The following is a 144,179-nucleotide window of genomic DNA, read 5'->3' as shown; positions in this document are numbered from 1 at the left end:
GCAGGTCTATTGAAAGTAGACAACCAAGTGGTCTTGCCAGCATAACAAGAAGATAACACAAATTCCTGGACTTAGCATATGAATTTCAAACACAACAAACAAGCAAGAAATCTGTGGAGATAGAACTGGATGGATGTTGTGAGCAGAATGATAGTAGTCATGGGTGGGCTGCTGTTCAAACCACTTTCTTTGTGTAAACAGACGAAGGAAGATTATATATGCTGAATAGAAGTTCAGTGGGGTTTGGATATTTTTAATTCAAGACATCAAAGGATAGGTTGTTAAAACCAGTTTGTTTTGTTTTTCCAAAATTGTTGGCAGCTTACCGCCAATCTCCTCAAAGCACACCGACAAATACTCAGAAGCTGCAAGTACAAGGGGTCGGGAGTAGAGGTCCAATTTCTCTCTTTTCTTTGCTTCAGATGAAAATCAGGAAACAAGTTCCCATCTGTGTTTGTGGAAGTGAGGGGAGAGTGAGTTAAGATGACAAATCTTTTATCTTGCTGAGTTCCTAGTGTGGCTCATCGTGTTTCCTGGTAAGCTGTTATCTTCTGGGCATAGAGAGGTATTTCGGATTAGTTCAGCTGATGGTTTACCTTATCCATTTAAACAATTGAGAGATATCCTTGTCTTCGTTACAGAACTGACAGAACCACGTTTCCTTAAACATCATCAGGTTTTGTCCATTAATTAGTCTTCAGTTATATATTACTGAAATTCTGCAAGATATACATAGAAACATAGAAAATAGGTAGTGTAGTGCCAGAAGCAAGTGTTAATATAAACGTTATAGTGGGGCGGGGTTAGTGATGCTAACTATATGTGATTGGTTAACATGCATAACCAATCTACATCCTTCCCCCTAAAGACTGTAAGTGTAGAAAGATATGCACCCATTGTCATGGAGTTACAGTGAAACTGCCATATGCTCGTACTGGTGTGCATACTGAATTTAGCCTGAAAACAAGAAACGGACCAAAAAAACAGAAGGGAGACGGAACGATGGGGGGGGGAGAAAATTCGTGGCGCGAGCATATGGCGATGGAAGTCCGTGTTGGGCTTGTGTAGTCAGTGCACGTGAATTTGAATTTATAGGGAACACTCGTGCAACTAGGGGAGTCTGTTTGTCCTGGATTTGTCACGATAGCGCCTTCCAGAGGGAGCAGCAAGGTCCAAACGCAGGGGGACTGTCTTTGATGATCTTCTTTGCCCTGGCTAAGCAGCGGGAGGTGTTGATGTCCATCTGGGAGGGGTGGGCAGCAATCAAAGACAGCTCCCCTGGTCCTGAAGCGTTTGGTGCACTGCCATACCATGCTTCGACCTGCAGCCCTCTGGAAGGCGCTATAGGTGCAGGTCAAATCCAGGACAAACAGACCAGGTTGTGCTCAGGAATAGGAAGTGCAGCCCGAGCCTTCTTGATGATCGCTGTCGTGTTGTCCGTCCAGGAGATGTCAGCAGCGATATGGACGCCGAGAAACCGGAAGGTGTTGACCCTTCCATGGGCGCCCATGCCATGGAGTTAAACACGCTCGCCATATCTGTCTGGTGGTCTACTGACACGGCCCGAGCACATGCGGACCAAACCCTCTCCTGAAAGATGGGGTGGAGAACCCGGAGGCGAGCGTGGCGCGGGAGAGGCTTGTGGTGACGGAAAGGGAACGCGTGCAGGAGGGGAGGCCCCGTGGTTAGTCACGACCGCGGGGACGTGGAGGAGCGCAAGGCATGCGGGGACGGGGAGGAGACATGGCAGCGGGCGGTTGGAACTGGAGCGGTGGAGCATAGGGACCGGCTGGTTCCCGCACAGCATGCTTTGGCATATCTTTGATGATGGGAGGTTGCATGTTTACAGCAGTCCTTAAATGGAGGTAAAGGTTTGCGTCAACCTCATCTAAAGGAGGGGCAATCTTCTCTGGTCATCGACTATGACGTCTGAATGTTCTCACCATCATCCAGATAATTCATTCTTTAAGTGGTTCTGAATTTTTCTCATTCCACCCACTTCAGTTTCAGTTTTTTAACGCAAACTCAGAACACCTCCTCAACCAACCCACCCACCCACAACCCTTTTGCCTGCCTGCTGGACCACTGCTTTCTCCCCCCACAACTCACCATCCTCAGCACTAACACTCACCTTATCACCACGGGTGTTGGTGTTTCGTGGCACCAAGCATTTCCACTCCAGTTTGAATCTCCCTTTCCTGTCTCTAATCCTCCCTTTGTGTTACTAATCCCCTTAACCCTATCCCTCCCACACTTATGAATGCAACTGATTTCATTCTTTAGCTCTGCTGTTACAGAGGAAGTGATGGAAAGGTCCTTTTGTTGATACATGGCGGATTTTTTTTTCTGATGGCATGCACACAAAAAACCTCCATCCCCGGAATGTACTGCTCTTAAGCATCTTGAGAGTTTCGTGGCTAATGTCCCAAATCCATTTTGCCAATATCCAGTTTGGAATCTCCCTTATTGGCTGTCTCTTTAAACCAGCTCCCCAATTGCAGCAGGAGTTTAAAACTAATCCCTGCCTTAACCATAGCGATATCCAGGCCCACACTTATTGGACTGCAACTGATTTCATTCTTTAGCTCTGCTGTTACAGAGGAAGTGATGGAAAGATCCTTTTGTTGATACATGGTGGATTTTTTTTTCTGATGGCATGCACACAAAAAACCTCCATCCCCGGAATGTACTGCTCTTAAGCACCTTGAGAGATACTGCACAATTTCCAGCCTAACGTCCCCAAATCCTCTTTATTCTTTGCTTCGGTAATACACCAAATGCAGGACACCCTGTCAGTATTGGCTGTTCAGTTTAACCAGCTCACCAATTGCAGCAGGAGACTGGCTTCAAAACCTTGGTCTTATCCCTGCCTTAATTCCAACTTTAGCGATATTAAAGTCCACGGCATCCATGATGAGGATTGGAGAACTTGGCAAACAGGAGGTATAAAGGTAGGAGGTAATGCCCCTGTTCACAATGGCAGGCTTAGGAAAAGGCCAGTGCTGGGACCCAGAAACCTCTATAGACTGATTGCGAGGGACCCAAGGCAATATCTCCAAGTTTGCGGTTCCCTGGAGGGGCTTGCAGCTGTGGGAGGATGCCGGAGGTTGCAGGTAGTGGAAGGCAGGGTAGGGGCAAATGACTGACAAAAATGTGGATCCAGGAGGTTATCCATTTTGGTGGCAAAAAACAGGAAACCTTGGGGGGGCCGCAAAGGGGGCAGAGGTTTCCTGCTGTCAGGTTTCCTAAAGTGGGATGCAGGGCAGCAGGCAGTGAAGGAAAGGTGGAGGTATGTTAGACTGCAGAGTGATGTGAGTATAGAGCAGTGGTTCTACCAGCAGGGTGGTGGAACTTGCACTGCGGAGGGTTTAACACCTCCTTAGCAAAGATCCTATAGCGAGCAAGATAGTGCACTCCTGCTAAATCCAATGGGCTGACGTGTAGTACGCAACGGAGCGGAACGTGGGCCATTTTAGTAACCCGATCCTGGGCCATTTTAGTGGTAACCCGATCCGACTTTGGTTATCACTCTCGCAGTGTAATCAGCGTTGGGGGGGAACAGTTTGTGTGTGTGATTAGAGGGTTAGATTCATAATTCAGAATTCTGTCATTCATAAGTCTGTTCATTTTTGTTAAAGATTAATATGTTTGTAAATTATGATTCTGTTAATTTTCTTTTATAATGGTTTTTTTAAAACATTTCTTTTTAAATGGCTCATGTGCTGTGTTTGAGTTGATTTGTGTATTACACTTGCACTCTGTAATTCATCTAATCACACTGTTCACAACTGCAGTATTTAGAAAAATAATAGCAATATGAAGATTTCAGTTGCTCTACTCTTGGAATGCTCCTTAATGTGTTTTTGTGTCTATGGAGTTGTTTTTCAACAATAAAATGGGTCTGGTCTTCCCAATAGCCAGAGAGTGGAATGAGATCTGTCTGTAATGCTGGGGTTATCTAAATGAAGTATTTCACAAAATAAAATTTTGCAAATGTTGCAAACATAAGGATGGTTTTATTCAGCGAGCATACAACTGAGTGGATTGAGTAGGAAAGAACACACATACACACATACATATATGAATGTGATATAGATGTATATAATCATATAACACACACATGTATATATTTCTCCAGAATTTTATATCAAATGATAAACTTTATTTCGGACTAGACAAGGGACAACATTAAATAAAAAAACATTGTAAACCTCCCCGCAACTTCACCCTGGTGTCCCAGCCGTGCTGATCTGGGCCAGACTCGGATCTTTGGATACGAGTGCGGAGATGGAAGCCGGTTACGGAAATGGTGCCGAATATTACCCATGACCCAACTACGTCTTTTGCGTGGAGTGGACTATCTTGCTCGCTATAGGATCTTTGCTCCTTAGATTCCCCAAGGCCTTTCAAAGCCATTGCAACACACCAAGGGCAGATTAGGGACAGTCAGCATGGTTTTGTACGTGGGAGGTCGTGTCTCACAAATTTGATTGAGTTTTTTGAAGACGTGAACAAGAAGGTCGATGAGGGCAGAGCTGTAGATGTTGTAAACATAGATCTTAGTAACGCATTCAACAAGGTTCCGCATGCTAGGCTGCTCTGGAAGGTTAGATCGCATGGGATCCAAGGAGAGATAGCTGAATGGATAGAAAATTGGCTCCATGGAAGGAGGCAGAGGGTGATGGTGGAAGGTTATTTCACAGACTGGAGGCCTGTGACTAGTGGTGTGCCACAGGGTTTGGTGCTGGGGCCCGTTACTGTTTGTCATCTACATCAGTGATTTGGATGAGAACATACAGGACAAGATTAGCAAGTTTGCTGATACAAAAATAGGTGGTTTTGCAGATAGTGAAGATGGTTGTGAAAGATTGCAGCAGGATCTGGATCGATTGGCCATGTGGGCTGAGGAATAGTTGATGGAATTTGATACAGAGAAGTGTGATGTGTTGTATTTTGGGACGTCTAACAAGGGCAGGACCTACACTGTAAATGGTAGGCCTCTGGGGAGTGTTGTAGAGCAGAGTGATCTAGGATTACAGGTGCATGGTTCCTTGAAGGTCGAGTCGCAGGTAGATAATGTGGTCAAAAAGGCTTTTGGCACCTTCATCAGTCAGAGTATTGAGTATAGAAGTTGGGAGGTCATGTTGCAGTTTTATAAGACATTAGTGAGACCGCATTTAGAATATTGTGTTCAGTTCTGGGCACCATGTTATAGGAAAGATGTGGTCAAACTGGAAAGGGTACAGAAAAGATTTACAAGGATGTTGCCAGGACTAGAGGGTGTGAGCTATAGGGAGAGGTTGGGCAGGCTGGGTCTCAATTCCTTGGAGCGCAGGAGGATGCGGGGTGATCTTAATAGAGGTGTATAAAATAATGTGAGGAATAGATCAGGTAGATGCACAGAGTCTCTTGCCCAGAGTAGGGGAATCAAGGATGAGAGGACATGGGCTCAAGGTGATGGGGAAAAGATTTAATAGGAATCTGAGGTGTAACCTTTTCATACAATGGGTGGTGGGTATATGGAACAAGCTGCCAGAGGAGGTAGTTGAGGCTGGGACTATCTCAGCATTTATGAAACAGTTAGACGGGAACATGGATAGGACAGGTTTGGAGGGATATGGCCCAAATGCAGACAGGTGGGACTAGCATTGCCTGGGGTAAGTTGGGCTGAAGGGCCTGTTTCTACGCTGTATCACTCTTTGACTCTATGATTATGACTCTATAACATAGATAAACACAGTGGCCAATAAAAAAAAGAGTCATTCAAAAACATTGAAAGTTTAGAAGATATTGGTGTTCAGAGGAACTTGTGTGTCTATGGACACAAATCTTTAAAGGAGATACAGAAAGCAATCAGGTAGGCAAACATATTGGCCTTTTTTTTATAACAGGAATTGTCTACAAAGGTTGGAACATGTTATGCAATTTAATACGGATCTGATTATAGAGCATGAGACATATTATGTAGATTCAGATTATTGTTATATACGCCAAGATGCAGTTAAATTCCTTGCTCACATGAAGCTCTCAGTGTAAACAGCATTATACAGTAATGATAAATACAACAACAAGTGAAAAATAGCAAAACGGTGCAAGATAGCGGAATAACCGAATAGAAACATAGAAATTAGGTGCAGGAGTAGGCCATTCGGCCCTTCAAGCCTGCACCGCCATTCAATATGATCATGGCTGATCATCCAACTCAGTATCCCGTACCTGCCTTCTCTTCATACCCTCTGATCCCCTTAGCCACAAGGGCCACATCTAACTCCCTCTTAAATATAGCCAATGAACTGGCCTCAACTACCCTCTGCGGCAGAGAGTTCCAGAGATTCACCACTCTCTGTGTGAAAAAAGTTCTTCTCATCTCGGTTTTAAAGGATTTCCCCCTTATCCTTAAGCTGTGACCCCTTGTCCTGGACTTCCCCAACATCGGGAGCAATCTTCCTGCATCTAGCCTGTCCAACCCCTTAAGAATTTTGTAAGTTTCTATAAGATCCCCTCTCAATCTCCTAAATTCTAGAGAGTATAAACCAAGTCTATCCAGTCTTTCTTCATTAGACAGTCCTGACATCCCAGGAATCAGTCTGGCGAACCTTCTCTGCACTCCCTCTGTGGCTATAATGTCCTTCCTCAGATTTGGAGACCAAAACTGTACGCAATACTCCAGGTGTGGTCTCACCAAGACCCTGTACAACTGCAGTAGAACCTCCCTGCTCCTATACTCAAATCCTTTTGCTATGAATGCTAACATACCATTCGCTTTCTTCACTGCCTGCTGCACCTGCATGCCTACTTTCAATGACTGGTGTACCATGACACCCAGGTCTTGCTGCATCTCCCCTTTTCCTAGTCGGCCACCATTTAGATAATAGTCTGCTTTCCTGTTTTTGCCACCAAAATGGATAACCTCACATTTATCCACATTATACTGCATCTGCCAAACATTTGCCCACTCACCCAGCCTATCCAAGTCACTTTGCAGTCTCCTAGCATCCTCCTCACAGCTAACACTGCCCCCCAGCTTAGTGTCGTCCGCAAACTTGGAGATATTGTCTTCAATTCCCTCATCCAGATCATTAAATGAAGCCGATTAAAGAATAAAAAGTACTTGGCAGCACCTCCAGGGAATGGTTTGGGAAAGAGGTGATTGGTTCAGGAATTGGATATCACTAGCAAAGAAGCTCTTCTTAAATCTGGACATCCAAGCTTTTGTGATTCTCTACCTTCCTCCAGGAGGTGGAGGAGAGAAAATGGGATGGCCATGGTGACAGGCATCCTTGACAAAACATCCAGCCTTCCTGCTGCAAATTAGTGAGGAAGGACTGGAAGGAAAGATGTGCCAAGCCTGAGAACGATAGGTCTGTATTCACCACTTTGATAGAGAAAATGCAGGCTGATTGCTGGGAGGGTTAGCCAATGAAGAAGGGTTAAACAAACTGGGCCTGTGTTTTCTAGATGTTAGAAGCAAAGATCCTATAGCGGAGCAAGATAGACCACTCCTGCTAAATACAATGGGCTGACGTGTAGTACGCAACGGAGCGGAACGTGGGCCTTTTTTCATCCATTTCCGTAACCGGACCCGACCCGACCTGCAGTGTAATCGACTTTGCGGGGGAACAGTTTGTGTTCATAAATTATAATTCAGGAAAATGAGAAGATTTTTCCCAAATAACTTTTATTTTTACGAGGATGTTTCTGTAACCGGCTTCCGTCTCCGCACTAGTATCCTACGGGATCTTTGGTGCGGAGACGGAAGCCGGTTATGGAAGTGTGGCCGAACATTACCCATGAACCTGCCCATGACCCTACTATGTCTTTTTCATCGAGTGGTCTATCTTGCTTGCTATGGGATCTTTGGTTAGAACAATGGGAGATGGCTCATTCAGCTGTGTACCTTTCCTATTGGGCTTGAGAGATTAGATACAAAGATTATGTTTCCCCAACTGATGCGTCTAGTCAGGGGCCAAATCTCAAAATAAGCCCTTCAGAACCAGGGGGGAGAAGAATTCCCTTCATCCATAGGGTAGCGAATCTTTAGAATGATCCGTTTTGGACACGGAGTCACTGAGAATAAGCAAGGCAGCTATTAATGGAATCAGGTATGAGTTTAGTCCTGAAAATTGTGCTGTAGTAAATGTTCATATGTCATAGGAGCAGAATTAGGCCATTCAGCCCATCAACTCCTCCACCATTCAATCATGATTGATCTATCTTTCCTTTCAACCCCATTCTCCTGCCCATAACCTTTGCAACCCTTACTAATCAAGAACCTGCTAATATCCAACGACCTTAAAATACCCAACGACTTGGCCTCCACAGCCATCTGTGGCATTGAATTCCACAGATGCATCACCCTCTGGCTAAAGAAATTCCTCCTCATCTTTTTCAGATACGTCCTTTTATTCTGAGGCTGTGCCCTCTAGTCCTAGACTCTCCTCCTAATAGAATTATCCTCTCCACAATCACTCTATACTCTATCCAGGCCTTTCACTATTGGGTAAGTTTCAATGAGGTCCCCCCTCCAGCGAGTACAGGGTCAAAGACGTCAATAAAAACACTCATCATATGTTATCCCAATCATCCCCGGACCCATTCTGGTGAACCTCCTCTGGTGGTGTTCCTGATCTCAGACAACGATGAGAAGGCCTACCGGGAGGAGGTGGCTGGTCTAACACTCTGGTGCCAGGATAACAGCCTCCTCTTGAACATCAAAAAAACGAAGGAGCTGATCGTGGACTTTAGGAGGGCACATCATCCGAGGACGTACACTCCACTGAGGATAAATGGGGATCCTGTGGATAGGGTGAACTGTTTTAAATATCTGGGAGTCCACATCTCTGAGGATATGACATGGGCATCACACGCATCAGCACTCGTGAGTAAGGCAAGGCAGCGCCTTTACCACCTCAGGCAATTGAGGAAATTCAGAGTGTCTCTGAGGATCCTCCAGTGCTTCTACGCAGCGGCGGTGGAAAGCATCTTGTCCGGAAATATTACCACCTGGTTTGGGAATTGCTCTGCCAAGGACAAGAAGGCTCTGCAGAGAGTAATGCGTTCGGCCAAACGCACTATGGGAACTTCACTCGCCCCCCTGCAGGAACTATACATCAGGAGGTGCAACTCCAGAGCCAACAATATCATGAGAGACCTCTTCCACCCCTGCAACGGACTGTTCCAGCCGCTACGGTCAGGCAAACGCCTCCGTTGCCATGCGGTGAGAACGGAGAGGTTGAGAAGGAGTTTCTTCCCAGAGGCCATTCGGACTGTAAACACCTATCTCACCAGGGACTAACTCTACTGAACGTATTTCCTTCCATTATTTATTATGTAAAAGAATATGTGTGTTATGATTGTGTTTATAGTTTGTTTGGTTGTTCGGTTGTTTGTCTTTTGCACAAAAGTCCGCGAGCATTGCCACTTTCATTTCACTGCACATCTCGTATGTGTATGTGACAAATAAACTTGACTTGACTTGACCCTCTCCAATACCAGCACACCCCTGCTGAGGTATGGGGTCCAAAATATCTCACCAATATGGTTTGACCAGAGCCCTATAAAGCCTTTTATATTCTGGTAATGAATGCTAAAATTACATTTGTCTTCTTTAGTACTAATTCTTTTTTTTTTAATTTTATTTTAATTAAAAGCATTGTACATACATCTTAATCATGATATGCAACATAATACATTTTGTGTACAACTTCTCTTTTTTTTGTTAAACTTTAAGCTGTAATAGAAAAAAGGGAAAAGAGAAAGAAGAGAAGAATGAGGATCGTAGTGAAGTGTAGTCCGCAGTAGTTGGCGTTAAATGAATGACGATGTTTAGGTGGACCGAGTAGGCCATGAGAATGTGCACCGCCAACAAAAAGAAAAGCAAAATCATCCAAAGAAAACTGCCTTCTCTCCAACCACCTGGGCCCCTTAGCCAAGGGAAAGGAAAACTAGTTAAAATCCAAAGAAATCAACGAGGGTGGCAGAGAGGAGATACTCACGTGAGGGCGATCCTTCTCCGGTGGCTGTTTTTAAACGTTTCCCCCTTATCCTTAAGCTGTGACAGAGTCCTGGACTTCAACATCGGGGCCGGCGGCTGCATCTGCTGGACTGGAGGTTTTGTAAGCTTCGACCACCCCTCTCAATCGGTAAATTCTAGTTATGAACCAAGCCCATTTTCTTCATAAGGTTGACATCGGAATCAGTCTGGTGAACCGTTTGTACCATCGCAATAATGTCCTTCCTCAGATTTGGAGACCAAAACTCGCAATACTCAGCGCAGAGGGACCAGACCCTGTACAACTGCAGTAGAACCTCCCTGCCCTATACTCAAATCCTTTTGCAATGAAAGCCACAGTGAGGAGGTGCACCTTCAATGGAGGACCATCACCCAGGTGGATGCATCTTAATTTGTGTTTATTGTTGTTTAGATAATTTAGACGATGTATGTATGGACTGCAACTGCAATGTGAGAAAACAAAAAGAAAAGCAAAAAGAAAAGAAAACAGGCCCCAAAGAAAAGAGGGCCTTAGAAAGGGAAAGGAAATAAGTTAAAAATCCACAGAAAGTTGAGCTAAACAAAAAAGAAAGGGAAGGTGCCTAATTCATAATGATTCACAACCATCACTACCGATCCAACCTATAAATTAACCTTTTGGGAATCCTGCACCAGCAAAGTCCTCTTGCAGCTCCAATTTCTGAATCCTCTCCCTATTTAGAAAACAGCCTACATCCATTTTCTACGACCAAACTACATGACCACACACTTTGCTCTGCCACATATTTCGTCTGCCACATCTTTGCCCGCTCTTCAAACCTGTCCAAATCCTTCTGCAGTGTCCCTGCTTCCTCTACACTACCTGCCCCCTCCATCTATCCTTGCATCATCCATAAACTTGGCCACAAAACCATCATCCAAATCATGAATGTACTATGTGAAACGTAGCGGACCCAACACCGACCCCCTGCGGAACATCACTTGTCACTGGCAGCAAACCAGAGAACACCCCTTTTATTAACACGTTTGCCTTCTGCCATTCAGCTAATCTTCTATCCATGCTAGCATCTTCCCTCTAATGCCATGGGCTCTTGTTTAGCAGCCTCGCGTATATGGCATCTTATCAAAGGCCTTCTAAAAACCCAAGTAAACTATATCCACTGACTTTTGTCCGTTTATCTTCCTATTTACTTCCACAATGAATTCCAACCAATTAGTCAGGCAAGGTCTCTCCTTCAAAAAACCATGCTGATTTAGGCCCACTTTATCATGCGCTTGTACTGTAAGTACTCAGAAATCTCATCTTTAATAATGGACTAAAAATTCCCACTAACTGAAGTCAGGCTTACCAGTCCGCTCATCCTTTTTGTTATTTTTAGACTGTCTTAGCGTTTGTTTTTTGAGGTCTTTTGGTCCTTTTTTATGTGGGGGGAGGGGGAAACCTTTCCTTAGTCACTACCTGGTCGAGGATGCGTCTTTCCTCCGAGCTGCATCTTCACCGCCCCCCCCTCGCGGCCTACCATCTGGATTGGCGTGGCTTTCCTCCGGAGACCGGCCAGAGCTTCACCCCCTCCCGCCCCCCCCCATCGTGGAGCGAGCGATACCATACTGGATTGGCGTTGGCTACGGAGTGCTGGGACGCCGACTTCGACTGGAGCCAGCGGAGCTTCCAGCCATGGGCGGCGCGACTTTGACCGCGAAGCCTGGGATCCATCGCCGGAGTCACCAGCGTTGAATCTCTGCCCAGCTACCTGGGAATTCAGCCATGTTGGAGGTAACGAGACTTAAATGCGACAAAAACGGGAGGAGACAGAAGGTCCACTTGTCTCGATCCTGGTGACTTCTACCGTGGAGCATCCTTACCAACTGTGGTCAACTGCTCTGTCTCCGACCGGAGCTTGGTGAAAATTGCCAACGCCATCACCGGGCGGCGCCCCTCCATTTGAAAGCAAGCGCTGTCTGCGAAGCCTGGGATCCTTGCCGGGGTCACCAGCGTTGAATCTCTGCCCAGCTCGACCTGTGGACTTCGGGAGCCCTTATTATTATTTATTCAAATCGTTTGCTATGTCGCTCTTCAAGGTAGATGCTAAATGACTTAAATGACGACAAAACGAAGGAGATGGTTGTCGACTTCAGGAGGGCGCAGACAAAGCATACACCCCTCAACATCAGTGGCACTGCAGTGGAGAGAGTGGAGAGCATTAAGTTCCTCGGTGTGCAAATTACAGACAGCCTCACCTGGTCCAGGAACACCACTGGGACCGTCAAACGGGCCCATCAGCGACTGCACTTCCTGAGGAAACTAAAACAGGCCTCACTCCCCACCAACATCCTCAGGACTTTCTACAGGGGCACGGTGGAGTCTGTACTCACGTACTGCATAAATACGTGGTACTGCACCTGCAACTGCTCGGACAGGAAGGCTCTGCAGAGGGTAGTGAGGGGAGCAGAGAGGATCATTGGCGTCTCCCTACCCTCGGTACAAGAACTGTTCCAGAGCCGCTGTCTGAAAAAAGCTCAGAGAATTGCTAAGGACAAACTGCACCCGCTCCACATATACCTGGATCTCCTGCCATCAGTCAAGAGATATCGAAGCATCAAAGCCCGGACTACGAGGCTGCTAAACAGCTTCCTACCACAGGCTGTGAGGCTGCTAAACAGTCACTCTGTACTCACAGTCACTTGATTCTGCGGCTGGCACGGACACTTTAATAACTGGCACTGGCCACTCAAATCAGCTGCCCCGGACATTTTTATGATTGGTTTTATTGTATTTTAACATTGTGTTTTTACCTGCTTTTAACTATTTATTTATACTGTTCCATCAGGGACTGGATTGTTTTTAGTGTTATTATGTGTGAAACGTTTTAAATTTCATATACGATGCTCCGGTATTCCCTGGGAAACGTCTTCTCATTTTGCACTGTACAACTGATGCTTGCAAGATGACAATAAAGGTTGATTGATTGATTGATTGATTGATTGATTGATTGATTGATTGGTGGCCGATTCGGAGGCTCCAGGCCGCTGAGAGTGTTCTTCCGTTTGAGGGCCTGAAACATCGGGCCGCCGCTGAGGCGACTGCGGAGACCTCAATAGGCCCCGACCACGGGTGAACAGAGGAAGTGGACTGAACTTTGTTGCCTTCCCTCCCAGTGGGAAACGTTGATTCTGCTGTGGTGGGGGGGATGTTTTTTATGCTTTACGTAAAATTCTAAAGTGTTGTGTTTATCTTATTTGCGTGCTGCATGGTAAAAGCCCTGTCCCACGGTGCGAGTTCATTCCAAGAGCTCTCGCGAGTTTAAAAAAAATCAAACTCGTGGTAAGCACGGAGAATGAACGTAGCGGGTACGTCGGAGCTCGGGGACGTCTCTTAGCGGCTCGTAACGCTAACGGCAGGTACTCGGGAAGACTTGCTAATGGCAGGTAAGCACGGGAAGACTCGTGAAGATTTTTCAACATGATGAAAAATGTCCTCGAGAGCCCCGAGTACCGACGAGTGGCCATTACCGTAAATCTCCGAGTTCGATTCAGGGCAAACTCGGGAGAGCTCTTGGAATGAACTCGTACCGTGGGACAGGGGTTTAACTCACATTTCACTGCACCAATATGTGACAATATATGTCCTTTCTCCTTTGTCTACATTCCCCTCTTTTGCTTTATTCCCTTCTTGAACAGTGGAGTAACAATTGCAATTTTCCAGTCCTTTGGTACCACTCCCGACTCTTGTGATTCTTGAGAAATGATGAAAAACGGAATGATGACAGAGAGCATCACTGTGCGTTTGCACATGCGACAATAAAAGTTCATTTGAACCGAAGAAAATTCAATGTGGAAAGAAGGGGCTCCAGTGGAACATGTGCTCAACATTGCCTGGTTGAGATGAAGGGTCTTCTTCCATCTTTATAGCCAATATCATCTTTATTCAACCTCCCTATAGATATATTCTGGTCTAGCCTGAACGCTGCCTGACCCACAAAGGTTGATATTAATTGTTGCCTTCAGAGCATTTGGCTAAGCAGTCCTTGCATGTCTGTGCAGGCAGAGATGTGGCCAGTGTACATCACATGACCTTCTCTTGCATAGCTCCTTGCTCAGGTGGGTATAGGAGAATTGTTGCCTTGATGGAAATGGCCTTTCCTGCTTCTTCTACCAGTCAGGTGTTCCACACCACATGTCAGTCTTCCAATCGATCGGACTAATAGCAACTGAGGGATCCATGTCTGGGAGGTTTGAAGAGAAACTAAACTTCGCAGCCCCTCTCACTCCTCATAAGCTTTCCAACTCCCAAGAACTCTGGAAGCATCAAATACCACCCCAAAGAAATACACATTTGAAATGAATCAGCAACTAACTTGAAAGCAATTGACAAGCTTTCCAAATAGCACTGGAGGATGGTCCTGCTGGCTTCTGAACATATGTTCAGTTGTTTGGCGTTAACACTGGGTGTGAGTCCCAATTGGCAGCTCAGTGCTCTGCAAAGAGAAGGTTGCCCGCCCTGCAACATGCTGGCAGGGGATAGATTCAGAGAGCAGCCCTCTGCAAACAGTAGCTGGCACAGTGCCCAAAATCTGAGCATGCTCACAATATATGCCTAATTGGAACTAGTTTTGCGACCTCACTAGATAAAGAACCAGCATCTGTAACAATCTGTAGCCACATTTTACACTCCCAGTTTTTATTTTTGATCCTATGAAATCTTTTGTACGCACTTTCATATTCCCAGATCTTTAACCCAAAGATACTTATAAAGAAATTCAGGCCTCTCATGTCAATTACATTTCAAAGAACTGATCTCAGAATCTCAGCTGAGGTTTTAAGATCATTAGACATCTGCTACTTCAAAGTGAATTTGGCAAAATTACATTTACTACAAACAAGGTATTAAGAACATTCTGAAAGGATCAATTGCAGATTTATCCTTATCCTTATCCTTATCAAGGATAAGATGCTATTCTGCTAGGATAAATTACTGAAAAGGTATTGATTCCAGATTATGGAAACAACATTTGGTCACAGAATGGTTGCTAAACCATTTAGAGAGAAGGCGCTGTATAAAATGCTACAATCGCCAATGCATAAGACCCGAGGATGGTACTAAACAAGGAAAGAAAACAGTTTAGAAACATAGAAAATAGGTGCAGGAGGAGGCCATTCGGCCCTTCGAGCCAGCACCATCATTCATTGTGATCATGGCTGATCGTCCCCTATCAATAACCCGTGCCTGCCTTCTCCCCATATCCCTTGACTCCACCAGCCCCCAGAGGTCTATCTAACTCTCTCTTAAATCCATCCAGTGACTTGGCCTCCACTGCCCTCTGTGGCAGGGAATTCCATAAATTCACAACTCTCTGAGTGAAAAAGTCTTAAATGACCTCCCCTTAATTCTAAGACTGTGGCCCCTGGTTCTGGACTCGCCCAACATTGGGAACATTGTTCCTGCATCTAGCTTGTCCAGTCCTTTTATAAATTCTATATGTTTCTATAAGATTCCCCCCCCCTCATCCTTCTACACTCCAGTGAATACAAGCCTAGTCTTTTCAATCTTTCCTCATATGACAGTCCCGCCATCCCAGGGATCAATCTCGTGAACATACGCTGCACTGCCTCAAGCACAAGGATGTCCTTCCTCAAATTAGGAGAGCGAAACTGTACACAATACTCCAGATGTGGTCTCACCAGAGCCCTATACAACTGCTGAAGAACCTCTTGACTCCTATACTGAAATCCTCTTGTTATGAAGGATTTGAATGAGAATAAGGTAAGGAGTGTTGATGTGTATAGTCGCTAGGGTCAGTACAAACATCATCTGTTGGATCTCCACAGCTGCATAACCAGAAATAATTTCCAAAACATGTGGTTTGTTTATTTTTAATCAAAGCAATAAAATGCCTACTTTGGCCCCAGCAATGATAGTACAAAATGCAGAACTGTATCACTTGTGGCAATTATATTTGTCATTGGTTGTATTTCCACTTTGGCAAAAAACATGGAAGGCTTAATTTTAAAAATGTGTCCATTCTTTGCCACTCAATTCCAGAAGGGATGTTTATCACAGGTGTGGAGTTCCAGGTTGAGCAGATATTCCGTATCCCATGCAAGGGGCTGCTCTTTGCCTTCGAGTCTGGGAAATGAATGCCAGGCAATGTGATCTATCCTGCAAGATGCAACATGAGCCCAACTCTTTCCACCTATTTCCTCAGTAGCAATCAGTGAATAACAAAAGAGAGAGTTTGACAGAAGCCCTGTCTTGAGGCAGCCAGACGAACTGTGTTCACCTAATTGGGTTTACATAAGTTGTGAATTTATCCGAATTATGTCGAATTCCACTATCATTCCCAGTCAAAGGTTGACCTGTGATAATTAAGGTATCCAAGGAATCCAGTGTCTTTCACATTAACAGAGAGATCTTGGAGTAAAGGTGACTTACCATCCCGAGCGGGGTCCCTCGCCGGGGAGTTCTGACCGTCGGCCCTGCGGTCTGCGGTGCTTCTGGCTGCGGCGGGAACTTTAAACCTACGACTGCTGGCCTGCGGCCTACACCAGCCTGAAGCCGTGGCCTCCGGTTGGGGAGGCACCGATTCAGGACTTACCTGGACTTTTACTCATCTGGACGCCCGCAGCAACGGCTGCGGAGGGTTGGGGTCCCGACCAAGGGGGAAAATGGAGGAGGACCGGCCAAATTGTGTGCCTTCCATTGCATAGAAACATAGAAATTAGGTGCAGGAGTAGGCCATTCGGCTCTTCGAGCCTGCACCGCCATTCAATATGATCATGGCTGATCATCCAACTCAGTATCCCGTACCTGCCTTCTCTCCATACCCCCTGATCCCCTTAGCCACAAGGGCCACATCTAACTCCTTCTTAAATATAACCAATGAACTGGCCTCAACTACCCTCTGTGGCAGAGAGTTCCAGAGATTCACCACTCTCTGTGTGAAAAAAGTTCTTCTCATCTCGGTTTTAAAGGATTTCCCCCTTATCCTTAAGCTGTGACCCCTTGTCCTGGACTTCCCCAACATCGGGAGCAATCTTCCTGCATCTAGCCTGTCCAATCCCTTAAAAATGTTGTAAGTTTCTATAAGATCCCCTCTCAATCTCCTAAATTCTAGAGAGTATAAACCAAGTCTATCCAGTCTTTCTTCATAAGAAAGTCCTGACATCTATGGCAATAATGTCCTTCCTCAGATTTGGAGACCAAAACTGTACGCAATACTCCAGGTGTGGTCTCACCAAGACCCTGTACAACTGCAGTAGAACCTCCCTTCTCCTATACTCAAATCCTTTTGCAATGAAAGCTAACATACCATTCGCTTTCTTTACTGCCTGCTGCACCTGCATGCCTACCTTCAATGACTGGTGTACCATGACACCCAGGTCTCGCTGCATCTCCCCCTTTCCCAATCGGCCACCATTTAGATAATAGTCTGCTTTCCCATTTTTGCCACCAAAATGGATAACCTCACATTTATCCACATTATACTGCATCTGCCAAACATTTGCCCACTCACCCAGCCTATCCAAGTCATCTTGCAATCTTGAGGCAGCCAGAAGAACTGCGTTCACTAAATTGGGTTTACATAAGTTGTGAATTTATCCGAATTTATCCGAATCCAAACATCCACCACAGTGATCAATGCTGTGGTGGATGTTTGTGTTGAATTTTTATTGTGTTTTTGTGTGTTCTTTTTCATTGTACCGCTGCTGGCAAATTCATTTCACTTGCACTTTATGTGCAAGTGACAAATAAAACCGTATTGTATTGTATATTTTATTGAATGTTTCCCTAGAAGTAGCAAGTCAGGAGGACAGTGTGATGGAGGCAGCATTTAGCATGCTTGCCTACATTGGGAAGGTTATTGAGTACAAAGATTTGCACGTCACGATGCAGTTGTCCACTTGGAGTACTGTGTGGTATTCTGGTTATCCAGCTATGGGGACAATGTCATTACGTTGGAAAGTGTGCAAAAGAGATTCACCAGGCTGTTACCTGGGCTTCCAGGCTTGAGTTCTGGGGAGAGTTTCAATAGGCTTGAACTCTTATTCATTGCAGCTTAGGACGCTGAGGGATAACCTTATTGAGACGTCTTAGATCATGAGGAGTCGTCGGAGCTTAGAGTCATAGAGTGATACAGTGTGGAAACATGCCCTTCAGCCCAACTTGCCCACACTGGCCAACTAGTCGCACCTGCTCGCATTTGGTCCATATCCCTCCAAACCTGTCCAACTACTTCTTAAATGTTGGGGTAGTCCCTGCCTTAACTACCTCCTCTGGCAGCTTGTTCCATACACCCACCACCCTTTGTGTGATAAGGTCACCCCTCAGATTCCTATTAAATGTTTTCCCCTTCACCTTAAACCAATGTTCTCTGGTCCTCGATTTACCTACTTTGGGCAAGAGACTCTCTCAACCCGATCTATTCCTCTCATGATTTTATACTCCTCATCCTCCTGCCTCCAAGGAATAGAGTCCCAGCCTACTCAACCTCTCCCTATAGTTCAGACCCTCTAGCATTGACAACATCCTTGCAAATCCTCTCTGCACCCTTTCCAGCTTGACCACATCTTTCCTATAACATGGTGCCCAGAACTGAACACAATATTCTAAATGTGGCCTCACCAACATCTTATACAGCTGTAACAGGACCTCCCAACTTCTATACTCATGGAGGATATGCCTCAAGGAACATGGATAAAGTAATGCTCATGGTCTTTTTCACGGGATAGAGTATTCTAACATTAGAAGGCACAAGCTTAGGGTGAGAGAGGAGTGATTTAAGAGGAAACTCAGGAGCAACTTTTACACTCAAAGGGTAGTCCATGTCTGGATGTAAAGGGGTTGGACAGGCTAGATGCAGGAAGATTGTTCCCGATGTTGGGGAAGTCCAGAACAAGGGGTCACAGTTTAAGGATAAGGGGGAAGTATTTTAGGACTGTGATGAGAAAAAAAAATTTCACACAGAATCTCTGGAACTCTCTGCCACAGAAGATGGTTGAGGCCACAGTTCATTGGCTATATTTAAGAGGGAGTTAGATGTGGCCCTTGTGGCTAAAGGGATCAGGGGGTATGGAGAGAAGGCAGGTACGGGATACTGAGTTGGATGATCAGCCATGATCATATTGAATGGCGGTGCAGGCTCGAAGGGCCGAATGGCCTACTCCTGCACCTATTTTCTTTGTTTCTATGTTTCTATGAATGAGCTGCCAGAGGAAGCTATAGAAGTGGATACAGTTATGACTTTTAAAAGACATAAGGACAGATATGTAGGAAGGATTCACGGGACTATGGACCAAATACAGGCAAGTATGAAAGGCCCAGTATGCCAACTTGGTCTGCATGCACAAGGATGGCTGAAGGGCACATTTCTGTGCTTTTGACTCTTTGACTAAGTCTTGAGAATCAATTATATTGACAATTGTGTAATTATATATCATTTTTTTTTATGTTGCCTAAGCCACTACAAGATTTTCATTATACCTGTCCCCCAACAAACCTGTGTACCTGGCAATAAACCCGACTTAACTCATTTCTAAAAGCTGTTGAAAATAAAAAAAACATTATTGCATTAGGAAGGATGTCAACAAAATAGAGAGAGTACAGAGGAGTTTACTAGAATGTTGCCTGGGTTTCAATAACTGGGTTACAGAGATAGGTTGAATAAGTTAGGTCTTTATTCTCTGGAGCGCAGAAGGTTAAGGGGGGACCTGATGGAGGTCTTTGGAATGATGAGAGGGATAGACAGAGTTGATGTGGCCAAGCTTTTCCCTTTGAGAATAGGGAAGATTCAAACAAGAGGACATGACTTCAGAATTAAGGGACAGAAGTTTAGGGGTAATATGAGGGGGAACTTCTTTACTCAGAGAGTGGTAGCGGTGTGGAATGAGCTCCCAGTGGAAGTGGTGGAGGCAGGTTCATTGGTATCATTTAAAAATACATTGGATAGGCATATGGATGAGAAGGGAATGGAGGGTTATGGTATGAGTGCAGGCAGGTGGGACTAAGGGGAAAAAAATTTGTTCGGCACGGACTTGTAGGGCCGAGATGGCCTGTTTCCGTGCTGTAATTGTTATATGGTTATATGGTTATTAATCCTGATGAACAATACCAGATGCTGTTGGAGCATCTTCTCAGTAATGTATCTTTAATGTACAGTGTATGCTACAATATAAATATAAATTGATCTTAGAGATAAGACAGGGTGAAGAGAGATGTTAAGAGAGAGTTAAAGGTAATGAAGTTGGGAAGGCAAGTTTATCTGGAAGAGTTCTGAGGGAGAATGATTTGCATAGCTGAGGCTGTGCCACTGCAGATACAATGGTTGCATGGGATTAAAATGTCTGCAGGTATGGACAGAGAGGGATGACTTTAAATGTTTGCAATGTAGAACGATGCCGACCTTTAGGGATGGAGGGGAAAGACAAAGTCATTGGCAAGTCAGACTCTGCAGGGAGCTGGCTCCAGCGTTTGTGTGCGTTGGAATTGGTGTAGGCACGAAACAGGAGTTGGCTGCGGCGCGATCTTTAGATCTCCGACCGCCAGCCTCGGTCTCCGGTGGGGGGAGGCACCATTTCTGGACTAATGCCCATGTCCCACTTATGCCGCTGTCCCACTTAGGAAACCTGAACGGAAACCTCTGGACATTTTGCGCCCCACCCAAAGGTTTCCGTGCGGTTCCCGGAGGTTTTTGTCAGTCTCCCGACCTGCTTCCACTACCTGCAACCTCCAGCAACCACCTGCAACCTCCGGGAACCGCACGGAAACCTTGGGTGGGGCTCAAAGTCTCCAGAGTTTTCCGTTCAGGTTTCCCAAGTGGGACAGGGGCATTACCTGGACTTTTTACCTTGTCTGCACATCTGGACGCCCGCAGCGACAGCTCTGGAGGGTTGAGGTCCCGACCACGGGGGAAAATGGAGGAGGACTGGCCAATTTTTGTGCCTTCCACCACAGTGAAGAATGCTGCGGTGGATGTTTGTGTTAATTTTTTATTGTGTTTTTGTGTGTTCTTTTTTTCATTGTATCGCTGCTGGCAAATTCATTTCACCTGCACTTTATGTGCAATGTGATGAATAAAACTGATTGTATTGTATTGGATGCAGAGGTAATGAAGGCATAGGCAGTCAGGATATGGTCAACACACGTATCTATTTTATCCTTTCCCATCACCATAGGTAATATTAACAATTCTATTGGCTGACGGTAGTTGATGCCTTCATGCCCAAAGGCCTCACATTATCATGTTCCCTAAAATGGATGAGACTCCATTTCACTACTTCCAAATCACCTGCCATTGTTAGAGGTAATTTAAGAAAAGAGAAGTATATCTACCTTAAACCACTTCCCTTCCCATCGCCCCTCCCCCGAGCAGCCAGGTATATCTGTTGAGCAAAATACAAGAAGCAATGAAATGGATACATGCAACTAGTAATAAAATGTTATATTTTCCTTGGGGGTTTCACAGGCAGACACAACTGCTTTTAGTTTAATATACACAGTGATCATGTTAAGTGCATGAAGCCTCTACCTGAATGCAGCCAAGTCTGTTTTTCATAGCAACTTGTAGTTGGCACAGCTCAAGTCCATTGCTTATTCTGCAGAGAGCGCTGCCAGATGGACAGTACATCCCACAGGTATTCAGAGACTCAGAGACTCATCCACAAGCTCCAACCTGTCGCCCTGCCAGTGATACAACATTGTTCACCTGAAGCATTCATCGGGACCACATGCAGGCTTTTAAAGGTTTGCTTTGGTCCATGGCTAACGCAGCCAATGTATATACAAGGCAATGTGAGACTTGCGTGTTGCTAGATTGTATTCACTTCAGCATAAAGCAGCCCCGGACGTCCTTGGAGAAAATGGCCATTTTCTGGGATTTGGTGGTGAGCAGGGTTGAAGAAGAGGTAAGTGGGCGACAGGGCAGTTCCATAACTTATTCATTGAACTCTATTGTACATTTCAGAGACGCATCACAAACGTTAATTATCTGCATCTTCAAGGTCATTTCTTTGCCTCTGAAATAGATGCTGGATGTACATCCAGATCTGAGTTTTGTGAAGTTAAACCATTGTCCGTGTAATTTTAACTGGGCTCGTAAATAACAGGCCTTTTGAAGAGCGGACAGAAAATAGTTAATCATCTGTAATAGCCATGTGCGAGAGGCCCTTGGACCTGCTATCTACCAAGGATCCTATAGGATCTTTGCTATCTACCACGTTAGGCAGGTAATGGCAGGTCAAGCAAAGAACAGGAGCAAACATGTGACTGCACGCCACGGTAAGCAGAGACAGGGAGACTCCCGGGAATTTTAAAGGTGTTGTTGAAGTCAGAAATTTCTGATTGCACTCTTAAAATAAATCATTGCTTTTGTGTGCCACCCTATTTTGTCAGGCACACCCAGATGAAGCCAATCTCCCATCGTGCAAGGATTATTGTTTGGTGTTGAATACTTCCTGCTTTTATGATGGCATTATCATCAGTCTGGCTGATCCAGAAGAAGGGCTCTTCGACAATAAGTCTGTTGTCTTCAGAGTTTATGCCCTGATAGTACTGCAGGTAGGTGAAGATTAAATTACTTGGTATTTTTGGGAAGATTCAGAAATTACTACAAAATGAAATTTGATTTATCTCCTCAACTGACAGTCACTATTTTATTCACATTTCAAAATCATTGCTTCCATTTTTACCACCAAATATTTATTCTCTATAGTTTAGGATTAATACCTCGCAATGGTTGATAAAAATCACTACATTTTAATTTTGCCCAACTTTTCAAAAGCGATGCTTCCCCCCCCCACTGGCCAAACTCCCCCCCCCCCTACCAAGCCTGCTGCCTTTGCTATGGTTCCTTGCTACCATCCCCCTCCTAAAGGGCCTATCCCACGAGCATGCGGCAAGCGCGACCGAAACGGAAGCGGGGGCCACGCAGAGGTCGAGTGATCCCGTACGAGTTGACGTGAAGTTCCAGCGAAGTCCGCGGGAAGTTCGCGCTAGGCGTACGCTGTCAAGACGCTGCGAACTGCGCCGAGACGGGGTGCGTACGGCGTCGAGACGCTGCGTATGCCTGTTGAGGCGGTGTCGTATGGCCTCAATGCGGCCGCGCAGTTTTTGAACACGGCCAGTTTTTCGGAGCCTCGCGCGATGTCAGGACCAGCTCCGCACAACTCCATACGGCTCCAGTGATCGAAGTGGGACCGGCCCCGTGAGGCCATACGGCTCAAGCGACCACGTTAGGTCTCGCTTGCCGCATGCAGTCGCATGCTCGTGGGACAGGCCCTTTACTACCCTCTGCTACACGCCTTCCATTCCCTCCACCAGATCCTTTGATGCCCCACCCCCACCCCTCCACTAATGGGCACTCCACACATTTTCATGCCATATAGTTCAATTATGTCATTTGTCGGGACATCATGATGCAGCTGTGGGGGAGACCACACGGACAACTGGAAATATTCCATGAGGTTGAAAATGATGCTGACGAAATTCTCCAGAATGTTACCTGGGCTGCAGGCCCGAGTCATAGGGAGACGTTGGACAGGTTGCAACTGTTTTCTCTTGAGCATAAGAGGCTGAGAGGGTGACCGTATTGAGGTGTACATGATGACGAGGGGCATGGATAAAGTGAAGGCTCTTTCCCCACCGTAGAGGGCTATAAAACCAGAGGGCATAACCTTAAGGTGAGAGGGTGCAGATGGAAGAGAAATGCCTGGGACAACTTTACCATTCAGAGGATAGTCCGTATCTGGGATGTGCTGCCAGAGGAAGCTAAAGAATTTGATACAGGTACTACTTTTGGACAGATAGGTAAGGTTTAGAGAGCTATGGACCAAATGCTGGCAAATGGGACAAGCCCAGAATGGCACCTTTGTTGGTGTGGACAATGTGCCTGTTTCCATGCTGCATAGCCCCATGACTACAAGGGGAGTCTGTATCTGGAATGAATTGTCATGAAATAAGGAAGAAATAGAAATGGATACCATTGGAACATTCAATAGACATTTGTACAAATCTATGGTTAGGTAGGGCTTAGGGGGACATGAGCCAAATGGGATTAGCCCAGAATACCAACTTGGGAAACTGTTTCCACGCTGCACAGGTCAATGAGCCCATGACTGCCTGCTTGATTTGCAGTACTCCATTCCATTTACCCAGCCCGTTACAATGCTGCCAATACATCTCAGTACTGCACTTATGCTTAGATAATTAGAAAGCAATGATCCAACACTGATTTATGAAGAGCCACCAGTCCGTTCTTCTCCACTCCAAGCAGCACACATTAGTGGCAGGTTGACAAAAGTGCTGGAGAAACTCAGCAGGTGCAGCAGCATCTATGGAGCGAAGGAAATAGGCAACGGAAATCGGCCCGAAACGTTGCCCATTTCCTTCGCTCCATAGATGCTGCTGCACCCGCTGAGTTTCTCCAGCACTTTTTGTCTACCTTCGATTTTCCAGCATCTGCAGTTCCTTCTTACACACATTAGTGACAACTCTGTTCCCTGTGAACCAACTAATTGCCGATGCTGTTCTCATCCATCAGGATGGTGGCGGCACAGTTAATGTTACTGTAGTAGTAATCCAGTGCTTTAGACCAACAATCCAGAGACAAGTTCAAATCTCACCGTGGCATGGATGTAGAATTTAACAATGATTATCTGGAACTTAGAACTAAACTTGAGAATAATGACCATAGAAATCAGAAGAAGGGTCTCGACCCCAAAACGTCACCCATTCCTTCTCCCCAGAGAAGCTGCCTGTCCCACTGAGTTATTCCAGCATTTTGTGTCTATCAACCTGGCTCACGGATGCTTTCAGGGGAGAACACCACCCCCATACCTCGTGACTGCACCATAATATTCACACCTTTTTATAGCAATTAAAATTTATCTTCCTTGTCCTTAATTAGCAGATTCCCACGTGTAATTCACACCGCCTCTCCCTGCATATGTTGCTGTACATCTATAATTTGCTTGGTCATTGCTGATCCCACTTTAACGCAATAACTGGGCTTAGCAACTGCATGGAAATAGGTGTTTGAAACATCGCATAACAATGTAAAAACTGTAATTCAAGTGTTGGACCATGATATCCACACATAGGATTAAAAAACGTGTTTCTTACATTGAAACCCATGCAAGATAAACTAATAGATGAGGGAATGATCATAGTGTCATAGAGTGACTCAGTGTGGAAACAGGCCCTTCGGCCCAACTTGCCCACACCAGCCAACAATGTCCCAGCTACGGTACACAAAAATGCGGGAGAAACTCAGCGGGTGCAGCAGCATCTATGGAGCGAAGGAAATGGGCAACGTTTCGGGCCGAGACCCTTCTTCAGACTGATAGGGGGTGGTGGGGAGAAGGAAGGAAAAAGGATGAGGAGGAGCCCGAGGGCTGAGGGATGGGAGGAGACAGCAAGGGCTAACAAAATTGAGAGAATTCAATGTTCATGCCCGCAGGATGCAGACTCCCAACAACACAGCCACAAATGTCCCAGCTACACTAGTCCCACTTCTCTGTGCTTGGTCCATATTCCTCCAAACCTGTCCTATCCATGTACCTGTCCAACAGTTTCTTAAATGATGGGATAGTCCCAGCCTCAACTACCTCCTCTGGCAGCTTGCTCCATACACCCATCACCCTTTGTGTGAAAAGGTTACCCCTCAGATACTTAATAAATCTTTTCCCCTTCACCTTGAACCTATGTTCTCTGATCCTCAATTCCCCTACTCTGGGCAAGAGCCTCTGTGCATCTACCTGATCTATTCCTCTCATGATTTTGTACACCTCTATAAAAACTCCCCTCATCCTCCTGCGCTCCAAGGAATAGAGACACAGCCTACTTAACCTATCCCTGTAGCTCACACCCTCGTAAATCTTATCTATGGTGGATGGGGAGTGAAAGCACACGTCCTGAATAGATTGGACCTTTTTTAAATTGAAGATTATCCAGTGAATGCTGAGAAATGATGCTGCTTCTAAGAGTGGAGGGAAAAGGCGAGAGTAGAAGTGTGAGAAATGGAACTGACAGGATCAAGACTCGCGTCAACTATGGTGGCTGTGAATTCTTGGATGGGGGAAACAGCCAGATGCATTGGAAAGCACCAGAATGGAAAGTGGCTTTGTCAGAACAGATGTGATCAAAGTGAAGATATTGGTGGAGATAAATAGGGCTGCTCACTAGACTCAGAGTGAGAGGAGTTGTGGATGTCAGCGAGTACACAATGAGTGTTTATCCACAGAAATCAAGGTAAAGATGCCAAGGAAGGGAAGGTAAGATGGGCCTCGTGAAAATGGGACACATCTATACAGATATAAGCAGGCCTCCGAGACATCAGCAAACCCTGTGAGTGTCGTTGGCAAACAGGGGATCACCGACAAGTGATCTTTACAATCAAATATAGCACAGGAACAGGCCCTTCAGCCCAACTCTGACAGTTTATCAAAGGATTTCAATCAGAATCTGCGATCAAAGATCAGTTCTCCCCTCTGCCATCCTCTAAACTCATTTCTTTGAATAAATAGCAATTGGAGAAACGACATCATTATCCTAGTTAACTAAAACAAACTTGGCACAATGAAGATCAAATTACAACTAATTACTGGACAATTAATTACATTATCAGGAACCAAGTTTGTGTGTGTGTGTGTGTGTGTGTGTGTGTGTGTGTGCGTGTACGCATGCGTGCGTGTATGCGCGAGTGTGTGTGTGCACGCGCGCGTGTGTGTGTGTGTGCGTGCGCGTGTGTGCGTGTGTTTAGTAACAGTTAATATTTTAACTATAGCACAAAGTTTCTACTGCAATGGTTGTATCAGTGGTTAGTCTGGGATATTCCAGCCAGATTCCATATTTTTTTCCTGTGCAAATAGATGGACCAAATGGTTTAGAATATTTGTCAAAATAGGAACATTTGATCTGGAATAAGATTTAAAAACGCACACATTTTGATTATTATCATTAACATTCACCACATTCCTACAAGTAGTGATCCATTTATGAATTTAAGCTTACATAATTTCTGTAAAACCAATTATTTCAGTCAAACCTGTCCTCCCCAGTACATTTTATCCCTTGGGCCCCCTCGCTCTCAGTTGGTATTTCTGGTATATCTGTTGCCTCGTGGCCAAGGACTCGGGTTTGGTCCTGACCTCAGGTGCTGTCTGTGAAGTTTGCATGTTCTCCCTGTGACCATGAGGGTTAACTCCAGGTGCTCCAGTTTCCTCCCACGTCCCAAAGATGTGCACATTCGAAAGTTAATTGGCCTCTAAATTGCCCCAGTGTGCAAGGAGTGGATGAGGAAGTGGGATAACAGAATGAGTGTGAACAGGTGATCAATAGCATGGTAGACAAAAGTGCTGGAGAAACTCAGCGGGTGCAGCAGCATCTATGGAGCGAAGGAAATAGGCAACGTTTCGGGACGAAACGTTGCCTATTTCCTTCGCTCCATAGATGCTGCTGCACCCGCTGAGTTTCTCCAGCACTTTTGTCCACCTTCGATTTTCCTGCAACTGCAGTTCCTTCTTTAAACACAATGGCCAGCATGGACTTGGTGGGCCAAAGGGCCTGTTTCAATGCTGTGTCTTTAAACCAAACCAAACCCATTGGATGACGATTGTTTTGGTTATTTTCTAATCAAATTCAGCACACTTGTAAGATTAAAAAAAAAAAGAAAAAAATTTTTTTTCATGCAAACCTGTTCTATCACAACTTCCTGCCAGCCACTGGCAACATATGGTCAAAAACACAAAAGAACTGTAAGTGTTGGCAATATCAAACAAAAACAGGCCGCTCAGCTGAAATGCCACCGAGCTGATACATCTGCTCTACTCTCTCCGTAAACGCTGCTACACTGTTAAGAATTTTTAGACTTATTTTATTTCGGCATTACCTGGTGTTAGATTTTGCTTGCGTGCTTCACAGTTGTTCCTGCTCGCAGTGTGATAGGGCTGCTCTGAAACCACCTTGTCAGCAGTAAGACGAGAAACTAGTTTGATTCCATAATCATTGCAGGCAGACCAACAACACGTTTCCCCGTCGATAAGGAAGGAGCACAATTTATCTAATTTACAGTTTCACACTTTAATTCACAGTTTCACACATTGATTTCACTGTCACGAAGTAGAAAAGGAAGAGGCTGGAGGAAGTTTGAAGTAAAGAAGCTTTTTTCTTTTGCAGAAAAAGTAGTGCCCTGCGGAGAACCAATAAGATATCGTTTTTGCAGCTAATGTTAGGAAAACAGATGAAGATGAAAAATTGCAGGATGCAGGTTAGTATCATTTCCCAAGACTACGTTTTCCTCTATGTTAACAGCAGACTGGCTGCAACAGAAATTCTGGTCAATAAATGCTCTTTCATGGATATGTGCTTTTCCAGGATAATAGCGTGAATATTGTTCAAGCAGAGTTACTTGGTTACAATGATCAAAACTGTGAGCATCCTTCAGTGGAGAATTGGATGCCTACAACACCATAGAATGACACTATTTCACACATGACCCCCATGAACTTTGAGCCCTTTATTACAGGGGACATTTTGGAAAGACATGAATATGCAGCAATATGAAAAAGATACAGATTCTATCCCACATTATCAGATTTTAGAATTTTTTAAGTAGAGCATTCAGAAATCTGGCTTGCAGTAGGAACCGTTTAATTTGTACATAAGAGTATTTATAATAACGAGGCACAATCTGGATATAAATTTCAACAGAAAAATGATGATTGACAAAAATATTAAATAATGCCATTATGTTCTACATTAAAATGAGGTTAATTTAATGTTAAATATTCAGCATACAGAATATAGAGGACATTGCTACAAAGCTTAAACAGAGTGGCAATGCAAATATTACATGTCGGAACATCAATTTCAAAGACTTTACATAGTATGAAAGTGAGTTAACATTATCTATTAGCAAGAAATTGAGCACGAGCAAATAAAGACTAAAATCAAATGCAATTGGAGGAAAATCAAGGGAGCAATAATGATGCTTTTTTTTCCCCCTCTCTATCCCTTCCAGTCCCCTCCCCAATTCCGTTGGAAGTGCAAGATATAATGAACAGAAAAGTGTTTCACGAAATGGGAAAACGTGTTGTTCAAGGCACACGATAGTGGACATAAGGCCGGCCGGTCCGTGGCTTAATTAGAGTTACGCCCTTTTGAAAATAACAATGACATCAGTTTTAAAAAAAAACAAAAAACAGGTTAATGGGAACAAGATAATATTTCTGAAAACGTTTCCAAATACTAATACGTCACTATTTGATGCCTTTGTAATAAAGTTATTTTACTCCCTCCCTGATTCTCATTTAACACAATTAACAATTGAATATACAGCCCATTGGAAATACGCTACTGGTTGCAAGTTGGAATACAAGCCAGCCATTTCATTCAGAGCCTAGCTTCATTCCAGTACCATTTATCTCATTGCTCTGCAAAGTCATTCCATTTTGCAATTCATTGCTATGTGAGCTCGGGTGCCCTGTTTGTGAAAGAATGTATATAAAATGCCAATCTTTTTCTTAAACAATTACATTGTAGTGATGAGAACGCACCAAAACAGATGTACAGCTACTGTTCAGTGCAAATCTGCATGTAGGTATAGACTAGCTATTCCCCTCTAACCCCTGTAACAAAAAGGAATATTTTTTTCTTAGGTCTTGGTTTTATAAAGTTTATTCAGTTACATAAAATTACCATATTCAATCTAATATTTTAGATTAATGTATAGCAAAAAAGTGAGAAACAGCTATATCATTGACCACAATCTCAGGTGCTGCCTCACTCCCCGTTAAATGAAAAAAAAAATAATTCAAACATATTTAATAACTGCATCGATTATTTCTTTTGAGTTTCGAGACGTTACTGTTCCTCCAGCCAGGAAGGTCCATCAGAGCCAGGAGCCTTCAACTTGATGTGGAATTGTTTGAGCACCTGTTCAAGTTGATGCTGGTTGCCAGCAAAGTAGGCGGACACGGCATTGTGGAAGAGAAGGAGCTGGTTGTGCATGACTTTAATCTGTGGAGACAAAGAAGATTACCTGTCAAATTATCCGTCATTCATCAAAGTACGACACAGGATTGTGATGAAAGGAAGCATCCATTTCTATTCTCTTTCTGACAGTAAAAATGCAACATAAAAGCTATATGTATACTGTGCCCCTTCTACTTCCTGGTCATAAAATCACAAAACAATTTTCAGACTCTACCAAATGTGAATGCTAAAACAAAATTTAATCAAATATCGATGTTACGCGATGGGGGAAACTTGGTCTAGTACACTTTAAAGTTTAAAATATTTATTTTGGTCTCATGAGATAAACACCAACACTTGTGATTTCATCCATTGATGTTAGAAACCTTTTCGCTAAGCTGTATTTTGTGAAGTTTATTCCGTTAGAAGCAAATGTACATATTGAGGAAAATTAAATTGGACAGAAGGAAGTGTATTTCATGAAATTAAAGAACGCTGCATTTTTGAAGGCTATTCGTGGTTGTAATATAAAAGCTTAGCAGTCAGTATGTTCATAGTGAGGTCCTTTAAATATCTGGCATCATCCCAAAAAAAATCGTCACCTCAATGTATCTGATGCAAGCAAAACCTGTGGCCTATCTCAGTTCAGCACTAGAGCATTAGCATAGATTTCGTTTTCCTGCCTTCACAGTGGAGATTCCACTTCTGACTTGCAGGTTACAAACTGAATGACAGCTGATGTAATGCTTTCAGATATTGGATTTTGAGGTAGACTTTCCGACGTACAGGCCAGCTCTGGCAGTGCATGTACAAGCTGACTGCTGGGTTCCACCAAGCTGCCGGGCTGCGTCAACTGTGGCATTTCATTTAACTTTCACCTGTTCAACACATTCATCGCGGCTCATTTGGAAGCACTCAAATCTGGAATTATGAAGTTGTGGGTTCCCTACAGCAAGTGTAACATAAAATAAAGACTGATGCTCCTTCTCACAGAGAGAGTGCGGCACAGTTCCAAATTCCATTTTTTACATTATGCTCTATCCCTTAGGTCATTACATTTCCCCCTGTATTTAACAAGCAAGTGGACAAGTGTAGTTGGTCACAATTAATATTCCATGGTCAATTCATGCCAGGAATTGATACACAAGTGCAGTCTGGAGATGGCCTCGTAAACGCAGTTCAGACCACCTCTTCGTTTTAAAACCTCCTGGTTTGTTCATCAAGACCTTCAATGCGTTGTTTACATTTACACTGTGATAACTGAGGATCCTCATCTCGTTACTGCAGCCCTTAATGCATGTACATTTATATGGAGTTAAATAAAAAACAGGCTAGCTGTCCACAGAAGAGGCAAATTGTTCAACGTTAATACCTGTTTCCATGTTCAACATGGGCATCGTTTGACCTACTGCATATCTTCCTCTTCTTTACCTAGTTTCCCTTTAAAAAAATCTAATTTCCCACAATTATTCCTTTAAATGCCAAGTTCTTGTATTCTTTTTTCTATGCTAACCCTATAAAACTTTAGTGACAATACAGTGACAACAGGTGCAGGAGTAGGCCATTCTGCCCTTCGAGTCAGCACCACCATTCAATGTGATCATGGCTGATCTTCCCCAATCAGTACCCCGTTCCTGCCTTCTCCCCATATCCCCTGACTCCGCTATCTTTAAGAGCCCTATCTAGCTCTCTCTTGAAAGTATCCAGAGAACCAGCCTCCACCGCCCTCTGAGGCAGAGAATTCCACACTCACAACTCTCTGTGTGAAAAAGTGTTTCCTCGTCTCCGTTCTAAATGGCTTACTGCTTATTCTTAAACTGTGGGCCCTGGTTCTGGACTTCCCTCAACATCAGGAACATGTTTCCTGCCTCTAGTGTGTCCAAATGCCTAATAATCTTATAGGCTTAATAATCTTACATGAGACTCTACAAGGATTTATAACGTCATCGGGTGGCACCGCTCACGGTTGCCTCGCCAGCAGTTTGTCTTTCATTGACTGATGAACAAGGATCCCCAAATCCCGTTGTACTTCCCCTTTTCCCAACTTGACACCATTTAGATAGTAATCTGCCTTCCTGTTTTTGCTACCAAAGTGGTTAACTTCACATTTCTCCACATTAAACTGTATCTGCCATGCATCTGCCCACTCACAATGGGATTCCAAATCCGACCTTTCTGTCCTGGGCCTCCTCCATGGCCACCGCAAATTGGAGGAGCAGCAGCACCTATTTTGCTTGGGTAGTTTACACCCCAGCGGTCTGAACACTGATTTCTCCAATTTCAGGTAGTCCTTGCTTTCCCCCTCCTTCCCCTCCCAGCTCTCCCACAGCCCACTGACTCCGCCTCTTCCTTCCTTCTTCCCGTCCACCCCATGCCCCCCACGTCAGTCTGAAGAAGGGTTTCGGCCCGAAACGTTGCCTATTTCCTTCGCTCCATAGATGCTGCTGCACCCGCTGAGTTTCTCCAGCACTTTTGTCTACCTTCGATATTCCAGCATCTGCAGTTCCTTCTTAAACACCTCTTTTATGCTACCCTATATTCATTTACAGTGCCACAATGTTTGGGACAAAGACCCATTATTTATTTATTTACCCCTGTACTCCACAAATTGAGATTTGTAATAGAAAAAAAATCACATGTGGTTAAAGTGCACATTGTCAGATTTTAATAAAGGCCATTTTTATACATTTTGGTTTCACCATGTAGAAATTACAGCAGCGTTTATACATAGTTCCCCCCGTTTCAGGGCACCATAATGTTAACAATGTCATGTAAATGAAAGTAGTCATGTTTAGTATTTTGTTGCATATCCTTTGCATGCAATGACTGCTTGAAATCCGCGATTCATGGATATGACCAGTTGCTGGGTGTCTTCTCTGGTGATGCTCTGCCAGGCCTGTATTGCAGCCATCTTTAGCTTATGCTTGTTTTGGGGGATAGTCTTTTCTCTTCAACAAAAAAAAGCATGCTCAATTAGGTTCAGCTCAGGTGATTGACTTGGCCACTCAAGAATTTACCATTTTTTAGCTTTGAAAAACTCCTTTGTTGCCTTAGCTATATGTTTGGGATCATTGTCTTGCTGTAGAATGAACTGCTGGCCAATGAGTTTTGAGGCATTTGTTTGAACTTAAGCAGATAGGATGTATCTAGACACTTCAGAATTCATTATGCTACCATCAGCAGTTGTATCATCAATGAAGATAAGTGAGTTAGTACCTTCACAAGCCATACATGCCCAGGCCATTACACCCCCACCACCGTGTTTCACAGATGAGGTGGTAAGCTTTGGATCTTGGGCAGTTCCTTCTCTCCTCCATACTTTGCTCTTGCCATCACTCTGATATGTCAATCTTCATCTCATCTGTCCACAAGACCTTTTTTCGTCAAACTGTGTTTGCTCTTTTAAGTACTTCATGTCAAACTGTAATCTGGCCATCCTATTTTTGTGGCTAACCAGTGGTTTGCATCTTGCAGTGTAGTCTCTGTATTTCTGCTCATGAAGTCTTCTGCGGACAGTGGTCATTGACAAATCCACACCTGACTCCTGAAGAATGTTTCTGATCTGTCGGACAGGTGTTTGGGGATTTTTCTTTATTATCGAGAGAATTCTTCTGTCATCAGCTGTGGAGGTCTTCCTTGGCCTGCCAGTCCCTTTGCGATTAGTAAGCTCACCAGTGCTCTCTTTCTTCTTAATGATGTTCCAAACAGTTGATTTTGGTAAGCCTATGGTTTGGCTGATGTCTCTAAGAGTTGTATTCTTGTTTCTCAGTCTCCTAATGGCTTTTTTGACTTTCATTGGCACAACTTTGGTCCTCATGTTGATAAACAGCAATAAGTTTCCAAAGGTGATGGAAAGACTGGAGGAAAGACTAGGTGCTGAGAGCTCTCTTATACCTGCATTAAGGAGGCATTTAAACACACCTGAGCAATTACAAACACCTGTGAAGCCATGTGTCCCAAACATTATGGTGCCCTGAAATGGGGGGGACTATATATAAACACAGCTGTAATTTCTACATGGTGAAACCAAAATGTATAAAAATGGTCTTTAATAAAATCTGACAATGTGCACTTTAACCACATGTGATTTTTTCTATTATAAATCTCAAATTGTGGAGTGCAGAGGCAAATAAATAAATGATGGGTCTTGTTTAAGAGAGAACCTGCAGATGCTGGTTAAATCGAAGGTAGACACAAAATGCTGGAGTAACTCAGCGGGTGAGGCAGCATCAATGGAGAGACAATGGGTCGAGACCTCTTCAGTCTGGTCTGAAGAAGAGTCTTGACCTCACCAATTCCTTCTCTCCATAGATGCTGCCTCACCCAATGATGCGTCTCTGCCCCAAACATTATGGGCATTGTATTACTTGAAATAAATCATTAAGGTTGATTGAGCATAACCTATCCATTTGAAATCCATGCTCCATGAAAATTTCAGCTTTGTGGGTATATCTCATTTAAATCTTTGGCAAAGATTCAATTATCTTCTCCTATGCAAAACACTAAGTTCTTCACAGTGCTGAACAGTGCAAGGCTGTTTCATTCTTTTCAGATCAATATATAGAGAGACACGAAACTACAGGACAGCCAACATTAAAAGAAATTACAGCAAACAAGCTTTGTCATGCACAAACTGGCAGCTGTGTTTCCTGCACAACAACGGTGACTTTACTTCTATTATGGGGCATTATGAGGTTGTCAGTCAGAGCCATACAGCTTGGAAACAGGTCCTTCGGCCCAACTTTCACATGCCAACTAAGATGCCCTATCTTACACTGGTAGTCCCACTTGCCCACATCCCTCTAAACCATTCCTATTGGGAACCTTGGACTTTACCCATGCACTAAACGCTATTCCCTTATCGTGTATCTGTACACTGTAAACGGCTCGAATGTAATCATGTATTGTCTTTCCGCTGGCTGGTCAGCACACAACAAAAAGCTTTTCACTGTACCTCGGTACACGTGACAATAAACTAAACTGAACTATCTATGTACCTGTCCAGATGTTGTGATTGTACCTGCCTCAACTACCTCCTCTGGCAGCTCATTCCACATACTCACCGCCCTCTGTTGTGAAAGATGGCTTTCTGCCCCTATAAAAATCAAATTAATTTTTATTGAAATCCAAAATTGCAGATGCTGGATATCTGAAATATGAACAGAAAATGCTGGAAACATTCAGCAGGTCAGGCAGCATCTGTATAAAGAGAAATAGTTCATGTTTCAAGTCTTTGTCCGTCCAACTAACCTGCTGAGTATTTCCAGCATTTTATGTTATTGTTAATTCTTAATGCTATTAGTTGATGATCTCCACATTGTGTTGGGCTTTCTTTACAATTAAAAAGAATAGCTCTTAATCAATGAGTAGTTGAATTGCCAATGCATTGAGATTTTTTAACAATTTTAATTTGTCAGGCTAAATTTCATCTCGCCATAACTTGAACAATTATCGTCTTGTGAGAAATTAGTTTTAGCATTCATTTCCCCTTATAATCATATTATTATTCAGTGCAATGTGTCTGTGTCGTCAGGGGCTGTGCAGCAGCCATTTTAAACCAACACATGGCCGTTGATGTTAGTCATAGGATAATGCTAACAGGGAGATGTAAGAAACTGCAGATGCTGGCATCTTGAATGAAATAAAAATACTTAAGGGAGATAGGCACAAAAAGCTGGAGTAACTCAGCGGGTCAGGCAGCATCTCTGGAGAAAAGGAATAGGTGAGATTTTGGGTCAAGAACATTCTTCAGACTCAAGGGCCTGTCCCACTTACGTGTCCTTGGCACGAAAATTACGCGACCTCGTGGTTGCGTTGAGGCGTACGGGCATCGTATGGCCGCGCGGGGCCGGTCCCACTTAGAAGCGCGGAAGGGTATATAGTTGTGCGCGACTACGCGCGGGGCTCCGAAATTTTCGTAGCGAATTAAATCTTTGCGCGCCAACGGCCTGTTGCGGAACTGACCAAAGTGGGACAGGCCCAAGACCCTGGCGCGACGCAACGTCTCACCTCCAACAGCAGCAGAAGCAGGTAAACGATCGCCGAACTCGGCCTGGGACTCACGGCCGTTGCGGTCCGGATCCGCCCCCACTTCTACTCCCAGAGCGGGGCCAATTGAAGAGACACAAAATGCTGGAGTAACTCAGCGGGACTGGCAGCATCTCTGGAGCGAAGCAATGGGTGACGTTTCGGGTCAAGACCCTTCTTTCAGACGGAAGAATAGTCTCAATACGAAACATCACCCATTGCTTCTCTCCAGAGATGCTGCCGGTCCCGTTGAGTTACTCAAGCTTTGTGTCCATCTTCAAATGACGTCATGCGCTCCAGACGGCTGTGCGTACGCATGACATAGCAAGCGACCTTCGCGGGACCGTCGTGGCTCAACACGACCACGAGGTCACGTAATTTGCGTGCCAAGGACACGCAAGTGGGACAGGCCCTTAAGAATCAGGGGAAAGGGAAACAAGAGATATAGGCAGCGATATAGAACAAATGACCAAAAGATATGCAATAAAGTAACAATGCTCAAGGAAACAAGAAACAAGGTGCTCAAGGAAACACCTGTGAGCCAGGTGTTAATGAGTTATTCAGACAATGAGACTCACCAGGACAAAAGTGAAGGATGGGGGAGGGACGGGGGGGAGAGAGAAAGAATGCAAGGGTTACTTGAAGTTAGAGAAATTCATACTGCCGGGCTGTAAGCTGCCCAAGCTAAATACGAGGTGCTGTTCCTACATTTTGCGTTTAGCCTCACTCTGACAATGGAGGAGGCCCAGGAAGGAAAGGCCAGTATGGGAATGGGAAGGGGAAGGGGAATTAAAAGTGTTTGGCAACCGGGAAATCACATAGGCCAAGGCGCACTGAGCAAAGGAGTTTAGCAAAACAATCACCCAGTTTACGTTTGGTCTCGCCACGGTACAAGAGTTCGCACCAGGAACAATGGATACAGGAGATGAGATTGGAGGAGATGCAAGTGAACCTCTGCCTGACATGAAATGCCAGTCAAGGTCCCTGGACAGAGTCAAGGGAAGAAGTACAGGGGCAGGTTCCTGCGGTTGCAGGAGAGAGTACCTGGGGAAGGGGTGGTTTGGGTGGGAAGGGATGTTAACCTGGGAGATGCTGAGGGAACAGTCTCTGCAGAAAGCGGAAAAGGGATAGAGATGGGAAGATGTGACCAGTGGTGGGATCCCGTTGGAGGTGGTGAAAATGTCTGAGGGTTATGCAACTGCTGATGGGGTGAAAGGCGAGGACTAGGGATTTAAGGACCTCAGCGGGTAAGGCAGCATCTGTGGAAAGACTGATGGGATGGGGGCAGAAAGGTAGAAAAGAGAGGCGGGAGTGTGGTAAGATAGATAGATAGATACAAGATACAATTTATTTGCCATTTGGACCCCGTGAGGTCCAAACGAAATGACGTTTCTGCAGCCATACATTACAAACAAATAGACCCAAGACACAACATAATTTACATAAACATCCATCACATTGCTGTGATGGAAGGCCAAAAAAACTTATCTCTCCACTGCACTCTCCCCCCCCCGATGTCAGAGTCAAAGTCAAAGCCCCCGGCTGGCGATGGCGATTGTCCCGCGGCCATTAAAGCCACGCCGGGTGATGCAAGGTCGCACACCGGGTTCTTGATGTTAGAGCCCCCGGCGTGCGCTTGCAGAGTCCCACGGCCATTCCAAGCCACGCGGGGCGGTGATGTCAGGCCCCGCTCCAGGAGCTCTTCGAACCCGCAACTCGGGCGGGAGAAGTCGCTGTTGCGGGAGCCCTGAAAAGCGGTCTTCCTCCAGTGACCCGCGGGCTCCCGGTGCCGCCGTCCGCCAGACCCGCAGTTGCAGCCTCCAAATCTCCGGAGGGCGGACCGCAGCAGCGCTCCACCCGCTCTGGACTCGGCCAGCTCCGCGACGGTGAGGTGAGTCGTCGGTACCAGAGCCCCCGGTCTTCCTGTTGGAGGCCGCTCCTCGTTGCAGCCCCAACGATAACGGAGACCCGACAAAGAAAAGGTCGGGTCTCCCGTGCAGGGAGAGATTAAAGGTTACCCCATCACATACCCCAACAAAAAATAATAAAAACTACATAAAAACATAGGTAAAGCATAGTGAGTGATAGGTGGATATATGTGTGGGGTGATTGGGAGATGTTTTAAGTAAATAAAAAAGGCTAGAGATTATATGGATACAAGTGGAAGGGGATGGGAAAGATGGGATAGAAGAACATATAGGAATCGGGGTTGGGAGATTAATATGTGGGTGTGGGTGTGTGTGGGAGGGGGGGGTTGAAGGAGCAGGGTGACGGGGATGGCGGGCAGGGATTTACTTGCAATTGGAGAAATCGATATTCATAACAATTGGGTTATAAGCTACCAAAATGGAATACAAGGTGCTATTCCTCCAGTTTGGATGTGGCCTTTTGTGGCGACTTCAAGCCCACGTGCTTTTTAGGCACAGCTTGTTCCCATTGCCTAGCAACGAGCAGCATCACGTCGGGGTCACCAGTTGTAGAATCCACTAAATCTCGACCGAAAGCGGAAGGACAAGCTACACCAAGCTTTGCCAAACACCTGTATCTTGTTTAAGAAAATTCTCCTCAATTCTCCTCATGTACAGATAAGCCTGTTTTGCCCTCTGACCTCGGAGTTTGAATCTCAGCTCTCAACCCCCACATGAGACGTCCCACACTACAGAACCGAACGGGATCAGGACTTCAGGAAAACTGCAAAGGCATTCACAAGAGGAGGGAGTTTGCATATGTGAGTGTACACTGGTATGCAGTGGCACAATGGGCTAAGTGTTCGGCTGGCGACCGGAAGGTAGCCGGTTCGAATCCCGCTTGGAGTGCATACTGTCGTTGTGTCCTTGGGGCAAGACACTTTACCCACCTTTGCCTGTGTGTAAAATGTAATGTAATTATGTAAAGCACTTTGGGGTCAATGCAAGTCGACTAAATATGTGCTATATAAATAAGATTATTATTATTATGGCTGGCATTGAATAGCTTTTAAAATTTGGCAGAGGATAGAATGCAGACGAGAAAAAGAACCCCAAGAAACAAGCCATTTCATGGCACGTAGCTGGGGCTAAAAATGTATCTTGTGCGGAAAGGCTGGGGAGGGATTAGTGGATGCAGAGCCAATCATGGTATTTAAACAAGAATTGGATAAGTGAAAGCGAAATTGGATAATTAAAGGAAACAACTATGGTGGGAAGATAGAAAAGAGCAACTCGCTAGATTACTCTTGCATACCGCTAGTCAAGATTTGATGGGCTGAATGCCCTACCTGCTGCAACCATTAAGATTCTGAATACTGCAATGTTCACTGTTCCCCAACAACCATTGTCAGGTAGGCCAATAACATTCACAAGTGGCCATCGCCATCATTTAAATGAAAGCATTATTAATCACGTTGAGCACTAAAGTGAGAGTAAAGTGGCACAAGTTATTAATCAATTATTCGTCAACAGGGCATCAAGTTCCTGATTTTATGTCCAGGATTTTAATGTCCCAAGTGACTCCTGAAATCTGTAGATATGGGATTTTTGGTTTCTGTAGCAAACACACATTGGGTATGCACGCGATGTACATAATCCCACTCCTTTATTCATGCATAAAACCAGCAGATAAGGTCAGAAGGTTGTAAGTGATAGGAGCAGAATTAGGCCATTCGGCCCATCAAGTCTACTCCACCATACAATCATGGCGGATGTATCTCTCGCTCCCAACCCCATTCTCCTGCCTTCTCCCCATAACGAAGGAGGACTACATCACATCAATACTTTTTTAGGAAACAGATTATACCTTGTCGAAGGATTCGAACTATTATGTTATGTGAACTTTTCAGTTAATGGAGCGTTAATGGACTGTTACATCAATCAATAAAGAAATTCAGTTCAACTTGTTTCAATACAAAGAACCTGTACTGGGTGAACATATAGCAAGACAAAGCATTTCACTGTACCTGGGTACATGTGACAATAGTGTATTCAGTAGTTGGCCCGTTGAACATGAAAGAACAACCAAAAGGGCGGGTGTTGCACAATGCCTCCATGTTGGTTGACCACCATATTTGCACAGCAGTGGGGCTGCACTGAGGTAAAGAGTCCCATTTACAGCACAAGTAGTTCATGTTTTGCATAAGGAGACTGAAGGGTTAACATTTCTGGGCTAGAGGGAATTTATAGAGGCTGGGTGAGAATAGGAAGCTAATGTTGGTTAAAAAAAAATACAAGGTCAAGATCCCTTTCATTGATTTTCAATAGAAGTAGTTCAGCTGGATTTGGATTGGGGCAGGAAGTAGCTTTTGAACAATATCTGAATGGATGTTCACGGACTCATCATGGACATTGTACATACAAAGAGATCTGAAAAGTTGCTTCTAAGACGAGCAAATCAACTATTAGCATCAAAACAAAATTCAGCACCAGTAAGCAAAACTCTGTGTAATATAAAAGAAATGTGTTCAATTTTATAGCTAAAATTATATCATATGATTTTCCAACTGGATTGTCCAATTAAGAGCCTTGAAATTGATTTGCACAAACAACCAATGGTACCGTGCAGTTGAAAATTGATCTAACCCACAACGGGGCAATATTGCATCACGTTTTACATCTCTGTAAAATTTATATCTGATGCAAAACTCTTCAAATGATACCAATAGTAGAGTGATGCCCACATTTTATCCAGTGTTATTTTCAGTCTCACTGATCTGAAAAAAGTTCACACAAGAGGTTTTGCTATCCTAATTTCTCCAAAGCCATGCTACTTAAAGGAGTGAAAAGCACAAAAAACTCTGCAGATGCCGCAAATCCGAACTAAAAAAAACCAAGAAATGCTTTAACTATTCGGTGGGTCATCTGTGAACAGATGAAACAGTGTTAATATGCCAGGTCATGGACCTTTTAAAGAGACTACTGAAAGGTCTCTTTAGAGGAGGTCTACAGAGATAGGTTGAATAAGTTAGGTCTTTATTCTCTGGAGAGCAGAAGGTTAAGGGGGGGACTTGATAGAGGTCTTTAAAATGATGAGAGGGATAGACAGAGTTGATGTGGACCAGCTTTTCCCTTTGAGAATAGGGAAGATTCAAACAAGAGGACATGACTTCAGAATTAAGGGACAGAAGTTTAGGGGTAATATGAGGGGGAACTTCTTTACTCAGAGAGTGGTAGCTGTGTGGAATGAGCTTCCAGTGGAAGTGGTGGAGGCAGGTTCATTGGTATCATTTAAAAATAAATTGGATAGGCATATGGATGAGAAGGGAATGGAGGGTTATGGTATGAGTGCAGGCAGGTGGGACTAAGGGAAAAAAAATTTGTTCGGCACGGACTTGTAGGGCCGAGATGGCCTGTTTCCGTGCTGTAATTGTTATATGGTTATATGGTCATTGACTGCTTTCTTCTGTTTGGGAGTAAATGAAATACTTAGCAATGGCATATACTTGTGTCAGCCATGATCATATCAAATGTCGGTGCAGGCTCGAAGGGCCGAATGGCCTACTCCTGCACCTATTTTCTATGTTAATAAGTCAAGACTTGGGATAAAAGTGTTCCACTTTTGTCACGTACATGATAATGGTCTATCCTTTGGACAAATTACTGTTGAATAGACACATCTTCTGCCATCTATCATAAAATGACAGGTATCACAGCCCAATTCGCACAATTAGTTTTGCTCTGAAATGGTTAGGCAATTTACAGATATTAATATGTCTTATCCTATATTAACACCACTAACAACTTATCGTAGATGCCTCCATCTCACCTACGTCCCATCCAATGGATACATCAGAAAGAATAAATACTATTATACTGGTATGAAACACAGGACACACTTTGGGAACAACATGGATTAAGTCTTCGGATAAAGTGAGTTTGGTTTCTATTTAGTTCTGCCAGAAATCGTAACAGGGAATCATGGTAAATGCTAAAACTGTCATTCAATCTGTGTTCTTGATCTAGCTACGTCCTTCAAGTTGATGAAGGCCACATTTGGAGTATTGTGTTCAGTTTTGGGCACCCTGCTACAGGAAGGATGTTGTGATGATTTACGAGGATGATGCCAGGACTCGCGTGTCTGTGCTTTAGGGAGAGGTGGGCAGGATAGGACTACTCCTTGGAGCACAGGAGACTGAGGGGAGAAATTGATCGTATAGGGGTGTATAAAATCATGACAAGGATAGGTGGAATACACAGTCTTTTACCCAGAGTAAGGGGAAACCAAGAACCAGAGAACCCAAGTTTAAGGTGAGAGGAGACGTATCAAACTGTACAACTCCTCCCCCTTCTGTCATCACACAGTTGATGGTGGGTATACGGAACAAGCTGCCAGAAGAGTTAGGTGAGGCATGTACGATAACATTTAAAAGCCATTCAGACAGGTACATGGATAGGAAAGATTTCAAGGAATATGGGCCAAACAAGGGCAGGTATGATTGGTTTGGATGGGGCATCTTGTCACCATGGGCAAGTTGGGCCGAAGGGCCTGTTTCTGTGCTGTACAACTATCTTAAGATTTGATCATAGAAAATAGGTGCAGGAGGCCATTCGGCCCTTCGAGCCAGCACCGCATACAAGACTCATACAAGATAACAGTTTCATAAAATACCTTGTTTTCATCCAGAAATTTCAGTTTGATTGACACACTTGTTCTAAGTTTGTCAAACTTTTCTTTGTGAATCTGAAATTGTTGCTGGGACTGTTCAATTTTTGGAATTGTAACTGCATCACGAGGGCCAAGGTTCAATTCTTCCAAATCAGTTCGATACGCATCATATTCTATCCTGTGATGCAAAACATGGAACAACGTTAGACAACGAAAATTACTGTTACAAAAGCAGTTAAAAAGCATTTAAAATTACAAATAAAAATAAGCTCTTTACTTAAGAAAGCCACAGCAATAGTGTTACGGCAGAATGTAGTAGCTAATAGTCACGGCCTACGCGAGTCGTACAAATGTCAACAAATTATGTCAACAAAATAGAGAGAGAGTACAGAGGAGATTTACTAGAATGTTGCCTGGGTTTCAACAACTAAGTTACAGAGATAGGTTGAATAAGTTAGGTCTTTATTCTCTGGAGCGCAGAAGGTTAAGGGGGGACCTGATAGAGGTCTTTAAAATGATGAGAGGGATAGACAGAGTTGATGTGGACAAGCTTTTCCCTTTGAGAATAGGGAAGATTCAAACAAGAGGACATGACTTCAGAATTAAGGGACAGAAGTTTAGGGGTAATATGAGGGGGGACTTCTTTACTCAGAGAGTGGTAGTGGTGTGGAATGAGCTTCCAGTGGAAGTGGTGGAGGCAGGTTCATTGGTATCATTTAAAAATAAATTGGATAGGCATATGGATGAGAAGGGAATGGAGGGTTATGGTATGAGTGCAGGCAGGTGGGACTAAGGGGAAAAAAAATTGTTCGGCACGGACTTGTAGGGCCGAGATGGCCTTTTTCCGTGCTGTAATTGTTATATGGTTATATGGTTAAATGTCCCTTAAATTCCAGTTATCCACTAGACTCCGTGTTTAAGTTGCCCCTTACAAATAGTATATACATAGATAAAATGCAATACACTCAGTGTCTCCAATACTTACAAGATAAAAACAGTACTATATGTGCTATGCTTTCTCAGATGAAACAGCAGTAGTCCTCATTCTTTGATTGTGGTTTACAACCATTGTATTTTAAATATCTGAGACAGCTACTTGTACTGTGCTGACCTGCTACTAGCGGTTACATCACACATGTATTGTCAGTGCCAAAAGAAAATGTGCATTTCAATTAAAATTTAGCTCTTAAAAAAAAAGGACAAGTTGTACTTATTTGCAAAAGCCGCAAACTTTGATCGTTGTTGCAATGATGCAAAACGTTTGCTTTGCACCAACTTCGCAAACTCACCCCGAAATTTGATTGGAGCATGTTAGTGTTTTAATTTATGTTCCATTAAATGCACAACACTGCTGAGGATTAATGTTATTTGTTTTAGTGGGCTACTGTTGGTTCGGCAAGTATCTAACTGGGAAGGAACATTCAAAACCGCGTTGCAGTAGCCAATTACAGCTGGCACTTGGAGGAGTAACATCGTGGTGATGTGAGTTTACAGAGGCAGGATAGAAAGGAAAGAATAAGGTTTCAGATCACAGACTGGTGTTCCCTTTTAAAAATACTAGAATGTGATTTTTGGATGGTCTCAGGGATGATCTCATTCCTGGGAGACAAAACAAAACAGTGTGTGACTAATAAAGGTATTATTAAGATGTTCAAAAGTATTATTAAGGTCTCTTCTTAAAAGCCATTTGCTTGTTTTTTTTTTATATGGGCTTAGTAGCTAAAGCAGCAATTATTACCAATAACAAATTGGCTTTGAGAGGCCTGTGACAAGTCTCTTTTCTGAGCCACTACAGCCCTTCTGGTGAAGGTACTCCAAAGATGTCCATGGCTATGGGATTCTAGGTTTTAGATCCAGCAACCATTGAAGGAACGGTGATGTATTTCAAAGTCCGGATGGCTTACAACCTAAAAGGAAAGCCCACAAGCGTCTTAAAGATTCCCGGAGAGATGGAGCACTTCAGGTGGTCTAGATTTTGTTGGGAAATGGGTGAACTGGGGCAGAGGTGATGGGTAAAGATAGATAGACTGGATAAAAAGAAAATAAATAGACTGGGCAAAAAGAAACTGGATAGACTGACATAACTGGGAAGGTGATATTTGAGGTCATGGAGAGATTGAACTACAACAAATAAATAAAGGCAATGTACAGCACGGGTGACATTGCAGATTTTGACAGAGTAACGAGAGCATAGTGATCTACCTGTGTGACACCATTGGTCACAGTTCTGGTGAAAAGAATACTGATACTGTTCACACTGTAAAGTCAGTAGATCAATCAATTTAAAGGAAAGTACTGACTACCTTTTGTTTCTGCCAAAGCCAGAGATATAATGGATGGGGCCACAGTTTAAGAATAAGGAGTAAGCCATTTAGAACAGAGACGAGGCAACACTTTTTCTCACAGAGAGTAGTGAGTGTGGAATTCTCTGCCTCAGAGGGCAGTGGAGGCAGGTTCTCTGGATGCTTTCAAGAGAGAGCTAGATAGGGCTCTTAAAGATAGTGGAGTCAGGGGATATGGGGAGAAGGCAGGAATGGGGTACTGATTGGGGATGATCAGCCATGATCACATTGAATGGCGGTGCTGGCTCAAAGGGCTGAATGGCCTACTCCAGCACCTATTGTCTATTGTAAGGATCTTGTTTGAAAGTGAATGAACATACAATCAAGTAATACAGCAGAAACAGAGGCTCTTCAGCTCAATTCATCCATGTTGACCAAGGTCCCTTTTTGATCTAGTCTGATTTGCCTGCATTTGGCCCATATCCTGAAACTTCCTAGTCCATGAACCCATCCAAATGCTTTTAAAATGTTATAATTGTACCTGCCTTTACTGCTTCTTTCTGCAACTTGTTCACCATAAGCATCAGACTCTGAATACATTTTCCCATCAGGTTCCCTCTCATCTTGAACCTGTACCCTCTAGTTAAGACTCAGTCCCCGAGGAAAAGACCGTGATCATCCGTCTTGTAAAGCACATATTATAAACCTCTATAAGATCACTCCTCAGCCTCTATCACTCCAGGGAAATTAGTCCCACCATGTAACCCATGTATTTCAGCCCAGACAACATACTTGGGAATCTTTCTGCACCCTCTCTAGCTTAACCACACCCTTCCAATAGTATGGCAACCAGAACTGCACACAATTCTCCAGATATGATCTCACGTTTTGTACAGGTTTCCCAAATGTCAGTGTCTCAGCGGTAGAGTTGCTGCCTTACAGCGCCAGAGACCTAGGTTTGATTCCGACTACGGGTGCTGTATATACGGAGTTTGTACGTTCTCTCTGTGACCGCATTGGTTTTCCCCAGGTGCTCTGGATTCCTCCCACATTCCAAAGACGTGCAGGTTTGTAGGGTGAAGCTAGTCACAAAATGCTGGAGTAACTTAGTGGGACAGGCAGCATCTCTGGAGAGAAGGAATGGGTGACGTTTCGGGTCAAGCTCCTTCTTCAGACAGATGTCCTTTTTCAGGACATGTCGAAGGAAGGGTCTCGACCCGAAACGTCACCCATTCCTTCTCTACAGAGAAGTTTTAAAATAAAGCATGTTTAATATGATATCTATATACTTTTAAAACTCTGTGTGTGTGCGCGTGTGGGTGTATGCCATTTTGATTTTGCCTTTGATTCGTTACTCCGCGAAAACCACACGCAAAAAGCGCCGAGATTTTTACCATTTCGCTAGCGATTTTACTTTTATTCGCAAATCCACTCATTAAATTTGCTCAGAAAAATGCTGACCTGTTAAAGTATTAACATAAGAGCTACCTATGGTACACCACCGAACGCACTATGGGAACTTCACTCGCCCTCTGCAGGAACTATACATCAGAAGGTGCAACTCCAGAGCCAACAAGATGGAGAAAGTGCAACTCTTCCACCCCTGCAACAGACTGTTCCAGCTGCTACGGTCAGGCAAACGCCTCCGTTGCCATGCTGTGAGAACGGAGAGGATGAGAAGGAGTTTCTTCCCAGAGGCCATTAGGTCTGTAAACTCCTATCTCTCCAGGGACTAACTTTACTGAACTATTCTACTGTTGTGTGGTGTCTTTTTTAAATCGCTGTTTTTTTCCCTTTTCTTCCCTCCCTCCCACAATTATGTAATCTGTGAATTTTCTGTTTGTAGTTTGTTTGTTTTTTGCACAATTCGCGAGCATTGCCACTTTTTATTTCACTGCACATCACGTATGTGTATGTGACGAATAAACTCGACTTGACTACCAGAAGTTAAATACGATGGGGCATTTATGACAGGGTACTGCATTTGTGGATTTTTGTCCACTGGTAGGATATCCAAGAGACGATCTCCTTTGATGCGTTTTGCATGATTAGCAAGTTTGTAGATGACACTAAAGTGGGTGGTATTGTAGATGGGGAAGATGGTTGCCAAAAATGGTAGCCAGATATTTTTGGATATCCCCATGCAGGACCCTCTGCAGTTTGCATAACAGGCCAATAGATCTGTGGATGACGCAGTCAACCTGTGCCTGCACTTCATCCTCCAGCACCTAGACCGCGAGGGGATTTATTAGAGGATTTTGTTTGTTGATTTTAGCTCTGCATTCAACACCATTGTGCCAGAGCTACTACACTCCAAGCTTTCCTAGTTGACTGTGCCTGAACCCGTCTGTCCGTGGATCACCAGCTTCCTGACAGACAGGAAGCAGCATGTGAGGCTGGGAAAGCACATCTCGGACCCGCAAACCCTCAGCATAGGAGCACCGCAAGGCTGCATACTCTCTCCTCTCCTCCACTCTCTCTACACCAATGACTGCACCTCCACTGACTCCTCTGTCAAGCTTCACAAGTTTGCGGACAAAACAACCCTGATTGGACTGATCCAGGATGGGGAGGAATCTGCCTACAGACAGGAAGTGTCACAGCTGGTGTCCTGATGCCATCGCAACAACCTGGAGCTCAATGCTCTTAAGACAGTGGAATTGATTGTAGACTTTAGGAGAGCTCCCCCTCCCCTCCCGTCACCCCACTCACCATCAACAACACCACAGTCACATCTGTGGAGTCTTTTAAGTTCCTGGGAACCATCATCAAGGACCTTAAGTGGGGGGCTACCATCGACTCCACAGTCAAAAAGGCACAGCAGAGGATGTACTTTCTGCAGCAGCTGAGGAAGCACAATCTGCCACAAGCAATGATGGTCCAATTCTATACGGCCATCGTAGAGTCTGTCCTCACCTTCTCCATCATGGTCTGGTTTGGCTCAGCCACCAAGCACGACACCTGGAGGCTGCAGCGAATCGTCCGATCAGCTGAGAAGGTTATTGGCTGCAACCTTCTCTCCATTGACAAACTGTACAGTGCAAGGGCCAGGAAGCGAGTGGGTAAGATCATCTCTGACCCCTCTCACCCTGACCACAAACTCTTTGAATCACTTCCCTATGGAAGGCGACTCCGGACTGTCAAAGCTGCCACAGCCAGACATAAAAACAGCTTTTTTTCCACGAGTAGTAGCTCCACTCAATAACTGAAAATCTGTAGCCTTTTGCTCTGGTATTCTATTTAATTCACATGTTTAATCAATAATATTTTATTATTAATGTTTAATGTTTTATGTATCATTCTTAACTTACTGTATGTTATGTAGTCACTTGTGGGTTGAGCACCAAGGCAAATTCCTTGCATTTGAATACTTGGCCAATAAATTTTCATTCATTCATTCATTTTGATCGAGTGTTCAGGTAGGCTGAGGAATGGTTAATGGAATTTAAAACAGCAAATTTTGAGGTGTTGGATTTTGGGAGGTCGAACAAGGGCAGGACCTTCACACGGATTGGTAGGGCTCTGGGGAGTGTTATAGACTAGAGGGATCGAGGTGCAAGGTTCCTTGAAAGTGGTGTCACAGATAGATAGGATGATCAAGATGGCTTGTGGCACATTGGCCTTCATCAGAGTATTGAGTATAGAAGTTGAGAGGTCTAGGTGCAGTTATACATTGGTGAGGCCACATTTAGAGTATTGTGTTCAGTTCTGGATACCATGTTATAGGTAAGATATTGTCAAGCTGGAAAGGATGCAGTGAAGATTTGTGTTGATATTGCCAGGACTCAAGGGCCTGAGCTATAGAGAGAGGTTGAGCAGATTATAACATTATATCTTTGGAGGGCAGGAGGATGAGGGGTGATCTTATAGAGGTACACAGAATCACAAGGAGAATAGATTGGGTACATGCAGAGTCTTTTGCCCAGAGTGGGGGAATTGAGAACCAGGGGACATAGGTTTAAGGTGAGGGGGGGGAAAAATTTAATAGGAACCCGAGGGGTAACTTTTTGTTTTAAACATAAAGGGTGGTGGGTCAATGGAACAAACTGCCAGAGGAGGTAATCGAGGTAGGTTCTATTGCACGGTGTAAGAAGGATTTTGACGGGTACATAGATAAGACAGGTTTAGAGGGATATGGGCCAAACGCAGGCAGGTGGGACTAGTGTAGATGGGGCAAGTTGGTTGGTGCGGGCAGGTTGAGCCAAAGGGCCCATTTCCAAGCTGTGTGACTCTAATACCAAATGGCCTCCAATACTCTCAGACCATTGATCACGTCTCATTAACTCTGTCGTACCTGGAGTTAGTATTTCCCACCGATTGCCATCCTACCGATTCCTCTGAATCCGACTTCATACTTGCTATACCTCCCTGCTTTATACTCCAATCTAATCCTCTTCCCACTCCACCCCCCCCCCCCCCCAATGATTCTACCTCCATCTCATCAATCATCCACTGCAGCTGAACCTATTTCCTCTGAAATTCTGGAATAACCTTTTACTCAAGCATTCAAAGGCTTATTTGATCCTGTATGAACACACTTTGGTCTACTCTGAATATGAATAATAAAATATTGCTCCTGGCATTAGGGATATGGGGGGAGGTGGCCATAGAATTCTGCCACAATTTCTAATCCACTGCCCTTCATTTCCTTTATGTTGTCAGTATCCACTTGATTAAGGCAACACCCATTTTGGATAACTGTAATAAATGTGCATAATAGGACATTTCTACTGATTCAGCTAGATTGGAACGCAATTTTTAAAATCCATTTGCGAATTAATTTGCCATGATTATAGGTGACCACATTTTTTGAACTTAAATAACTCCCATAAACATTAAGTGAATAGAAATTCCTTTGCTACTGTGCAAAGCATGATGTTACTCACGGAAACTGCAAAGTTATCATTCAATGCTCTAACCAAATTAAATTGGTTATTTAGGGGTGTTAGTCGCATGTTACAAATCGTGTACCTGGCATTTTCATATTGCTTTACTGCAATTAACGTATCTTCAATGGTCTTGTTCACCAATGTATTCACACTGGCAATGAAAAAATTAATTGCTCCAAGTAACGTCTCCCCATTTTTACACAGCAATTTCTGAGTTTCAGCATTGTATCCAAACTCTTCCTGAAACAAAGAGAATGAAATTCAACATAAACAAAATGAATATCAGAAGGATCAATGCAATGCCTAAAGACGGCACAACAGTAAATATTCTCCACTCCATTTTTCTACTTAAAACACATTGGGGTTGAACTCAAAAAGAACACAAATATGGATAATAATGATTACTTATCATTCATGTTTTATTAATGTTTAGTGTTTTCTGAGTCATTCGTAACTGTCACTGCATGTCATGTCGTTACTTGTGAGCGGAGCACCAAGGCAAATTCCTTGTATATTAATACTTCAATAAACTTACTTACTTATTTGATGACGATTTTTGCAGATAACATAATTGAATAGTGTTATTTTAGAGAAGAGTGCAGAAGATAAGGTTGCTTAAGTTTTGGTAATAATCTCTTGAGAAATTCTGGATGATATTAGCCATGGATAGGAGCAATCAAAGGGAAAGGGCAAATTCGAAAGGTACCCCTAAATGTTGAAAGCATTTGTTGTAGCTACTACCTGTACTTATCAATATTAGATCTCTTAAAATAAAAGTACATTATTGGCAGTGAAAGACCCCCCAAACTCATGAATAGTTAGTTTGAGTAACACGTGAGAGGGCCAAGAACATGACAAGTCCAAGAGAAGCATAGAGTGTATGGGGAGAAGCCGCTGATTGCTGTGTGTTCATTGATTTGGGACATTGGACGGCAGCACGAGAGGATGGCGAGAGAGGTCACTAGGATCAAAAGCTGCGAGAAAATAACAACCACAGAAAATTAAAAGGCCTGAAAAATAATCCAAGGCGACTTCAAATAGATGATTCCAGGTGCTGTAAACCGGATGAAAACCACATTTCAGGTCTTTTAAATAGGGTGTGTGGTGGGATATATTGACACCACATCTGGACATGTTGGCAAGGTTGGGAGCTGGTGCAATAATTAAAGGTAATAATAATTAATTCATCAGAGTATTGAGTAGAGAAGTTGAGAGGTCTAGTTGCAGTTATACATTGGTGAGGCCACACTTAGAGCATTGTGTTCAGTTCTGGATACCATGTTATAGGTAAGATGCTGTCAAGCTGGAAAGGATGCAGTGAAGATTTGTGAGGATATTGCCAGGACTCAAGAGCCTGAGCTATAGAGAGAGTCTGAGCAGATTATGACTTTATTCCTTGGAGCGCAGGAGGATGAGGGGTGATCTTATAGAGGTACACAAAATCATGAGGAGAATAGATTGGGTAGATGCAGAGTCTTTTGCCCAGAGTGGGGGAATTGAGAACCAGGGGACATGGGACACTTTTTAAACATAAAGGGTGGTGGGTCAATGCAACCACCATTGTGGTGGGATATATTGACACCACATCTGGACATGTTGGCAAGGCGGGAGCTGGTGCAATAATTAAAGGTGATGGCACGGGTGCTGATAAGATTATGATGAACGAATTAAAGACAAAAGTTTTGAAAATGGGGTTAGGAAAGAACAAGATGTGCCCGTGGAAAGGGAGTGGTTGTGATGTAAGAGAACAAGATACCCAAGTGGCATGGAGTTAGGTTGGGGGTTAATATGGGGGGGGGGGATATTAATGCTGCAGAGATGAATGTCACCAAACATTGACGTTTAATGAGGCTAGATGCAAGCAGGAGGATTCTAAAATATTGTCGGAGTAAAGCCAGTAATGCAAGAGGAGGAAAGTACAGCTTAAATTCAGCTCACGAGGTGAGGGCATGTATAAGCCTATCAAGTCTCTTGATGAATGCGAAAGTATTCAGCAAAAGGTATCAGTTAGCGCATTTGAGCACAACTTGGTCAAAATCCAACTCGTGTATTAAGTTCAAGGTTTGGCTGAATGACAGATCTATTTGGAAAAGTCTGAAGAGGAAGTTGTAACTTCAATATGACTGATCACTGAAAACAGTCAATTATCACCTGGAGTGAAACCAAGTTGATCATAGATCCACATAGCTTCTTAATCCTTGCAAGTATTGATGCTGCAGCATCACTTCATGGGAACGGTTTAACAAAAGATGACACGCTGCAATGTAAACTTGGCACGTGTCCAGTGTAGATTAAAGTGGAGTTATATACTGAAGTACACAGACCTAGGGAAAAGATATTGCATGGATGGCTGTAAGCTAATACAGGCAGGAAGAAAGAAAATTAAGATTGTTTAGTATAACATGGTTTCAGCCAAACAATAGAGGTCTGAATTATATTATCTATCAGATCCAACCTAGATAAGATCCAGCATTCCATTAACCTTTGGGCAAAATCTCAGCTGGTGGGTACACTAACACAAACACATTAAACCGGAAAATGTTTAATCTTGTGAAGGCAGATTAAATAATAAGAATCTGGGGATGAGCCCTGGAGGAAGGGCCTAAATGGGATGAATAGTCCTTTCCACATTCTGATTACATACCATAAAGTAGAACTGCCTCAAGGGATTTTGAAAGGAAATTCAATAATAAAAAAAGCAGGCATCAGAACCAATAAGGAAATCAATCTCTATATTAAATGTAAAGGTCAGCAACCTGTCAGAAGCAGAGCTTTAAGATCTGCTGCAAACTGTATGTCTCTGGGAAAAAAAGTGAATTACAATTCTCTCCAATGTTCATAGAACCCAACTAATCCTTTCTCAAGAATGAAATTATGCCACCACACTAAATTAAATGGTTTAATTGAAATGATTTGCCAGAGTCGTCTAAAAGGGGAAGGCCAGTGGTTAGAATGCACATTTATCAAACACATGTATGTCATTTTGTTCTTTAAGATGTTTCCCCACAATTTTTATATAAGCAAGAGCATAATCAACTGAGATTTGCAGTAAAAAAAAAAATAATAGAATTGTTGTAGTAGAGGACACCTGTCAACAATTTACGTAAGTAATATGTAAGGTAGCTTTAGAATTTGCTGTCAGAGAATTTCTGCTGTACCATTAGGGAAACCAATGCATTGTTGAATGTTTCTAACTGAAACAGAATTATTCTAACTGCAAATACCTGACAGTGTTACGTTCTATATCTGGAGGTGCAACTGTAGTGCCTCACTACAGATTATTTCTAAATGGCTGAGTTGGTAGAAGTATTTAAGAATAGAGAGCTTACATGGAGTTCTGGCGATTTCACACTAAGTTCTCCAAAAGCATCTCCAAGTTGTCGCTGTGTCTGGACGACCTGGTAAAATTGTGATGCCATCTGGCGAGCCAGTCGCAGGAGGTTTTCATACTTTCTCTTTGTCTCTCTCAATATTTCTATCTGTGACTCGAGTTCTAGATCCACTGTCTTTGAGCCACGTCCCAGCTTTTCAGATAGAACTTGTCTTGTGCACTGTAACAAAAAAATAACATTCGTTTCACCAGAAGATAGGAACGGTTTTATAAAAACAAGTACGAGGGGGAAAATAATGACAAATAAAATGCATTCAATGTTGTTGAAAGATACACTATCCAGCCTTGCCTTCCCATTTTGGGGATGTGGGAGAAAACACAGAGGAATCCCAAGAAGTCACCTAGAGACATGCACACTACACAGTGAGACCACCCAGAGGGCAGGATTGAACATGGATCTCTTGAACTATCAAACAGCATGAGTGGGCCACTTTATCTAAAAGCTGACTGAAGTTCAAAAGGATGCTCACAGGTTAGAGAGGCATAACATGATGCAGAAGAAACAGATAAGGAGCAAAATGTGCAAAAATCAATTGTTTAAAAATAGATGGGAATAAAATTAATCTTCATGTTTCATAAACACCAAAAGGTCATAGATGATCTTTCATCTCAGCTCCACTGATCTGCACCAACTTCAAAGGCCTTACTCCCTTAACATCCAAAATATTTAGATTTCTATCCTGGATATACTCAGCAACTCTGCTTCCACAACTCGATGTATAGAGATCCAAAGATTTATGTGTAGGAAGGAACTGCAGATGCTGGTTTGAACCAAAGTCTGACCTGCTGAGTTACTCCAGCTTTGTGTGTCTATCTTCTATTTGGGCGAAGAAATCCCTCAACCCTGTTCTGAATGGCTGACTCTGATCTCTGGTTCCTAGATAGCCAAGCTAAGGGATACATCAGCATTTCAATTTTTATATACTAGACTTCCAATTATTATAATATATTCTTTTAAGTTCAAGTAATAGAATTGCCCACTGCAATTACCAATCAGAAGCACCCAAGTGCTCCCACTGTTGACCATACGGCAAGCACTGCATACAACTTGTGGCAACTGCTAGCAATCTCCTTGGCGATACTACACAGCAACGGCAAGGATCCTATCCTGTTCATTTCCACAATCTGTTACTGACTCGACTGGTTTGTGCGACTGAAACACAGGGCTATAACTGCCTCATATTCTCAATCCATTCTTCCACCTCAGTTTTGTCTTGCTGACATTTTGAATCCTCCAAAACTCAGAAATGTCCTACTCAATTTTATTTTGCAGTACAAGTTTTTCTCTCTGGAAATAATAAGAATCTTACAACCTGCATATTGCTGGTTGATATGATTTGTGCATCTGCTGAGTTTTAATTCCTCAGAACATTCTGCTACTGAATCAAGGCATTATTTAAGTCAGCAGACAGGTGTGAACATAAATTTTAGCGGTTTTAATTATAGCTGACGTTTGGGTAGCGTGGTAATTGAATTGGCAAGATCCTTATCTTTGCAGACTGTCAAATCTTGCTTGTCTAATTTGCATAATTTACACTATGATGGGAATAAATGCAATATCTGATCAAGTGACTAGTCTACTCATTTTGATGATGTGACCTCCAAGGCACATACAGGTGCCATACTCCGAGTTCCAACAGACTAGGTGGAGCTATCTTGTTCATTCTTGTTAGAACGATAGACATACTTTCTTTTGAATCCAGCAGTGTAGCAATGAAGCATAACTGTTTGAAGTGTCGAGGGCCACAAATCAAGATATTACCAACAGAAAGAAAACCAAACCAGATATTGTTATCAGTGATTCCAAGCTTGAATTTTAAAAGTTGCAGAGAGACCAAGGGCAGTGAGAAATGAAGGTGTTGGGAAGCAGTATAAAAAAAACCCATCTGCCTAGCACTGTTTCAAACTTCAGAGCAAACAAAGTACTGTTTTGAAGTGCAAATGATTGATGAACTCAAAGAAACATGGCAGCCAAATCAGTGCAGGGTAAGCTCTCTCAAATAGCAAAGTGAAAATGTTTTATTTCGTAATGTTAACCAAGGGACAAATATTGCTCAGGACATTTGGGCTAGCTCACTTATTCATTTACTCTAATAAAAAAATAGCATTAAGCATCTTCTGCAGTTATCCAAATTCATTATTTAATATCTCATTCAAAACAAGAGCTTCAAAAAAAAACAAAAAAAACACTGCATGCCTTCAGCATTGCACTGGAATGTCAGCATAGTTTTTTGCGTTGTATTTCCTTTCTCTCCATAGTGGTTGAACTTACAACTTTATGATGTATAGGCGACGATGCCTGCAGCTTAACCGTAAAGTGGCATAAAGTCAGACCAATAATCTGGACAATAAATCTTAGTTTCAATCATGTGCAGCAACATGCAGATGACTGGATAAGCAGCTGTGAAGAGGATTCAATGGGGGTTCATGGAGAGATGAACAGTTTAAGTGAATGGGCAATGACATGGCAAATGAAGTAAAATGTCCAGGAAAAGAAAAACCAAAGTCATCCACTTTGGTAAAAAAAAAAATGAGAACACTTAATATTTTTTTTAATGATGAGATCTAGAGATGTTGGACATCCAGGTCCCCCAGTACATTGTGTACGTTGAAACACTGCAAGTTAACACGTAGATTCAGCAATTAGGAAGGCAAAAAGCAGCTTGACATTTATCGCAAGGGGATTTTAACGCAAAAGTGGAGACTTTCCTTCAATTATACAAGGCCCTGGTGAGATCACTTCTGGATACTGTGTACTGATCTCGTCTCCTTCCCCAGGGGAGAATACAATTAAGAGAGTGCAGGAAAGATTAACCAAATTGATTCCCGAGATGGCAGGTTTATTGTAAGAAGGGGTTAAGTAGAGGGTAATAGAACAAGAGGGGCCACAATGAACCATACATAAATCTTATAGGACAATGTTTCCCTAGGTTGTGGTATCTAAAACACGGGTCAAGGTATCATAATAATGGTTGCCCAATCGGAATAGAAAGGGGAAGACATTTTCCTCACTCATAATGGTACTGATCCCTTGAGATTCGCTAACCAAGGCGGCTGTAGCGGTTCTATCGCTGAGAATATTCACAACAGAGATTGATATATTTGTGGATCGCAAGAGAATACGGGGTTAATACAGAAAAACTGTAACAAAAAATAGCCATGGTGAATTGGATGGTGGAGCCAATGGCCAACACCTGCTATTTTCTAGATACTTATGTTCTAACATAGATTAAGCTTTTAGTAGAAGGACATTTATTGGAGCTTAAACAAAAGGTAATGTCGCTCTATTTATGTGCAGCATAGTTTTCCAAGTGGCGCACAAATCCTCCAGATACATCTTTTGTTTCTTTATTTGTTTCATAATCAACTTTGCCTTGTCCGAGCATCCATTTTATCATTTAATCAATCATACATTTTCATCTATTATATTATAATCTATCTATCTATCTATCTATCTATCTATCTATCTATCTATCTATCTATCTATCTATCTATCTATCTATCTATCTATCTATCTATCTATCTATCTATCTATCTATCCATCTATCCATCTATCCATCTATCCATCCATCTATCTATCTATCCATCTATCTGCCTCCATTTTTATTTTGGAGATGTCAATAAATGTTAAACTAAATATAGATAAAGGAGAGTTTAAGAGGGAACTGCAGATGCTGGAGAATCGAAGGTTACACAGAAAAGCTGGAGAAACTCAGCGGGTGCAGCAGCATCTATGGAGCGAAGGAAATAGGCAACGTTTCGGGCCGAAACCCTTCTTCAGAAGGGTTTCGGCCCGAAACGTTGCCTATTTCCTTCGCTCCATAGATGCTGCTGCACCCGCTGAGTTTCTCCAGCTTTTCTGTGTAACCATAGATAAAGGAGACTTGTGTATAATGGATCAGTTATTAGACAACTTGTTCTCACATCTTGTTAATGGATGCAAGAGGTAATAGAAATGGCTTTTCGGACGCAGTAGAGGTATTCAAGTGTTGCTACATTGGGGCTTTAGTGATATATATACGCCAGATGTGTTATTCAATTGAACTGAAACTATAAGTTGAAAAAAGAAAAATTACAACATCATCTCATTGTGAGTGCAGTTGGATCATCACTACACTTCATCAAAGGCAGAAAAAATACTTTCTTGGTCAAAAAATAGTTAAGAGTACATCACTACTTTGCTTTCATTGGCAGGTAAACTACCATTCCAGAAAATTAAAAAAAATAGGTGAAGGGCAGTTTTTTTTGGGAGGCAGTGGTTTGAATTAAAGGAACCGGTAAAGTCAAACAAGGTTATTTTTCTCAATGCAAACTATACTGTATCAAAATTAATTGATATTCTTCCAAATATCTACTTTGAAATTTTTGAAATTGACTGTTAAAGGTGTCTAAGGTCTTAGTGTCCAAAGAGTAAAATATTTCAAACTGAAACATAGAAAATAGGTGCAGGAGGCCATTCGGCCCTTCGAGCCAGCACCGCCATTCATTGTGATCATGGCTGATCGTTCCCTATCAATAAACCGTGCCTGCCTTCTCCCCATATCCCTTGACTCCACTAGCCCCTAGAGCTCTATCTAACTCTCTCTTAAATCCATCCAGCGACTTGGCCTCCACTGCCCTCTGTGGCAGGGAATTCCATAAAGTCACAACGCTGTGGGAGAAAACGTTTCTCACCTGAAAATGATCATGCATATCTTTGCATTGCATTGTTAAACCCTAGTCATTTTCCAACTTTAATACAATAATTGCACAATATATTACAGCTGATAAGATGTGGAAAGATCTAAAAGGCACAAACCTTGTATGTGCTTATACTCCATTTTTTCATCTGTTCAAGCTTTTCTAAAGCAATATTTTTAGATATCTCGTCGGTGATGACAACAGGACCACTCTGAGCGTTTTTCAAGCCGCCTGTTTTTTTTTCAAATAAGCACATGCAGTTAAAATATAAATAACAAATGACTTTAAAGGTTGAGACAGCGTTTAACTTGAAAGAACATGTTCAAATAAAAAATGATTAAACAAGAGAATTCAAGAACACACTTAATCAAATGACAAAGCAAAAACACAGCAAGTAATACCTGTGCAGGGCAACAATGCAGCTGCACTGCATGTTGTAATCAATTTAAGATTTTAATGCAGAAACTTACATGTGGATTTACCCAACTTATTAACCCAAGTGGCTGTGTCAGAACCACAATAAGCAGCACATAACATTGGAAGCTGTTGCTGGTCAGTCAAAAGCCATGCTTTAAGCCTCAAACCTCAAGGGTACAAACTTGGCCTAGGACTAATCAGACGGTGCAATTTAAAACTGCACGGAGAAAGGGATGAAGATATTAATGCTTAATAAATCATTGTCAGATTTTATGTGTAGACCTTCATTTAACCTTTACTTCAGAAGAAATTTAGATGCAGTGATCTGGAAACACACACACACACACACACACACGGAGGATGAAGGGCTTGTGAGATGGCTGTTGTTAAACCATGGCACCTGGTTGCAAACTGCAGCTGAGCATTCCCCAAGGGCATTATAACGATAGTCTCGGTTGTACCTGTTTTAAGGAAATTGAAGTTCACGTACATTAGGAAGCCCATCATGTTTTGGCATAATTCAAGGTATATTGCTATATTTATGAGGTTCAGTAGACTAAATCAGTGGACAATATACTATGCAGACCAGCGGAACTATAAGCACATTTCATTCTAGATTGGAGCAGCGTCAATCAGCCATGCAAGTGGGCATATAGCTCTCAAAACTAGAGAAGTTAAAGGTAATGAGATTTTATTCAGAATACAACATGATCATTTACACGTGGAGAGCATTTAAGAATACACTCAGTATTTGGTGCATGATCAAGCATTGGATTAGTACGTTCTTGACAAAATCATTACCAATGGAAATGAAAGTCATATGACTGAGATATCAGAAGTCTCCTAGCACCACAGCACCAATTTGGAAAGAGATCGGCGCAGTGATGAGAAATCGGGGTTGGTCACTGAACAGCAGAGGAACAAATTGAAGTTGTAAAATGCAGGGAAATATAAATAGACGACTGAGGTGGGCAAAAGCAAGGGCAAATAGCGTCTGAAGAAGGGTTTCGGCCCCAAACGTTGCCTATTTCCTTCGCTCCATAGATGCTGCTGCACCCGCTGAGTTTCTCCAGCACTTTTGTCTGCCGGCAAATAGCATTACATGGGGTGGGCAAAGAAAGCAAGGAAATGTAGAGCTTTCTGATGAGGCCACCAAGAGGATTGATGAGACAGAGCAGTGGGCATTATATGGACTTAGCAAGGCTTTTGACATGGTAGGCTAATTAGGAAAATTATATTCCATGGAAACCAAAGTGAGCTGGTCAAATGGATTAAAAATTGGCTTGGCGAAAGGAGTCAAAGGTTATTTTTGAAGAGTTGTTTTTATGATTAGAGGCCTGTGACCAGTGGAGTACCCAAGGGGTCGATGCTAAATCCACTGTTTATTACATACATAAATGATTTGGATGACAATGTAGTTAATATTTAGTATATTTGCAGATTACATCATAATTAGTGGCATAGTAGTCAGTAGAGAAGACTATCTAAGTTTAGAAGAGTTTAGAGGGCCAAATGCAGGCCCATGGGGATATCCCAGTATGCCAACTTGGTCGTCATGGACAAGATGGGTCAAAGGGCCTGTTCCTGTGCTGTTCCATTTTATAACAGGTTGCTAAGAAATGCTGAGGAACAGAAGGAGTGCATGTCCAGAGCTCCCTAAAACTCATTTGAGAGGTAGTCATGGTGGTTAAGGTGGCACACAGGATACTTTCCTTATTGCACGAAGTACAGAATTTAAAGGACAGACAGGTTATGCCAAAATTGTATAACAGACTAACTAGGTTGCAGGTAAAATGTAGCTGTTTTTTTTTAACCAAGGAAACACACAAAATACTGGAATAACTCAGTGGGTCTGGCAGCATGCCTGGAGAACATGGATAGACAACTGTCTATCCATGTTCTCCAGGCATGCTGCCAGACCCGCTGAGTTATTCTTCATGGATGTTGTCTGATCTGCATTTTGTATCTTTTCACAGGTAAAATGTGATGACTACATTGCACAAAGAAAATGTGGTACGTGGAGATTCACAATTATGAGACTCTCTATGTGAAAAGTATTATGGAGGCCCAAACAAGAATCCAAAAAGTGTTATTCTCTACAGGATAATGGATGAGAAGGTGGGAGATGAAGTTGATCAAAATAGTTCTCGCAATGGGTGACAAGAATATAAATGGTAAAATGGACACCTTTTGTGCCACACCTCTCAATTAATGTGACTATCAACAATAGAAATTTAGAAAGGCATTAAATTTCAAAGGCATATTCGGCTATATTTACATCACAGAAAGGCAATGCTTCAGTTGTGGGCCACCGCATGATTTCAGTGCAAAGTGATGATTCCACTGAGCATACATTTGTTTTAAGCAGCTTTGTATTGTGGCACAGGAAAGGACTAGAGAAATTTAAAAAAATCCTTACCTCCAGCCTTTGCTTAAAAATAATATCACTCTCACCATGGGTAGGCACATTAGCTTTCATGTGGATGTAGATGCAACTAGTTTTTGACAATACTCTTCAACAAATACAAAACTGGTGACACAATCTAACTACATTAATCAAAGCTCCAAATGCGCTTCATGAAAGCTGAAATACATATGATAACTTTATCACCCAGGAACAGTTTAAAAAAAAACTTGATTCTTAAATAATTTTTTGTCTTTTGGTCGTATCCCCATGTTCTCTCCTCATTCTGCTTAATCTGCCCACACATTTAAGGGGAATACATTTTTTCGTCCAAGTACAAAAATTAAAATGCCCTGTTCTTGTCAGTGGTACACACTAACTTGTCAGATGACAGATAATCTGCTATTTTGAATCTTGCAGTGAGAAATATATCTACCAAGAACATGCAACACCTTCACCTCTGGTAATCGCTTCATCTCATGGGAATTAATCTCATCTTCCATACAGCAACTCCAATAGCTATGGGGTCAAAATCAGATTCAGCCGTGAAGATCTAATTAATGAACTGCCACTAGCAAACCACTGTGATTAGGTATGTTGCAAAGCCTACCTGAAGCGTCGCTGAAAATCTGGCGCTGCAGGTGTGCGCGATTTTGGCGCCGTTTAGAGGGGGGCGGGTTTAAAACGCGATTTTCACTAGGCTGTTCCAATCGAAGATGTTCAGCCTTGAAAATCATTAACGAAAAATCGCTGAAAGACCCCGTCGCAAAAGGTATTATTAGTTTTTATGGCCTTGTATAATAGTTATAAGTAGATTAAAAATCACTCTCTAAACCCGCGACCTCACCCACAGGGCCGCATGGAGCTGTATACAGAAGGTATGTAGCTTATTTTTACATTAAAAAGGGCTTCTTAAGAACCCTTTATACAAAGTTTAATGTTGCGAGTAGCTAATTTTGGGCTCTTTATATCCCGCAGTATTTTTCTGGGCATTTGGGGCACAAATCTACCGCAATGTGAACGTTCTAAACCAGCGCGTTCACAGGATCCCACTGATTTAAAATGGTCTTTAATTTACAGCAATTGAACACTAAATTTCTTCCATTTGGCCTATAAATTAATGTAAATGAGATTTCAAAATCATGTTTTATTGTGAATTATTTATGAATATTATTTGGACGTTTGGGCTATTTAAAAATGTTAATCATTTATTAAGAAATGGATAGATGTTTAGATCTAGTAATTGAAGTTTGAAATTAGCTACACTTGGGTAACTAACTAATTATATGTTTTAATTTCAGGTCATCCAAGTAAGATTATTTTATATTTGTTTCAGAATGGTTCAATCTACGATAACTGAAAATTTCATTCAGTTCTCTTAATTTTTAAGAAGGTTATGGGCTTTTGACTGTCCATGATCACAGCTTTTTTGTTATGTCCATAGAAAATCAATAGGGAACAAGATGCTAATTTCCGAGTATGAAAATTGTCATAACTTTTTAAATACTTGAGATATGAAAGTGAATTAGGTGTCAAATTAAACTTCTTTTTATGCTTTATCTGATGGGATAAATTACAGACTTGATTTTTTAAATCTCAAAATGTTGTAACATTGCTACTGTGATACGTTTCTGACTGCACATCTGTAAGCTGTGATCTGCATTTGGTTTCTCCAGTCTAGACCAGCCCATTGCGAACATTGACCATGGTCCAATCTCATGTAAAACACAAGGTGCTGATGTAATGGCAGACCAGGCAGCAGCTGTGTAGGGAATGGACAAGCGACATTTTGGGTCGGGATAAGTCACGAGTCTGGAAAAGGGCCCCGACCTAAAATGTCTTCTATCCATTCCCTCCTCGGCCCGCTGAATTATTCCAGCGCTTTGCTCACGATTCCAACATCTGCAGTTCCCCATGTTGATATTCTGGTGTATTGCATTCGCTGTTCATAACGTGATCTTCTTTACAGTGGAGAAATTAAATGGAGATCGTGTGATTGCTTTGCAGAGCACGTGTATTCCGTCTGCAGAGTATTGGTATATCGTTGTGGTGTGTCGAGTGAAAAGCTTTTGTTTGTGCGAGTTCCGAGGATGTGGCTAGAGACTTAATCCAGGACAGCTGCTTTGTGCTGGTTCACTCTCAAGAAGACCGATCTGATATCCGCTATCGTGACTCAGATACAGGTACAACTGAGGCTGTTGGGGGCGATTTTGTTACTCCATCGATCTTCTGTTCAAAGTGAGCATAAAATGTATTGAAGAGACCAGTAGTTGCCAACAAAAACTGCCTGACTTCACTTAGTAACCCGTTATAGCATGCAAGCCTTGCCCCAACCTCAGAACGCTAGTTTGGCCCGGAATTCCCTCTGGGCATCCTTGATAGCTTTGTGAAAGTATCAGATGTGATACAGAGGCAGGAAAAGGGGGTGGACGAGTTGCTTAACTAATCTGGGAGAATGTCACAGCTACACTTAGCAAGAACATACCAGAGGGTTCATCCATTAACACAATACAGGGAGAGTTCAAAAATAAGAAAGGTGCTATCACTCAAATACAATGATACTATTGTTTCCCATTAGCCAGCAGCAGGAGATACAGAAACAGCTCTGCTGACAGATTATGGAAAGATGCAAAAACAACCAGGTTCTCATATTAGGTGACATTGACTGGGACTTCCTTAATGCAAAAAGCTTAGATGGTGCACAATTTGTTAGGTGTAGCCCAAAGGGTTTTGTGAAACAGTATGTGGATCGGTTGTCTCTGTACTGTACACTGACAATGACAATTAAATTGAATCTGAATCTGAATCTGAATCGCTCAACTCCGGGATGGACCATATTGGACCTTGTATTGGGAAACGAGCCGAGCTAGGTTTCAGTGGAAGAGCATTTGGAACGGCAATCACAACTTTATCAGTATTAAGGTAGTTATGACTAAGGATAAGTCTGGATTTTGGAGGAACATACCTAAATTGGGGTAACTTTGATTACCTTATTAGACAAGAGCTGAAGAAGGTAAATTGGGAGCAGCTGCTGTTGGGAAGTCCACATCAGAAATGTGGGAGTAGTTTAAAGCCACACTGACCTGTTTTGTCGTCAATGCCTACTATGTTCTGTTGTGCTGAAGCAAAGCAACACTTTCATTGTCCCATTAGGGACACATGACAATAAACTCTCTCGACTCTAATCAGAATTCAGGACCGGCATATCCCAGTAAAGAGGAGAGATAAGGGTAAGGAAACATGGATGACGAGGGGTTGTAAAATGGGTCAGATAAAAAAAAGCATATGTAAAGTTCAGGAAGATTAAATCAGACGGGGCCTTTGATAATATGATGCAGGCAGGAAAGAACTCGAGCAAAGAATTAGATGTGCCAAAAGCCGTTATGAAATATTACTGGTAAATCGGATTAAAGAAAATCCCAAGCCTTTTCCCACATTTAAAACAAGAGGTTAACTCGAGAGAAAGTAGGATCACTCAAGGAGAATGGAAGGGATTTATGATTAAGACATTGAGTACAAGGCGTAAAGTCATGCTGCAGCTTTGTAATAGTTTGGTCCGCTGCATTTGGAGTGTTGGGTGTAATTCTGGTCACCCCATTACAGGAAGAATGTGAAGGCTTTGGGGAGGCTGCAAAAGAGGTTCACCAGGATGCATCCCTGGATCACAGAGTAGATACAAAATACTGGTGTAACTCAGCGGGACAGGCAGCATCTCTGGAGACAAGGAATGGGTGACGTTTCAGGTCGAGACCCTTCTTCAGACTCAGATTAGAGGGTATTAGCTACAAGGAGAGGTCGGGCAAGTTGATACGTTTTAGGAGCAGAATTAGGCCATGCGGCCCATCAAGTCTATTCCGCTACTCAATCATAGCTGATCTATCTTTCCCCATCAACCCGATTCTCCTGTCTTCTCCCCATAACCCCGACACCCTTACTAATTAAGTATCTGTCATACGTGACGTTCTGCAGGTCTGTGCTTGGATTGTTTTCTCTGCAGTGCCGGGAATTTGAGGAGAGACCTGATAGAAGTGTAGAAATTTAGGAGAAACTCAGATAGGGTAAACAGCCTGAACCTTCATCCCAGGATGGAAATGTTAAAGAAAATGTTAAAGGGTGCAGCATTAAGATCAGAGGGGAAATGTTTAAAGGCAATGTGGGGCCGTTTTTTTTTAAAACAGAGAGTTAAGAGTGCCTGGAAAATGCTGCCAAGGGTGGTGGTAGAAGTGGATACGATAATGACATTTAAGTCATTTAAATAAGAAATTGAATATGCAGGGAATTGAGGGATATGGATCACATGTACAGTGCCCTCCATAATATTTTGGACAAAGGCCCATCTTTTATTTATTTGCCTCTGTACTCCACAATTTGAGATTTGTAATAGAGAAAAAAAATCACATGTGGTTAAAGTGCACATTGTCAGATTTTAATAAAGGCCATTTTTATACATTTTGGTTTCACCATGCAGAGATTACAGCAGTGTTTATACAGTCTCCCCATTTCAGGGCACCATAATGTTTGGGGCACAGCAATGTCATGTAAATGAAAGTAGTCATGTTTAGGTGTTTTGTTGCATATCCTTTGCATGCAATGACTGCTTGAAGTCTGCGATTCATGGACATCACCAGTTGTGGGGTGTCTTCTCTGGTGGTGCTCTGCCAGGCCTGTATTACAGCCATCTTTAGCTTATGCTTGTTTTGGGGGCTAGTCCCCTTCAGTTTTCTCTTCAGCATATAAAGGGCATGCTCAATTGGGTTCAGATCGGGTGATTGACTTGGCCACTCAAGAATTTACCATTTTTTAGCTTTGAAAAACTCCTTTGTTGCTTTAGCAGTATATGTTTGGGATTATTGTCTTACTGTAGAATGAACCTCCGGCCAATGAGTTTTGAGGCATTTGTTTGAACTTGAGCAGATAGGATGCGTCTATACACTTCAGAATTCATTATGCTACTACCATCAGCAGTTGTATCATCAATGAAGATAAGTGAGCCAGTACCTTCAGTAGCCATACACATGCCCAGGCCACGACACCCCCACCACCGTGTTTCACAGAGGTGGTATGCTTTGGATCTTGGCCAGTTCCTTCACTCCTCCATACTTTGCTCTTGCCATCACTCTGATATAAGTTAATCTTCATCTCATCTGTCCACAAGACCTTTTTCCCCGAATTGTGGTTGCCCTTTTAAGTACTTCATGGCAAACTGTAACCTGGCCGTCCTATTTTTGTGGCTAATCAGTGGTTTGCATCTTGCAGTATAGTCTCTGTATTTCTGTTCATGAAGTCTTCTGCAGACAGTGGTCATCGACAAATCCACACCTGACTCCTGAAGACTGTTTCTGATCTGTCGGACAGGTGTTTGGGGATTTTCCTTTATTATAGAGAGAATTCTTCTGTCATCAGCTGTGGAGGTCTTCCTTGGCCTGCCAGTCCCTTTGTGATTAGTAAGCTCACCAGTGCTCTCTTTCTTCTTAATGATGTTCCAAACAGTTGATTTTGGTAAGCCTAAGGTTTGGCTGATGTCTCTAACAGTTTTATTCGTGTTTCTCAGTCTCATAATGGCGTCTTTGACTTTCATTGGCACAACTTTGATCCCAATGTTGATAAACAGCAAAAAAAGTTTCCAAAGGTGATGGATAAACTGGGGGAAAGACTAGCTGCTGAGAGCTCTCTTATACCTGCATTAAGGAGGCAATTAAACACATCTGAGCAATTACAAACACCTGTGAAGCCATGTGTCCCAAACATTATGGTGCCCTGAAATGGGGAGACTATGTATAAACACAGCTGTAATTTCTACATGGTGAAACCAAAATGTATAAAAATGGCCTTTAATAACATCTGACAATGTGCACTTTAACCACGTGATTTTTTTCTATTACAAATCCCAAATTGTGGAGTACAGAGGCAAATAAATAAATGACGGGTCATTGTCCCAAACATTATGGTGGCACTGGTTGAAATTTTAACTTAGAATAGAATATAGAATAGTTTCTTTATCGTCATTGTAACATGGGCCATGTACAACGAAATTTAAAATGTCAGCCAGTCAGTGCAGCATTCAAACATTTCTAAAGCTAACGAAACATCCACGGTAAAATAATAAAGATAAGCAAATAAATAAAAATCACAGACAAAGCACGCATACACACCCAACCCTCCATCCTTCTGTCGATTTCACCGTTACCACAGTCCCTTAGTCTGTATCGCCCCTGCGTTCCTTGGCGGCCACATTTAGTGCTTAAACATGATGCCAAACTTGGCATCATGTTTGGCACGGACATTGTATGTCTAAGGTAGTGTTCTTGTGCTGTACGGTTTTGTGTTCTAGATAGAGTTGATGCAGAGAGAATGTTTTCACTTGTGTGAGAGTCCAAATTTGGGTCATACGTACAACACAGGGCAGTTAAAAGCGAAACTTGTTAGCACAGCTATTGGTAGTTGGTTTAAATACTTTTAAAGCAGTGGTGCGCAGGATATGCCCATGGGCTACGTCTGGCCTGCCACTCTGTGAAGTCTTGGTGCATGTCAGTTCAAGGTTTAATTATTGGTTGATCAGGAGGAGAGAATCTGAGAAAGGGAGTGCTTGAAAGAGTTGAGGGCCCGAAAAGGAGAGACAGAGAGAGACAGAGAGAGACAGAGAGAGACAGAGAGAGACAGAGAGACAGAGAGACAGAGAGACAGAGAGACAGAGAGACAGAGAGACAGAGAGACAGCGAGACAGCGAGACAGCGAGACAGCGAGACAGCGAGACAGCGAGACAGACAGAGTTGTATTAACGGCTAGGTAGAATGCTTTAGTCATACTTTCCTGACCATACAACAGTTTGTAGGCACAGATGGAAAACCTTTGCAACAGGTATGATACAAACCTGAATGTAAAACATATACATAGATTCAATGTGAAGTCAATCCAAAACAAAGAGGAAAGGGAAATAAAAAATGTAAGATAAAAGTTTTGTATATCAGCAGATATTTAAAATACATTAGCTGCCCGGCAGCATTCCAACAGCAGTTTTGTAACATCATAAATACAAAAAATAATCAGGACAATTCAAGGAAAATACAATGCAGATTAAAAGCAAATAGTGATCAAAAGTGATTACTGAAGTTAGTTTAAAAAAAACACGAGAAGAAAAATCAAAAGGGAAAACAATTTTTGATAGGAAGGGAATTTAAGACCAAGAATAAATCTCAGAGTAGAGCAAAACTGTTTGAATCCAGTCAGAGTTAACTAGGTTCAAAGTCCCATTCAAAATAACCCCAAACGGGAGGTTTCAATTTTCGTTCCAAAAATATATTTTGCACTTTGAGCCTAAAATAAATGATTCTTTAAAAAACTCCAAATGTGATCATCCAAAATATGCACCTTGTGAAAACAACTATCTATTGCTCGCGTACTGCTCCAAAGAAGCATTTAAATTATATGTCACATAGGCTAAAAGCATAATGCAAATGTCATTTGTTAAGATGCCCTTTAATATGTTGTCCATAATTCAAAACAGCAATTGGATGCAGCCTGTTTAATTACTACCAGGGCAGTTAAGAAACAGGACGAACTGACTAGTGACTATGAAATTGTATGACTGACATTTTTTTCCCATCCATATCCCCTATTCCAAATAGTCTCAGTTTGGGGAATGAATCTAAAAATTGTTAAATTAGCAGGTCAATTGTTGAAAAATTACTATTACAGCTCGTTTAGACTTATATTGAAATATTTAGCAGTTGGATTCAAATAGCATTTGATCAAATTTCTGTGCATTAACAATGTGTCATTATGGTCAAACTGGACTGCACCATTGTTGCGGCTGAGGCACTATCTTCACAATCAATTTATGCTTTCAGCCTATGTGACACGAGAAATTAAATGCTCCCCAAAGGAAAAAGAAAGCAATTAGCGTTAATTTAAGCAAAAGCAATTCAAAGATCAACTGTTGATTATGCGAAGAATTCTGCTGGGCAAGATTGAAGCCAGAACGAAGAATAGAATGAGGAACAGCCACTGAAACATTGCATCATTCGACCTTCAGTGGCAAAAGAGAAATATGCAAGCATTATTAAGAGAATTGTTAATTATTTGCAAAGATATTAGAATAAGTTAGTGCATTGCCAGCTGAGAAAAGGAGTAAGTTTCCCAGGGAGAGGTGTGAATACCTGCGGGACCAGAAACATCCTGTGCATGTTCAGCCAATCTGCTAGCAGCTGCATTGCTGGGAAACAACACTGGACTCTTTGGAAAGAAAGAGGACCCTGAAAATAGTAAAGATTTACAGTAAGAAACATCAAAAGGACACCCAAAGAATGGAGCATTCTCAAACTGATAAAAGGTGACCTTTTCCACGAGAGCTGAATAAAATTAAAGTTATAAACACCAACAGCAACATTTTGCTCAAAGGGCTTCAATGACTAACAGATCTCACAATTGTCGTCTTGGTTAAAGGAACATGTGGTAGGGATGATGAAAGAACAACATACATACACACAAACAGACACAGTAAATATATGTTAAAATGTTAATAATCTGAAAGGCAAAATTAAATTAATATGGGAATAATAAAGAGAGATCCACATTGGTGCCAGGGAAAAACTTACAGTAAATGAGCACATCACAATACTGTATCTGCAAACATTCTTTAGGAATCTAAATGCACAAACTGTATATTGATCATCAATGCCATTTCATGATGTCACAAAGTGTTTCTAAGATTGGTAAGAAGGTTTTCTGTGCATACAAAGCACAATTATGACATGTGTTTGGGAAAATGGAATTTACAACAAAAAAAATTTAAGAAATGCCTTCAATCCACCATATCCTTCTATATGACACGTAATTATATTCAATTTTAGTTTAGGTGTTTCCATAAGAATGATAAATGGGTGAGCCAGAACCCACAAGATTCTATACAATGTACCTTCAGTAATTTTCTAATATGTAATTAGTGACTACACCTAAAAGAGTGTCTCTGAGAAATATGATAGTCACAGCCTTGGTGCCAAGTTACTATTTTCGTAGAAAAGTTGAAATTTGAGCCAAACGTATCCAATTTCCCACCAGAAGAAGAAATAAAACCTTGAATATGTAGAACCATCACTGTCAACATCATCAACAGTTTAATCACAGCATGAAGAAATACTTAAGTATCAATACTAATGAAAAGCAAACAATGAAAATGAACAGAGTACAGGACACCGGGAAACTTGCAGAGGTCGAGAACTTGAGAGATGAATCAAATCTCAACTTTTCGATGACAGTAGATGTTAGTTTTAAAATCTGCTTTATTCATAAAATGATCACCAGTAAACGTGCATGTTAAGGTGTGACGTCGGGAAAATTGAGAGGGAGTAAAAATTAAAATGAATTCCACTAGTGATAAAGCACTGATAAGTCATAGATTAATGAGTTATCACACGGCCCAGTGTAGGAATATAATATTAATTCCCTTTGACTAGTGTAGAATTTTTCATTAATGCTGTTATCTCTCGGGTTCTTGTTAATTGCAGGATTTATTATGATTCTCAACAATACATTTTTGCAGGAAATTAATATGATGGGAGGATGCATTATCAACATGTTTATTACCCCTGGCTCTATCTGGTATTCATATCATTTGGATTGAATGTACTAAATAGTTAAGGACTTGGCAGAGTGAATGGGGAAAGAATTTGGTAGATAAGATGAAATTAAATTGATGTAGGAAGAAAGATTTCCTGTTTGTGCAGTATCCTAAATTAAAGTCATAGAAATTGTTTCAAAGCAGCCCTAAAGAATTGGAGTCTGATCCGCTGCCACAGAGTAAATGTTGTTAGCAATTATTTTTCACCTGTACATATGCGTTATTTTGTGTTTACTATTATTTTCTGTAGGTAAATAAGAATTCCTAGGCAATAAATGATATCAGTTCCTTGCTCTCATTTTTAGACTTGCAGCCTTACTATTGCCATCCTCAACAGATCTTCAATGGCTGAAACCGAACTCCCATTTTTCAGTCATTAGATTGACCTCAGCTCTGACTGAGCAGGTATCAGTGTCTGTTAAAGTTTCCTTTACCTTAGCAAAGACAATGCTTCTGACATCTCCATAATCTGCACTGTGTCAATCTCTCTCAGCTAATGGAGAAGAGGAAAGTTATGCCACCAGGACTTTTTCTTTCAAATCAGCATTTCTTTTCAACATAGAATGATGGATTTCTCATCTCAGGTTACTGTGCCAAACTTGTATACCGTACCTTTATTTTGAGCTTTTAGTTTTAATTTGATTGGGTCCACAAACATCAACAAGGGGAGAGGGGGGGTTTGGCCATTCTTTAGGCACATCACACCTTGTTTCCCTGCATTTCCTGTTCTTGTTTCTCTGGGTATTGAATTACTTTTTTTTCTTTTTGGAAGAGGCTGGGGTGATAATGGACGAGTCTAATGACTATTGTGAAGAGAAAGGAACTGTGTGTTTATTTGATTCTGGACTGCTTTTACAGGATAGTGCTATTAAAAGTGCACGAGCAGATTTTCTTCTAGAATTACATTGCTTCTCTCATCTGACTCGTATTAGATCACATTGGGTGTTTTTGTGCAAAAGCAATTTAAAAACAGAAGCATATTTTCTCAGATTAAATCACTTTTAGTTCTTGCAGCAATTGTAGTGGAGATGGGGATAGGGGAAAGACAAAAATTAAATCAAGTAGGGAAATGATCTGCTGGATGTCTAATATTGCCGAGGAGTTTTCTGAGAAGCTTCTGCTGCAAAAATATGATCACACAAACATAGCAGTGTTGCATTGAGATGCGAGAAACCAGGAATTCCAAACATTAAACAGGTCCTTGGCCCAAAACGTTAACTCTGTTCTCACTCCACAAATGCCTTTGATCTGCTGAAAGTTTACAGATTTTGCTTTTTTCCCCCCCAGATTTTCAGCTTTTTTCATATTTTGTATTCTGATTGGAAAACATCTTCTGCCAGGACTATTGGAATTATCCCCCCCCCCCCCCAAACTCACGAGCAGGTGAGTTTGTGAGGAAACTACTTACGAATATCACAGAACCTATTTCAAGTATCATCTTGTAGTGTGTATCAAGCATTCATGATTGGGAATTAGGAGATTTCAGGTTCAACTTATTTCAGGAAACATTGACGTTACGTTGTGCAGAAAATAACCAGCATGGTATTGATGAGAACAGATACTATGAATTAGAGGTGAATCTGAGGTTTCACCTAGTTCTTTAGTTGAAGAGGTTCTAAAGGTGATTTGGAAAAAACATTACTAAATCAAAGTTAGTAAATCTTTTCTTTGTAGAGATTTATGATGGACTTGGCAGGTTGGCACAGAATGCTTGCCTACTTTTGTTAATTTGGATAAGACTGCAAATTCTGACAGGCAAATATCATTGTTTTGATTAATGACTAATGGTATGTCAGGATAGGGATAATATCTAAATTGATATAATGATCCAAATTGTTATCACCATCTAAATGAACAATAGATTCACAGGACTGAACTTGTATCCTGCAAGTTCAAAATTTCAGGGTTATAGATGCTCTTATTGTCTAGCTTGACTGTGGTCAATAGTGCTGTTTAAAATAGAATAGAGAATAGAATAGAATGCTATTTATTGTCATTCAAACCTGGGTTTGAACGAAATATCATTTCTACAGTTTTTTTACATTACAAAACAATCCAAGACCCACACTTAACACAGTTTACATAAACATCCATCACAGTGAGTCTCCAACATCTCCTCACTGTGATGGAAGTCCAACTGCAGTGTCGAGGCGAACTGGGGCTCCGATGTTAAAGCCCCCGGCGGGCGATGATAAGTCCTGAGGCCGTTTAAGCCGCGCCGGACGATGTTAGGCCCCGACTCCATGTCCTTAAACCCGCGATTCCAGCGGGAGAAGTCGCCGTTGCGGAGCTCGGAAAAAAGCGGTCTCCCACCAGGGATCTACGAGCTCCCGATGTTCCCGTCCACCGGGTCTGTGGCTGGTGCCTCCGAACTCCAAAAGTCGGGTCGCAGCCGCGCACCACCACAGCTCTCCCCGCTCCGAAGTTGGCCAGCTCCGCAATGTCAGTTCCGCAGGCTCTGTAACTGGAGCCCTCACGTTAGTCCCAGCCAGAGGTCGCCGCCAGCTCCACGATGTTAGGCCCAATGACATCCGAGACCCGACAGGGAATAGTCGGGTCCCCGCACAGGGAAGAGATTAACGGTTTCCCCCACAGCCCCCCACCCCCCCCACATATACACAGCTAAAAAATAAATAAAAACTGACTCAAAGACATACATTTAACAAGACAAAAAATAAAAAAAGACAGACGACTGTAGTCGAGCCGCTGCCGTTAGGCGCCGCCACTCCCACGGGCCCCTGTGCATATCAAGTATTGTTTTTGTTCTCTCTCGTGCCAATAAAACTGATTTGTAAATTAACAGATGAGTGTGCCTTTTTTCTCTTCTACTAGTCAGATCCTTGAACCTGTTCCCTTGTAAGTGTTTGGTATAATTGCAAATTGTCCCTCGTGTGTAGGATTGTGTTAGCGTGCGGGGGTCGGGTCGCTGGTCGGCGCGGATGCGGTGGGCTGAATGGCCTGTTTCTGCACTGTATCTCTAAACTAAAGAAACTAAACAAAGTGAAGAATAGAAGGAACATTTGTAGTCTTACCCATCATTAATAAGTGTCTAAGCTGCTTTTGGATGGTGCTGGCCTTGCCTTAACATATAAATAGCACTCGGCACAAAGATTCTGATCTGAAAAGCTGAATAAACCATGCACTGCAAAACTCACATCAAATTATTTGAAGAGTAGTCTGTTTCTTTATACGTTTCAAACTTGTGCATAAATATATAGTTTTTTTTTAAATGTCAAAACGCATACACACACACACACACACACACTGAAAAACAGATACATTTACACCAAAGATATTGACATATTTGTAACACAGCCAAAGGTCAGGTAAATCAATCAGGCAGCGATGGAATTCACCCATGAGAGTCCGGATGTTTATCAAAAATCAGGAATGCCCGAGCAAAACAACGTGAATGAACCTGGTAGTGAGCTTGCTGTCAATTCACTCAAACTAGAGTTTTCAATGATGAATCCCAGAGTCACTATGTGAATCTTTCAACATCTTTCCATTTTTAGGATCAGCTTGCATAGTCTAGACTCTTTGTGCCTTTATACAATTTAATGAAAATAATTTCAAAGGTGAACTTCACACTAATCATATTCTAGCTGGTTATACAGATTTCAAAACATTAGGTGAAAATTCATCAGCATCACATTTAATAGCGCAAGATAATTCAGCTGGCATAACATCACTCTGCACGATTCCTTTAACAAAATCTTAGCACCTAAATGACACTATCTGATACAAAAGTACAGTTTCAAACTAAACCATCTACCACTCGACTTAAATCTCCAACCTGTACTGCAGCTCAGCGTCACTGAACCAGAGAGATTCAGGCCTGAGATACCTCCTGCTGGCATGTTCACTTTGTATAGTCTTACTGTCCCCAATAAACATTTGCACAGGCACCCAGCCCACATTCAACAGCTTTGATCACATGCAAAAGGCACTACAATTATTACAATAGAACAGGAGCAACGTGACCCCAAACTTCCTACACTGACTCTCAGCATTGTCTGAGCAATTCCTAACCTTTTTCCACACAGCCAATTCCTTAATCTGAGCAGCACATTTGACTCCTTGAAACTCTGAGCCCACTTGTACTGCAATGTTCCTTAAGTTCCTTAATCATAAACTCGGTGGATTAAAAAGAGCTGCATCTTCATGTAAATTCACATCCAACTCCAACAACCCAGGAAAAACTCAAAAGACTAATTTCAATTTAGATCATCAACTTGCACAAAGAATTCCATGAAATTTAATAAGAAATTTGATCCGGTAGAAAGTTATGAAAAAAAAAAAACATGAATTTTGCAAAATTCAACTTGGATGCATCCATGGAGCTGAAAGACACAGTCTATCCAAAAGGCCGAGTCCATTTGTTTAAATTCGTTACTGACTGCAACACATAACAGCACAGTGCTTTATCTTTTATTTCATCAATTATAGGATGTAACCAGCATTGGCAGGACTAGTTCCCCTGAATTATTCGGCTTGGTATTTTCACTTCAGAATATAAAGTGAAGTTGGTTAGATGTCCCCTCAAACCTGTCCTGATGTTCAATACGAAAAACGTAATTATATTTCTGGCTTCATCCCCTGCTTAAGTCCTATATCTCTCTACTCCCGGGATGGCAGGACTGACATATGATGAAAGAATGGGTCGACTGGGCTTGCATTCATTGGAATTTAGAAGGATCCCTACTGTTCATCTAAGGACTTTCTACAGGGGCACCATCGAGAGTATACTGACCTATGGCATCACTTCCTGGTTTGGGAGCTGTAAGGCTTATGAACAAAATCAACTCAACAGGATAGTGAAGACAGCCAGCAGGATTATTGGTGCCCCACTCCCTTTCCTGTTGGAGATCTATCAGAAGCGTAGCATCAGCAGAGCCATCTCCATTATCAAGGACCCCCATCATCCATCACACCACATCTTCTCCATTCTGCCATCTGGGAAGAGGTACAGGAGCATCAGCTGCAAAACCAGCAGGATGCTACACAGCTTCTTCCCACAGGCAATAAGACTGGTTAACGGACTGTGTCCCCTCCCCATATATCGTTCACCAACACATTCAACCTCGCCCATACTTTGACAGCTAGGCACTTGTCAAAGCAATGCCACTGTCGGTCGGAATGTCTGTTTTTATTTTATTGTAAATTTTAGGCCTGTTTTTAGATATGGCAATTTTAATTTTTTTAAAGCTCTATGTATTTATCCTGTTTTTATTAACTACACCGAATGGAAACTGATCGAAAAACATTTTTTTCGTTTCATCTGTGTATGCGAGTACTCAGTTAAAATTATATTAAATAAATACTGAATACTGAATGAGAGGGGATCTTATAGAAACATATAACATTCTTAAAGCATTGTACAGGGTGGATACAGGAAAAATGTTCCCGATGTTGGGGAAGTCCAGAATCAGGGGTCACAGTTTAAGAATAAGGGGTAGGCCATTTAGGACTGAGATGAAGAAAAACTTTTTCACCCAGAGAGTTGTGAATCTGTGGAATTCTCTGCCACAGAAGGCAGTGGAGGCCAATTCACTGGATGTTTTCAAGTCAGTTAGATTTAGCTCCTCGTGCTGAAGGAATCAAGGGATATGGGGAAAAAGCAGGAACGGGGGTACTAATTTTAGATGATCAGCCAGGATCATATTGAATGGCAGTGCTGGCTCGAAGGGCCAAATGGCCTACTCCTGCACCTATTTTTCTATGTTTATACTCTGAATAAAATATCTATCACAACCTTAAATAAACTCAATGCTTCGTCTCTCTGGAGCAGAGAATTATAAACATTCACAACCATATAAAATCTAGAGGCACAAAGAACTTGTGTAAAAGGCAGTGTTGGAGTAACTCTGTGGGTCAGGCTGCATTCCTGGGCGGCATTTTGGGTGGGGACGTTTCAGACTGAAAAAAACCTCTTTTCTCAATTTTAGATGGCCAACCTTACCTTAGGATGACGTACCTAATACGAGATGCTCTGAGCAAAGAAAACAATATCCATCTTAGAAAACCCCTGAAAATCTTACTTATTTAACTTTCAGCATCTCTGCCTCGCTAGTAAGGTCAGCATTAATCCATCTCTAATTACTCTTTTTGCAATGAGTTAACCTCTTCTGATCTCCAAAGTACTGGTCATTCTGCTCAATCTTTCCTCATAGGCCAACCCCTGCATTTCACGAGGCATTATGGGAATCTTTACAGCTTTCTGTGCGGAAAAAAAAATCTTAATTTCACCCGTGATGCTTCTGGTAATTATCTTCATTCTATATCTATTCCTTTTCAACTCTACTGCCAATAGGATTAGTTACCACATCTATTTTGTCTAGGCCTTACTTAGTTTTAAATACCCCTATCAGATCTCGTCAATGTTCACAGACTCTCAAATGTATCCACATAACTAAAATTCCTTATCGGTGGAATGCAGGTGCAGCAGGTATATAGGAAAATGAACAGGATATTATCCCTTATTGCTGGAAGGATTGAAGACAAAAGTAGGAAGATTGTTTTTCATTTTTTGCCCCCAATCACAAAGAACAGTGATGAAACATTTTCTTAAATATTGGTCTCCTTAAGGATATCTGTTAATTCAGAGAATGTTTACTGACAAATGCCAAGAAAGGACAAGTTGTCCCACGCAGAAATGTTCGTCCAGATAGGTTTGTAAATGCTGAAGTTTAGCACAGCAAGGGGGAATAGATTGAAACATGGAAGATTTCAAGTGTCTTGGCATGGTGGAAGATATTTCTTCCCGTGGGAGAACATAGAACGAGTTCCCACTGATTAAAAATAGGTTACCTGTTTTTAGGCTGTTTTGTTCCTCAAGTTTTGGGATTATCTCATTTACTTTAAAGGGCAGTGGAAGTGGAATCTTTGAGGCAGAAGTAGACAATAGACAATAGGTGCAGGAGTAGACCACTCGGCCCTTCGAGCCAGCACCGACCGCCATTCAATGTGATTAGGGCTGATTATCCACAATCGGTACCCCGTTCCTGCCTTCTCACCATATCCCTTGACTCCGCTATCTTTAAGAGCGCTATCTAACTCTCTTGAAATCATCCAGAGAATTGGCCTCCACTGCCTTCTGGCAGAGAATGCCACAGATATTCCGTAGATGCTTGATAAAGATGAGATTGAATGATAACCATGGTTAAACAACAATGCAGAGTTGAGGTCACAATCAGATCAGCCATGATCTTATTTAAAGGCAATGAGTGTCCAGCAGCCAGGGTTTCGGCCCGAAACGTTGCCTATTTCCTTCGCTCCATAGATGCTGCTGCACCCGCTGAGTTTCTCCAGCTTTTTTGTGTAACCTTCGATTCTCCAGCATCTGCAGTTCCCTCTTAAACGCCAATTCTCCTGTTTGTGTTGCCTAGTGATTATTTTAATTAACCTCTTCTGTTCCCTCTCTAAATAACCTTTTGTAAAGTGTGGTGCCCAGAAAAGAACACCACTTCAATTAAGGAAGAACATTAAAAAAAAACATGGTTAGCCATCATTTAAAAAAACATAATTTCCTTGCTGTTGTACTGTAGGCCTTAATTTTTAAACTTGGGGTCCCATATGCTTTTTCAACCACTTTCTTAACCCATCCTGATATTCGACAAATGTTGCACATGCGTCCCCGATTTGTGTCAAGAGTGATACAGTATGGAAGTGAGATGTACGACCCTCCGTATCCACACTGACCATTAAGCATACACACACACCAAACCTGCAATAATCCTATTTTTCCCCAGACACATCTCATCAATTCCTCCCCTAAACCCATAATCTACAATGTGTGATACTGTACATATTAGTATTTTATTCCAGTTTATTTAATACATTGCATTCAAATTCCTCAAATGCCATGATGGAATCTAAACTCATGTCTAGACCAACAGTCTACTTCCTGGATATATACCCAAATCAAAATGATCATATTATTGTATTGATGGAGAGAGGTGACAAAGTCACTGTTAATGTTAAAGAAAATATATTGTTATACATCCAGTCAATTTCTGCTAAGAATGTTTAACGTAATTCTTCATTTGATTACAAATGGTGTAAAATTTGAATTTGACATAAGATGTGCTGGCTAACATTATGGTCAGTAACCTTGATTGGTCTGTTAATTTGGGTTGAATGTAGCACGCAGAGTCTTTTTAATGCTATTGGAATAATGGTTATAATATAAATATTAATGCAAAAACTACAAACTCAGACAAAATGGTAACCAGTTGAAAATCTTCATTGTTCTATAAAAGGTATTCAAGCTTGTTTAGTGAACCCATCCTTCAGCGTGCAGCTGCTTATGAAAGAGTAGGAAATAAAAAGGTTCCATGACTGCTAATTATAAAAATTCATGCTTTTCAAATTTAAATGTTTCAGTCTCAGTGACTTGAAAGCTTTTGCTTCTTCAATGAGGGAGCCGAAGAAAAACACAATGACTGTTCAATATTGCATACTATGGATCTCATGCAAAAAGGAACATCTTAGCTTTTCTGTTTGTCCAGTTTAATCTCCATTTAGCCACAATATACTAGATTACTTTTTGATCTTTCACTACAGTTGTTGCTAGGATAGCATGCACAACATTTACCACGGCAAAATTAGTTTGTTCATATTTGTTGACAGAATGAGAAATGATCGCACAGTTTAAAAACACAGCGTCAGCAAAACAGCCAAACTCAATTCCAAAATAAGAATCAAGTAATAGAATAGTTAATTAATCCAGAGTGCTACAAAGAGTATCACCCGTTTAAAATAGCTTACTTTCATTTTTTAATTTCTCATATAATCGTAATAATTCAGTTTATTCTTTGAGTGCAAATATAGAGCAACCAAAGTAAAATATGGTGCAAATGTAATGTTTTTCAATGTATCAAGAGGTGTCTGGCAAAGGAAAATCTGTTACGTTCCACAGATTTCCCAATCAAACCATCTTTATGGGGAAACCAGTTCCACCCATACACTCATGAGAGGAATTTTAGGAAACAACAATAAATAGAGTACGACTTGAGAATTAAGGGACATAGAAACATAGAAAATAGGTGCAGGAGTAGGCCATTCGGCCCTTCGAGCCTGCACCACCATTCAATATGATCATCCAACTCAGTATCCTGTACCTGCCTTCTCTCCATACCCCCTGATCCCTTTAGCCACAAGGGCCACATCTAACTCCCTCTTAAATACAGCCAATGAACTGGCCTCAACTACCTTCTGCGGGAGAGAATTCCAGAGATTCACCACTCTCTGTGTGAAAAATGTTTTCCTCATCTCGGTCCTAAAAGATTTCCCCTTTATCCTTAAACTGTGACCCCTTGTTCTGGAGTTTAGTGACAGAAGTTTAGGGGTAACATTAGGGGGAACTTCTTTACTCAGAGAGTGGTAGCTGTGTGGAATGAGCTTCCAGTGGAAGTGGTGGAGGCAGGTTCGATTTTATCATTTGAAAATAAATTGGATAGGTATATGGACGGGAAAGGAATGGAGGGTTATGGTTTGAGTGCAGGTAGATGGGACTAGGGGGAAGAAGAAAAAAAAGTGTTCGGCATGGACTTGATGGGCTGAGATGGCCTGTTTCCGTGCTGTAATTGTTATATGTTATAATAAAAAGCTTGCATTTAATTGCTTTAAGGATGTGGGTTTTCAAACAATTTTCAAAAACATCCTGAATTATTTTCACTCTAAAATGTAGTATTTAGGATAATTTCGGAGAGCAAACCTGAAATACAATATTTTAATTAAACTTCAGTTTTAAAACATAATAATCAAACTAGGCAGCGTGTAAATGATGGATTTGGTTGATGGACAGCAGCATGCCAATCTGAGAAAGCTAATTTTAAATTTGTTGACGAAAGATCATCCCATAGAAGAGTAAATGGATTTTGTGGCACTGCGACAGGGAAACTGACAGCATTCATGTCATTATTCTACTGAATTGACATCAATTTCAAGATTACCACATGTATGAGAACAGCAATCCTGAAGTTGCTGTCAGCAATTCACTTCAGGGCAACAGGATGTATAATGCTTTCAAGATATTTTAAAATATATTTAAATGTTTTTCAGCTTAAGATGTTTCAATCTTTAAGTTACTTGTATAAATTAAATTATTAAAAGCTTTTAAAACCATTCTCAGAAACATTCCGAGTGCAGCTGTTTCACTGGGTCTGGATGCACAACTAGGTTGACAATCTATTATTGTTTCACTTTTTCCAAGCGATACCCCATACGAAGAGATGCCCCCCCCCCCCCCCCCCCCCCAAAATGTGGCCTGGGTAAACCCTCCCTCTAGTTTTCCAAGCTCATGCTGACAGATCAGCAAGGCAAAGATCGCAAGTTTTTGTTTTATTTCAGAAATGAGTGGAGGGTCGACAGTGCTCAATGTCGATTGCAAAATATTCCCTGTTAACATTTTTCCTCTCTCGCTGAATGTTCCCTGACCCCGCTGTCCCCAGCTTTTCCTCCAGACATTGGAATAAAAATGTAATATGCTAGTTAAGTCTTGTACAGTTAAATCAAAAAATTTGAGGGTTTGATATAGCAGCTTCTGCTATTATATATAAATTTAGTGGAGGAAGTGCACATGAATAGGTAATGTTTCTGTTACATTGTTCTTTTTCACTTAGACAAGTGTATAATGATAATCTCTGCATATGGCAGGCATTTGTAAATACAGTAAACAACGAGCAGGATAGGAATATTTCTGGGAGCCTAAACTAAGGAAATAGCGTATGCACAGCGCAGATGAGATTTGACAGAGAGAAGTATGAAGTGAAGCATTTTGATTAGACATACACAAGAGACAGTATAAGCTAAATGAAACAATTTTAAAAGGAATCCAGGAACAGATAGAGGGGTTGCAAACAAATATCTTTGAACGTATAAGTTACGACGAGTAGGCTGCTAAAAAGCCCAACAGATCCCTGCTTTACAAATAGATACCTATAGCAGAATGGTAATAAAGTTTTTTTTATAAATCATGCATTGCTCCCAGCCATAGAATTATGATCAATTCTGGACATAACTTTCGGAAAGCCCAAAAAGGCTTTGATTAAGTTTACTCAGGATTCATCAGTGTTCACATAATTAAAACCTTGGTTACATGGGAGGTAGACAAAAATGCTGGAGTAACTCAGCGGGTGAGGCAGCATCCATACGAAGGAATAGGTTACGTTTCACGTCGAGACCCTTCTTCAGACTGATGTGGGGGGGGGGGGGGGGGGGGAAGGAAGAAAGGAAAAGGAAGAGGCGGAGACAGTGGGCTGTGGGAGAACTGGGAAGGGGAGGGGAAGTTACATGGGATGTGCGATTTGAGTAATGTAGAGAGAATAGAGAAATTGGGTTTGCAAGCCTTAGAAAAAATAACAAATAATTAATTGAGGTGCACAAGATCGAAATGTTTTAGTAAATTTATTTTTTTCGGGTTTAGAAGGGAGTTAACCAAAGGCATTGATGATGTAATTAGCAAAAGAACAAGATGAGTTCCTTTTAACCCAACCAGTAATGTGCAGGAAAGATTCAAGCAACTTTCAAAAAAATATTTACATATATATTTTAAGGGAAAAAAAGTTCCAGATCCAACGGACAAAAATTGGTCTACTTTCGTAGCTCTTTTCAGAAACATCAACTTGATCAGTATTTGCAGGGGACTGATCAATCCCGGCTCACAGAACCAACTTGATAAGATCTATTAATGGCAATAGATCCGCATTTTTCACCTCAAACGCCTCTAGCTTTATACAAATGAAAACCCACAAAAGCACATACATCAGAAACAAATATTTAAACCATTTCAGACTTCAAAAAGATAAGGATTTCAATTATTTTAGTAATTATTGCAAGTCATTTTTATGGCATGAGAATGATAAATGTGGTCCAATTTGTCTACATTCCACCTTTTAAGACAAACTTTTTTCTGAGAGCAGCCTCACAAGTGTCTGTAGCATTGCTGAATTGTCTTTATGAAAGAAGAATGATCAAAGAATGCAACTATTATTGAAATATAAATGTGAATAAAGAACTTGAAATACACATATTCCAATTATGAAAAATTAAACATTATATGAGCCTTGTAAAAATAAAAAATGTAAAACTATCATTACCTCTATATGTTTCAGCTTCAATGATTCCCTCAGATGGATTACCATAGCTGCTAGAAACAATTCTGGTTTCTTTTAGGGTAGGACCACCAGTCATCATGTGCTTCATATCCTGGGACATACGAAAAAAAACACAAAATCATCCACGTATAGTTCACAAATGAGAGCACATTTAGTCATTTGTCCTGTTAACATCTATATATATTTTACTAAAACAGTCACCTTGTTCGTTTGTTTGTTTGTTTGTATGTGGATGATTTCCCGAAACACAGCTAAAATGGTACACGATAGCCCTACAATTTTTGGCCCACCTTACTCACCATTGTCCTGGGTTTCCAATAGCCAAGTTTTGTTCAGATTGATGTTATATTTTACAAGTTATTGATATTTTAAACTTTACAAAACCACTTTTCCACTTGTCCTGCCTATCAGCCGCGTTCGACGTCACAATGACGTCACAATGGGAACCCAAATTTTATTTACATAAAGAATTTGTGATTGTTTTTATTCCCCAGAAAAACCCTCCTTTTTAATCAAATTCTTCCTTTTTCATTAACAGCAAACATTGTGTTTAGGTTATTTCAAAGAAAAAGCATGATTTTAATTGAGAATTCCATTTAAAACAGAAATCATTATTTTCATTGGGGGGGGGGGGAGGTTTAATTTTAAAAAATACTGATTTTCGTTGTGGGGGGGGGGGGGAGGGAGGAGGTGAGGAGTGGGGGAGCAGGGGATAGAGGGGGAGGAGGGTAAGGAGAGGGAAGGGAAAAAGTAGGGGAGGTGATAGAGGGAGAGGGGAGGGGTAGGGAGGGGGGGGGGGTTGAGGGAGAGAGGGGAGGGCAGGGAGGGGGTGGGGAAGAGGGAGAGGAGGAGAGAGCAGTGGGGGGTGAAGAGGGAGGGGGGGGTGGGATGAGGAGGTGGGAGAGCAGGGGAATAGAGGGAGGGAGGGAGGGGGGTTTATGAGCGAGGGAGTGACTGAGGGTAGGGGAAAGGAGAGAGAGGGAGAAGTGAGGGAAGGAGCGGGAGAGGAGGAGAGGGTAAAGAAGAGGGAGGGTGAAGAGGAAGGGAATGCTGGGGATGAAGGATAATGGAGGAGGATAGGGACAGGAAGAGGGATGGCGAGCTAATGGAGATGGGGAGGGGGAATGAGGATGAAGCAAAGGAGGGTGGGGAGAGGGAGGATAATGGAGATGGGGAATAGTGGACTGAAGAGGGAGAGTGAGATGCATTCACATTGATCTTAATTTTTACAAGTTATTGCCATTTTGAACTTTAAAAATGTCGCAGTCGTGCTCCCACTTGCCGGCCGAGCCTGCAGAATTGGGGGAGGGTTGCCGTGACTCGCGTCACAACGGGGAACCCATCAGCCACGCCTGCGCAGTTGGGGGCTATGGGTGAGTGGTGGAATATTGCCTTGGGGGACGGAGCCCAATGGGTCCGCACCTGGTCTAGTTTAAAATGAAAGGGACATTCCTTTTGATGGATATTCATTTGGATGGATCAATGCATGATCCCATCAAGTTCTGTTTCACTACAATGTCACAAGGACAATTATGACACCGTGGAAACCGGAGTTCCGTGAAAAGATAGCTCAAAAGAATTTCAGCCAATTTTCTTCCAAAAAGAGTCATTTCCTTTTGCTCAACTCTCATTGCAGTGGAAACACATATTGCAATGGAAGATTTGCTTTACTGCTGCCATTAATTGTCCAGGAAAATAGTTTGATGCACCAAGATACACCATGAGGATGTTGCTTTGGGATATCGGAGCAAAACTATTAAATGCCAGTTCAGTGGCAGCACTCCCAACTCATCATCATGCTTGTCAACTCAAATGTCACTCCAGGTACCTCAGCATATAACCATCCTCATACTTAGTACACGCCTGATGGGAGTGTTGCATTGTCAGAGATGTCATTTTATCAGAATTTTCTGAAGCATCAATTGAAAGAACAGGAATTTTATCTTAAGGTGCCTGTCCCACTTATGTGTCCTTGGCACGCAAATTACGCTACCTCGTGTCGCGTTGTGCCGCGACGGTCCCATGAAGGTCACGTGCTATTTCATACGTACGCACAGCCGTCTGGACCACGTGACGTCATTTGAAGATGGACACAAAATGCTGGAGTAACTCAACAGGACCGGCAGCATCTCTGGAGAGAAGCAATGAGTGATGTTTCGGGTCGAGACTCTTCTTCAATCGGAAAAGAAGGGTCTCGACGCGAAACGTCACCCATTGCTTCTCTCCAGAGATGCTGCCGGTCCCACTGAGTTACTCCTGCATTTTGTGTTTATCTTCAATTTTCTTGGCCCCGCTCTGGGAGTAGAAGTGGGGGCGGATCTGGACCGTAACGGCCATGAGCCCCAGGCCAAGCTCGACGATCATTTGCCTGCTTCTGCTGCTGTTGAAGGTGAGACGTTGCGTCGCACCAGGGTCCTGGGCCTGTCCCACTTTGGCCGTCAGTTACGCGAGTTGGCGCGCAAAGATTTTGTTCGCTACAAAAATTTCGGAGCCCCGCGCGATGTCGCGTACAACTACATACCCCTCCGTGCTTCTCAGTGGGACCGGCCCCGCGCGGCCACACGATGCCCGTGTGCCTCAACGCGACCACGAGGCCGCGTAATTTGCATGCTAAGGACACGTGGGACAGGCCCTTTAAGACTTTCAACATCTGTCCATCACCCAATGGCCCTGCTACTGTTTATGACACCTTACTTTACATGTAGATATGCAACAGTAACACCATACCAATAACAGCACCACTGCAAAATCAACTCACTACACAAATGCTAGTTCATTGTTTGTTTTATATTACAACCCAACAGTCTTGTGTATTTCCTTGCTATGCCACAATTTCTTTTGTAGTTATCTGTTGGATATATTTTTTAATTACTCAAAATAATCATTATTTGTTCAGGTAGCTGTCCATTTGATACTTTGATTAATCAATGGGAGGTATGGACTCATCTCGCTGCACCTCCCCCATACCTAACCTAACCCCTTTGAGATAATAATCTGCCCCCTTGTTTTTGCCGCCAAAATGGATAACCTCACATTTATCTATATTATACTGCATCTGCCACGCATCTGCCCACTCACTCAACCTGTCCAGGCCACCCTGCAACCTCCTAACATCCTCTTCACAGTTCACACTGCCACCCAGCTTTGTGTCATCCGCAAACTTGCTAGTGTTGCTCCCAATTCCCTATTCCAAATCATTAATATATATGGTAAACAGTTGCGGCCCCAATACCAAGCCTTGCAGCACTCCACTCGCCACTGCCTGCCATTCTGAAAAGGACCCGTTCACTCCTACTCTTTGCTTCCGGTCTGCCAACCAACTTTCTATCCATGTCACTGATCTGATTGTTCCAGGAGGTGCCCTGAAGGGCTGCGTGGCTTTCTCCAATGCCGTAAGAGAATATGAATATAAAAAATCAAACGCAGATCTTCTATTTGGTCACACGGAAAATATGTTCCACACCGCATACAATCTTAAAATATCAGATTGAACAAAAACTAGATATATTTAAAACACAAATCTGTTGGGTTTTTTAACATCTTATCACAAACTAACAGATTTGAGCAGTGAGCTAACAAATAATTCGTAAACACATTTTGTATTGATAGGACTGGAAGCTGAATCAACATTTTATGAAGTAGTACAGAATCAATAGGTGAAATAATACAAGGGGACTTTTGCAATGAGGTTAAATGTTTTCAGTTGTTCTAGATTGCCCAATTTAGACAGGCAATGTTAAAAGGGGCAGGCTAAGCTAATAGAAAACGTAACTCTGTTTCAGATATAAGAATGGGTGTGGCTCCCTGATAAAATGCCTACCAGGATCTGGTAATATCGGATAATTGAAAAGGGATTCGTGTCACAAGCATTTCTTACAAATATCTGCGTGCGTTAATATCAGTGTTTAAATTGGGCAAATGCCTCCGAGCTGTCAGTTGCTCTCTTCCTACACAGCTTTTTTTCCTTTGATTCATGACAGATGCACGTGATGTCGGAACATAATATATTTGACAAAACATTGATCAAAATAGAGAAACTTAGTTAATATTTCCAAACCAATCATTTGTAAATCTAATTTAATAAAATGATATTTTACCCTGGAGTTAATTGCTCTTAGCGCAGATAGTTCGATGTAATCTCCAAAGCGATTTACTTTTCTTGAACATTTATTGCTCTTGTAGAGCTGGACCAATTATTTGGTAGTCACACACTGATTAACAGCTACTTGGTGCTGGATTATCGAAGGGGAATCTCAATACTTGCAAATACCTGCTTGCTAGTCATGTTCTGCCTCAACTTTTTCCCCCAAATTTAAAAAGAATGATTGAAAGCAGTCAGCATCTATAATGTGAAATTAGAATGTTTTCAGAGATCTGCTACGAAGACATTTTTGCATTAACCCGACTTACTCTTGAGAAAATAAATTGTTAATATTGCAAATCTCACGAGAATCTTTAATATTTTGTCTTAGAAGATGAATCTGTTCACATTTTTGGGTGACCAAAATGTTTCATATTCTCTTGTCCATTAGGTGGTGGGTGTGAGGAGGGAATAGTTAAATCTGGTCATTTAGAGGGCAGCCACCCTTTCTCAGAGATTCAGCAAACGTGCATTTTGCACAGCATTTTTCACAGATGCAGGACATCGCTACGTGCTTTGCAGGCAATTAAGAACCTCTAAAGTGTAGCACGGTCAATATGATCGTGATTTTTTTTTTTTTTTATATTTTTTATTAGAAGTACAGTCATATGGCACCAAAGTGCCTAATATATATTTTCATAATACATTTTATGTACAACTTCTTTTTTTTTTGTTACATTGAAAAAAGATGAGAATAAGAAAAAGAAGTTAGATAGTAAAGGATAGAAAGATGTGAAATATATAGTGTGTGAAGAAAGAAAACGAGTAAATGAAGAAAGTTGAGAGAAAATAGTGAAAAGAAAATAAAATAAAAAAGAAAAGGAGATCATTATTTATATTGACCAACCCTCGTCCAGTCCTGAAACAGTTATTTTTTACATACGATCGTGATTAATTACCAGATTATCTATTTTGCCCTTGTTACATGAAAGGAACTATAGCGGAAACGCTGTTGGCGTTCAAGGCTAAATATTGGTCAAGACATGGGAAAATATATTCTGCTCCCCTTAGAGAGATTCTGTGGAATCAATGAATTCTTTTCAGTTTCCTTCAAACAAAATCCCCAATTGTCCATCATTCCCTTGATACTTCATTAAAGGGTTGTCCTAGCATTATGTGCTAAAACAGGGTTTCTTCTGATCTTCCAGCAAGTGGCCCTAACAAGGTGCTGTTTTTCGCACAATTACTGATTGAGCAAAATTGGCATGAAAATTGTTACACCATCACAATGACAGGGTTAGAAAAACAGTGCTTCTTAAGCATCTGCTCTTCCGAGACAATGTCTAGACTTTACAACTTCATGCAGGCTAATATCCAGAAATTTGAAATGATTCTCAACACAAAGAAAAACAATTACAAATGAGAACATTGCACAAAATTGTTCCCCACTAAGATGCCTTCTTCATAGTCAGGTAATTATCTTTATTTGCTTGTGTAGACAAGAGCCAAATGAAAAGTCTCTTGCTTCACTTATATAGGTATGATTAGTATGATAATATTTAAATAAAAGAAAAAGGAACCATGGTAGATCCATTCCACCATCCATGGTCCTTGACTGGAATTGCTCTTAGCTCCCCAATCCCCACTTCTCCCAACTGTATCCACAACTCTCTGGAGTACTGAATTTCAAAGAGTCTCAACTCCAAGTGAAGAAATGTCCCCTTCTCTATATTGAACACGAAAGCAACCTCCTTGGGTCTAGAGTTTGCAAGCTAAAGAAAATAGTCTGCATCTTGTCAAATATTCAAATTCTTAATGCTTCAATGAGTTGACTTTTTTCATTCTTTAAGTGTCAGTGCATTTTTCTCAATGTTCTCCATCTCAGTAATCCATGTTGTAAACCTTTGCTGCATAAGCTCCAAGGCAAGTAAATATTCTCGTGAACACAAAATACACAGGCTCACTAAATTGTTGACAACTGGAGTGTTACCTTTGGACTCCAACCATATTGCACTCACAGACATTATGATAAGTGCCTTCTCAATTACCTGCTGTGCTGCATTTTAACTATGCCTTTCCAACATCTCCATGTCAGTAGTTAATTGAAATCCAGTTAATGAATCGCAGTATGTTGTATTTTTCCTGATCTGCAATATTATTAAGTCGCAGAAAAGAACATAAAATTTGCATAATATTTTGCGATGATGTGCTTGATTCAGATTCAGATTCAAATTTATTGTCATTGTGCAGTGTACAGTACAGAGACAACAAAATGCAATTCTTTGCGGCATACACATGTTATCATGTGTTTAGTTTCATTTGAAGCTCAATCTATAGTGGCAATCAACTGTAGGCATCAGTAACCTGACTCAACAATTTAAAATGCACTTTGGCTGAACCAATGCACATTGTATTAGATTACAAATATCCTCCCTTATTTATAGTACCTATAGTAATTGAATAAGTATATTATTTGTACAAAACTTGCCTGTCGTCTGGATTAACAGAATGGAAGGAATGCAGTACAAAACCAAATGGATGTTTTAACCTTGCATTAATACATTTAATGGACAAGAAACTGACACGCAGGCTTGGTACATTGCTTGAATCAGACTCTCCAATTAAACTCCCCCCCACTACGATCAGAATCAAAAAGTGTTCTGACCTGAAACACACCCATGCATGTCCTCCAGAGATGCTGCCTGATCCACCGAGTTACTCCAGCACTTCGTACTCCACATAAGTTTAATCAAAGAATAATTTAACTTTGCAGTCATTTTCCTCAAATTACAAATGTTGTTTTTACAAATTGCTACAATCCGATTTGTGGCCACGTTAAGGGCATGTTTCGACTATTGTTGGGCTAAATTCGGACAGTATTAATGAAAAGGAAAGGGTCAGATATGAGAGGTGGCAACATGTTCAGAGTGACTGGAGATGAGGAGGCAATTTCAAGGTTAATAGGGTCAAAGGTGAATTTCTGATGGTAGAGATGTGCTGAGAGATTTCCATATAAGATAAGATTTCCAGAGAGTTATAAATCTGTGGAATTCTCTGCCCAGGCTAATTCACTTGATGAATTTAAAAGTGAGTTTGATAAATCTCTAGGGGCTAGCGGGATCAAGGGATAAGAGGAGAAGGCAGGCACAGGTTACTGATTGGGGACGATCAGCCATGATCACAATGAATGGCGGTGCTGGCTTGAAGGGCCAAATGGCCTCCTCCTGCACCTATTTTCTATGTTTCTAAGATGGAAGGCAATACTTAAAAAAAGAGAATGATTAGCTTATGGTTCAATTAGATCACTTCTTGCTCTTCCAAACATAATTTTCATGATATGTGCAGGTATGTGTTTTTCTTGCATTGTAGTAATCTGCAGTTCAGGCAGAAACTATGAGCAATGCTCAAGCAGCTGTATTATCAAAGCCCCAGACAACTGTGGCAAATAAAGTGCTGGGGTAACTCAGTGGGTCAGGCAGCATCTCGGGAGAACATGGATAGGTAATGCTTCAAGTCAGGTCCTGATCTGAAAGTTTACCCTGTGGCACGTAGGTCCTGAAATGAAAACGAGGAGCCAGGTATTTCGGGAGGAACCTTTATTTATGTCCTTCCAGGTTGTAGGGAAGTCCACGAGAGAGGGATGGCACCCGAACCCTTGCCTTTAAACCTTCTGGTTAAGGGCAGCCTCTGGACTGAACCATTCCCGTGCTGAGGGGTTTGACAGTTAGGATGGCCTGACCCTTGGGAGCCGCCACAGGTAGCATATACCCCCCCCCCCCCCCCCACAACCTATATATATTCTCCAGAGATGCTGTCTGCTCTGCCCCGCTGAGTTACTCCAGCCGTGGTCTTAATTAATAAAACAGCATCAAAGATAGATATTTGCCATTGCTCAGGTCAGACAGCATCGCTGGAGAATATGGATAGGTGACATTTCTTCAGACCCAAAACACCTGATGGCAACTAACAACTCTGAAAGATGAACAATTCCTTGCAATCCATGAAGATGGCTGATATGCAATTTTAAATAAACCAAGTGTGGGCTAAATCCTGCTCTAACATTGGGAGCGGCAATTGCACAAAAAAGCGGGGTACCTATACCATTGGTAAAATGCAATTTTTTTCTAATTTAAACACACCAAGCATTATGTTTATAAAATACTATTATCTTCTTTCCTTACCATGCTCCTGCAAATCATTTTCACACAATATTATTTCCAATAAACAGGGATAAAATTAGTCATGCACATTTGTCACTGGATTACTTTGGCTCTCAACTGCATTAGATTTTAATCTTTCAGTTGTCATTCAAGTTTCAGATCAAGCTGTAACTTCACTGCAGGTAGCATATACCAATTTAATCAGTTACAAATCAGTGGGACACGAAAGATTCAAGATATCACACCTGCATGCAAATGATTTTAAGAAATTACAATGATCAATGGCATTAATATGACTAAGCGTTAGGAAAATGCAGCAGATTTTCATGTGCAATAAGTGTACATAAAGTTTTGTATTCTGACATTACGGAGCAGCAGCAGCAGCAGCAGAAAATACGATTTGAGGGGATGTGTGCAATACTTAGATCAGCAATAACTATGTACAAGATTAATCGAAAGATACAGCATGGAAACTGCCCTTGGCCCACCATGTCCATCAATCACCCGTTCACACGTGCTCTATGTTATCCCACTCTTACATCCACTCCCTACACACCAAAGGGCAATTTTACAGAGGCCAATTGACCTGCACACATGCAAAACGTTAGGATGGGGGGGGGGGGGGGGGGGGGGGGGGGGGGGGGGGGGGGGGAACCATCAAACCCAGAGGAGACCCATGTGGTTACAGAGAGAACATGCAAACACCACACAGACAGCACCTGAGGTCAGGATCGAACCTCTGACTCTGACAAGCAGCAGCTCTACCAGCAAGTGAGAAATCGTCCACTGGATATTCTGGCAAGGGAGGTTTTCAAAAAGTGCCAAAATGTAATACATATAGTTAATATCATTGTAAGTTAAATTAATTTAATTGGCTTTGAAATCTAGTTACATAATTGAATCCATCATCTAAAATTGGTGTGAAACCATTCGGTTGGGGCGTTCAACATGCATACAACACGTACCAGACTTAATGCTTACACAGATGGTTCTTTTCTTAATTTCCAGTTGGAAGGTTGCCCAATTGGTACAAGGACTCACTGACTGCTGAGTCAGCGCTCATACAACACCATCTGCCAGCAAGGCTGCTCCGTGCCTTGCACTGGGAGTTACAATCAACCATCAACTGTGGCAGCAGGTAGTCTCCACAATTGACAAATCTACCTCCTGCAAGATTTTCCCGTGCAACTTGACTGCTGAGCAACAAGCAACCAAATAAGAACCATATTTCATGCATCCACTTCTGTGTCTGTCAGGTGGCAATACTTTCCACACAAGTGCCTCAAGATTTCTTCCTTCTTCCTGAACCAGGGCTCCCCTTCCACCATGGATGGTCACGTATTTCTCACTTCTGTGCCCTCACCTCCTGGCCAAAGCAAGGATCCAGTTCAGCTGGTCCTCCCTTTCCACTCTACCTGCCTCTGCTTTCAATAGATGATCCTTTGTACTTTGCTGCCATCTTCAAAGATAAGAGCACCAAACATCATCTCCGCTGCTCCCATTTCAGCATTCTGATGGGACCAGCTCCTTCAAATCACTATTGTTTTTGGGGTATTCTTATGTGCACAGAAGTTGTTTCTCAACATGGATTACTCAAATCACTGTACTCATTTCTGCGAGACATGGTAAGAACCCATTTAAATACAACCCTCAAGTTATCCAACAAAATTGTCGGACCAATTTATACAAGACCAACATTTTGAAAACTTTGGTATCTTCAGCATTCAAATGTCTGCATGTCTATTCAATTAGTTAACACCAGAAACCTGTCGGGTGATTATACCTTGAATGCATAAACTATCAGAGCAGTTCTTCAATATAGTGCCAAAACATGCACACCTTATTAAATGTATGTCATGAGCTAGTTTTCATTATTTCTTTTAGCTGTGTACGTATGGGGGGTGGGCTGTGGGGGAAACCGTTTAATCTCTTCCCTTTGTGGGGACCCGACTTTTTCCCTGTCGGGTCTCGGATGTCGTTGGGCCTAACATCGAGGAGCCAGCGGCGGCCTCCGGCCGGGGATGGCCCCAAAGGCTCCACTCACGGAGCCTGCGGACCTGACATCGCGGAGCTGCCGACTTCGGAACGGGAAGAGCTGTGGTGGCGCATGGCTGCGACCCGACTTTGGAGTTCGGAGGCTCCGGCCGCAAGCCCGGTGGACAGGAACATCGGGAGCTCGCAGGTCCCTGGTGGGAGACCGCTTTTCCGAGCTCCGCAAAGGCAACGTCTTCCGCTGGAATCGCGGGGTTTAAAGGACAGGAAGCGGGGCCTAACATCGCCCGGCGCGGCTTAAACGGTCACAGGACTTGCCATCACCCGCCGGGGCGCTTAACATTCGGAGCACCAGTCCGCCTCGATGCTGCGCGAGAGAAGAACAAAGGGAAGAGATAAAGACTTTGCCTTCCATCACAGTGAGGTGGTGTTGGAGACTCACTGTGATGGATGTTTATGTAAACTGTGTTAAGTGTGGGTCTTGGGTTTTTTTGTAAAGTAAAAAACTGTAGAAATGAAATTTCGTTCAAATCTAGGTTTGAATGACAATAAATAGCATTCCATCCTACAGCTGGCAGTACAGTAGAGAGCCTGCAGCAATATCTTGTTTGCATCTTCCAGTTCTACATATTAAGGATGCAAGAAATAGGCAAGATGGCTGCAATAAATTGGGCAACCTGCTCATTCTAATGGGTTGCTGACTTTGATCAAGGTAGCAAATGCAAAAAATAGTTTTATTTCTTTACTTTATTGTGTCGTTATATGTATATATAAAAATAAATGTTCCTAAAGGGCCTGTCCCACATAGGCGATTGGAGAAGGAGTGGAGACAAATTTAACTTTTACACGGCTGTGAAGCTCGGCGGACATTAACGTTACCAGTCGGTCACCCTTGGTTCTGAAAACGACTGCTTACGTTTTTTCCCCCCAATGTGCCAATGAAATTCACCGGTCAGCACCGGCTACAGCCTACTAGAGCCTACAAGAACCTACGAGCTCCTGGCAACCCACTAGGACCTTTAGGACCTCCTTGCGACCCACCTACGGCTTGGGAATTCTCGCTGCTCTCCACGGCGAATTCTCATACTCTCCCGCGAACATGTGGCGACTGCTGAGTCTCCTGCAGTCGCCTAAAAAGTCGCTTAAGTGGGGCAGGCCACTAAGGAGACGATGCGGTCGCCACATGTTCGCGGGAGGTTGCCGGGCAATCGCCTTCATGGTCGTGAGGAGTTCCCGCATTCTGGGAACTAGTCGCGGCCTCATTATGGTCGCCATGGAGAGTAGCAAGAATTCTCGTGTCGTGTGTGGTTTGCCAGGAGGTCCTAGTGGGTTGCCGGGAGGTCGAAGGTTCTCGTAGGTTGTAGCCAGTGCTGACCAGTGACTTTCTCATTGAGGGAAAAAAAACGTAAGCAGTAGTTTTCAGAACCAAGGATGACCGACCGGTAACGTTAACTTTCCGCCGAGCTTCACAGCCGTGTATCTCTGGCTTCTTAAAAGTTGTTCCATTCCTTCTCCCCCATTCTTTTAAAGGACTTACGTGACCCTTCCCGTACACTGCGCTTTCACCGTCTTCATTACAGCGCCAACCTTCCTGCCCATCACTGTGTGTGTGTGCGCGTTCCACTCCGACAGTCGCCGTTCCAGTTGCCGGTTTTTCAGGCGACTGCTAGCGACTTAGCAGTCGCCTGAAAAACCGCCTAAGTGGGATAAAAGGTATTAAAGGTACTAAAAAAGGTTATTTACTTTAATTCAAGTGTTTGCAGTAGGTTGGATTAAGCACAATCCTGTCCATCAACTAAACCTGGACCTTAGCCAATATGTTGAAGAACGGAAAATTTGTTTTGTTTATGCTGTTCTAAACTGGAAATGCTTAGAGAAGATCGGAAAGGTGGAAGTATTTTTCATTCGTGGCACTGATGCCATACTAATGAATTCCACCCAAAGACTGGGGAAGTAAAGGAACAAGCAAAGTTTTATTGCACAGTAAAGAGTTAAACATTTCCCTCCCTTTCTGCAAGGAACATGGCACATAGGGAATGGTTTATGTGCATGACTTGGCATCATGTTCAGCACAGACATTGTGGGCCGAAGGGCCTGTTTTTATGTTGTACTGTTCTATGACACCCAGGCACTGGGCTAAAATCCTTATCCAGTACTTTAGTTTAGGAACAACATAAAACAGCTTAACTTCCCAATGTTGCTCCCGATGTTGCTCCCGACCAGCTCCCGATGTTGGGGAAGTCCAAGACAAGGGGTCACAGCTTAAGGATAAGGGGGAAATCCTTTAAAACCGAGATGAGAAGAACTTTTTTCACACAGAGAGTGGTGAATCTCTGGAACTCTCTGCCGCAGAGGGTAGTCGAGGCCAGTTCATTGGCTATATTTAAGAGGGAGTTAGATGTGGCCCTTGTGGCTAAGGGGATCAGAGGGTATGGAGAGAAGGCAGGTACGGGATACTGAGTTGGATGATCAGCCATGATCATATTGACTGGCGGTGCAGGCTCGAAGGGCCGAATGGCCTACTCCTGCACCTAATTTCTATGTTTCTAACTTCACTTGATGTAAGGTCTCCTGTTCTTTTTTTTGTTTTCCTTCAAACCACAATCAATACAATATCAATTGCATGGAAAAACACATGGAGCAACTTTCCAAAGGACTTGCAAGGTAATTGGCTTCATTTTCCCTGGTGTGCGGGATAGTGTTGGTGGGATCGATGGTCCGAATGGACTCAGTGGGCCAAAGGGCCTGTTACCGCGTTGTATCGCTAAAGTCTGAAGTAGAATGTGGCCTCACTCTGGAATGGAGGAGGCAGAGAATGGAAAGGTCATTATGGTAATAGGAAGCAGTGTTAAACTGGTTAGCAACCAGGAGCTCAAACAAGCCTAGAAGTGTTCAGCGAAGCAGTTGCCTAGACTTGCTAATGTAAAGGAGGCCACGCAATGAATGCAATAACTCCCCTACTCCACTCATTATGAAGAAGGGTCCTGACCCGCTGAGTTCTTCCAAAACATCTAACAAATGCAGATACAGGACCTGTAACATCCGAGCTTAAATACATCACTTCACCTTTACTTGATGCGTCAATAAATAACTAAAATAGTTGTATGCTTGAGATAAATTAGGGGAGCAGGGTATGTGGAGTACAACAAAAAGGGCATGCTGAACAAAACAAGCTGTCAATGATGCAATACTTAGATCTCATCACAGGTTTGCATTGGGTACCTTAAAAACAAATTTGGGTTTCTTTACAGAGGCTATAGTCTAAATACTCTGAATAAACTAATGTTTAAATAGTGCCTGGTGTCTGGACATGCAAAAGGACTGAAGGCATAAAAGAATGTGTTTGTATTTTTTTCTTTTTCGTTTAGGAAATTTGAGTGTGTTCAGGAAACAATGCAATAATAGCAAGTCAGCCTGTTTTACTGATGCTGTTGAACATTACTACTCATCTATCCATGGATAGGAAAGGTCTAGAGGGACATGGGCAAAATGCATGCAGGTGGAACATGCATGTAGATGGGGCATTTTGATCAGCATGGGCATGTTGGGCCAAAGGGCCTTTTTCTGTGATGTACGACTATTATAACTGCTGATAGGTGTTTTTAAGGAGAGTTTAAACAATCATCAAATTGAGGTTACTTAGTCAAAGTGCAAGGACAAAGCTCAAGTAGTTCATTAACCTTTTGTGAATCCTGAGATTTGATGATGGTGTTTAAAACAAACTTATTTTTCTCCACTGCAGACATAATTTTGAAAAGTTAACAATGCAAGATTATAATTAAAAAAACAAAAAATAGATAATCAAAACTGCATTTCTCCTTGTAACATCCAAAGAATAATTACAAATTAAATCATTTGCTTTCAATCAAACCACAAAGAAAAAAATCATAACCGTTAAATGACCAAGTGTAGGAAAGGCATATTTACAGCCAACTAACTGTATGCGAGCACAGGGTGATTAGATTTTGTAAAAAAATAGAGCTGAGCATGTAGGATCTCAACTGGGTTGTTTCCTTTGTACTAAAACAACAGTGGATGGACAATCTTTTTAATGTGTAAAGCAGAAAACACTGTTTTATCCATTAACATCAGGGTTACAAGGTTTCCGCCCACTCTTCAATCCCACTTTCTCTTTTAAGTCTATGACCACGACACCTCTAAAAAAAAACCCCTCCAGTTTACTCCAATTTCTTTCAAATTACTAACTTACATTTCTCATGGTGCAATATTCCAAGTATGGTACTTTGATTCCTCAACAAGCATTTTGAAGATATGGTTTTCAAACACAAGACAATATGCAGTGCTTTACAGCCAATAAATTGTTTTCAGTGTTGCAACTGAAGCAATAGGAGAAATGCAGCTGCCAGTTAGCACAGAGCAAGACCTCATTAATTGCAACATGTTAAATACTAACTGCAGCAGGATTTTGCAGCCCTCTGATCCCTCTATCGTCAGACAGGCGATAAATAAGAGGCTGAGATTATTAACTTCCAACATATAAAGAACTCCTTGCCACGGATGACTCCAGGCAGTTACTTCTACTTTTATCTTTGGGAGCAAGTGAATATTACAGAAGGTACACAAAAATGCTGGAGAAACTCAGCGGGTGCAGCAGCATCTATGGAACGAAGGAAATAGGCAACGTTTCAGGCTGAAACGTTGCCTATTTCCTTCGCTCCATAGATGCTGCTGCACCCGCTGAGTTTCTCCAGCATTTTTGTGTACCTTCGATTTTCCAGCATCTGCAGTTCCTTCTTGAATATTACAGATATTTAGAGACTTACAAATCTTCCAAAATTACTACAGGTACCCAATGCAATAAAATTATAAAATTTCATGCGATTTCAAACAATGAAATGGAGCACAAATATCTTGAGCTCACTTGTAACTCAGTTGCTGAAAGATTAATTCTGCCTAATTTTAAAACATTGACAATCCTTGGAGCCACACCAGAAATACCGTCCGTTTATAACAGTCAGTTTTGGAGAGACAAAACGCAACATTTCCCACCGTAGGCTTACATTTTAATGTTGAATAGATGAAATCAAGTCGGGCTAGCTTCCATTAACATAGGCTTTACGACCCAGTCAGTGTCAATTGCTTTTTTTCTACCCTGGGACCTCACACTCCTGTGGCCAAGAACAAAAATAAATGCTGTTTATGGGAGCCGAGATGCTTCAATGATTTTCCAGCAGAGACGAAGAAAATGGGAAGGTTGAACCACAGATCACACCAACAATCATCAATTCACTGAAATGCATCATCTCAGCGAAGTGGAGAATGGATTTCAAAAAGTAATCATGGTACCTGCTCTAGTTATTTGCTTCCCTTATAAGTAACCTAATATCATGTAGTTCTACACCCGAGGTTCTAACAGCCCACACTTGATCACATTTTCAATTCAAAGGTCAAAGGTATTTTATTAGACACATTCACATACACCCAGGTGTAGTGAAGTGAAATGCTTTTTGCCATTTTGCTGCACACAAAAAAAGATACAGACATAACACCAATGAGAGTGTTAAACACATAGAACATCCCCCCACAATGGCTCCCACCATGAGGAAAGGCACAAAGTCCAGTCCCCTACCCCAGTTCACCCATAGTCGGGCCCATTGAGGCCTCCACAGTTGCCTCTACGGAGGCCCGATGTTCCAGGCCGTTCTCGCCGGGTGATGTTGCTCCGGCGTCGGGAAAGTTCTCCCAGCAGCCTGGGAACCCTGGAACGGCCGCTTCCGCACTGGAGGCCGCGGCTTCCGAAGCCAACAAGGCCGCGCCGGTTGGAGCTCCACAGCTGGCGATCTCATCTAGAGATCCCAGGCTCCCGGTGTTAAGTTCATTAGCTTGTGCCTAATCCCAAGCACAGTGTAGACATTCTTACTGTCGCGTCACAATGGCTGACAATTAAAAATTAAACTCAGTTCTACGCTATCCTGTAAATTTTATGGGCCTGTCCCACTTAGGCGATTTTTCAGGTGTCTGCTGGAGACTGCCAAGTTGCCAGCAGTCGCCTGAAAAACCGGCAACTGGAACGGTGACTGTCAGAGTGCAACACACACACACACACACACACACATTGCAAAGGTGGGGGCCAGGGGAAGCGGGGGTCAAGGTGATACAGACACACACGGCAATGAACAGGAAGGTTGGCGCTGTAGTTAAGACGGCTAGCGCGGTGTATGTTAAGTCCTTTAAAAGAGGGAGGGAGGGGGGGGGGGGGGAGAAGGAGTGGAGACAACATTTAAGAAGCCAGAGATACACGGCTGAGAAACTCGGCAGACATTTAACATTACCATTCGGTTATACTTGGTTCTAAAAACTACTGCTTATGTTTTTTTCCCCCCCAATGAGCCAATGAAATTCACTGGTCGGCACCGGCTACAACCTACGAGAACCTAAGAGAACCTTCGACCTCCTGGGAACCCACTAGGACCTCCTTGCGACCCACCTACGGCTCGAGAATTCTCGCTACTCCCCATTCTAGCCACCACTAGTTTTTCAACATGTCGAAAAATTCTCAGCAACCATAATGATGCCGCGACTAGATCCCTGAATGCGGCAACCACCCACCAACATGTGGTGACTGCAAAGTCTCCTGCAGTCACCTAAGTGGGACAGGATCATTAGTGTTATACTGATATATGGGTTCTATATTTTGGATGAGATTTTAATCCAAGGCCCATGTGAAGTTTTACATGGATTCAGAAGATCAATAGCCAACAATTTATCAGGCAGATCACTAACATGTGGCCACATTTTATTGTTGCACCCTGCTGTTTTCAAATTGGCTGCCATATTTCCCCAAATATCAAACAATTGTCATGAAATACTTTGTACATCATGAAGCTATGGAAAGTGCAAGGGGGTTGAATTGGCTGGGAAACGCTGGTGGTCTGGGCTTCTCCACCAAGCAAGCATGCAAACTAAAATCCTGGTCTTCCTTCAGGCATTCATTACTACAATCTCAGCAGTGGAACATGATGTGCAATTTCCTTATCTTGTGGTCACAAATCCACTTAGACAACCAGGACTGGGCATATTCCTGTATTAATTTTAATGGAGGACTGCAAGAAATTAAAAACAAACGCTAGTATTATATTCTTTTAATTGAGTTCATTTCTATTTTATTGAGCTTAATTTTTTATCAAGAGCTGCATTAAGATGTTTATTTATTCATATTTGTTGGATTAATTTGTTAATTTTCATAACAGCCTTCAAATCCAATTGAGAGGAACGGTGCAGCAGACTTCAAATTTGGATGTACAGAAATCTTACTTCTCGAGTGCTCAGGAAAAAGGGCACGAGAGGACTCATAGATAGGAAAAGGATTAGAGGGATATGGGCCAAATGCAGGCAGGTGAGACAAGCTTATGAGGTATCTTGGTAGTATGGATGGATGAATTGGGCTGAAGGGCCCTGAAGGGTCCATAGGACTCCATGACTCTACAGAGGATGGTAGACATTGCCCAATCCATCACAGGTACAACCTACTGACAAAAAACAAAATCTATAGGCAGCTAATATCAAAGACCCACACCAACCTGGACACACTCTCACTTCACTACTGCGATCAGGAAGGTGGTACAGGAGCCTGAGAACCGTGAACATCAGGTTCAAGAACAACTTTTTCCCAGCAACCATCATGTTCTTGAACACTACACTACACAACACTGTGTAGGAAGGAACTGCAGATGCTGGTTTAAACCAGAGATAGACACAAAAAGCTGGAGTAACTCAGCGGGACAGGCAGTATCTCTGGAGAAAGAAATGGTTTCCTGAAACATCACCCGTTCCTTCTTTCCAGAGATGCTGCCTGTCCCGCTGAGTTATTCCAGCTTTTTCTGATTATGATCTTCTATGGACTGTGTCTCTGGTTGCACTACAGGCATCTGCTTTGCTCTATTATTATTACCTAATACTATTGTTATTAATTAATTTTATTATAGAGTATTATATTGTGCTCTTGTGTTTATAACAAGAGGATTTATAACAAGAGGATTTATAACAAGAGGAATCAAATTTATAACACGAGGAATCAAATATAGGAGCAAAGAGGTCCTTCTGCAGTTGTACAGAGTCCTAGTGAGACCACATCTGGAGTATTGTGTGCAGTTTTGGTCCCTTAATTTGAGAAAGGACATTCTTGCTATTGAGGGAGTGCAGCATAGGTTCACAAGGTTAATTCCCGGGATGGCGGGACTGTCATATGCTGAGAGAATGGAGCAGCTGGGCTTGTATACTCTGGAATTTAGACGGATGAGAGGGGATCTCATTGAAACGTATAAGATGGATAAGGGCTTGGACTCACTAGGAAACATTTTCCCGATGTTGGGGGAGTCCAGAACCAGGGGCCACAGTTTAAAAATAAGGAGTAAGCCATTTAGAACGGAGACGAGGAAACACTTTTTTCTCAGAGAGTGGCGAGTCTGTGGAATTCTTTGCCTCAGAGGGCAGTGGAGGCAGGTTCTCTGGATGCTTTCAAGAGAGAGCTAGATAGGGCTCTTAAAAATAACGGAGTCACATGAAATGGGGAGAAGGCAGGAATGGGGTACTGATTGGGGATGATCAGCCATGATCACATTGAATGGCGGTGCTGGCTCGAAGGGCCGTATGGCCCACTCCTGCACCTATTGTCTATTGTTCACAGGGCTGTGAATACAAGAGCACAACATAATACAGAGCACAACATAATACAGAGCACAACATAATACAGAGCACAACACAGTGCAGAGACGGTTCACCAGACTGATTCCTGGGATGTCAGGACTGTCTTATGAAGAAAGACTGGATAGACTTGGTTTATACTCTCTAGAATTTAGAAGATTGAGAGGGGATCTTATAGAAACTTACAAAATTCTTAAGGGGTTGGACAGGCTAGATGCAGGAAGATTGTTCCCGATGTTGGGGAAGTCCAGGACCAGGGGTCACAGCTTAAGGATAAAGGGGAAATCCTTTAAAACCGAGATGAGAAGAACTTTTTTCACACAGAGAGTGGTGAATCTCTGGAACTCTCTGCCACAGAGGGTAGTTGAGGCCAGTTCATTGGCTATATTTAAGAGGGAGATAGATGTGGTCCTTGTGGCTAAGGGGATCAGAGGGTATGGAGAGAAGGCAGGTACGGGATACTGAGTTGGATGATCAGCCATGATCATATTGAATGGCGGTGCAGGCTCGAAGGGCCGAATGGCCTACTCCTGCACCTAATTTCTATGTTTCTATGTTACTCTGTAGCGTGACCAGGCAGGTCGAGTGAAGTAAGTTTTATTAACAAATAAAAACGAAACAAAAACTTTGTGCAATACTCATGCCTGAGTAGCTAACACAAAACAGCTCCTGTTGCTGGGAGGAGCGCTGACAAACTGACTCAAAAGCCCGCGAACAAACCCCCGCGGTCACGTGACTGAGCCGACCAATGACGAGGGTTCTGACCTCCCCAAACCACCACTAGGTGCCGCTACAACTCAATAATAAAATTAATTAATAACAATAGTACGAGGTGCAGCAATAATTTCATTGTTCTGTTTCCGTTACATGTGACAAACACCCTCAAGCCATATTACTAACCATTGAGTTCACAACAGATGTGATCTCAGTGAAGACTTGCGTCAAACAGGGCTGAATCATTGCCACGGCACTTTACTCAATCTTTCTCAAATAGTGCTGAACCTCACCTCGAACAAACTTTCTGCAAGAGTGAAATCAACATTTAGAGCCAATGTGAAACTGTTGGCAGCAGCTACACGTCAGAAAAAAGTTCACACACACCCCTTAGTAATTGAATTGTATAAGAGAGGGTGGGCACACACTGCATCTTTAAAACCAAGGCCCTCTCTCAACCTAACCACCTTGCTCCAACAACAAAGGTTCATGATAAGACCCTATATCTTGGGAGTGCATCTTGGCTAAGGCAAGATTGATGATGAAATTCACCACCACCTTGAGAGTGCTAGCACAAGCTGTGGTCAATTGACCTGGCATAAAACTCAAATAACAATGACTCTGCCTTCCTATAGATTTCTGAGACCAGATACCACTTTCTGATTACTAGAAGAGGCCCTAGTTACTCTCAGTTACAGGCATCTGAAGTCACTGGGAAATATTCACCAGTGCTGGCTCTGGAAAATCCTACAAATTGACTTGGTTTGGGAACAGCTCCATCCAAGACCGCACAAAATTGCAACAAATTGTGGACGCAGCCCAGACCATCACGCAAACCAACCTCCCTTCTATCTGAAGAAGGGTCTCGACCCATTCCTTCTCTCCAGAGATGCCGCCTGTCCCACTGAGTTACTCCAGCTTTTTGTGTCTCCCTTCTATTGACTCCATTTACACCTCATGCTGCCTTGGCAAGGCCAGCAGCATAATCACGGACAAGTCGCACTGTTAACTAGTCGATTTTCTAGCTAGTTTAGTTTGGGTTATTGTCACGTGTACTGAGGTACAGCGAAAAGCTTTTGTTGCATGTTAACTAGTCAGCCATCCACTGTATACAGAAACATGCGAAAGGGGATTAATGTGAATAGCTATGCACAGTGCAACAGAGGTGGAGTTGCTGCCTTACCGCGCCAGAGACCCATGTTTGATCCTGATTATGGGTGCAGTCTGTACAGAGTTTATACATTCTCCCTGTGACCACATGGGTTTTCTCCAATTTCCCCCAACATTCCAAAGATGCGCAGGTTTGTAGGTTAATTGGCTTCTGTAAATTGTACCTTGTGTGTAGGGTAGAACTGGTGTACGGATGATCGCTGGTTGGCATGGAGGGCCTGTTTCCACCCTGTATCTCTAAAGTAAACTAAAACTACACTGAGATTTTACTATTTACAGATCTATTTAGTTTAGGTGAGTAGCAGCTTTTAGATTGCAAGTATTTTGTAAATGAAAAATCTTCAGACCAGAGCTACAAAACACTTGAATTCTAAAAAGGTGGAATGATGCTCGAGTTCGTGTTCATAAGTGATAGGAGCAGAATTAGGCCATTCGACCCATCATTCAACTCTGCCATTCAATCATGGCTGATCTATTTTTTCCTCTTAGCCCTATACTCCTGCCTTCTCCCCTCCCATAAACCCAGACACCCATACTATTCAAGACTCTCTCTCTTGGTTAATAAAAACTCCTTTATTCCCACTCTTGGCATTCTGCCAGTCAGCCAATCTTTTTCTAATACCATGGGCTTCTATCTTGTTTACTGTTAATAGCATAACGTGTGGCAGCTTATCAGCTTGACAGATTAAGACCTTCTGAAAATCAATGTAAACAACATCTACTGATTCTCCTTTGTCCATCCTGCCTGTTACCTCCTCAAAATAATTCTGTATATTTCACTCATAATTACTACAGTCCAAAAGAAAGTTGTTTTTTTTGTTAGCATGTTGCACATATACTGTTGGAGACGGAAGTGGGCAAATGTATTATTCCCTTCTCTAATCACAGTTACTTAAAAAAAATCTTTAACCCCCTGATTTCATTCGATCTTTGGCAATCCATTTCTCATTCATTTCTTTAATCGAATTGAATTTATTTCTCATTCAGATCTTTCGGTCTGAACGAAATTTCGTTGCCTTGCAGTCATTCATATAATAAAACAGACAAAAACACACAAGAAACACAAATTTAACATCCAACGCCGAGTTCACCAGGCACCTCCTCACTGTGATGGAAGGCAAAAGTCTTAAAGTCTTTGTCTCATCCCTCCTTGTTCTCCCTCCGCTGACCTTTTTTTCATTGTTAGGTTTCTCTAATTTACAGCAGTTCACTGCCACCACATTATTAGCTTAGATGTCTTATTTACAGCCTTTGCTATCATTTCTGTTAGGTCCTTGGTCTCAGCCTGGTTCAGGTGCAGCCCAAGCAAACACCTTAGCCTCTAATGAGCACAGATTTTCATTAGAATAACAAAGATTGCAAGTAATAATTCATTTTCATTTTTTTTTAAATTTGACAAACAAATTAGATCTGTAGTGAGCTATGGGCAATCTAAACCATTGGTCAAACGTCTTCGACTAATCATAAAAATGTAGTCATAAAAAGATATTTTAAATTATTAAACTAATGTCCAATCATTATTTTACCACATATTTAGAAAAGCGTGTCTTTAATTTGCCTAATCATAACCAAATAGCTTAACTCTACAGACAAGTTTCCACTAGTTATTTAAATCACAGTTCCATACTTATCTAGTGCTTACATTTGAAACCGTAAAGAAAATCAATTATACAAAGTGAATTGTAATTATTAGCTTGCAAAAGATTAATTGAAATTGAGAACATCTACACTGCAAACAGTGCATGGTTTAGACTGAATGAGATGAGGAAGGGGATTGGGAAGAACACTGAACAATGTGATGTAAATTAATCTTTCTTTCTAATTGTTTTTACAGCTAACCACTTTAGGCACCATTTTTCATACAAACTCCATTTTACATCCTCCTTGTTTGCATAGTACATTTCCGGCCAGATCAAAAACTGCCTTGAAGGCTCTGGGCATTTCTCATGTCAATGTGTGGCGGCACAGCTCTCTGCCTCTGGTGAGACATTATCAGACTTAAGAGATCAATCGAAATTCTGCTCGCGTTTCTGACTATGTGTGTTATGTATGTATTTTCAGGCTCATACGAGTAAGAAAATTAATGCATCATTGCTTCATGTAATTGAAGCAGCCATAATCAAAAAGTAGAAATAATCACACCAACAAAGTGCACTCCATTAATTTTAGTCTAAAGGATCCTTTAACATTCCCAACTAGAATGCAGCTCATGAGTGTCAGCTTGGTAAATTACAAAAACAAGAATTTATTTCTCAAAGTGTTCATCGAAACATCTATCAATGCTAGGGACCACACAAATCTCCATTCCATATTAGTATGGGCCACATAAGGAACAAGTCTATTATATTTCAAATTAATAATGTGATCAATTAAAGATATTTCATCAACTCCATGAATTTTTTGTCAAAACCTCCTTGAATTTCAATTTAGCCCAAGCTTCTCATTTTGTTCCCAACTCTCCAAGTCGGATCAGTTCCAGGCCTTCATTACATCACAAAGTAGGTGAAAACCTGCCGATCTCCATCTTCCACAGAAGTGCGGGAATTAATTTCTCCCTTCTCCATGCCACCGAGTGAACCCTCCCTTAGCTCAATCGCTTGCATTATCATTGCCAGCAATAATTCCTGGTCATGCCCTCAGCACAAGTTCCAGTGATTCTCTGGTTCCAGTACCATGTACAAACCACTGCAATGCAAATCACAATCCACGTTTCGCCGAACACCTCCGCTCGGTCTGCAAGAACCTACCTGACCTCCCAGTGGCTCAGCACCTCAACTCCCCCTCCCATTCCCAATCCAACCTCTCTGTCCTGGGTCTCCTCCATTGCCAGAGTGAGTAACACCGGAAATTGGAGGAACAGCACCTCATATTCCGCTTTGGGAGTCTGCATCCGGCGGGCATGAACATTGAATTCTCCCAATTTTGTTAGCCCTTGCTGTCTCCTCCCCTTCCTTAACCCTCGAGCTGTCTCCTCCCATCCCCCAGCCCTCGGGCTCCTCCTCCTCCTTTTTCCTTCCTTCTCCCCGCCACCCCCTATCAGTCTGAAGAAGGGTTTCGGCCCGAAACGTTACCCATTTCCTTCGCTCCATAGATGCTGCTGCACCCGCTGAGTTTCTCCAGCATTTTTGTGTATCCAATATTGCTTAAGGTGGCAGACATTAAGTTATTCATTTTGGATTCCTATCTAAATGGTGGAGTGGGATTAGATTGACCAACCTCATAAGAGAAAATAAAGGATAAAAGGAGGGGAAAAACTGCCTCATCCACACACACACATATATCAACTTCATCTCAAGATCTACCTCACCCAAGTTGTGCCCGCCCTTACACAAGGTGCGGCCTCAAAAGCCCTCATCAACCTTTACTATCTAGTTGTTATTACCTCCTGCATTGTACAAATAAAACTTCTCTCTCATTCACATTTCTTCTATTCTAAAAACAAATCTTATACGGTTTGAAGAGCTTTTTATTTTTGGGTATAAGACAATGCGCAATACCGAAGGTCGACACAAAATGCTGGAGTAATGCCCCTGCCCCACTTAGGAAACCTGAACGGAAACCTCTGGAGACTTTGCGCCCCACCCAAGGTTTCTGTGCGGTTCCCGGAGGTTGCAGGTAGTGGAAGCAGGTAGGGAGACGGACAAAAACCTCCGGGAACCGCACGGAAACCTTGGGTGGGGCGCAAAGTCTCCAGAGGTTTCCGGTCAGGTTTCCTAAGTGGGCATAACTCATCGGGACGGGCAGCATCTCTGGAGAAGGAATGGGTGATGTTTCGGGTTGACACCCCTCTTCAGACCCAAATGCCCAAAACCTATTAATTGAATAGCTGTACATATGGACCAATTCAAATATAACCAAAATCAGACTAAAATATGTATTTAAAGAGAGGAAAAGTTGTAAAGGAATTGCAGACTTTAAGTCTACTTGACATAATGGGGACAAAAAAGTGGGAAACAGCCTGGATGAATGTAAAAATTTGGACCTGGTACAGTACATAATATTATCAGTGGCCAAGTAAGAGTGCAGCTGGTGCTATGCAAATCATGATAAATACAAACAATAAATACAAAAAATGCATTCATACCAACTTAAAACGTTCATATTGTGAATCACTTACTTCTCCATTGCTGGTGACAGGAATTTCAGCTGCAGAACCTCTAGCCTGTGCCTCTGCCATTTCAGGTTCCTTTAAAAACAATAAATGGATTAAAGTTTTGTAAATTTAGACAATGCTGGCATTATTTTTGTTTTTGTGCTCGTGAAGGTTTGCCTGGCAAGTAGAGATTTCACACAAAAATGGCTACTGGCAATGCAAGTGAAATAAAACCAATAACATGCAGAATCCAATGTCTACAAGTCAGAAGAGTAACCATAATTGGTTTCAACCAATGCCGTTCACATTAATCAACAGTATCCAACAGCCACATTTAACTCTTTATGCTGAATGGGGTGATCTTACCAAATCATTTAAAATCCCACGGGTCAGAGACAGGGCATTTGCGGAGATGTTTCCACTCATGGGAGAATCTCAAACTAAAGGGCATAGTTACAAGATTGCACAGAGGATAGTGAATCTCAGGAATCTTCTACTCCACGAGATTGTGGAGGCTAGATCACGGGGGGGGGGGGGGGGGGGGGGGGGGGGGGCATTTAAAAAGATAAATGCATTTTTGAAAGGCCAAAAAACCGAGGGCCACGGGGAATTATCACAGAAGCCGCAAAGACTGATCAGCCATAATGGCAGGGCTTTCGTGATGGGCCAGTAACCTCCTCCTGCTCCTATTTAGTCAGATTTCAGAAACAGGTAACAGGCAGATTCTTTATTGTATCTGTGGCCTCGCCAGCAGTGGCCATGTTCCCAAATAAAATCATGAATACACTACAACATGCAAAATGGCTGTGCACACTTATTAAACCATGATCAAACCTTCCCTTCCCTTTTAAACCACCTACTTTCTCTCAACCTTGCCTCGCCATCACCTTTTCTCTCTCTGTGCCTATCAATTACTTTATTTGCTTTCAAAATTCAACTCCAAGCTTAAATCTGAAGTCAGCAAGAAAAGCAGCTGCTTTTGTCACGTTCAATCTGTCCTTCCCCATCCCCTAGCAAACTTTGTTTTCCTTCCCTTCTTAAGATTCTCTCCACCTCTTTTTCTCTACCTTAATTTTCTTAAAAACTCTTGATTGTCTGCTTTTATTGATCATTTCTTCTCCTCTCGACTTCTGCGGCTCAACTTACATTTTACCATTGATATCTTTTTAAAACATATTTGCCAAGACGGTTATGTATTTTTGCATATGCTGGAAATTAGAATCTGTGCTATTAATGCAACATTATGGCATTAACTTTACCAATAGAATTAGGTTGAAGAAAGAAGTGGGCTGCATTTGTCAAAGATTATTCGCATAAACAGCACCATTTCTCCCATTCAGCTTTCCACATGCTCCAAAGTTGATAACATACTAGTCACAAAGTAAACAGAAAAACTGGGCAGAAAGGCATGTAAAAGCAAATTATTTGTTAGACCAGCATTCACCTTTTGGAGCTATTCATGAATGTACCTTTAATTGTTAACTATTTCTTTACACCCTGGCTATATGATTAATACACCATAAACCTTCTTTTAATTGCCATGCTGTACATGGCTGAAAACATCTTAAAAAGAGTGAAAAACTAAGAGCTTGAAGGCCAAGTTTAATCGAATAAGTAACAAAGGCCTGGGATAATTCTAAATGCTGCTCAAGCCACACAATATAATATTCACTCAGGACTGTCAAGAATATATTATTCCTTTCTGTAATTTATGAATTAAAAATCAATTTTAACTTTACAAAATAAAGACAGTTTAATATATCCATTCTTTTGAACAAATGATTTTCATTTTGAACCACGCCCATCCTCCATTGCCTTGTGTTTCAAGGCAACTCAATGACCCAAATCTATCACATGCAGGTGCTTTTAACTCGTGAATAGAGTGAAAGCAGAGACCAAATCGTATTTTTCATCACAGGATTAAAATAGGATTTCCTCTCATCTTTATTTCAAGTTCCACAAATATTATCACTGTGATCGTCAGTAAGAGACACGTAGAATTTTAATTCTTTGTTTTAATCAAAACAAAATGAACAAACACACCCATGTAACTACACCACAGAATTAAATGCAGTGACAAATATAATTGAACAATGATATAGTTGCTGCATGGCTAGTCAAGTTTATCATTTTTTTTGTTTATTTGAGCAACTGATCGAACATAATGTCCCAAGTCATTTGTTAAAGCCCTGTCCCACTGTAAGAGTTCATTCAAAGAGTTCTCCCGAGTTTGCCCTGATTCGAACTCGGAGATTTACGGTAATAGCCGCTTGTCGGTACTCGGAGCTCTGATGGACATTTTTCAACATGTCCATGAGAGCCATGTTGAAAAATCTTCACGAGTCTTCCCGAGCTTACCTGCCGTTAGCGAGTCTTCCCGAGTGCCTGCCGTTAGTGCTACGAGCCGCTAAAAGATGCCCCCGAGCTCCGACGTACCCGCTACTTTCATTCTTCATGCTTACCACGAGTTTGATTTCTTTTTAAACTTGGAAGAGCTCCTGAATGAATTCGCATCGTGGGACAGGGCCATTAGTTCTCCCAAATCCAACTGTTAACTGGGCAAGTAGCTAAGATACGGTTTAGTGAAAGGGAAACAGATATTCCAACAGACAAATGATAGCGTTAAGAGGGAAGTTATACGAGAATTTCTGAACTTTGGTAATATTCAGAACACAAACCATACGATTCGAAGCCCCGGACTATCCTGCGTAAAATACTGTCCTGCTTTCCTCTTTTACACTAATTTCTCAATTTTCTATATAATTTGCATGCAGCACTGTTGGTTTTTTACAAAACAACGGGAAGAATTAAAACACAAACTGATGTATGAACGCTTGCATTTTTGTGTGTGCTATTAAGTGAAAATCCAGAAAAGTGCCACGAGCTGCGGAAATGTTAAATACTCGGTTCACAACAGTGAAAGGTAATCGACTTGAAACATTACCTTCATTTCTCTCTCTACAGTGGACACCCAATCTGCTGAGAGTCTCCAGCATTGACTATTTGTATTTGAAACTACTGTAATACTCTTAAATAAAAGATTGAAACAGGAATGCAAACCATTTCAGTCAAAAAAGGTAGAAAGTGATTGGGACAAATAAATTACAAAATATTACTAAATTTAATGTACTACTGAGCAAAATGTTTTGTTTTATTCTTCCTAACAAGTATTTACTTTAGAGCCATCTGCATGTACAAAAGTCTAGATAGCACCTATTGTTTCAGCAATACATAGTTCAATTTCAATTTTATCTGAGTGTGTTGTGTTGGGGATCATTTCCGATTGAAATTGCACCCGATATTAATTTGGACTTGGCACATATTCACTCAGGTTTACACCAAATTACTTCATCATTTGTTTAACATTCAATTTTCCCCATACCAACAGGAATTGAAGCAGGAAACACCACACCAAAACTGCCGCGAGACAGTGTTAGTGGAATTACTAGCACATTGTGTTAATTTGTTGCTTGGTTTGCAATTTAAAAGGACATACTGTGCCGGTCTAACCATACACCTTCAGAAACAATTAGATTGCTGAAACACGTTCCTACATCCTGAGTCCACCACAACTCACATGCAATATTGCTTGCAGCTTTTGTGACATTCATTCAATGGGTGCCCCAGTAGTGACAGAACTCCATCATTATGCCATAGCTGGCAACCTGGAGTGCATCCCTTAGAGTAAGGAGATATACTTATCAGTGAAGAGGCTACTCCTAGAGTTTTCTGATACCACATCTTAATACTCGCTGATAAACAATGTATTTGCAGGTTCAGGTTTTCCACGGATGTCATTGAATAACATGGCAAGCTGTGGAAACAGTTCCAGCTACACTCTTGTCCAGACTACCCTTTCCGGATATAGGGATCACTCTCGCGTGCTCTCTCTGAGCTTCCTCCAGGATCAATGTCCAGAACTCGGTATAATAACCAAGGCACCTCGGAAATGAGCGAACAATTTGAACATAACTTCTTGCAATTTGTAATTTTCTAAACTGGCAGAAATGAATGTCATCTAAATGAAAAAAAAAATGAAATGAAATGATTCAATTAATTGTCATTGTCAGTGTACAGTACAGAGACAACGAAATGTATTTTTAGCATCTCCCTTGAAAGGGAGACACAGGGCGTCGCGGTGTGCCCGCGCCTGCCGCCGTAATTACATTCCATTACACACAGGCAAAGGTGGGTGAAGTGTCTTGCCCAAAGACACAACGACAGTATGCACTCCAAGCGGGATTTGAACCGGCTACCTTCCGGTCGCCAGCCGAACTCTTAGCCCATTGTGCTATCTGTCGCCCTAATATTCTAAACTGTAGGGAAAAGGGATGAGAAAGAAAAACATTTAGAGATGCCAAGGTGACAAGGAAGAGCATCTGAAGCAAAAACGAATAAATACAAAACATTAACAAGCCATGTTTGTGCATTGGATGGTACAAAAATGAGAAGAGAAATAGTGAGGGAGATATTAACTGAGATCAAGAATAATATAAAGTTACAAAACACCTACAAAGTCCACAGGCTAAAACCCAATTAAGTAATTTTTAAGTGCAGTTTGAGACATGGTGAGATGAAATGTTTCATATAAATCCAATTTCCCCCTCCATGTTAGTAACATCATCCAAATGTGATTACAATTACCAGAAGCTGGCAATATTATTCGAAATATCAACTTTCTGAGTCTTGAAGGGAATAAATATATAACTAATACATCTGGACTATCGTGTTCAGTTCTAAGCACTACTCTTGAGGAAAGAAGCAAAGGCTTTAGAAAGCATGCAGAAAGGTGTAACAAATTTGATTTCAGTGAGGGGATATATTAGTTAAGAGGTAAAAAATGAGAAGCTAGGTTGCACTCTGAATAGAGGAGATTGCAAGAATCTGATTAGATCAGAAATTTTATTTATTTATTTATTAGTTATTTATTTCGGACAGAATAAAAGAATAAAAAGCAAATGTGAAACAGCATACAAAAACAAATATTTATAAAGTGTCATAAACAATATCTATAAATAAATGAAATCATATGTGTCCGAAAAAGAGCAGGAAGAAGCCAAAGTTTATTAATTCCCACCCCTTATTCAACTGCTTGTAATTATCCCATACAAATTTAGCAGCTATATGTACACCATATGTACACCAGCCACTATATGTACACCAAATTATTTACATTTGAACACTAATCAAATATTTACAAAGCCATACAAAAAAGAAACAAAGAAAAAGAAAAGAAAAAACCCGCAAATACTATAGTATCTTAGTCATATATACAATTAGATAGGTGTTTACATTAACAGAAAGATCGAGAACCAGATAATATGCAATAAAGGCAATTAATAAAAACTAAATTAGTTTAAAAAAATTCTAATTGAGTAATTAGGGTTTGAAACAGTGATATTATTGCTAGACAGTAGTGAAAGCAAACTCAATAGTTGCATACAAAGGGAGATGGGTAACTGTCTTAAAATAAATAATTTGCTGGCAAGAGTTTAGCAGCAGAGAGGTCTTGGACTAAATAGATTCCTCCTACAGACCACTGATGTGCCAAATGGCTGTGTGTTCTATATCTAGCAATGTTACAAAATTTTGAGATTTAAAAAATCAAGTCTGTAATTTATCCCATCAGATAAAGCATAAAAAGAAGTTTAATTTGGCACCTAATTCACTTTCATATCTTAAGTATTTAAAAAGTTATGGCCATTTTCATACTCAGAAATTAGCATCTTGTTCCCTATTGATTTTCTATGGACATAACAAAAAAGCTGTGATCGTGGGCAGTCAAAAGCCCATAACCTTCTTAAAAATTAAGAGAACTGAATGAAATCTTCAGTTATCGTAGATTGAACCATTCTGAAACAAATATAAAATAATCTTACTTGGATGACCTGAAATTAAAACATATAATTAGTTAGTTACCCAAGTGTAGCTAATTTCAAACTTCAATTACTAGATCTAAACATCTATCCATTTCTTAATAAATGATTAACATTTTTAAGTAGCCCAAGTGTCCAAATAATATTCATAAATAATTCTGAATAAAACATGATTTTGAAATCTCATTAACATTAATTTATAGGCCAAATAGAAGGAATTTAGTGTTCAATTGCTGTAAATTAAAGTCCATTTTAAATCAGCTTTCTGGTGGGTTCCTGTGGAACGCGCTGGTTTAGAACGTTCACATTGCGGTAGATTTGTGCCCTCAAATGCCCAGAAAAATACTGCAGGATATAATGGGGCCAAAATTAGCTACTCGCAATAGTAAACTTGTATAAAGGGTTCTAAAGAAGCCCTTTTTAATGTACAAATAAGGTACATACCTTTAATTGTTGGCTTTATAAAACCCTGGGGATGCGAGAGGTCGCGGGTTTAGAGAGTGATTTTTAAACTACTATAACTATTATACAAGGCCATAAAAACTAATATTACCTTTTGCGACGGGGTCTTTCAGCGATTTTTCATTAATGATTTACTAGGCTGAACATTTTCGATTGCAACAGCCTAGTGAAAATCGCGTTTTAAACCTGCCCCCTCTAAACAGCGCCAAAATCACACACACAGGGCTGGGACAGATTTTTAACGACGCTTCAGGTACGCTTTGCAACATACCTACTATAACCATTCCATATTTCTGCAAAAAGTAGAACTCCTGTGATCTTATCACATAAATAAGAAGCACGTTTTACTGTAGTCCTATAAAAGTTTACTTTACCACCTCTGAAGGTTCCAACTCAAATAGTAGCAGTAATAAGTTAATTAATTCAACACAATTTAGTTTGGCGATGTTAATCATGCAAGTTTGAATCACATTCTGTACTTTCAGAATAATACACTAATCCATGATAACCCATTTTCAAAGGCAAGAAAGTTTTCAGTTTGCTCATTTGATGCTCATGGGCGACTTTTGTTTTAATGGAAAAATGTCCATTAAAAAAAATCCTTCAAAGACTGACATTGCTTGTCATATATGCCGACTGACCACTGGATGAAACTGCTGAAAATGACAGTGGTTTGAGTGCTTTTGTTAGCCACTGGCAAAGTTGCTTAAAGTTTCCCAAAACTTAGATTGTACATCACTAGTTGCTTAAAGATCTCCACTTAAATCATTTTTTAAATGTGACATCACTACCTAGCAATTAAAAGTGAGCAAAGTTGGTTTAAAGTTTCCACAACTTAGATTGTAATCACTAGCAATTGTGTGCTCCACAAGATGAAATCTGTGATAAGATCTACAGTGTTGTCACTTAAATCATATATTTTAAATGTGAGAAATACATTGGGCAAGTGTGATCAAGTATCTTGGAATGTTTAACACTGGCTCATCTGACCGAAAGGATATTAAGGCAATAATAAAAGGCAATGAGCATGGTTGGTTTCAGTGTTTCCCACAGAGCAAAAACCAATGTGAAACAAAATGCTATTATACTCCAATACAACCAAAGGCACCCACGTTTCTTGATAAACAAAGAGGTATTTGGAACACTGGCCTTTCATCCCGTCTCTTCTTCAGAGCAGAATCTCCCTTCTGATGGAAGAACACACTACAAATAATGCTACTGAAAACATTCGAAATCTGCAGATCAATCGTCAACTCCATTGTGTGCATTGCAGAATAAAACCTTTGATTGCAGAAGGCCACAATTTTGAAAAACTCTCTGGGATTGTGGTAATACCCAGACTAAGACATTTTCTGGACTACTGAATGTTACTCATATAAATACACCAAATCATTGTTAATTTGCTGTTCTCAGAGGTTAATCAGCACAATTTGTTTTCAGTCAACCAGCAGAGTTTGAAGAAAACAAAGGAAACAAAAGTCAGCGAGTATAAAATGATTGTGGGAAGCAAGACCGTGTAGGAGTTTCAATGGATTTTGGGAATCAGTGCCCCAGTGTTTTTAACGGAGTATAGTGGGGTGCCAGAGAATTTAAAGAGAGCATGGATACCTGTGTGTAAACTCAATTTAAAAGCTCAGAAAACAGCAGCAATTCAACAAGATGCTGAACCATTGCGGTTTCCAAATATTCGGATTGACGATTCTCAGAGTTTTACTGTAATTTAGTTTAGAGATACAGAGCAGAAACAGGCCCTTCGGCCCACCGAGTCCACACTGACCAGCGACCCCCATTAACACTATCCTACACACACTAGCGACAATTTACACTTATACCAAGCCAATTAACCTACAAGCCTGTATGCCTTTGAAGTGCGGGAGGAAACCGAAAATCTCGGAGAAAACCCACACTGTCACGGGGAGAACGTATAAACTCTGTACAGACAAGCACCCCGTAGTCAGGTGCTACCCTTTACACACAAGATTAACATGGCAAGGTAGATACAAGGATGTCCTTTCTGTCACTTGTGGTTTTTAGGCTCAGGAACTAAAGTCTGAAAATAAGGGACTGAGGCGACATGAAATGTCTACATTCTTGGGACTCTCTAACCAAGAAATCTATGTTGGTTTTGGGATTTAATATATTCAAATAGGATAATTGGAAGTCAAAGACAGCATAAAACTAAAAGAGAAGGCATATAATATTGCAAAGATTAGTGGGAAACTAGAGGTTTGGGAAGCTTTTAAAAACCAACAGAAGGCAACTAAAAAGGCAATACGGGGAGAACAATGAAGACAAGCTAGCCAATAATATGAGGATAGAAAGAGTTTCTTCAGATACATAGAGTAAGAGAGGCAAGAATGCACACAGGACTGCTGGAAATTATGCTGGAGAAATGATAATGGGGGATAAAGAAATGGCAGAAGAATTTAATACGTTTTTTGCGTCAGTCTTTATGGCTGGTGGAAGACATCAGCAATGTGCCCGAAATTCAAGAGAGTCGGGGGCAAAAGTTACTGGAGCAGCTATTACTAATGAGAAGGAGCTTGGGAAGTTGAAAGGTCTGAAGGTTGATAGGTCACATCAATCAGGTGGCTACACCCCAGATTTCTGAAAGAGGTGGCTTTTGAGATAGTGGAGGCGTCAGCGGTGAACATTCAAGAATCACTAGAATCAAGGGTGGTTCTAGAGGATAGGAAAATTGCAAATATCATTCTGTTGATCAAGGAGGGAGCAAAGCAGGAGGAGAAACCATAGGCCAGTTAGCCTGTTTTAGAGTCCATTATAAAGGGTGAGGTTTTAGAGTACTTAGAAGCACATGAGGAAATAGGCCAAGGTCAGTCTGGTTTTCTTAAGGGGAGATCACTTCGGACGAGGCAATCTGTGGCCAAGTTTGCGGACGATAAGAAGATAGGTGCAGGGTAGTGTATAGAGCAGGGACTCTACAGAAGGACTTGAATAGGTTGGGTAGAAGTGGGCAAAGAAGCGGCAGATGGAACACAGCGGAGCAAAGAGCAGTCATGTGTTTTGTCTAGGAATAAAGGCGTACGCTATTTTCTAATTGGGGAGAGGATTCAAAAAAGAGAGGTGCAAAGGGACTTGGTAGTACTGGTGCAGGGTTCCCACAATGTTGATTTGCTAGTTAAATTGGTAGTAAGGAAGGCAAATGGAATGTTTGCATTTATTTCCAAAGGACTGGAATATTAAAAAAAAACAGGGATGTAATTCTGAAGCTTTATAAGGGACTGGTCAGACCTCATTTGGGGTATTGTGAGCAGTTTATCTATGTCCCATATCTGAGGAAGGATGTGCTAGTGTTGGAGAGGGTCCAGAGGAGATTTACGAGAAGGATCCTGGAGATGATTGGATTAAACTTGAACTGATCAGAATTTACCGAATAGTGAAAGGCGTGGATGGAGTGGACATGCAGAGGATGTTTCCAATGGTCTGAGAGTCTAGGACCAGAGGGCATACACTCAGAATAAAAGGATGTAGCTTTGCAAAGGAGATGAGAAGGAATTATTTAGTCAGTGGGTGGTGAATCTGTGGAATTCTTTGCCACAGAAGGCTGTGGAGGCCAAGTCAATCGATATTTAAGGCAGAGATAGATTCTTGATTAGTACGGGTGTCAGGGGTTATGGGGAGAAGACAGGAGAACAGGATTAGGAGGGAGAAATAGATCAGCATTGATTGAATGGCAGAGTAGACTTGATAGGTCGAATGGCCTAATTCTGCTCCAACGATTTATGAACCAAAGTTTGGGAATTAGGAATATCAGCAGATAGAGGTTTTGAAATACAGAAATGTTAATGTTATCATGGAGTCTTTCTGCCGCCTTCTGGGTGTATTCGGAATTGCAACGCTATACCAAACGGGAGATGTTCTGAAGAAGGGTTTCGGCCCGAAACGTTGCCTATTTCCTTTGCTCCATAGATGCTGCTGCATCCGCTGAGTTTCAGCTCCAGCACTTTTGTCTACCTTGGATTTTCCAGCATCTGCAGTTCCTTCTTAAACAGAAGATGTTTCTTTTTTTGGTCCTTTTATGAGATTTGGATGTCACTGGTAAGCACAGCATTTATTGCTCATCTCCAATTGGCTTTGAGGACATTAGAACAAGAGCTGGAGAATGCCATTCAGGCCCGTGGTTTGATTTGCAATTTAGCAAGATCATTGGTCTCAAACACATTCTTTCTGACTAATTCCATATCCCTTAATCTCTTTAATTTCCAAAGGCACATTGAAGAAGAATATTTGCCTCAAGTGTCTATCCTAGTGCTGTCCTGTTTTATGTCCTATGTTCTTTTAGAAAAGGGCCAGTGTAAGAGGTAAAGGATGAGGGCGAGTTCATGCTTTTGACCCATGAAACCTACCAGTAGCTTCAATCAATCAATCAATCAACCTTGTATTCAAGAAGGAACTCAGTGTGCACCCACTGAGTTTCTCCAGCATTTTTGTGTACCTTCGATTTTCCAGCATCTGCAGTTCCTTTCTTCAGACTGATCAAGAATCAACCTTTATTGTCATCTTGCAAAGCAACAATTGTACAGTGCAAAATGAGAAGACGCTTCCCAGGGAATACGCACATAAAACGTAAACATTTCACACATAAAATAAAAATTATAAAAACCAATCCAGTCCCTGATAAAACAGTACGAATAGTTAAAAAGTGCAGGTAAAAACAGCAACAATACAAGTAAAAACAGCCATAAATTTTCCAGGGCAGCTCATTTAAGTGGCCAGTGTCAGTGCAAAAAGCAGCCCAATCAGGTGGAGTGACTGTTCAGCAGCCTCACAGCCCGTGGAAGGAAGCTGTTTGGCAGTCTGGTTGTCCGGGCTTTGATGCTGCGGTATCTCTTGCCAGATGGCAGGAGATCTAGATGTGTGTGGAGGGGGTGCAGTCTGTCCTTAACTATGCTCAGTGTTTTGAGGCAGCGGCTCTGGAACAGTTCTTGTACCGAGGATAGGGAGACGCCAATGATCCTCTCTGCTCCCCTCACAACCCTCTGCAGAGACTTCCTGTCTGAGCAGTTACAGTTGGAGTACCGTGTGTTCATGCAGTACCCGAGTACAGACTCCACCGTGCCCCTGTAGAAAGGATGTTGGTGGGAAGTGAGACCAGTTTGAGTTTCCTCACGTAGTGCAGTCGCTGATGGGCCCATTCGACAATCCCAGTGTTGTTCCTGGACCATGTGAGACTGTCTGTGATTTGCACTCAGAGGAACTTTATGCTCTCCACTCTCTCCACTGTGGTGCCACTGATGGATCAATGAGGCACAAGGTAGGGGTCCAATGTGGCGATCACTGCCACCCTCTGCTAAAAGGCATGCTCCTGTGCCACAAGAGGGACGTGCTACAAATGTAGACAGCGAGGACATATTGCTCAGTGCTGAATGACAAGCAAAACATATAATCTAAGTCCTACCATAAATCAAAGTTTGGAATGCGTGAAATCTTGGAGGTTATTGGAGTTTTGATTGATGCGAGGATGTGTAAATGTTTGCTTTTGCACAGCATTCTTTTGTTTTGAAGTAATGTTTATGTTTAAATAATGTTAAAATATTTCTTTAAAGTTTGATTGTGCGTTAAAATGCTGTCTTAACTTCTTAAACCCTTGAAGAGCAAGACATTTCCTGAATTGTTTAAAGTGTGAATGACTTTGAAAGAATCTCACTTTCCATCACAGTAATATTAAATACAGTTCACCTGCATTCCTAGCACCCCTTTCTCCTTCTGATCCACGAAAGTTCTACCCTCCCCGGTCTGGTTCCATCTGCCTACCACCCACGCACTATACCGACTGGGTCCCTCATCTCATCTAATTACCACTGATTCCATCTGCCCAACATTCCTCCCTTATCTAATTCCACATCACTTTTCCTTTTAACCAGCTAACCTGGCTTGAGATGTGAAGTCCTTGTCAAAGCAGTCAGGATAAATGAATCTCATGTTTCACTGTACCTGACTGGCTCACAAGCCACAACTAAGATGCTTCACAATTGGTGCAGTGAGAGGTGGAAGTGCCAATGGAACACCAAATAGACCAGTGGGAACTGGACAAAGATGTATAAAATGGGTCAGACCAGGACTCTCAAGGACTCCTGGCAACATCCTCTGTTCTCATTCCAGCTTAATGACATCCTTCCAAAAGCAGGGTGATCAAAACTAAACACAATACTCTAAGTGTCTCCCCAACCATTTAGGCAACTGGAACATAATGTCCAAACTTCTATGCTCAATTCCCCGACTGATTAAGAGTGTGCCAAGTCTCCACCACCCTATCTATCTGCAATGCCACTTTCAGTAAATTGGTGTTCCTGGATCCCTCTGTTCTGCAACACTTCCCAACCATTCACTGTGAAGGTTTTGACCTGAATTAACTTCCTAAAACGCAACACTTCACATGAACTAAATGCCATAGATCATTCCTCAGCCCACTTTCTCCCAGCTGATCAAGATCCTGCTGCAATTCTTGATATTCATCTTCACAGTTCATGATACCACCTATTTTAAGCGACCACAGTACACTTACTAATCATGCCTTGTACATACTCATTTAGATTGTTCATATAAATAGCAAACAGCAATGGGCCAAGCACGGATTCCAGAGGCAAAGCACTAATCTGGACCTCCAGTCTAGAAAAAGACCTTCCTGCTTCCTACCATGATGCCAATCCTGCATCCTGTTAGCGAACACTCCCTGTATCCCATGCGATCTAACCTTCCAGAACAACGTGCCATGTGGAACCTTATCGAAAGCCTTAAAGTCGAAATAGACTATGTTCATGACTCTGCCCTTGTCAACCTTCTTGATTACTTCTTAAAAAATAAAACCCGAGACACCATCCCCTATGTACGTAACCATGCTGACTATCCCTATCTATCCAAATGCATCTATATTTTATAACTCAAAATACTCTCTAGTAACCTTCCTAATGGATGTGAGGCTCTGGTCTATAGTTCCCAGATTTTTTTGCAACCCTTTAAATGGAGAGGCACGTTTACAATACAATAATGCTTTATTAGCCAAGTATGTTTTGCAACATACGAGGAAATAAAAGTTAAATCTCTTCCCTTCTTTGTCCTCCAGCGGCCAGGGGCCTTGAAAGCTTGATTATAGCCAAGAGGAAGAGAACATTTCCCCAATAATTCCAAGTGACCAAATAGTCCAAGATATCAGCCTGACAACAAAACCAGCAAATCTGTTTAATTCTGTCGATAAACATGCCGATCGTTCAGTCTACAATCTACCATTTTTTTATTTTTTAAATAGTCAGAATCATACAGCAAGGAAACAGGCCCATCAGCCCACTGTGTCCATGCCAACCAAGACTTCCAAGGTTTGGTTCATAACCCACTAAAGCTTTCCTATCCATGTACCTGTCCAAATGTCTTTTAAATTGTGTTAATGTACCTGCCTCAACTACCTTATCTGGCAGCTCTTTCCCACCGTCTATGTGAAAAAGGTTGCTTCACAGGTGCCTATTAAATCTTTCCCCTCTCACCTTAAAACAATGTCCTTTACTACTATGGCTACAAGTCTCTGTGCATACAACCTATCTATTCCCTTCATGATCTTATACACCTCTATAATATCACCCCTCAGCCTCCTGCACCAAGAAATAAAGTCAGGCTTGCCCGACCTCTCTCTGCAGCTTAGACCTTGAGGCCTGGAAACCTTCTTGTAAATCTTCTCTGCTCCCTTCCAGCTTAATGACATTCTTCCTTTAGCAAGGTGACCAAAACTGAACAATACTCCTGAAGAGGCCCCACCAACACATTGTATAACTGTAACATAATATTGCAACTTCTATACTCAATCCCCTGGATGATGAAGGCCATTATACCAAAGGTCACCTTAACCACCTTGTCTACCTGGTGTCATAACTTTGACAACAGCAACCTAGGTATTCTACAGAGCCAGATGGTGATCAGCTGCAAGTTATGTATGGATAATAACAGATATATCTGTATTTTACTGCTCAACTTAAACAGAAAATTGCCACACTGACAAAGAGGACAACGGCATGTCATCCCTTAGATTCTAAAAGTAACATAACTTTCAGAAATAGCTGAAAACAACATTGCTAAGCTATGAAGCAAAAGGTCATCGCATTTAAACACAATAGTTAAGGAGATTTACATTCTTCTCTACGAATGGTAATGAAAATTTAAATAGCACCCTAACATAATAAAACTTTCAAAGATGCCCACAATCCAACATAAAATTGGACAGCGAGCCACAGAAATGATCGAAGACTTAGTTTTAAGGAGCATCTTAAACCAGGACAGGGATAATTCTAGACACAAGGGAGGTAAACCTACTGCAAGCTTTCCCACTGATAGTGCCAGGAAAAACACACGAGACCACAATTGGTCGAAAGGCTTGGCCTAGAAGGCAGTAGTGCGGCAAAGATTTCACAGATGATGTAGATGAAGCGAGGATGGTGATAGATGAGCAAGTGAGCGTTAGAGCTATGCTGGGACTTGACACCAAGGATGAGAATATTAAAGTCAGTGTCTTGTTGCTGCACAGCCAGAGCCAGTCTGTAAGCATGGGCATGATGGGTGAACAAGGTTTGCAACAAGTTTCAGAAGGAATGGCACACAATGAATAAACACAAATTCATATGTGGGAGGAAATGTCAAGACTGTCTAGGGCTGCACAGTCAAATCTAGAGATGACAAAGGAATAGTTGAAAGCGTCAGCAAAAGTTGAGTTGAGGTAGAGACAGTCTTAGTGGGCCATGAATGTAGTGGAAAACCAAGGTACATGTGAAGTGTAACACAGTGATAGCAAGTGGGTGTGTATAGTTGATTTTGTAGTAGGGACCAAAAAGTTACCTTTGCCACCTAATAATAGTTTTTGAAATGAAGCTTGCGTCATTTACGTCATGTGAAGCTAGACAAAGATTAAATGATATCACCAAGCAGCGTGTAGGTATCAGATAAGAAAACACAGATACTCCAATGCTAATGGTTTAAGAGTGGTTATTGATTCTTTAACTATTTAATAAATAAGAAAGGAATCAAGCAAGTGCAGTTGCAGCAAGGTGCAATAGAATCGTAAGTAGTGTCAAAGACCGCTGAAAGATCAAGAACGGGGCTGAATAGTTGATTATGATCAAGGCTACAAATTGAAACGTGTATGACTGATTAGAGCTGCTTCAATTCAGTGGGAGAACTGGAAACCAGAATAGTTGATTTTAAATAAACAACGTTGGGAAGGAAGAGGACAGACGACACAAGTTTAGTTGAAAGTTTGAGCAAAAGCTGGTCTGAGGAAGGGACAGTCTTAGTGATGGACAATGTATGTGGGGGGAATGAGATCTGTGTGAAGTATAACATGGAGAGAGCAAATGATCTTGCACTAACTCAAGTCTCAAACTATTAACCAATTTGGAAATTATGATGGTGTAGCAGATTAAGTTGGGACCAAAAAAAGGGTTTCAACATTTGCTATATTTAATTGAGGAAATGTCTGCTCATCTAATAATAAAAGATAAACAGTGCAACTTATATACAAAGATAAACAGAAAGGTTTCGGCCCGAAACATTGCCTATTTCTATTGCTCCATAGATGCTGCTGCACCCGCTGAGTTTCTCCAGCTTCGATTTTCCAGCATGTGCAGTTCTTTCTTAAACAATGTATTTTGGTGGTACAGGTTTGGGATGTTAGATTTACAAGGAGGGGAAACAAGAATCTAAGTGAACTCTTTAGACTATCTGCTAACAACCGATGAAGAGAGGTGGTCAGTTCAGCAGAAAGTGATTAAATCACCAAGTTAATCTTGGATAAACAAGGCAGAGGATAGGAAAAAATTAACTTGGCCCCAAGTATCATGTGCAGAGAACATACATGTGTGTATGGGCAAAGAGAAGGAAAGAGGCAAAACAAGTAACTGGATAGCCTTGACTAAAAACAACATCTAAAATCAAATCCATGAGCTCCTTCGAGTACTGTTACAAATTATAACAGAAACTTTGCATTTTAGGAAATGATTTCAAGCGCATTTAACTATGATTCAACCCTGCTTGGACTGATCCAGGATGGGGAGGAATCTGCCTACAGACAGGGAGTGACATAGCTGGCATCCTGGTGCTTTTGTAACAACCTGGAGCTCAATGCTCTTAAGACGGTGGAATTGATAGTAGACTTTAAGAGAACTCTCCCTCAATTCCCCCCACTCGCCATCAACAACATCTGTGGAGTTCTTCAATTTCCTTGGAACCATCATCTCCAAGGACCTTAAATGGGGGGCCACCATCAACTTCAGAGTTAAAAAGAACAGCGGATGTACTTTCTGCGGCAGCTGTGGAAGCACAATCTGCCACAGGCAATGATGGTCCATCGTAGAGTCTGTCCTCACCTTCTCCATCATGGGCTGGTTTGGATCAGCCACCAAGCACGACATCCGGAGGCTGCAGCGAATCGTTCGATCAGCTGAGAAGGTTATTGGCTGCAACCTTCCCCCCATTAACGAACTATACACTGCAAGGGCCAGGAAGCGAGCAGGTAAGATCTCTGACCCTCTCACCCTGGCCACAAACTCATTGGGGCACTTTCCTCTGGCGACTCCGGACCGTCAAAGCTGCCACAGCCAGACATAAAAACTGCTTTTATTCCCCACAAGCAGTAGCTCTACTCAATAACCAAAAATCTGCAGCCTCCTTTTGCTCTGGTATTTTATTTCATTCACATGTTTAAACTATAATGTTTTATTCGTAATGTTTTAATGTTTTATGATTTATTCTTAATGGTTTACTGCATGTCGTGTTGTTACTTGCGAGCAGAGCACCAAGGCAAATTCCATGTATGTATACATACTTGGCCAATAAACATTCATTCATTTATTGTTTGAGACAAAGTGCAACTAATTGAATGAAAATGTTAAGCAGTGATTAAGCACATATTATCGAACATTAAATCATGGTTAGATAATGATATGAAACATAATCTTGTAATAACCTCAGAGTCGGACTCAGAATCCCGTGCATGCATTTCAGCTGTGGCTGGATGGGAATGTACAGTCAGACCTGGAGCCTCACCAGCAGCAGACATGGCGCTTTCCTGAAAACAAAAAGAAGCATTGGCCAAGTACTTTCAAACATCGATACATGACAGAGCATTAAGTGCACGCGAAAGGGAAGATATCATAACGAATGCTTGCAGTACTCATTAGCATGAAACACTGAGGGCTATAGACCCCATCATCTTTTCTATTAGCATCGTGTAATTTGAGATTCATATTTGAGCTCTATTTACTGCTGGATATTTGCTCCAATTCTGCCAACCAATAACCCTAGAGTCCAAGTACACTATAAATCAGGTTATGATCAAACTAACATGATTCATTTCAAATGTGGTTATTTTGAAGCCATCCATTTACATTTAATCATACCCATTACGCAAGAACAATGGATCTTCCTTTTCACGTGGCCTCCATTTCTCAGAGGCATTAGCCAATTTCTGAAGCACTGCCAACACTATTCTGAAATGAGGTAGCACACTGAAATGAGATGGTGTTGTATTGAAGGGAGCCGAGCAGGAGTTTCAGTAAAAGCAAGTGGCCAGGGAAGAATGAACAACTTTGGGAAATGCCTTAAATCTAAAATAAGAAATAAAAACTTAAATAGATGTTTAAAAAACAGTTTAAAGCCTGTGGCTGGCAATTCGGAGCGGCCCGATGGGAACTGGCATTTACAGCACAACTTGCAGAAACATCCTCTTTGAAAACACCAAACATTTTGCATCACATTGCCACAGAGTTAGCAATGGTAAGAATGTATTATGCAAAACTAATGATATTAGACATATATTAGACCTAATAACATACTACATGAGAGACAGATCAACCTGAAGAAGTGTCCCAACCCAAAATGTTGTCTTCCTCCACTTCCCTGCCTGACCTGCTGAGTTTCTCCAGTGGTCTATTTTTTGGTTGATACTCCATCATCTGCAGTTTCTTGTGTCTCCAACGTATATATCATACAACCTAACTGATTTTTGGGGTGAAATGTATAATATTCGTAAGACAATTTTGAAATATTTTCATTTGAAACAATGATATACTGTTATTAAAACCACAATTATTGTTTTGTTGAAGAAACAGCTCCTCATTCATGTCATTTGAAATTGGTATTGGTTTATTATTGACGTGTGTACCAATGCATATGCATGCATTCTTGTCAGTCAAGTACAAGCAAACCATAACACAATTGCATAACAAATAAGTTAGTGCAAAGAAAAAAATAAGCAGCATACAGTGTTACAACGACAAAGTGCAGATAAAAGAAAAGTGCAAGGGCCACAACAAGGTGGGTTGAGAGACCAGGACTATGTCTTAGTAGTGTATGAGAGAACTGTTCACTAATATGATAACAGCAGGGGAGTTGTTCCTGAATCTGTTGGTACTTCCTTACTAACTTTTGTGCATTATACCCGATGGGAGAGGCCAGAAAAGAGAATGACCGGGGTATAAGCAGCCTTTGCTTTTGTTGGTTGTTTTCTGACAGCAATGTGAAGTATAGAAAGAGTCAATGGGGGAGGGAGGGGAGGGTTTGGAGAGGCTTGTGTGTATGATAGATTAAGCTACATCCACTACTTTGCAATTTCTCCCAGTTGTGGGCAGAGCTGTCAAACGAGGCAACATACATCCCGATAGGATGCTTTCTATGCTGCATCTGCGTAAATTGGCCACAGCCTTTGGAGAATTGCCACATTTCCTGTCTTCTGAGGAAGTAGAGGCTTTCTTGAACATAACAGATACATTTAAAGTTGCTATTACATATATTGTTCTCATCAGATCACAGCTGGGGAGGTCATTTAAGAGAGGTAATTCAGAGAGTTGTGAATTCATGGAATTCCCTGCCATAGAGGGCAGTGGAGACCAAGTCACTCGATGGATTTAAGAGAGTTAGATAGAGCTAGTGGAGTCAAGGGATATGGGGAGAAGGCAGACACGGGCTATTGATAGGGGATGGTCAGCCATGATCACAATGAATGGTGATGCTGTCTCAAAGGGCCGAATGGCCTCTGTCTGCACCTATTTTCTATATTTCTATGTTTCTATGAATTATTTGTCAAGTTTCTTTAGGTTCACCTCCATTTCTAGATGTAAAAGTTTCACTGACATGGTCAGTCTCGACCCAAAACGTCACCCAATCATTCTCTCCAGAGATGATGCCTGTCCCACTGAGTTACTCCAGCATTTTGTGTCTACCTTTCACTGATATGGGTTGATATAGGGAGAAATAGATGCAAAAAGAAACAAATCAGAAAGGAAACAGAAGAGCTTAAAAACCAAGATCGTGTTATCTTGAACGAAGGGGGAAGAAATAAAACACATTTATTTTGTTCCTAAAATAGAATTTCCCAAAAGCGATTAAAAAATGGGAACACAAGAATGAAATCTTTAACAGAGAAAATATCACAAATTTCCACACGATGGCACTGTTTAGAATTTTGATTCATTTTAATTCTAAGGGAAATTACGTCCAACAATGAACCGTAGGAAGCAGGCTGTTATGAAGTAACACTAACATCAGATGCTGGTTTACCAAAGTCAGACACCAAAAGTAGAAGTAACTCAGCGTGTCAGGTACCATCTATGAAGAACATGGATAGATGACCTTTCACGTCGGAACACTTTGTCAGATGACGCTGAGGGTACATTCATCGCTCAGAGTTCTTTATTGACAAGAAATGTCTTGGCACAACTGCGCACGTTTACATTTATTAAGTACTAGACTAAGTGCAGACCCATTGGGTCTGCTCCCCCAACAGTGTGCGTTGGGGAGCTGATGAAACTGTTTTTGAAATGAGGCCCTCCCCCTGGAAGGTGGTGGAATATGGGAGGAGTGGGAGAGGGGGTGTGACGTCACTGGAAACTAGTGCTTTAAAAGGTGGTTTGGGGTTTTTTGAAACTTTAATCATGAATAACCCAGGGAGTGGGTGGGAAGGGGCGAGGGGTGTGAATAACCTGGGGGATGGGGGAGGGGGCTGGGGGTGGCACTCGGCAACTTGAGAGCCCATTATGATTATCACCACTGGAAGCTCCTGGAAAAAAAGGCTGTCTGTTGTTACCGTTGGCCACGTCCCATTGTGATGTCATTGCGGCACTCAGCAGCTTGAGATCCCATTGTGATTGGTGCACTGTGATCGTGATTGATGCACTGTGAGTGGGATTGTGACATCATCAGTGGAAAGTCCTAGAAAAAGGCTTATATGCGAGAACCATTTTTTGCCTTTTTTAAACTGTGAATCATTAATAACTTGTGAAATATAGGATGAAACCTTAACCCGATTACTGCATGGAGGGGAAAAATGCGAGTCAGAATACGTACAATTTTGAGAGCTGCCGCGCAGCGTTTTGACGAAGGTAGAAAAACACAGACAGACACACACACGCACGTATACATACAAGATGAGACTTCTAATAGTATATAGATTATTGCCAATGCAGTCACATCCTAATCGGAAATGAAAGCATATTTTCAATTGACAGCATTGAATCTAGTTATTTTGTTCTATATAAAAAGAAATGTGTGAATTACAAGATACCACAGAACATCTATTTTGTTGCCTGTCATAAAATCGTACTGCTACAACAGCCTTCTGGACAAATTACAAACTGTAATTTTGATAATTCACAGTATTAGTCCAAAGTAATAATTTCGAACTAGTATAGTAACAAATTTAGTTACCAACTTGGCTTCAAATTAAGTAAGTCTCTAAAAGAAAGTTTAAAATAAAGTTTGTGCAAGGTTTCATCAGCAGGGTGTTGAAGTAACTTTCCCTTTCGACATTCAGTTTGCTGCAAGGAAGCACTTCTTTTGCTTGGTTAGGGCACTATGCCGGAGAGAAAGTGGAGTGACCAAGGATGGGTGAAGGCAATGTCATCATATATATTTGCAGATGAGGACTCAAGATCAATAAATTGGGGGAAGGGATGGTTAACAAAAATATTAAGATTACATTGTCAACTCACATGCATGCGTTCATGGATAATTCCCCAATGTTTATGAGTTAATGCCATGGGAGTATAGTCTCTAATCTTCTTGGAGCCCCTTCTCACTATAACCAAAATCCTTGTTCTCTGTAGCCTATGAAGTGTCTAGTGTGCAACCATTCCAAATCCCAACCAAGTTTCAGACTGTCTCATCCATTCCTCATTGTGAAGTTGAGGACCTGGTGTGTCAGAACCTTTAAAGCCAACTCTGAAATGGAAGAAACGCACACACTGTTTATTAACTCCCAATGCTCTGACACTGAGTAATAATATAATAATAATAATCTTATTTATATAGCACATTTTTAGTCAACTTGCATTGACCCCAAAGTGCTTCACATAATTACATTACATTTACACACAGGCAAAGGTGGGTGAAGTGTCTTGCCCCAAGGACACAACGACAGTATGCACTCCAAGCGGGATTCGAACCGGCCACCTTCCGGTCGCCAGCCGAACACTTAGCCGATTGTGCCATCTGTCGTCCCACGAGTAAGACAGCTCAAACAACACAGGGCAATGGGAAGCAGTAGTAGCTTTGCTGCCTTACAACACCAGAGCCCGGGTTCGATAATAAAAAAAACCGGGATGGTTTCCACGCTACATATCTGAACGAAACCAAATAAAACCATGGATACACCACTTTCTAGAAGTGGAAAATCACCTTCATAGAATTTTGTCACCAAGAATAAGCCAGCCTTGCATAACTCCCCTGTGGAATAAGTTAACACATCATAATGTGCTAGATGCAGGAAGATTGTTCCCGATGTTGGGGAAGTCCAGGACAAGGGGTCACAGCTTAAGGATAAGGGGGAAATCCTTTAAAACCGAGATGAGAAAAACATTTTTCACACAGAGAGTGGTGAGTCTGTTGAATTCTCTGCCACAGAGGGTAACCGAGGCCAGTTCATTGGCTATATTTAAGAGGGAGTTAGATGTGGCCCTTGTGGCTAAGGGGATCAGAAGGTATGGAGAGAAGGCAGTTACGGGATACTGAGTTGGATGATCAGCCATGATCATATCGAAGGGTCGAATGGCCTACTCCTGCACCTATTTTCTATGTTTCTATAACCAGCTATGGACTAAGCTACATCCACACTCTGCAATTTCTCACAACTGTGGACAGAGCCCTTATCAAAACAAGTGGTGATGCTTTTTCTTTCTTTTTTAAATTATTTATTTTGAACAGAATAAAAGAATAAAAAGCAAGTGTGAAACAGCATACAAAAAACAAAACAAAAATATTTATAAAGTGTCATAAACAATATCTATAAATAAATGAAATCGTATGTATCCGAAAAGGAGCAGGAAGAAGCCAAAGCTTATTAATTCCTACCCCTTATTCAACTGCTTGTAATTATCTTGTACACATTTAGCAGCTATATGTACACCAGCAGCTATATGTACACCGAATTATTTACATTTGAACACTAATCAAATATTTACAAAGCCATACAAAAAACCCCCCCTCATATACTATACAGTATCTTAGTCATATATACAACCCATCACTCTATAATCACCCTTCCCAATACAACCAGTATAATAAATATCCCACACAATCACCTATCCTCACCCCAATATCCTTTTAAACAAGTGTTTTTGTACATCTTTTTAAACTGAATTCTGCTTTCAATGCGGGATCGGTAAAAATTGGCCAGTCTTTGGAAACTTGTCAAATTGACAGTTTTCAAGGCAGTAGAGGCTTTCTTGGACATTGCAGATACATTTAAACCTGCTATTGAAAATATCGTTCTCATCTGCTCATCAGATCTCAACTGTATCATTGTCAAGTTATCATTAATAACCATGACATGCATAGATTTCAATGTGCTCTCAAGACCATCTGTAATCTAACAATCCAAGGAGCCAACTTGCTAAGGCTGAAGAACAAAGGAGACATTACCCAGCGAAAGAGTACCTTGAAAAGCTCTTTAGAAAATAGTTCTCACCACAATATTGGATCAAACCTCAGCAAGCTTCCTGCTGCTATAGTAAAATGGAAAACAGTTCAACAGCCATTGACTGAAATCTAAACCAAAGTTACTTCAACCTCAGCCATCAAACTAAGTACACAATAATTACAAATGCACACACCTGGATTCTGAGCTCCATTGCAGACCCAGTAAACTTAAAATAAAACACTTGCAAAACTGCCCAATAGAATCCCCCAACAATGATGGTCCACAATGAAACCATGGAAATATGGGTCATTGTCCACATCTCTGGAACCACCTTTCTGCAAAGGTGGACATCATAAAATTCACTTCTATCCATAAAGTTCACCATCACCTCGCTAGAATTTAGAAGATTGAGGGGGGATCTTATAGAAACTTACAAAATTCTTAAGGGGTTGGACAGGCTAGATGCAGGAGGATTATTACCGATGTTGGGGAAGTCCAGAACAAGAGATCACAGTTTAAGGATAAGGGGGAAGTCTTTTAGGACCGAGATGAGAAAATAATTTTTCACACAGAGAGTGGTGAATCTGTGGTATTATCTGCGACAGAAGATAGTTGAGGCCAGTTCATTGGCTATATTTAAGAGGGAGTTAGATGTGACCCTTGTGGCTAAAGGGATCAGAGGGTATGGAGAGAAGGCAGGTACAGGATACTGAGTTGGATGATCAGCCATGATCATGTTGAATGGCGGTGCAGGCTCGAAGGGCCGAATGGCCTACTCCTGCACCTATTTTCTAGGTGTCTATGTGCCTTTGGACACCAAACCTAGCAGTGAGTTCTTCTACATGCCCTTAATCCCATTTTCTTGGGCACTTCAAAACATCAGTGATGCCTTTGCAATCCTCCAGAGTATTTGGCAATATAACCAAACCAATGCCAGCCCCCTCTCCAAGACCACCAATAAAGCTCTAGTTACAGGCAGATCAAAATGCTACTCTGCCCTCTATCACCGCTGTGGTTTTCCAGAATAAATTAGAAAGCGCTTGAGGGGAAACAGGAGATATTTAAGATCGCACTATGTTCCTCAAGAGACAATAAAAGGAACATGAAAAACAAAAGTCACACGACGCAAACAAAGCTCAAGCTGAAACAGTAGGATTGTGAGAATGGAGGAAATAAAAAAACAACAAAATAAGCTTCACTAACGATAGAAGTCTTGAAGATTTAAAAGGCCGTCTGGGAACAAATAATCCCCAAAGCTATACTACAAATCTCTGTCAGCTACTTCTAATCAAAAGACTAAGCATAGCCAATCCAGTCACACTATTTCAGTCAGGGGATGTAGAAGGTAGAGTTAAAGTCAATAAAAGGTATAATTAAAATTAATATTAAGGCCAACAAACTACTTCCAAAGTGTTCAAAGTAAGTGTTCCTAATGCTCATAGCATTTTGTGTGCAATGATATCGGAAACTGTGTCCGTGCAATATTAATTACAAAACAGGAATTGTGGTTGTGAATGAAAGAGATAACTTGACAATGCACTCTTCTGATAGTCAGCGTAGAATAGATTTTCCCAAATATTTTTCAAATGCAATCCCTTTTTAAAATTTGAAATTTCATTAGACCAAGGACGCTAGTCAAAAACAAGCAGAACTAATGTACAAGATGGTCTGACCAATAGCTATTTATTATAGCAACATTAACCAATGGACAAATGGATAAAACCCTTTGTTTAAAGGTGGAGCACATGACAATGCAGCACTAATTAGGGCACCATGTGAACTAATTAATGATTGAATGGTGAAGATGCAACTGTCGATATACTTATTAACCTTTGGATTTAGCCAATTCCACAACTTGCACGCACAGAAACATCAGCCACACATAATGCATAATGATAGTCCTGTGGGGTGGGAGATTGCAACCTTCACGTGGTCCGCCGTGTTTCGACAAATGCAATCTATCCGATGTGCACAATCAAATAAGATCAAATAGAACAAGTTGTCCTACAACTTTAGGCTGTGCACGCCATACTCAAGAAGAAGAAGATAGTCCTGTCAAATAAAACTCGAGGTCCCACTTGGGGTGTCAGAAAAACCAAGCTCCCACTAAGATTTGAAAGAATGCAGCAACACCTTTTTTTCCCCTCAGCATTTCCAAGTGGGAACAGGATGGATTCATCCCCTCCCCAGTTCTCCTTTTGTCTCATGTTCCATCCTCTGCCTCTTCTTATAATCTCTCTCCCAGTCTTCTACGTATTGTGCTTCTCTCTCGGACCTCTATTATTATTTCAATTACTTATCCCACCTCAAAGTGGCTGGTATGACTGGGCGACCTTAACCAGTAGATACAATTGGGGTTGGGGAGCAAGGCTCGGGAGGTGAAAGGAAAATAAGTTGATGGCCAGTGCAGTGGAGACAATTGCAGGGAACTTCTATCCAACAGTCAAGTGCAGTTCACAGATCACAAATCTGTTGGCTGAATGTATTTGCACGTGTCTGAGCAAAGCACCGATTACATAAAATGCAAATGGACAGCAGAGAAAAGACAAAAAATAGAAAGTTGAAATCCAAGAATCAGACAATTGCAGCAGGATATAACCTATAATGATGCAACCTGTAGTATGGCTATTTAAAAAAAACTTGGTTAAAGGCAAGGCAAATGCATTGCTTCCTCACACTGGAAACATTTGTGGTCCAGAAAGAAGATAAGGGAAGCATTTTGAATGTCGTGGTAAATGCAGTGTGAGATGTCTGGGAAATAAAAGGCAATATTAGAACCCATATGTAGTTTTAAAAAAAGAAACACTGAAAACAGGAAGGATTCATCTGCTTGGAGTTGCGAGTAAGGCAAAAATATCAGAAAATATTCAATGAAATGCAAGAGATGGTAGACCAGAAAGGCAAAAGTGGGAACATAAAAAGAATGATGGAAAGAAAATGGCAGAAGCACAAGGAATGTAGATGACCCTAGAGGGTCTTTTCCATATATTGGACTGGAGCCTGCGATTAGGGCAAAGCAGCATTTCAAAGCCATGGCGTGGAAGGTGACATCATAGCATACAGTACACTAACTTTGCAGAGGGGCCTCTTGTGGCTTTCTCCCAGTTTCTACATTACTTTGGATTGGATGTAATATTGAGTAACACAAGCATTTGTGATTAAAAAGCAGTTGAAAGAAACAAGCTTAGATGTGAAGCGATGATTATGAAGAAAATTATGTTGTAGATTGGAACAACACTGATGAGTCAATGCACCAGTAATTGCAAATTATCAGTAGGGAAAAGACTGAAATCCAGATGATTTCAGCTGGATTAAAACCATTATGACACAGCACCAAGGGTGTGTTTAAAACAATTATTTTCTTTGAAATGTGTAGGTTAGAACATGTTTTACATTGTAAGTAGCCACACATAAATACACAGGGGAAAAAAGACTTCAAGATTTTGATCCAGGAACTGGTTTGTGCTAATCATAATTATTGCTACAGTTCTGCTAGTATAGTCAATGCAAGAATATAATTAATTATGTTGTTCAGTAGATTGATTGTTGCCTCGGATTACAGAAGCACCTTATTTTAGCAGTAAACAAAATGCTAACTGATCAAGAAAGTTTTAGACATAAATGATAAGAGGAACAACACAATTTGCCAGTTAAACAAATTTGCATTGTAAGAATGCTCAGTTATGCATAGATCCTAGAAACTGTTGCCAGGATATGTCCATAAACATGAACAATAATGGGCAAATCAAATATGATAAGTAAAAAGATTATACGCAAAAATCAGCTGGACAGCAGAATCAGAGAATGGAAAAACACGCACAATCAGGCAACATATGTTTGGCACTATAGTTCCATTCACAAACCTAACAGCTGAGGGGAAAAAAGTCCATACCAGATTTTTTCCATCATCGCATTTTAACAAATTGATCAAAAATCAACCGAAAGGAAATCTATTCATCTGGCTGCATGGAATTTGAAACAAATAAAAAGCCCCCCACATTTTAAACATTTTGGGAAGTACAAAGGAATATATATGCATTTTCAGAACATTTAAATTTATTTTGGGTGAAGACTAGTAGCTTCAACTAGTAGCTTCAACATTTAATAAAACGGATCAGATAGAACTCTAGCCAAACCCAACAACGAGACAGATTTTCCTCAAAAGATGTTGCGGTTCCATCATCAGATCAGAACCCAATGGCGATGTTCTATACAATGATTTCCCTTTAGATTTCTGGTAGGATCTGACACACACTAGCCTCCCATCTTCAGTTGAATAATCGTCATGTTATAAACCAGGTGCTCCAGTTTAGAAACATAGTAAATAGGTGCAGGAAGAGGCCATTCGGCACTTCGAACCAGCACCACCATTCATTGTGATCATGGCTGATCGTCCCCTATCAATAACCTGGGCCTGCCTTCTCCCCATATCCCTTGACTCCACTAGCCCCTAGAGCTCTATCTAACTCTCCCTTAAATCCATCCAGTGATTTGGCCTCCACTGCCCTCTGTGGCAGGGAATTCCATAGTTTCTGCCCACACTCCAAAGACATACTGGTTCGTAAGTTAATTGACTTTGATAAGAATTGTAAATTGCCCCTAGTGCGTAGGATAGTGCTATAGTCGGTCGGCGCTGACTCGGTGGGCTGAAGAGCCTGTTTCCGCATTATATCTCTAAACTAAACTAAGATAGAGCACAAATATATTTTTCAATGGACTCTCTTACATTACTGATGACTGACATCAGAACACAAGAAACAGGAGCAGCAACAGGCCATAAAGCATTTTTGATACGCTCTTCCATTCACGACTAAAGCTCTTCGTAATTACAATGTGACCAGATTACTCCTGCATTCAAGCCCATATTAGTACAGGTGACACCCGTGATGTAGCCATTTGGGAAATTGAAATTCACCCTTACAGAATTCACAAATGTGAGAAAATAAAAGATGCTTTCACAGAATTTATATTGGAGGAAAAAAGTAAATAACTAAACATAAAATTAATTTGTCAAGTCACTTTTCTTGGTGCAGGCACTGTATTGCAGAAAGTCATGATGTGGACCAGTTTCTAGGAAAACAACCACACCCTGTCCCTCCCCCCCCTTTCCCCCCTTTTCTTCCACCCCCCCCACTTCCTCCCCCCCCCCCCCCCCCCCCCCCCCCCCCCCCCCCCCCCCCCTTCTGATGATGCTTTTGCATGTTATGGGTAAAGACAGACAACTCGCATAAAACTCACTTCAACCATGCAAAAATAGTCTGATTTTCTATTCTTTCTATTAAAATGATTACACTTCTTTAGATTATTACACTCCCCTAGATCTCACTTTTTTTGCTGCACTTTTCTCCTTCATCTTTTAACTTGTTTCCATCACTTTTCAGACACATCTCCCCCCTCCCCCCTCATTTTAAATGATAAGCAAGCTTGGAATACAGCACATTCAATACGTACATTATTACTAAAGAAAGCAAATATCTGAAGACCCAGGACTGACCCAATGAATAACAGCCTAACATCCCAAACAAAACCTATAACTTCCTTTCCATACCAATGTATTCCCAAGTGCCAAGAGGACTGACCCGATGTGACAATCTTCCAAATTATCCTTTATCAAAGATCTATATCAATATATATGACATCTTCTAATTCTTCCTGATTAGATTCAGATCAGATTCAGATTCAACTTTAATTGTCATTGTCAGTGTACAGTACAGAGACAACGAAATGCAGTTAGCAACTCCCTGGAAGAGCGACATGGGATATGATTTCAATAAATTCAAGTATCAAGTATATCTTAGGTACACAAAAATGCTGGAGAAACTCAGCGGGTGCAGCAGCATCTACGGAGAGAAGGAAATAGGCGACGTTTCGGGCCGAAACTCTTCTTCACGTATATCTTTATTGTCATTTTCCCGAGTACTCACATACCCATAGATTACTCACTAACATACTCACATACACATAAATTAACACTAACACTAAAGGATTAACGCTAATTGTTATCCTTAAAAATCCCTCTTGCTATTAATTACAAAGTCTTGCGCTCCCTTTAATGCATCTCAGACAAATTTTGGAGATTAAAGCACTAAAAGATAGTTGTCATCCCATTCATTGACGCCTCTGCAAAGAAAGTGTCCGGAATCCTCAATGCAAAGGAGGAAGTAACTTGCATTTAATACGAGTTATTAACGGGGGCACGATTCCAGCCGCAGCTAGCTAGCTCGCCAATAATATAAGAGTAGGCGGAGGATTGGTTTGGAGACAATTCACAAGGCAGGGCTGGTGTGGGGCCGGTGGGACAGACATGTCACTGGAGGCCGAGCGCCACATCCACATGTATATATATATATACAGGCAGCCATACATGCAATACAGCCTGGGGCGATGTGGAGAGGAAGGAGGAAGGAGGGACAGCCCGGCGGCGGCGGCTGCTCCAGGTCGGGGCCCGGGAGTGGAGGAGCAGGAGCAGGGGGGGGGCGGGGCACCAACCGGCTGCCAACCCGATCATTAATGCCAGCGGCTTTGATCACTTCAACACCGCCTCGCCCAGTCTCTCCCTCCCTTTATCTCACCTCTCCGGAGCCTTCAGCGACCCGGGCCCGACCCCGCTGACACCGACCCCACCGACCCCGACCCCGCTGACGCCGCCGCCGCCACCGCGCACCCGCGACTCATTCAAGTCGCTCCCGGAAGCAAGGCTGGCAACAACATCCGGGTCTCTCCGCGCCGCCACCGACCAGGGGAGGGGAGAGAAGCGCCTGCGGGGCACCAGCCGTCACTTCCGGGCTCTACACGGCCCCACCTGCGGGGCACCAGCCGTCACTTCCGGGCTCTACACGGCCCCACCTGCGGGGCACCAGCCGTCACTTCCGGGCTCTGCACGGCCCCGCCTGCGGGGCACCAGCCGTCACTTCCGGGCTCTGCACGGCCCCGCCTGCGGGGCACCAGCCGTCACTTCCGGGCTCTGCACGGCCCCCCGCCTGCGGGGCACCAGCCGTCACTTCCGGGTTCTGCACGGCCCCCGCCTGCGGGGCACCAGCCGTCACTTCCGGGCTCTACACGGCCCCACCTGCGGGGCACCAGCCGGCACTTCCGGGCTCTGCACGGCCCCCGCCTGCGGGGCACCAGCCGTCACTTCCGGGCTCTGCACGGCCCCCGCCTGCGGGGCACCAGCCGTCACTTCCGGGCTCTGCACGGCCCCCGCCTGCGGGGCACCAGCCGTCACTTCCGGGCTCTGCACGGCCCTCGCCTGCGGGGCATCAGCCGTCACTTCCGGGCTCTGCACGGCCCTCGCCTGCGGGGCATCAGCCGTCACTTCCGGGCTCTACACGGCCCCCGCCTGCGGAGCACCTTCAACAGCTTCTCTGCGGGGCACCATCCGTCACTTCCGGGCTCTGCACGCACCAGCCGTCACTTCCGGGGGTTCTCCGCCTGCGGAGCACCTTCTACACCAAAGATGTTCAACACGGCCCGCCTGCGGGGCGTCAGCCGTCACTTCCGGGCTCTGCACCGCCCCCGCCTGCGGGGCACCAGCCGTCACTTCCGGGCTCTCACCTTCTACGCCAAAGATGTTCAACATGGCCCGCCTGCGGGGCGTCAGCCGTCACTTCCGGGTTCTATACGGCCGCGCCTGCGGGGCACCTGCCGTCACATCCGGGTTTCCATCTGGCATCTGTCGGCATGATGTGGAGCCCTGTGTAGACCAGTCACTATATCCCTGGTCCATGAGGGGTGTTTGTATAAACTGCTTCTGTGGCAGGCGTGCTATCCAGTAGTGGCTCTCACACTGATAAGACTTAGGTGTAATGTAGCTTTGGCTGAGTCTGCATGCCTCGTGGTTAATAAAGAACTTTATAGGGTGATTTCACTAAAGGTCACTGGAGCGTAGATCCACACCCACGTGACACAAAATTCTCAAGTGGAGGACACTCGAGGGTTCGGTACATGTTAGTGGATGGGAAAAAACGCATTTTCCCACACGTTAAAAACATAGAAAACGGCGAGGTTGTGAGCTGCAATTTACTGTGCCAGTCAGGGTGACCGTGAGGCACAGCTACCTAGATTTACAGGGGAAAAAAGATAGCAAGTAAGGTAAATTCAAGAGGGAACTGAAGGTGCCAAACCGGCGGAAATGAACAGCCGACATTTGCCGTGGATATTTAAAGGTCCAAAATATCGGGAATTCTCGCGTTTGCTCGCTGAATTTATCAAAAGTAAGGCATTATTAACTTACTTTTGATGAATTCAGCGAGCAAACGCGAGAATTCCCGATATTTTGGACCTTTAAATATCCACGGCAAATGTCGGCTGTTCATTTCCGCCGGTTTGGCACCTTCAGTTCCCTCTTGAATTTACCTTACTTGCTATCTTTTTTCCCCTGTAAATCTAGGTAGCTGTGCCTCACGGTCACCCCGACTGGCACAGTAAATTGCAGCTCACAACCTCGCCGTTTTCTATGTTTTTAACGTGTGGGAAAATGCGTTTTTTCCCATCCACTAACATGTACCGAACCCTCGAGTGTCCTCCACTTGAGAATTTTGTGTCACGTGGGTGCGGATCTACGCTCCAGTGACCTTTAGTGAAATCACCCTATATGGAGTTAAACTACTTGTCCTTATTCCAACAACTTCATACATGGTGTCAGAAGTTTTATTCCAGAACTTCATCGGCTCGATGTTTCTCTCTCTCTTTTCTTCACAAGTGAGAACGAAAAGTGTGTTTGCCAAACGACCATGGCTGATGCATTCCGGAGACCAGACCCATTCGCCTTCGACAACAACATTGGAGAGAGATGTCGCATCTTCCAGGAAGAATATGACCTTTTCGTCACAGCTGCGCACTACATTTGTGCAATGTGCAGTGTTCACAATGCTTCAATAGACAATATGTGCGGGAGTAGGCCAATCGGCCCTTCGAGCCAGCACCACCATTCATTGTGATTATGGCTGATCATTCCCAATCAGTACCCTGTTCCTGCCTTCTTCCCATATCCCCCGACTCCGCTATTTTTTAAGAGCCCCATCTAGCTCTCTCTTGAGCATCCATAGAACCAGCCTCCACCGCCCTCTGATGCAGATAATTCCACAGACAAGCAAGGAAGTGATATAATAATCACAGCATATGTGCCAGATAACTTGCAACACGGGAGAACGTAACTCCCTACACTTAACATTTCAGATTATATTACCAAAACTGCATTCCCATGATCAGTTTGGACCAATCAAGTCAAGTCAAGTTTATTCGTCACATACACATTCAGATTCAGATTCAACTTTAATTGTCATTGTCAGTGTACAGTACAGAGACAACAAAATGCATTTAGCATCTCCCTGGAAGAGCGACATAGCATATGATTTGAATAAATATTTACATTAGCATATATACAGACATAGTGTTTTTCCTGTGGGAGGAGTGTCCGGGGGGGGGGGGGTGATTGGCAGTCACCGAGGTACGTTGTTGAGTAGAGTGACAGCCGCAGGGAAGAAGCTGTTCCTGGACCTGCTGGTCCGGCAATGGAGAGACCTGTAGCGCCTCCCGGATGGTAGGAGGGTAAACAGTCCATGGTTGGGGTGAGAGCAGTCCTTGGCGATGCTGAAGCCCTCCGCAGACAGCGCTTGCTTTGGACAGACTCAATGGAGGGGAGCGTGGAACCGGTGATGCGTTGGGCAATTTTCACCACCCTCTGCAATGCCTTCCGGTCGGAGACAGAGCAGTTGCCATACCATACTGTGATACAGTTGGTAAGGATGCTCTCGATGGTGCAGCAGTAGAAGTTCACCAGGATCTGTGGAGACAGATGGCCCTTCTTCAGTCTCCTCAGGAAGAAGAGACGCTGATGAGCCTTCTTGATCAGAGTTGAGATATTGTGGGTCCAAGAGAGGTCATCGGAGATGTTGACTCCCAGGAACCTGAAGCTAGAAACACATTCCACCTCCGTCCCGTTAATGTGGATGGGGGTGTGCATGCCGCCCCTGGACTTCCTGAAGTCTACAATGAGCTCCTTGGTCTTCTTGGAGTTAAGGGCCAGGTTGTTGTCAGTGCACCATGCTGCTAAGTGCTGGACCTCCTCCCTGTAGGCCGACTCATCGTTGTTGCTGATGAGGCCAATCACCGTTGTATCATCTGCATACTTGATGATGGTGTTAGTACCATGTACAGGTGTGCAGTCATAGTTGAAGAGGGAGTAGAGGAGGGGGCTCAGCACACAGCACTGTGGAACGCCGGTGTTCAGGGTGAGGGTTGAAGAGGTGTGCTTGTCTAGCCTAACCTAAAGAGGGAGTTGGATGTGGCCCTTGTGGCTAAGGGGATCAGGGGGTATGGAGAGAAGGCAGGTACGGGATACTGAGTTGGATGATCAGCCATGATCATATTGAATGGCGGTGCAGGCTCGAAGGGCCGAATGGCCTACTCCTGCACCTAATTTCTATGTTTCTATGTTTTCTAACAGACTGTGGTCTGTTGGTTAGAAAGTCCAGTATCCAGTTGCAGAGGGAGGGGTCGATGCCCAGGTTACCGAGTTTGGTGATCAGTTTAGATGGTATAATGGTGTTGAATGCTGAGCTGTAATCGATGAACAGCATTCTTACTTAAGTGTCTCTTTTGTCGAGGTGGAAGAGGGCGGAGTGAAGTGCCGTTGAGATGGCATCCTCCGTACGAGATGTGCAGTGAAATGAAAAGTGGCAATACTCGCGGACTTTGTGCAAAAAGACAAACAAACAAATAATATTGTGGGCGGAGGGAAAAAAACAGCAAGTTTAAAAAAAAGTAGTAGAGTGGTACAGTAAAAGTTAGTCCCTGGTGATCACATAAATAGTGTAGCTGCTATAGCTGGTCAGGGGCTGGATAAGCTGTTACAAATGATACACCATTTGCTGCTTTCCCACCAACTATAAAATCGGTGCAATATTGTCCACTTACCCAGATTAATGTACTTCCAACAGTACTTGAAACTCTCCGCTATTAAAAAAGAGGTCTACTTGATTGGCATGCCATCCTCCACCCTAGACACTCATTCTCTCCAGCACTGGCAGATCATGGCTGGTGTGCAACCTGGTCACTTACTTAGTGCTGTTACTCAATGTGTTAACATCTACACTTCCTCACAAACTCACCTATAACAGCAAGAATTACAAGGTCACCAAACACATTAAAATACAACACCCTGAAGATCCCCCTTCAAGTGACACAATATCCTGCCTTGCAAGTATGTCACCATCATTTTTGTTGGTCAATCCAGAAATTCTCCATACCAAGTAACCGGGACTGCCTTCACCAGGACTGCAGCATCTCAAGAAAATGGTTCAGCACAACCTCCTCAGAGGAATTTAAAGATATTGTACAGAGCCGTTCTGCGTGGAAAAGATCCTTCTGCCCAACCTGTCCGTGCTAACGAAGATGACATTCTGGACTAGTCCCACATACCCAAATTTTGCTCATATTCTTCGAAACCTCGCTATCCATATACTGTCAAAATATCTTTTGAAAGTTGAAATTGTATCAGCTCATATAGCTTCCTCTGGCAGATATTTACTCAAAGGTATTCTAGTGTGATTACATATCGTATTACTTATTCTCACCCCATCAATGATTCTACACAGGAAATAGTATTAGATAATTTACTCCAGCAAGAAAATACATAACATTTCAAATAAATATATTATGTGTTCTCTCATTTTTGATTGAAACCCAGTACTGTATCATGAATCCACACTGAATAACAATGGAGAAAAAGTACTAAACAGAGAACTATCAATCACATGGAAAGGTTGATTTGACAATCTATTTTATTGTGTCATTCTCTTTGCTAACAATATGTACTTGAGAAGGTTGTTACAGTCAATCCCCTTACACCATAACACCGGGCAAATGCAATTATCACAACTGAGATTAAGAAATGATAGCCTGCATCAGATCAATGTACAAATCACACTGGACACACAGCAAATAAAGCAATGAGTGTAACCTGGTACAACAAGATTAGTGACAAAATTGCCTGCAATCTACTATCCATCTGCCAATGCTGGAACAGTTCCAATCTAAAGTTAAACGTTTACAGAATCGCACAATAAAACTGGAAGAAAGTTTGAGCTTGATTTCAGTTGCTGGCAGTATCGGTTGGGATGGGGCAATTGCTGAAGAACAAAGTTGTGTAATTGAGTAATTGTGGGGAGACTTGGTCAATTTCAACAATTGGTGATCACAAATCTTAATTAAAGAGCATTGGTGGATGCTTGGATGCTAACACCAGACTGGAAGATACCTTTGCTACAGATTTGGGATTATGTACCCTTGTGCAATCACTGGCAGGATTGTATGGGAATCAGGCAAGCTGATTCAGTGCGATGCTTGCAGTATGTGGGAGGTCAAGGACACCACTGGTGCCTCTGGCTGCTACAAATGCGAAAAATGCATCCAGGTAGAGCTCCTGAAGGGCCGTGTTGGGGAACTGGAGAAGCAAGTGGATGACCTCCGGTTCGTACGAGAAACGGAGTCGTTCCTCGACAAGTCCTACAGTACGATTGTTACACCTAAGGTACTGGAAGAGAGAAGGTGGGAGACAGTGAGAAAGGGAGGGATGCATGGAATGCCAACGTCCCCGGGTGGTGTACCTCTTGTAAACAGGTTCATCCGCTTAGAAGCTGTTGGGACAGAAGACGTGAGCGGCGGACTGGCCTGTGATGCGAATAGGGCTGTTGAGCCAAAACCAAAAAGGCCTAAGGCAGGCAAGGCCATTGTACTGGGAGACTCCATCGTGAGAGGTACGGACAGGGGTTTCTGCGGCAACAGACGGGATGCGAGGATGGTGTGCTGCCTTCCCGGTGCCAGGATCCAGGATGTCACGGACAGAGTGCAGAAAATCCTCAAGGGCGAAGGTGAACATCCGGAAGTGGTAGTGCATGTCGGCACAAACGATGTCGGAAAGAAGGGGATGAATATTCTGCAGCGTGACTTTAGAGAGCTCGGAAAAATGTTAAAAAGCAGGACCTCCAGGGTTGTTATCTCCGGTTTGCTTCCAGTTCCCCGTGCTGGCGAGAGCAGGAACAGGGAGATACGGGACCTGAACGTGTGGCTGAGGAACTGGTGCACGGGGCAGGGATTTAGATTCTTAGATCACTGGGATCTGTTTTGGGGTAAGGGGGAACTGTACAGAAGGGACGGATTGCATCTTAATAGGTGTGGGACCAGCATTCTGACAGGCAGGTTTGCCACTGCTACACGGGTGGCTTTAAACTGAATAAGGGGGGTGGGGTGTTGAATGGGACAGTGGAGGATGGAGTTAAAGGGAAAGGGTTTCTTAAATGTGTGAGCGTAGAGACCGAAGGGTGTAAAATGAGGGTAGAAGAAATAGGTAGCAAGGTGAAAAGTAAAAGTGGCAGGCAGACAAAACCAGGGCAAAAATCAAAAAGGGCCACTTTTCAACATAATTGTGTAAGGGGTAAGAGTGTTGTAAAAACAAGCCTGAAGGCTTTGTGTCTCAATGCAAGGAGCATTCGTAATAAGGTGGATGAGTTGAATGTGCAGATAGCTATTAATGACTATGATATAGTTGGGATCACGGAGACATGGCTCCAGGGTGACCAAGGCTGGGAGCTGAACATCCAGGGATATTCAATATTCAGGAGGGATAGACAGAAAGGAAAAGGAGGTGGGGTAGCGTTACTGATTAGAGAGGGGATTAATGCAATGGAAAGGAAGGACATTAG

At 42.2% G+C, this 144,179-nt stretch overlaps 1 protein-coding gene across 7 annotated transcripts; it reads right to left on the bottom strand.

The window, feature by feature from the left end:
- Window positions 1-28,484: 28,484 nt before the first annotated feature.
- Window positions 28,485-137,151, bottom strand: LOC129704008 (arfaptin-1-like). 7 transcript variants are annotated; one of them, XM_055646814.1, is made up of 10 exons: window positions 137,049-137,151; window positions 124,531-124,632; window positions 107,254-107,322; window positions 82,338-82,446; window positions 68,777-68,872; window positions 57,918-58,030; window positions 53,058-53,279; window positions 49,811-49,968; window positions 42,561-42,735; window positions 28,485-29,999 (listed from the first exon to the last, which is right to left on the bottom strand). In XM_055646814.1, the coding sequence occupies exons 2-10, from the start codon at window positions 124,621-124,623 to the stop codon at window positions 29,844-29,846; spliced, it is 1,191 nt and encodes a 396-aa protein (XP_055502789.1). In that variant the 5' UTR covers window positions 124,624-124,632; window positions 137,049-137,151; the 3' UTR covers window positions 28,485-29,843. The 7 variants fall into 7 exon arrangements, with proteins under 7 accessions (XP_055502789.1, XP_055502808.1, XP_055502798.1 ...); XM_055646833.1 differs by lacking the exon at window positions 68,777-68,872 and having other exon boundaries at window positions 137,049-137,147; XM_055646823.1 differs by lacking the exon at window positions 107,254-107,322 and having other exon boundaries at window positions 137,049-137,119.
- Window positions 137,152-144,179: the final 7,028 nt, after the last annotated feature.

Source organism: Leucoraja erinacea, chromosome 1 (genome assembly GCF_028641065.1).
Source record: "Leucoraja erinacea ecotype New England chromosome 1, Leri_hhj_1, whole genome shotgun sequence".
In the NCBI taxonomy this organism is placed as follows: domain Eukaryota; kingdom Metazoa; phylum Chordata; class Chondrichthyes; order Rajiformes; family Rajidae; genus Leucoraja; species Leucoraja erinaceus.
Note: the sequence above shows the minus strand (reverse complement) of the source record. Positions and strands in the feature narration are given on the sequence as shown.

Bases quoted from the DNA above. Each gene is read 5' to 3' on its own strand.
- LOC129704008 (XM_055646814.1), bottom strand. From the start codon at position 124,623: ATGTCTGCTGCTGGTGAGGCTCCAGGTCTGACTGTACATTCCCATCCA. The intron at 58,031-68,776 runs GTATTCACACCT...AAAAAAAAACAG, and splicing joins GGATGTTTCTGGTCCCGCAG to GCGGCTTGAAAAACGCTCAG. The intron at 49,969-53,057 runs GTAAGCTCTCTA...TCTTTGTTTCAG, and splicing joins TGAAATCGCCAGAACTCCAT to GAAGAGTTTGGATACAATGC.